This window comes from Dryobates pubescens, chromosome 1 (assembly GCF_014839835.1).
Source record: "Dryobates pubescens isolate bDryPub1 chromosome 1, bDryPub1.pri, whole genome shotgun sequence".
Lineage (NCBI taxonomy): Eukaryota > Metazoa > Chordata > Aves > Piciformes > Picidae > Dryobates > Dryobates pubescens.
Genome location: NC_071612.1, coordinates 7,404,747 through 7,528,492, shown reverse-complemented (window position 1 = coordinate 7,528,492; position 123,746 = coordinate 7,404,747). Strand labels below are relative to the sequence as shown.

General features: G+C 47.3%; 1 protein-coding gene across 2 annotated transcripts; it reads left to right on the top strand.

Moving 5' to 3' along the window:
- Positions 1-11,212: 11,212 nt before the first annotated feature.
- PRICKLE2 (prickle planar cell polarity protein 2) lies at positions 11,213-121,656 on the top strand. 2 transcript variants are annotated; one of them, XM_054161117.1, is made up of 9 exons: positions 11,213-11,306; positions 11,671-11,756; positions 90,234-90,417; positions 101,812-101,925; positions 103,668-103,805; positions 104,162-104,365; positions 106,002-106,188; positions 109,103-109,966; positions 120,167-121,656. In XM_054161117.1, exons 1-9 carry the CDS (start codon positions 11,265-11,267, stop codon positions 121,039-121,041), a joined length of 2,694 nt encoding a protein of 897 aa, XP_054017092.1. In that variant the 5' UTR covers positions 11,213-11,264; the 3' UTR covers positions 121,042-121,656. The 2 variants fall into 2 exon arrangements, with proteins under 2 accessions (XP_054017092.1, XP_054017102.1); XM_054161127.1 differs by lacking the exons at positions 11,213-11,306; positions 11,671-11,756 and adding an exon at positions 80,136-80,650.
- Positions 121,657-123,746: the final 2,090 nt, after the last annotated feature.

Genomic DNA, 123,746 nt, shown 5'->3' with positions numbered 1-123,746 from the left:
GGGAAAAGGGAAAATTGCACTATGAATTTTAGAAAGAAACAGTGGTGCTTAGAAAGTACAAGCTTATATTTTCTCTAATGAAGTGAATGGCTATTTATAAGAAGAAATATAATTCTGACTTGTACAGACTCATTCCTACCAGATAGTTTCATAGCAGCTATTAACAGAGCAAGGGAAAACAAAACAAACAAACAAAAAGTAATTAAATAAACTGTAAGGGGGGAAGGGAAAAAACAAAAAAGAGATAGAGCACTGATCCTGTGGTTCATTAATGGCCTTCATTAAATAGGAACAGATTTGAGGACCAGAGGCATTAGTTATTCAGGAAACAACTCTGGGGTTTGTTTTTATATATATCAATGCCATTATATTGTTTTTTCTACAAACTGGGGGTTATTTTGCAAGCACTTTCCTGTACAGTGTCTCTTTTCTTTCTGCTTTTACTCCAAAGGAAATGAAAAGGCCCATATGACATGTCTGTATGGTCTTTCTGCATTTTGACATCGTATTTCAATACCTGTGTGCCATTATAGAGGCAAAATACTTTGTACACAAGGGAATAATACATTGAATGGTAAACACACCTTTCTGTGCTGGTGTTTGTTTCTCAGATTTGGGTTCCTTGTTAGTCAGTCTCAGGCTGCGCCAGGGGAGGTTCAGGTTGGATGTTAGGAAGAAGTTCTATACAGAGAGAATGATTGCCCATTGGAATGGGCTGCCTGGGGAGGTGGTGGAGTCGCCATCACTGGAGGTTTTCAGGAGAAGACTTGATGGGGTGCTTGGTGCCGTGGGTTAGTTGTTCAGGTGGTGTTGGATTGGTTGATGGGTTGGACGCGATGATCTTGAAGGTCTCTTCCAACCTGGTTTATTCTGTGTATTCTATGTATTGTCCCATGGAAAAGGAATGAGGGAAGGCAATAATGTTGTTCGTATGGCGAGCTGCCCCAACCCCATGCTGGAGTCTGTGGACCAGAGGCTGTTCCTGGAGAGTGGCCATGGCCATCTATTCGTGTCCTGGCAGTCAGATAGACTGATGATCCCAAATTTCTGTCCAGGAGAGGAGTGCCCCAAGGTACAGAATGTATATGAACACAACACAGAGGTGCCCGAAGCACTACTTAGAGGTGCCTAGTGACCGGCTGGTGCTGCCATCCCCACAGCTGGGACATCCCTTGCCATGGGACAGTAAGGGAGCCAAACAGTTCATTTTGCAGAGGTTTTGAAGGATAAGCTGGGATACTGTATCAGGGCCACACCACTAGCAGTGCTATTTAAATAACGCGGGGGGGGGGGGGGGGGGGGGAGGTGTGCAGGAATAAAATCCACTTCTCTAAGTTTGAAAATGTAACATCAAATATACAAGAAAAATTGAGTAGAGGAAATTTGTGTTAAAAGGAAGCAAACAGGGGGACTGGCTCCCGGGATGTCAGCCACATAACAAACTGCAGCCAGAATCTGCCGTTGTCTCTGCCCCAGAGGCTGCAGGTAAGAGTGGAGAAGTTGCATATTTCTGTCCTGCCTTGTGTGTTCCTCTTGCTTTGTCCAGAAAATGCATCAGGTCTCTCAGTGCTTGCAGCTCCAGCCTTTTTCAGCTTCAATGTTCTCAATCCAAAAGGAGGGAAAACAGCTTTCATGTGCTGTTTGAAACACTGTCAGATGCAGAAAACAGAACATGCAGTAGTTCAAAAGCTTGAGTCTTAGTTTAAATGCCCAGTATCTTAAAGTTATCTTTCTTTTCTATCATTTTTCCTTAATAAATTACAACAAAAGTTTTAAACATGGGCTGCTGTCAAATTAACAGAGGGTCTGTGCACAGACCCTGCTGCTTCATGTCTAACCTTCCAGCCCTGTATTTTAACACTTTGGACACTTAAGTCTAGTTATTCTATGAAAATTACAGTGCTCTTCTTCAAAAACACACAGCTTCAGTCTCATTGTACAGCCTATCAGGACTAATTGCTCTAGAAACAGAGGTGATTGCTTCATCTTTTCAGTATTCTCTTCTGCCCCAACAATAGACACCTTCCCTGTATAGAAAACTAAAAATGCATTTTGGCTGCTGAAAATGCACATCTCAAGGAGCTAGTTTTATATTAGGACATTTGCTAGAAAACCTTCTTCTGCATAGCCATGCTTTGAAAATCACATTGAAAAAAGGGGAGAGGCAGAAAAGACCAAGGAGAGCAGTCTGGGCTTGAAAGATAATTTTCCACTGAAGCCCTTCCAGACCTGGTCTAGTGGATCTTTCCAACACTACTCCTTTTCCAAAACAGATGATCAAGGCCTCACTTAGAGAAAGCATTTCTGCCAGGGGAGCAGTGCTGAGGTGAGGCAGTTCTCCCATCTACCAAGCAAAGACACAGAAATTCAACCCAGCCCAAGTCATTAAAGGTGAAGCAGCTCAGCGCTCATGGTAAGTTCTCCCATTGACCGAGCTCTTCAAATCAAGACCTCCTCAAACCAGGTCTCTTTAAGAAACACATTTGAGTTCATTCAGAGGTCACTAACCTCACTAGCTGTTGGTCATTTAGCGGGAGGAGATGAGTCTTTTTGCAGCACGAATTCCTGGAGGCAGTTCTCCAGCTTGCATTGTGCAGGAGGAAGGAGCTGATGGCCAAAAGGGGTGCCTGTCAGTCTCACGCCAGTATTTTCCAAGTATCTTTGCCTGCACTGGAGCAATCCAGGCAATAGGAATTGTAGCCTTCCAGAAGGAAATTTAGTTGACAAGTTTCTGACCTCTCTTTGCAACAGCGAAATGAAGAATGCTAAGAAGTTATTTTTGGCCTTCACAGAAGAGTCTGAGTTTCCACTTCAAAGTTGGCTTAATTTTTGCAAAACATAAGGCACAGTTTCTGAAAAATCAAAATGAGAAGAGAGCAGCATTTTCACCTAACTCATATGGGGGTTTATACTGTATTGGGGGGGGGAAGGGAATATTTGTTTGATCCAATTAAATTACATTAATCAACAAACCTGTGAAATTTTTCATGAAATTACTTCTGCCACTCTCTAGTTATAAATATTACCTCCCAAGTGTTTGGAGACATGATCTGTTGACTGTAAGTGTAGGGGGATCTGATACAGATACAAGTCTAAGCCAAGGGAAGGTAGAAATATATTTCTCCTCTGTGAAAGTGATTCAGGTCCTTCAAGGCAGAGGCTGGATATGAAGTGCAGAGTCTGGGGCCATGCACATCAATCAATTTCCACCAGGAAAACCTCAGTTTTGCTGGGACCATAAAAACCCAAGTGCTTTCCATGTTATATCTCCTTAAAGCTGGGCATGTGCCCAAGCCTGTAATGTTCCTGCTCAATCTGAGCTGTCAGCAATGATATCAAGCTGCAGATACTTAAACATTTGTTGGTAGTCAGTGTCTCCATCTCTACAAGCATGAGGAGAAGAGCCAGAAATCTGGAGTAATCCCTGAATACAAACCCCTTTGTATGCAGGGCAGAGGGTGCTGGAGGAGGCAGGGCCCTGTCTGCCCTTAAAATCATTACTTGGCTCCATTCATATGCTTATAATTCCTTCACCCTTCTTTAATCTGTGACTACATTTCAGATGAGCAATTAAATTAATCAGCTCTTTGCTGCATTGTGTCCTTCACTAATCCATCCTTGCTGGTTTGCTGACCTTTCTTCTTTGAAGCTATTCACTACTTGCTGCCTGCTTTCCCCCAACCCCTCGCAGACAAGACTGTTTTCTGTGAAATGCTTTAATTGCTCCCGCTTACGGTAGCAGGCAAGTGGAGATGGCTCCCTGCAAGCAGACTGGCAAGAGCAAACGTGTCCAGGTTAGCTGCTGTGGCTGGCAAATGCAAACGGGGGCTTGTTTGTTTCCATGCCTCCGTAGTCCCTGCAGCAGGAACGAGCGAAGCTGCCTGTCGTAAAGGATGCAAGTAGGTACCAGATGCTGCCAGGGGCTGGAGCTCTGTCCTCATGCATGGCTTCGGCTGCCGGGATGAAGCTGCCTCAGCTGCAGGTCTTTGGTTTGACCAGACTTTTGGAGCAAGAGCCAGATTTATGGTGTTGGGAGCATGTAGCTGTGCACTTCCTTGCCTCTAAGACTGGTGCCTTGCTGGAGCTTAGCAGGAGTGGGCACATACCCACCGGGGGTGATCTAGCCCTGCTTGAGAAAATGTAGCCTCAGATACAAAGTACCTGCGTTGGCTGAACTGGCAAATAACCGAGCTGTGAAATAATGAACTTCACATGGTGTGTGCCAAACTGATGAAAGGAGTCATAGCTCAGCAGCTGCCATAGAGGTTTGCATCCTGGCAGCAGCAGGAACAACACGGTGAATCTTGCCTGGTGAGAGCAGAAGCCAGTGGCCTTTCCTCCCATCTGCACTGGGACTCAGCTGCTGAAAGACATTGCTGTCTTCCTCTCTCCTTCAGTGGTCTCTTCCCAGGGGATTCCTGAGCATATCGGCTGTCTTCAAACCTACCTATCTCACGGGACAATCTACCCAGGTCAGTGACACAAATGATCTAAGGAAACCTCAGCCTAAGACACTACAGCAGATAGCTCTGCTGACTCTCACTTGAGCTGCTGTCCCCATCCAGGTGCAGCAAATGGAAGGGTGACACCCTTCATTCATATATATATATGACTTAATGGCATTAAATGGGGCATGCTGAAGTCTTTCCAACACCTCCTGTCCACATCTACAGTTTCATCCTGCTCTAGGTGGAAAATACAGGGGGTGTGCCTTTCACTGGTGAGTGGCTCACCTGGAATAACTCCTAAGTGCTACATGCCTGCCCTGGGAGAGGCTGCCTGCCTTAGATACCCAAGATAATCTGGCTATATCCTCCTCTTCATCACCCTTCCTCCACGTCGTGCAAGTAATACGTGAAGCTTTGCAGATCTGACTTGCATTCAGATTTTGCTAATAGTATTTTCTAGTTTGATCATTCCTAATGGCCTGGTCCTTTAGGTTGGACACGATGATCTTGAAGGTCTCTTCCAACCTGGTTTATTCTATTCTATTCTAAATGTGGAGAAGCATTTAACTTGGGGGTATCAGAAGCTTTAGACAGCAGGTAGGTCCTGGGCTGTTTGCCTTGGCCAAAGAGTTAGCATCTCCAGCAGGTAAAAATAGCACAAATGTAAAAGCTGACAACATTGGTGAATAGAAAAGAAACCATTTAGGGCATCTCAGGGACCACAGCTGTAGTTTTCTGAATTGTCCCTCAGAGCAGCTGCCTGACTCCTGCCTGATTCAAGCTCACTACTGTCAGATCTCACTCTATTTATCAGCAGGTTTCAATCACATGAGACAAGAAGAAAATGGCTATTTTCCTTTCCCCTAATCAGAAGAGACAATAAAGCAGCTTTAAAAAAAAAAAAAAAGTAAAGAAAAAGAAAGGAAGAGACCTTTCCCCTGTAGGATGGCAAATGCATGATTAATGTGTAGGCCTGAAGAACATCTGTGATGCTTCCAGTGCCACTGCAAGCAAAGGGCAGAGTGGCTCCACTCCTGACAGCTCACCTCCTGCCTCGGCTGCTGACACTTGCCTCTCTGTGAGTTGCCCCAAATAGATTTGCTTTTTTCTCATCTCCATGAATGGTCCTGAAAATTAAGCATGACAGGAGTGTGAATTTAAAGCATAAAGCAAATAATTCTGTTGGACTGCAAGAGAGCTCGAGGGAGTGAGAGAGGGGTAGTAGAAAATTACTTGTTGCTATAGCGCAAGGACGTTTTGTGCAAATTGGCAGAGCCCCACTTGATTGCTTTGTTTAGCCTCAAATTGCAAAGCATTAAGGAACAGCATGAACTGGGGCCATCCACCACCCACCTCTCCTCAAAGAGAGGGGAGGTAGAGCTGTGCCTGGGGAGCCTTGAGCTTGACAGGAAAGAAATCCAGTTCTGGGGAAAAGCTGCAGCGTTGTGATTTCAGGGAGCGAGTCACAGCCTGCAAGGGCGAGGAGGGGGCTGGAAGAGGAGCAGGAGGGAGGGGAGTGGGGCGGCAGCCAGGATGCACTCAGTGCCCAGCACAACCCGTGCCCCAGAGTTTTGCCGCACCAGCAGCAGAACCTGAGGAGCCCGAGGTCCACCCAGCACCTCAGTAGCACACAGCCTGCCCAGTTTGAGGGGTGCTGAGCCCTTTTTCGAAGGGGTGAGTTTTGTGCATCTACTTGGCTGCATGTTCCGTAGCAGGTGCTCCTCTCCGCGGAGTGGGATTGGGCTGCAAGTTTTTATTGGTGTGGACTCCAACTCCCAAATGCTATTTACAGGGAAATTGAAGACTGCCTTCAAAATTAACAATGGATGGCTATAAATCTTACTCTGTTACCTAGCAACAAACACAATAAGGTTAAAAGGAGAAGGGTTATTTGGAGATACCTTGGGGAGTACATAATGGCCATTTGCATTCCTGGGTGGGAGGACAAAAAGAAAAAAAATTCCTGGGATATTTACAAATGACTGTGCTGATGAAGGGAAAAAGGTGAAATTACTCAGTACGGTTTTAATCAAAATACCTCAGAACTGACAACTCTAACCAAAAAAAATAGTAGTCAAATGGCTGTGATAAAGAGCACTTGGAAAATGCACAGCAATCCACAGAAATAATGGCAGGGTTTTGTTAAGTTGCTAAACCCACTTTGTTACTGTTTCTGACATCTGAAGTGTGCGTGCCGTGGACTAACAGTGTAATGAATGTTCGAAGTGGATTTGACCAATCTGTGCCTGATGGAATATGCCCCAGAAAAACCTACGCAGTGCAAAAAAACAACTTTAAAACTGAAGCAACGTCGCATGATTCATCCCGGCCTGGGCTCCTGTTGTGCACAGCACAGACTGAAATCCCATATCCCCACCTCAGACTGGGGTTTGAGCCTTTTCTGCCTGCAGTAATTGCAAACCTTGAAGCTGGAAAAAGTGGAGACACTGAATTGTTTCCTTCCTAAAAGACCCTCATAGGGGCATGTTTACCGAGGGAGCAGGAGGCTTGGTAGAAGAACTATGCAGTAAAATAGATGCCTGGTTCCCAGCACACTCCCTCAGTACATGGAGGTGTTTTTTAAGCCCTCCTTTTGTTGTTGAAAGGCTTCAGACAATAAATGCCTAATAACAGTCAGACATTTATTACCTTCAGGGTACTAGATGGAGACAGGGTTCATGTTGAGCTGTAATTCACCTGTGCAGGCTGCTGGCAGGAGGAACCACAAGGGAACTGACTTGGTCTGTAGCAGCCAAATTCACCTTGACATTACAGAGGAGGGGAGAAATGCATGGGTCCAGAAGACAAAATGAGAGCTGCCTTCTGCCTTGCTCCAGTGTTTTCAGCTGGTGGTACAGCTACCTTGGTGATGATGATCAGGTCAGGGCTTGACTGTAGGAAGCACAGGGGTGTCAGAGCTGATGGAGGGGTGCCAAGAGTTTTCTGCAGGTATTTTGGAGGTGATTTTCTACCATAAAGCATGGGTTACAGTGTAGGAAGAGATCTGGGGGTGCACTCCTGGAAAGACTAGCAAACTTCAACTTTTCTGGCTTCCTACACAGAAGCGTTGTGTCTGCGAGGTAACTCCCATCCAAAAGTGCTAAAACACATTTGGATGCACAGACTCCTTGGTCTCTGGTGGTAAACGTTGTTCCCATATTTCCCATCCCCTGGTTGCAGCTACTGCTGTGGATCTGCAGCTCTTGTCCTGGTTGGTTAGATTTTTCCCACTGGGCTTGGGCACGAGTAACTTCATTGCTGCTGCTCAAGCTGGTGTCCCATAGGGGATGGAGGTCATCAGGGGAGCAGAGCCCAAACAGCATCTTCATTCCTTCACGTGCAGCTGCGGGACATACTGCAAGGTAAGACTCAGCAGAGCTGTGAGGTTGAGCACGTACCCTGGGATTAGGCAAGCTCTGCAGCGATATAGAATCATAGAATTGTTCTGCTGCCAGAAGTTAAATTTGTTTGAAGAAGTGCATTTATCTGCCTGGGAGACATAGCACAATATATGTGTTGGACAAAGAGGGTTTGCAGGGCTTGTGACCAGAGCTACTGAGCCACAAGTTCTAACACAGCCTGGGTACACCGTGGCCACTGCAGTTCTTGCCCTGCATCCAGGGCTGCTTTCCTTCACGGATCCCATGAGAGCCCCTGCACCACCCAGCCTGTGACTGAAAGGTAACACAGGAGCTGCATTTACCTTCCACTGAGCTCTCCGGTTGTAATCATAAATATTTCTGTAGTATCAGGTACAACAAGGAGCAAGAAAAGAAGAGCACCCCTGTTATTTCATTCTTCTTAGTCAGACAGAACTTCCAAAGGGAAAGGTATCCATCCCATAGTGTATGAATGGAGCAAACTGGGTTTTAACCTGGCTTAGTCATAAGAAGGTTTGGTTGAAACAGAAATGGGAAGGGAAGATGAGGTATGGAGCAATTTAAGTGACAGCAGAAACAATAATTTGTCAGACAAACTGTCTGATATATATTATTCATGTGTCTCTGTTTCTAAGCCTATTTGACAGCAGTATCTGACACCTTCCACCTCCAAGCTGAGTCTGTTTCCTCTCGGGAGGAAGATCTACACGTTTTAAAAAAAAAAAAATAAAAAAAAAAACAACAAAACCCCATTTGAAAGTACCTCTTGATGTAGCACAGGTAGGGTTGGATCTGTGTTCCTGTCCCCTGCCTGCCCAGCCATGCCAGGATATGTGCATCATCCCCTTCGAACACGGTGAGAACAAGGGAGTGGGAGTTTATTTCCTGAGAGATCTTTACTCTTGGCAGCTTTTCTGGGGGAGGAAAGAGAAGAGGAGCATTCAGGCCAGTGAGATAATGTCTTCCCTCCCTTTCCCAAATACATCCTAGAGATGATCTGGCCTGGCTGCTTCCTTATGTAGATGCAGCATCTGAACATCCACAAAATGTGGATCAAGTCCTCTTGACTAGCCTGTCATTTGCCCTGGATGTCTTGAGCCAGAGGGAAACTGCTTCCTCATGAGATATTTAGGTGCTATATTTAGGAGTCCCTAAGGACTTGACTCCATTGGGGTCTTTGATATCTGAATATTTTCATGGTTCTAGGTATTCATGATTTCCCCAGATTCCCCTCCTGCTGCACCAGAGCAGATGCAGTGAGGAACCCTCTTATCTACATCTCCTTCACTCCCAGGCTGAGCCCTCATTTCCCCCCTCTCTTTGAACACACTGGTGCAAGTCTCAGAGCCTTCCCTGCTTTTTGCCTGTGTATTGAGAAGCCGCCCACCAGCATCTGCAGTATCTACTGAAACGAGGCTGGAAGATACAAAGCCATATAGGGTGGCAGGCAAATTTGGTGGCTCCATGAACAGCTTGGAGTGGAGGGAGGGGACCAACCTGTCTTGTTTTAAGAAGTGATTTAGGACCTGCCTCTTCATCAGCAGCCTGGAGCCGTGATTCAGCACAGCCACACCTCCAAGGAATTTACCCTCCAACTTTGACTTACTTTTGCTGTTTTAAACTTATAGCAGATGTCCTCACCAGCCCTGTTATTGAGGGCACACAGCATTGCTTGCAACAGCAAAGCAATTAAAGAGGATTTGCAGGTCACCTTTAAAGCATTTCCCACAGCACGTTGAATCTTGTTACAAGCCTTATATCCAAAAGTGCTTTTATTTCGGCAGCTTTAATTGGAGTTTTAAATATTCTGAATCTTATGAAAGACACCCAAAGTGTTGCAGATTTTCAGGTTCTCTTGCATGATTCTTGCTCCATGAAATCCTGCTGACCTTCAATAGAGATAACAGCAAGAAAAGAGCACCCCTTCCCCTGAGAATTTGAACACATAAATGTACCACCGAATGTGCTGGAAACAGGGAGAAAAACCGAGGAGAAAAATGGTGAGGAAATTTAGCAGAAGGGAGCAATGGAGGGAAGCTGGGGGTGGGGTGAGGAGAGTAAAACCAGCAACTGCAGAAAATCAGAGCAGGGTGGGATGTCAATATTTTCCACTGACATGCAGAACGCTCATCAAACAAACAAACAAACCAAAACAAAACAAAAGGAAACATTTTCTCTGTAATAAAATTCCCTATTTAGTTTTTGGTAGGATTTTTAGGAGGGGGTGGGTGGGTGGGTTGGTTGGTTGGTTTGATTGGTTTTTGAAAGCCCAACATTTTATGGGAGGAAAGAGTGAAAAATCTCCCTGAAACCTTTTTCTCTGAGGCTCTTCAAAAGACAGCCCCCCAGCTCTCAGCCTCATTTCAGTCTCCTAGAGAGGAAGACACAGGTGAAAAATTCACAAAAATAGGAACTGATTAAATGAAAAGAACCCATCAAAGCATTACATTTTTAACCAGCTGTGACGCAGCAGGGCAGAGGAACAGAGAGGCAGGGAAGGAGGGGAAGGAGATGACAGGATCTGTGAATAACCACGGGTGAGGCTGTGAAATGCTAATGGTGAAGCTGCTCCATCTCCACTGGGGACAAGTTCCTGAGGACCCCTGTGCTCCGTGAAACACGTTCATTGCTCCCCCTTCTCCCCACATTTCATTTTGCTCTGTCTTGCTCCGGATGTACTGTTTGATTGCAACCCCCAGCAATATGGGCAGCCGTTTGCCGTGGGGATCCCTTTGTAGCACATGACAATGGCTGGGCTGCCCCAAAGCCCCTAGCTCTACTGGCCCACATGTAGTGCTAAGATGACCACGAACTCTGAGGGTGTAACAAGTGCTTTGTGTCCTGGCCCAGCATCTCAGGCTGCAAATATCTTACATGATTATGTTTCTCCTGCACCCTACTCGTGTTTGTGGATTAAATCTGTTCTCCATGAGCAGAACATAAGTCCAACAGGAACCCAGGCTGTCTGCTTTTGGTGATGCCAGTAAACACCCCTCCACCCGCTCCTGCTCAGAGCTGTAACTTCAGAGCGCGCTTCTTCATCCGGGCAGACTCCCATGTCTTCTGGAGCTCGGGTTTTTTATTAACACTTGTGCTCTGGAGCGTTACGAGCGCACTGCACGGCCGGGCAGAGCTGCTTAGGTGCAGCGGGACAACAGCCAGCGCCGCGACGGGCCCGGAGAGGGTCGTTAACTCTGAAGCGGAGTGATGACAGCAGGCGCTGCGCTTCGGCGGGGCGGTAAGAGCCTCTCAGCCGCGGCTGAGGAGGGGTAGCCGTGCTCTCCCGGGGCGGTGCCTGCCGTGCCGAGGGGCGGGGTGAAGGGGCGGGAGCGCGGCGGAGGGGCGGCCGCCGTGGGGGAGGGCGGGCCAGGGCGGCTTCTGCCGCGTACTCCGTCTGGGCTACCCTGGGCTCCGCGGAGGGCGGCTTGGTGCTGCCATGTTCAGCCGCGGCTCCCGCAAGCGGCTCTCCGGCCGGTCGGTGAGTGCCGGGGCGGGGGTGTTCTCCTTTCGACACTCCGTCCCATCCCATCCCATCCCATCCCATCCCATCCCATCCCATCCCATCCCATCCCGCAGGGTGCGAACCTCTGCCCCAACCTGTGGCTCCGTCCCGCTCCTGCTGCGCCCCCGCTGCGGTGCCCGTATTGCCCTCCCCAACCCCCTTTCTTCGGGCGTGTGTCCTCCCATCCCCTGGCCCATCTCCCAGCCGTGCGGGTGCTCCTTTCGTCACAAGTATCCCCTTTCTCCCGGGCGTGCTCCCCGTCCCTGTGCCCCCGGCATGCCGCTGTTTCCCCTGTCCCGTAGCTGAGGTGGCCGCGGCTGAGCTCTGCGGTTTCTTGCAGCTGACGGCATCGGGGGAGCCTGAGCGGGGCCAGCCTTGCAACACCTGTGGGGACCAGTGTCCTGGCTTCGCCCTGCACAAGTGGAGGTAAGGCCCGGCGACACCTCCGTCCCATCGCCCCATCCCCGCATAATATCCCCCCATCTTATCCCCCATCTCATCGCCACATCCCCCGAGGGCAGCAGGACCCCAGTGGCTCTCCCTTCGCAGAGGTTTGTGGCTCGCTCCCAACTCTCTGTGCATCCACAGTGCGAACGTGGCTTTTTGGTGGAGGAGCACTTGTATTACTCTTCAAGGCGTTGTCCACTCGGGCTGGTGGTTCTGGAGGCACGGGTGGGTTTGTCTGCGTCGCCGAGCAGCACGCAGGTGTGCCCTTGCCTGCCGCTGGTGCGGGGCGCAGCCAGGATCCAGACGTGGGACTGGGGTAACTGGTTTGCTAATTACCACCTGGCAGCTGCTCTGCTCCCGGCCGCGGTCAGGGGCTCGTCCTGCTGCCCTAGGTTGTGCCAGGGGCTGAAAACTCCCTTGCCTGGCAGGAACAGCCTGGGGTGGGGTGGGAAGGGAAGGGAGAGTTGATGCTAAGGGGCTTTGGAGTGGTTTACACTAAACTGCTGTGTGAAACTCCCGCCTCCCTCTGTGACTCCATGGTGAGATTTATTCCCTCTTGGCGATGCCAAGCAGAGATTTAGCTGTTGAGGTGAATGGGGGATGGGTAGGCATGAGCAGGTATTTTTGGCTATTTCTGTTGTGTCCCTTTACAAAACCTACAGTGCTGGTGCCTAGGAGCCACCACCAGCTCTGGCATTGTTCTGGATCTGCCCGTTCTCCCCTCTCTGCCTTGTGCTGCCTGGAAATGAGTTCCTGCTCATGGGTGATCTGGGACTTGGTGATTTTAAATCTGGGCTGTGGGCTCTGGGACCTGGTGCAGAGACTTAGTAGGCCAGGGAGCTCTTAGTGACCTTTAAACCTTATTTTGTAGGGTATACCCTTTTCTTCAGCATCTGCCATGCTCTGCCCTAGTTCTCAGAACTGTGTCTCAGCAGTTTAAAGCATGAGTTCAGAACGAGAAGGGGAACTGATATATTTTATATATCTTCATCCTTCCTAATCATCATTCACAGTGACATTTGCTCCAGGGTGCGGTGGGACAGAGTCCCTGGGCTAAAGTCTGTCCCAGTGGATGTGCAGCAGCAAATAGGGCTCACTGTGGTCCTCCAGCCTGGGCCTTCACACGTACTGGTGGCACATCCAAGTGCACGGTATTCCACCTCAGACCTTTAGAAGATGATGATGTCCCTTCTTCCTAGGCTGCAGGAGCTGTGGTCTCCCAATACCCTTCCAATTTTAATAGATTTGTAAGGTCATCCCTGAGCTCCCTTCTTTTTAGGGCTTATAAATGCTTTCCTGAGCTGTCCCAGCTTTCCTCACATTGTAGCAGAGTTGCTTTATAATGCTTAAAGGTGTTAAGGAGAACTTTCAAATGTAGGATAAGGGGAAAAAAACCTCACTCACCAAAACTTTGTCCTCTGCTCCAAGGACTTAGGAGGTGCTGTGTTTTGTATTTCATTATCTTGGAAGGTGGGATGATATAGTGGCTTTTAAAGAATGAATTGAATTTTGACATCATCCCCTTGAAGGCCAAGTGGCCCAGCCAAAGAGGCACTCAGCTACTTAAGGAGTACCAGATGAGAATGGTGTAGTGGCTCTGTTCAGGTTGTGCCCTCTGCACCAGCACACCATGCTCCTGCAAAATCCCAAATACAGAAGGAGGTGGATCAGGAGACTCCAAGACCACCCATCATTGTCTTGTAGCTGTCCTTTTCTGAGTGACCCTTGCCAGGATTTTGGTTAAAAGCTTGTGGAATGTTCCAGCAGCCTTTTCTTTGGAATGAAAAAGTTACCTGCCCTAGTGCAGAAGGGTGGGAATATTTTGGGTTGGGGTGGGGGTAGCCCCCAGAGGCTTTGCATCCCCTGAAGTGGGTAGGCAATGCTCAGTTAGACCTTACACCAAGTTATTTTACACTGGAAGCTGGACAAGCCCACTGGGAAGCCCACCTGGGCACATTCACACTTAATAGCCTTGATAAAAGAGTAATTAGGCAATTAAACCAAATAAAGGCAACCTATTTGCCAGCACACAATAGAGAGGAACTGAGAAGCAGCACATTTTTCACTAGCCAGTGGCCTCTTAATGCCAGGGATTTGTAAGCAGGCAAATCATTAATAGTAATTTTGTAAGGTCAAAACCATGCTGAGGAGCCTGTGCCCTCTGAACAGGAGGTGACACAGCCACCTCCTGCTGGGGATGCTCCCTGAAACCTCAACCTGCAGGGTGAGATTGGCGTAAAACAAGGGTTTTCAAGGGGATCCACAGATTAAGGATACAAACTCAGATCAATTAACCACTAGAGATTTGTAAGCCGCCTTATAATCCTTTAATAGTAGAGTTTTGCTGATAAGTGTAAATGGGACTTTTTGCTTCAAAGATCAGAACTGGTGATAGGCTTTAGGGAAAAGGAAATGAATTTATAAGCTTGCAGGCACCGAGATTATTGCTGAGGTAGGCATTGTTGTATACCTAATTATGTAGGACTGTATTTTCTACTTACCTGTGATTTTAGGTGTGATCCTTGCAGCTACTCCATCAAGCAGGCAAACTGCTTTGTTAGCTGCCAAAGATTTCTGTGCCCGTACGCTCCCTTAAAAGCCACTTTTCTCAGATGGGGAGATGTCTGAATTTATCATTCCTGGAAGCACATGCATACTTCCTGAGCCAGGGAAACCACTCAGAGAAGAAATTGAATTCTGCAGAACTGTTTTCTTTTCAGAACAAAACCAGTCTCAGGGCTGTAGATGATGTGCAAAGAGAAGATGAAAGAGGATTGCGAACTAATTAACAAATGTCCCTGGGTTTACAGTTTGGGTTTGAATCTTCTTAATTTTTCTCTGAAATTGTAATCTGGAATTCAAGGTAGTGAGGGAATTATCCTGTAAAACTGTTGGCATAGTTAATACTGTCTTGGTGAAAGCAAGGAATTGAAAACACCCTGTGTTACAGACATGATTAAGCTGGAGCCCACTCCCTGTGTCGTACCCCTTGTAAGCTGTCAGACCTCCTGTGTGCCACAGACCTCTGCCCCTTGTTGTAAGGCAGAAATTCAATTTTCAGTTCTAAATCATTTAGCCCCAAAGAGAAGAAATTTAAGTGGCTTGTCTGAAAAGACTGAAGATTGAATTCCATCATCCTTGAGCGTGAAGTCTGCGAGGACACAGCTATCAAACTGTAACTGGTATAACCCCCAGTTTCTTGTGGCCTGAATGGCAAAATGACTCCTGGTAGGTTGTCAGTACAGTACGTAAGGATTGAAAAGTTCATCTGCGTGGCCTGTGGGCTGGAGGGTGGAAATGGGTTGTACCTAACCAAGTCCTCATTAATACAGGTCGATACTTGAAAGGTGGCTTTGTGTAGAAAAAAAAAAGGTGAAATCAAATTCAATAAAAATCTCCTGACTCCTTAGGAGCAGGGGTGCTGTTTTCTAATCAGATCTGCATTACATTAAACTGTGTGCCATTCAGCTTGTTAACAAGCTTTGGCATTAAATAAAGCTGTCACTGGAGTTGGGTGAATGAATAGCCATTAGGAGTGTCTTTTGCATAATGTCTTGCAGTAGAAAAGCCTTCGAGGGAGGTGGTCCAGGAGCAGGGAAAGGGAATTTATAACCTAGTCCTTGTGCAATTAGTGGGAATATGCAAACCTTAAAGGTGACAAATGGTTGGCAGCTCCAGGAAGGGAGCGAGTGGCTTTTGCTGCTGTTAAGCCTACTGTGAAGAACTAATTTTGGATTTACTCTGGGCGAAATAAAATTACAGCCTTAGTACTGTATTTAAAATAGCGGATCCTTCGCCTTGGGAGATTGACATGTGTTTAGCACACAGAGGCACGGTTTGCTTGTTCTTTCCAAAAGCCTTGCAAGAAATGATACTCTGGCAGTTCAACAGACCTTGCTGTTCCCTGCCTTTTGCCTTCTCCTCCAAAACCACCACCTAAAACCGTAGGTGCGGGACAGCGAAGTCTCAGGCTGGTGTTGGAGCTCTGGTTGGAGGAGTTGGGGGATGTGCCACCTGGCTTGCAAAGCCTGCAGAGGCAGTGGCATGCGGCTGATTTCAGAGGGAAGGCATTCAGATGCTGTGGCAGATAAGATAACTTTAAAAATAGCGTCTGAAAACCTTTGGAGAAGTCTGTGTTGCCATAGTTATTCTTCTGGTTTGCAGAAGCATTTAAATAACAGTAATAAACATGACATAAAGACAAAGACTGCCTTAGTGAGGTTTCCATTTCAGTGTGAGATTGTGTTTTACATCTTTTTCTTGGAGCCTCGTTTTTTCTTGAATATGCTGTGTAATCTTTGCCCCTTAAAATCACATTTTGGTGAGAAAGAGCTCTGCTTCTCTTCACATGCTGTTGTCACACATCAGGGTCTCTGTATCAGTAGTGTATGTTTGTACAGCCTGTAATGCCTGGGCCCTGCCATCCAGGGCAACAATTTGTCTAGTTGTTGACTTAATACTCAGTCATATTCCATATTAACAGGTGAAGTTTTGGTGATACATTGGTTTTCAGTGTTGATTTCATTAACTCCACATCTCGCTATAATGAACTGTAGCCAGTCATACAGAAGTCTGATCACATCTGGCCTCATCAAATCCGAGAGCATCTGCAAGGACAAATTTCCTATCTTCTCAGGAGACCACATGGGGATCTGAGGTGATACAGGAACAGCCCAAAAGGTTATAATTGAGCACATAAAAACCTCTGGATAAGGAAAAAGCGATGTGTATTGTGAGATGGTGACCTGGTATATAAGGTAGTTGACCAGAAGCCCAGAAATGTTTGAGGTTGCTGAGTGATGGTGGATAGGACGCTTTACAACTCCCATCTCTGCCTTGTTGACTGTAGGCAGGGAGTTGCTAGTGGCAGTGGATGTTTTGTTTATCCAGTGCTCTGGACATCATCTGCCTGTGCATGGCAAGCAACGAGACACTGTGTTTGCAGCCTCAGACAGCATTTGCCTGGTTCTGGCCCTGACTGCGGGAGGGACATCTTAGCAGGGTCACACAGGCACCCCGGAGCGCGTTAGGGTCTGTGTTTTGATGCTGAGTGCCTCATCCAGAGAGCAGAAACAATAATATTGGTAACACAGCACGTGAATGAGTAGCACCAAATTCTGAAGCATTTGTTTCTACTTTCCAAAATGAAGGGAAAAAAAAAAAAAAAGAGAGAAAAGAAAAAAGTAGTACAGATTATTGCTTCCATATGTTTTCAGCATTTTTGGTAGGTTATGTATCTTTCTCAGACACTCCCAGCTTTCCCCTTTCATGAATAACATGCTTTGTGCCTCTCTCCTTTAGGATTCAAATATTCCACACATCCTTGCATGTTTCTTTTGAAAGGCTTTGGAGATGTGAGAATAATAATACCTTATCTTGAATGAGCTTGTGCTTGCATCGCTGCTCTGGCCAATCGTGCCAGTGGGTTTTAGCAGGCTTTTCATTTTGCAGCAGAGAACCTGCTGAAACAGGGAAAACTCTGCTGGTGTGGTCTGTCCAGCACAGTCCATCCCCCTGCTCTGGAGACAAATCCCTGAGGGGTCAAACAGGCTGCTGTCCCCAGGGGACCTGTGCTTCTGAGGATGTTGCTGTCCCAGTGGAGGGGATGCGCGCGCGCGCGCGCACACACACACACACACACAAACAAACAAAATATCAAAGGTGGGATTTGCCTGTTGACTTCAAAGCCTTTCACAAAAGGGTTCAATATTGCTAGCTTGTTTTTAATGTGGTGTGGTTTGTTTGTTTGTTGTTTGTTTTTTTCCTGTCCTAAGCGGTTCAGAAAGGAGAAACCCTCCCCTGCCAGGTTACTCATTGACAAAACTGTTCTTCAGCTTCTGCGACCAGAGTAGTTGGGGTGGGTGGCTACTGTGTGTGATGAGCTTCAGTTCAGGATGATGCTGGAGTGTGCACTTTGCTTAGCATAAATGACTTCACTTGTCCTATTTACTTAAGCATTTGTGTGAGTGTTTGAAAAATTGAGGTCTACTTTTTCTTTGAATTTTCAACCCCTGTGGCAGCAGGGAAGGAGGAGGGTGCTGCTGCCTCCCACAGTGTCTCTGCTGAGGGGCAGCTGAGCCATCAGGTTGGGAGTTTGGGTGGGTTTGAGAGTAGGGATCAGCTTCATCGTGCCCTGGGATGATCCATCTTTACATAAATGTCAAGCACACAGTTGCACTCAAGGAACTCCCGACCAGTTTTCTTGGCCTGTTTCTTCCACATCTTCATGCCCTGCTGCTGAAACAGCACTTAGAACAGCCGAGACTGATAAGGTATCCTGTTTGTGTTGGCTGGGAGACACGATATCCACTTTAGCAGAGCATTACAATGTTGGAGGCAATGTTGTGCCTGGCGAAAAGCCTAAAATAAATTCTTTAATTTTTTGTATGCAATGTACAAAAGAGCAGGTGAGGTATGTGCTTGTTTCCGGGCAAGCCCAGGGAGCCTGTTTGAAGTCCTTTACAAGCCACTCAGGATTGTATTGCAAGAACTCAAAGGAGTTTGAGACACTTCTTGATTAAATTTCAGCTGAACACAGAGCCCTAGTCTGCAGCTGGTGTAACTGGAGTTGTTCTGCAGCCAGGCTCTGCCCTGCTCCATTGCAGCTGAGCTGCCAGCAAAAGCCAAAAAAAGCAGAGTTTCTCCTAGAGAAGGGGCAGCGTGGGTATGTTTTCTGTCTGTTTTGAAGCAGCCTTGTGCAATTCTTGTTCTGTGAATGGGCTGGAAAGCCACTAATAAGCTGTTGTGGGTTCGGGTTGGGGGGTTTGTTCTGTTTCTGGGGTGATTGTGAATGACACTGATGGTGGAGGGGTTAGAGTGGATGAGCACTGAATTCATACTTTTACCTGATATTTTACTCTCAGACTAAACAAATCCTTTTAAAAGTTGGTTGGGTTTGGTTGCATTGAGATTTTTAGGAAAGTGACTACAGCTGCTTTTTGGTATGCAAAGAGTGAAATGTTATCTGCCTGGTGAGGTTTGCCATCCCGACGGCAGAGTGGCTTTCCCAGTGCACTGATCAGGGACACCAGCAAGACTCAACTTCCCCTCAGAGGCTTATGGGGACAAGACAGACCTGCAAAACCTGAAAGGGGGATAGATTGGCTTACAGGGGAGGTCTCCTTCAAGCAGACAGTTGTCGGTGCTGGAGGCTGTGGTTATGGATTTGAGTGCCACATAAAGTGTGATTTAGAGGGATATGGTGAACCGATTTAACAGCTTGGTGCTGCTGGATGCATCAGGTCCTGAACTCCCTGTGCAGACCCTCTAAACCTGGGTTAACAGGTGAAATTGGTCGTTGAAGCCTCTGCTGAGGTGGTGAGAAGGAGGGGATGGGAAATTTAAGGATCATATAGGTCTTTGGTATGCAAAGCTGGGCTGCCATCCTTGCCTTCAGCATCCCCATCTGCTTATTGAATTTTTGTGCCCTGCCTCTGCTCCCTCAGTCTTCCTTTCTGGCCCTACAGAGGTGCATAGAATCAGCTTTCCACGTCGGATGTGTCCCACTGAACCTCGGAGAGCCCCAGCGGTGGCGCCCGCAGCTGAGATCGCCCACCTGAGTAAACTCCTTTAATAAAGGGTTTGCAGCAGGCTTGTGGTGTGGCATGGAAATGAACTCCCAGCCACCAGTTTGGAAAGAAAGCCGGATTGGGTGGATGAATGCTGGTACCCAAGATCGTCAGCCGGAGGGGCCAGGGTGTAGTTATTCGCTGCCGCCTTTAGTCCTTTCTGCTGTAGGGGGCTGTTCAGTGCTTTCAAGAGCTTTTCACAGGTTTTGTTCCCATTCTGTTTGCCTTTAAAAAAAGTCAATCTGCAGTCTTCTATTTTTTTTCAGAGACATTCTTCCCCCTCACCCAGTAATCCATCCTTGTTACACCAGTGAGTCACTCTTCAAATAATCAATTGCGTTTTCATTGTCTGGCTTGTAAGTCTATCACCGAGCTTAAGGACGGCTGATAGCATCAGCTGAGACCTTTGGCAGATGGTTTTGCAATTCATGATGCTCATTTGGATATTTGCTTTTTTTTTTCTCCAATGAATAATCTCCCAGCCGTGGCCGGGCTGGAAGCTCTTTCCCGCGCAGGCAGTATCTCTGCGGTCACTATCTAATGTCGGAGGAATTTGTAACATTAGCAGAATTGTCTGATGCAAGGAAGCCTAGTTTCAAGAGTAAGCCTCATGAGCGTGAGTGTAAAGAGATTTTCTGGGTGGTTTTTTTCTTGTGGGCTGTCGGTGTCCTCATGGGCTCCAGGCATTCACCATTCCAGCCCTGAGGTGGCCAATGGCCAGAGCCTTGCTCAGGATCATCGATGCTGTGGCTGAGAGGTGTATATGAAATTCAGGGTGCTCCTCTCTGCTGCTGGAGGGGACGTTTCTTCCCCTACATGTGGCTTTTTGCTCTCTGCAGGGCCTTAATGCTAGAGCTTAGCACTTGGAGAGCTAAGCATTGCCATTGTTATTCTTACAGCAGAGGGAGGCACTTTGTACTCGGCCGTCGCAGCAAATATTTCATCCCCTATCAATTGCCCTCGTTCAGATGCCGCCGCTGCAGTGATAAAAGACATAATGGCTGCTCTTGCTGATAAGGGGAGTATATAAATATAATTATTGAAATCCCTCCACAGAGCCTGTGGATGGATGGAAGCAAGTCACTCTCCCTGCCAGGGGTTTCTCTTGCACTAGAGCCCATTGGGGAGAGAAGGATCAAGCTCCCCACCAGCTCCAGCTCCTGGCAGCCGAAATGGGAGCTGCTCAGCCACAGCTGTGAGCAATTAGTAAAAAGATGTCTTTTTTCCTCCCTCCTTTCCCCTCTCTACTTTTTTTTCCTCCTCCTCCTTGAAACCAAGCCATGGGCCCCCAGAGAGCCCAGAGGAAAGCCCTGAGCAGCTTGGGTTTTAGATGCTCTTGGGGCCAGCTTGGAGGTGCTTGATGCAGGTCTAAGGATCCACCCCAGCCTTGCAGGAAGTGTTCTGCAGCCAAGGAGCCAGATATTATTTAGATCGAGCCAACAAAAAAATATTTCCATGGCAGCAGTAACCATAGGAAACCTCCCCAGCGTGTCTTGGGTGGTTCCTGTTTCCTCCTCTTTGGCTGTTTGCTTTGCATGCAGAGCAGTACTGCAAGTGCTCAGTACCTGTGGTGCTACCTGGAGTCACCAATGACCCTGGCTGTCCCCACTACTGGTTGTCCTCAGAGGCTCAACAGCTGTAATCTAGGATGCATTGCTGCTCTTGGTTTTTCTCTTGCACTCTAGTTGGTAAAAAAGATGCTTTAGAGGCTCCTTTAGATGCTGTAAAGTCTCAAAGCCACCTTTTTAAACTGGTGTCAGCTCACAAATGCCTGTTTGATCCTTAAATACCCAAGGCATGAAAGTGAATTGGCTCCCAGGGTCCAATTCTTCTTCTTTTCTATAGCGTCTTAGAAAGATGCTTTTATATTCCCTCTGGCTCAACTAGTGATGCTTGGCCTTCAACCAAGATGAGGAATCTAGGACAAGAATAACCGAGAATAGCAAGATGAACAGCTATAAAAATGCCATCATTTTGCTGGGGGGGGGGGGAAATGCTGGTAAAGGATTTTGTTGTGCAAATTAACTGGAATATTTTGGGGCAGCTTCATGTGGGCACATTTATAGGAGGGTGTTAGAGTGGCGTTGTTTCCTTGGGTACTACCTTCTTGAGGAAATCCAGGCCATGAAGTGAATACAAATGCTGCAAATGGAGAGGTTCTGCCATGAGTCACTGAAAGGGATGGGGAACCAGTTGTGCCAGTGTGGCTGTGCCAGGTGGCAGCCAGCTCATCCGCTGACAAGGATGGGGTGGCTGTATGAGAGTACCCTCAGGGCCTGGACATCACTGGAGACTGCACCCACGGGTGCTCTGACCCCACTTGCTCCCCTCCTGCCCTCCCTGGGCAGCGTGGAGGTGTGCCCACATAGCTTTGCAGAACAGATGGGCCCTGCTTGCAGAGCCGAGGTGTTGCACAGAGACAGGTTAAAAAAAGATGTCTCCTTCTGTGGGAGCGTGAAGCAGAGGGGGGAAAAAATATGTCAGGATGCCAATAACTGGGATTTTGATGTTTGCACACCATGCAGCACTGCTCCATCCTCAACAAGCCCTTGGGCGCTTGTCATGGCAGGCTTTGCTCCCCAGAGGAAGACTGAGCCATCTGCCTTTGGTGGAGGTGGACCCCTTTACAGAGATGCTGTTGGGCTTGCTGTGTTGTAACCCACCCTGGCTCTTTGCAGATGATTTAATTCCTTTTTATGCTAACCCCACAACTCTGAAGAAGTTAGGCTTTTGCTTAACATTACATAACACTGGGAGAAGTGGCAGTGGGACGGGGACAAGGGTGATGGCCTGTTTCTTCTCACCAGCCAAACAAATGGCAACGCTCATCACAGAGCCATATTACAGAATACAGACAGAATTAACCAGGTTAGAAAAGACCTTCAAGATCATCAAGTCTGACCTATCACTCAACCCCATCTAATCAACTAAACCATGGCACTAAGTATCACAGTATCACTAAGGTTGGAAGAGACCTCAAAGATCATCGAGTCCAACCTGTCACCACAGACCTCATGACTAGACCATGGCACCAAGTGTCACGTCCAATCCGCTCTTGAACACCTCCAGGGATGGTGACTCCACCACCTCCCTGGGCAGCCCATTCCAATGATGAATGACTCTCTTGGTGAAGAACTTTCTCCTCACCTCGAGCCTAAACCTCCCCTGGTGCAGCTTGATACTGTGTCCTCTTGTTCTGGTGCTGGTTGCCTGGGAGAAGAGACCAACTCCTTCCTGGCTACAACCACCTTTCAGGTAGTTGTAGAGAGCAATAAGGTCTCCCCTGAGCCTCCTCTCCTCCAGGCTAAGCAACCCCAGCCTCTCCTCATAGGGCTTGTGCTCAAGGCCTCTCACCAGCCTTGTTGCCCTTCTCTGGACACTTTCAAGTGTCTCGATGCCCTTCTTAAACTGAGGGGCCCAGAACTGGACACAGTACTCAAGGTGCCAGTGATGGTGACTCCACCAGGTCCCTGGGCAGCCCATTCCAAAGGCCAATGTCTCTTTCTGTGAAGAATGTCTTCCTAATATCCAGCCTAAACCTCCCCTGTTGCAGCTTGAGACTGTCCTCTCATTCTGTCAAAGGTTGCCTGGGAGAAGAGACCAGCCCCCACCTAGCTACAACCTCCCTTCAGGTGGTTGTAGACAGCACTAAGGTCTCCCCTGAGCCTCCTCTTCTCCAGGCTAAACAATCCTGGCTCCTGCAGCCACTGCTCATAGCTTCCACTGTGTTTGGTGCCATAAAGGCCACATGCTGGAAATGTGGCCTCTTTAAATGTCAGATTTGAGAAGAGCTGGGATGTGAGAAGACAATGAAAGTTAATATTCTTAAGTCGGGTTCGTGCGGCGTAGCTCGCGTTTGTAATATGAAGCGCATAATTTATGACAAGGTGTAGCGGTTTCACATACATATATTTGAATATGTTTCAATATTATCTTTCCTTCCAGGAGCAGGAACAATGCTGCTTTACAAAAGAAAAATGATTTGGTGTTGCTGTGTGTGATAGTTTCGGCTTGTACCTGTAATAGATGTGCGATTTGCTCAAGTGTGAAGCTATCAGATAAATGCCTGAATAATAAAGCTATATTGTTGGTTCTGATTTCCCTTTGCTATTTTCAAACATATAAATAAAACATTTTCACACTGTTCCTTGTGCAGGTCCAGGCCAGCCTATTTGCTTTCTGCTGCTGTAACCTAGAGGAGACATGAATCTTTCAGGCTGACAGGAGGAACCCGGTGGCATTAATAGTGTGCTCAAAAATGGCCAAATGCGATTTTAATCATTATTTTGTCTGAAGTAAAGTTGTGTTTTAAAAAGCTGTGTATTTTGGAACAAAGAAGCATTTGTCTGTGTGTACAGCAGAGGGCACTCGGCATCCCTGTGCTGGGCAGCTGCTGCTGCTGGGGCTGCTGGAAGGGAAGAAAATCCCTGTGCTTAAATGATAGTTTGCAGAAATGAAATACTCTGTGTGTGTGTTTGCTTATATATATGTGTGTGAGTGTGTATATAAAAAGACACAGGGTGGCATATATATAAAAATAATCCCAGCACATAATATAAAACTTAAATATTCCTAGTGGTGGCTGAAGTTGGATGAAGTGCATGTTGTGTTGATTAATGCTCAGCCTGGTGTTACGCTGAGCTTTGGAGGGGGTTGAAGCATGCTGAGAGGGGAAAACAAGGAGGCCCCGGTTAGCAAAGGGTTGCAGTCTTCATCTTCCTTGCAAAGACACAGGGTCTGAAGCCATGACATTGGGGAGCTACCCAAAGTCAAGGAAAGGTCTTGAAAGGACTCCTAATTCCACATAGCTCAATATTATCCATCAGCCTTCAAGAAAGACAGCAGCACATCAACAGGCTGGGAAGCTTCATGCTGGAGTTTGCAGTACTGTGATCCCTCTCTGAGCACCACCAAAGCTGGTGGAGTTGCAGGGCTCTTAGTTGAAGCCCTGGAGGTGATTCCTCTCCTCATTTTAGAAGTTATCATCTCTTTAAGGAAACTTGAAATAATGAGTTTGGTGGATGGAGTGGTGGCAGTCCCAGCCACCAGGGCAAGGCAGCAATGCTGGACACTGTCTGGCGCGTTGTCAGTTGAGAGATGGAGCACCTGCTTGCTAGTGTGGGACACCAGCCTGCAGATACAGAGGAGTGTACTATGTTGTCCAGAGTCAGTCATGGAGATGAGGGCCCCACCTTGTGTAATAATGTTATCCCATCAGGAGTGGACTTGCTTCTTTTCCCTGTAGCTAACTGCAGAGACACTACCAAGACAGGTTTCTCATTGAACTCTTAGTGCACCTTGGGTTTCTTTTAAGAGTGAATAAAGAACTCCAGTTCTCATTGTAGGGTGGGAGGTATAGACTAGATGATCTGTAAAAATCCCTTCCAACCTAAACCACTTTATGATTCTAAATCCATGCTCAGCTTTTGGACTTGCTGTGACACTTAAAATATTCAGGGCAGCTGGATTTTGTGCCACACTGTGGGCAGTGTGTTTCCTGGTGAAACTGTAAGATGCCTTGTTGAATTTTCAGATTTTAGTCATTAATTCAAGAGGAATTCAGATTTCCTCTGTCTTCCCCCCCCCCCCCCCCCCCCCCCCCCCCCCCCCCCCCCCCCCCCCCCCCCCAGCAAGCTGCTTGGATTGGGTTTAATCTAAATCTCTGAAGGAAATACTCCTGTGAGGGTCTGGAAGTGTCAACACTGTTGTATAAAATACGGGGCTGGTTAACAAGAGTGAGAGGGCATGTGGTTCAAGAATGTTGGAGGGGCTTTATAATAATGGGTGCTAATTAAGAGTGATTGCCCATTGGAATGGGCTGCCTGGGGAGGTGGTGGAGTCGCCATCACTGGAGGTTTTCAGGAGAAGACTTGATGGGGTGCTTGGTGCCGTGGGTTAGTTGTTTGGGTGGTGTTGGATTGGTTGATGGGCTGGACGCAATGATCTTGAAGGTCTCTTCCAACCTGGTTTATTCTATGTATTCTAAGATGAAATGGATTTGGGTGGTAGGGAGTAATCCAAGATTACAGTACTAACGGGTTTTAAAATAGCCCCTGCTATTTGGGAGGGCAGCAGTGCTCCTTGTTACAGGGCTTATACCAGCCTCTCCAGGGCAGTGTTGCAGGCAGCATTCACCCTTACCCAGTTATTTCACAAGAACTTGGTACAGCTAAGATGTGAAATATGTGAATAATTTCAAGGGTGCATGCTGACCTGCATGCTGTAAGGCACCTCTTCACTAGGATAAAGTTGCTGTTACACCAGTGTGCCTGGATAATTGCTTTTCTGGAGGTCTTGCTGGAGCAGGACTCTGGGAAGGGGTGATTTGTTCTGTTACGGCCATTCCTGTACTACATGTTTTGGAGCTGTGAGAACAGCCTGGGGCTGCTGCCACCAGTTAGATGTTCTTGCCCAAAGCTGATGCACTGGGAAATACTGGGAAAATGGTACTGGGAGTGAACTCTTGTAGCTTTGGTACTGGGCCCAAAAGCAAGATGCAACACCACAGCCTGAGCTGCATGACCCTGGTTCTGCCCCAGTGGCTCCAGATTTTTGGGCAGGAGCAGACAAGCGGAGCCAGACACATTTCTGCTCATGCTGCTTGGCTTTTCTTCTTTTGTAAGTCTTCACAGGTCTTTTTTGCAGCTCTGACCACACCACAAAGCACTGGACTTTGCACACAGTGCTTCAGGCACCCGACTTCTTCAGAAATGATGGTTATGGAATGTTTTGCAGGAGCTTGTCATCGTTAAAGGAGATTTAGCAATGCATAGCTCGAAAGGCTGCACTCATGGGCAGCCCAGCCTTGTGCTGGAGACCAGTGAGCCTTAGGGCTTGCCTTAGCCAATGTCAATAGAAATGAAACACTTAAACACACAGTTAAAATATGTTGTTATGTTAGCATGTGGACCTCCGTGCAAGATTGCTCTTTAACTCTAGCCATTAAGGGACCCCCATGGAAGAGATGCAGGAGGCTGCTAAAAAAATTTCCCAGTCTTAACTGCTTGTTTGCTGCCAAGTGGATTTTGGGCTGAAGTGAAAGGCCCTGGGCTTGGGGGTGTTGATATAAAGATTTTGTGATTCCAAAACCTTGTAGGCAGTAAGAAGAAATGGGTTAAAAAGATGCTACGTGCTTCCTTTCAGGTGATGAAATCCAGCTGCCCTGTCTGCTGGCTTTTCTCTCCTGTGCTTTCACGCACAGTGCCCAAGTGTGGTAGCAGAGGAGGTTGCTACCAGTGGCTAGCACGTTATTGTGGTTCAGCTCAGCCATCTTCCTGGGATTTTCCAGATGATCCAGGAACTTGAATAGTTCATAAAAGGAGTGAGTAGCCAAATGGACCAATAAAAAGGAGTTTGTGGAAAGGCCCAATATATTTTATGAAGAAAGAATGGATCCTCTAACGTGAGGGCTGTGTCTTGTAAAGTTTTGCAGGGCTGCTGGTGCTCTTAAGCGCTGGCTTTCTGCTCCAGCCGCTCACTTGCAGTACACATGGTAACTATCTGAACTTGCTTTTTGGCCCCAGCTCTTCCAAGTTCAGGGGGAAATCCTGGCCCTGGGGAAGTTGCTGGGAGACATGCCATGAGTTTCCCAGGGACCTGGAAACTGATCTTCTGTGTGACATCTGTGATGAGAGCCTTAAAATAAAAACTGTCTGGCCTTTGCAGAGTGTTTTAGGCAAGGTGAAATACAGCTTTACATCTTCTTAATACTCTTCAATAGCAACAACTGCACCTAGAAGATCAAAATTTGACTTGGCTGTGGTTCGTGTTGGGAAGAGCCTTTGTGTGATGCAGTAAGAGTTAAACCATTTAGATGTGAGCAATGGAAGAATTTGCAGTGGTGGGGCAGTGTGTGAGCATGTGGCATTTCTAACCATGGTAACCCAACGAGTGAAATTTCAGCCCAGCACAGAGGGCAAGCAGAAGGCTCAATCAATGATTTAAATCCCTCTCAAGCTGTTGAAGAGGGCTGTGGAGCAGAGAGCTTAGGTAGATTTCAGGCACCATTCATAGCTGCAGAAATCTCTTGCCCCTGCACTACCCTGAAGGCTGTAGGATGGGGAAGCAGCAGATGAGACACAGCATCCCTGTACACTAAGCCCTTTCATGTCACTGAAGGGACTAGCAGGAGAGAATAAAACTACTGATTAAACATTTTATACATCTGTGCACAGAAGTAGCTGCAGCTTTGACCTTGGTGCTACCCAACCTGTGAGATTTTTAGCTAAATCTTTTTAGTATTTGCCTCGTGCAGTTTGAGCTTATTCTGATGGACTACAGAGATGTGGTGGTGCTGCAGTTAGGCTGTGATTTCTAAGCTGATAAAATGTTGATATCATTCTTCTATCTTGGCCCCAAAGGGCAGAGCTGCAGAGCTCAGCTAATCTTATGAGATCCATGCCTCTCTGGTCTGGCAGTTTCTGAGAGCAGTTACTGCTACACACACACTTTAAAATGTGGCAAATCCCTGATTTCCAACCTGCAATTAAAACTGCCTTCAAATCCAATCTCTCAGCTCCTAAATACTGAACAGAAACAAATTTGGGACTGTACCCCCTTTGTGAAGTGACTGCAGAGACAATGCATGCTGGTTCGTGGCCTTTGATTGAGCTGGGGTGGGCTGACCCTGACTGCAATCAGCTCCAGGAGAAGGGTCTAGATTTTAAAGAATTGGTGTTACATTTTCTAGTTAAGGTGAAGAGGCATTACTTTTGAGGGCAGCTTGGTCATTCCCAGCTCTGGGGAGCTGGCTGTGCTGAGCTCTCGCCCTTGCTGGGGATGTTCAGCTCCTCTTCGGGTTCATGGAAGCCTGACAGTGTCTTCTTTCCTGCATAGCAATGCTCAAAAAACCAGGCTGTGGGGCTGGATGAAGCAGTGTGCCAACTGCCATACATTTGCCTATCCAAGCCCCTTCCTGTGAGCTTTTTCCAAGGTGAAGGTTGCTTTTTAGGGCTTGAGTTTGGCTGCTGCTCTTGCTTTCCCCATGGCTGCCTTTTGAGGCGAACAATGGCCAGGTTTGGCAGGAGCTGCGTTATTCCTTGCTTGTGAACGTCGTGGTCTCAGCTGTCGGCGGGTCTGTGTGAGGCTCCATATTAGAGCTGCTTTGATGTCTGCACTGATACATCTTAAGGCATCTTAGAATGATTTCATGCAGTAGCCCTGAGGTGCTTGCACAGAAAAAGGTGCTTTAGATGTGTAAATTCTGTTTGAGGACAGATTTTTCCTCTGCTGCTCTCTCTGAATTCAGGACAAGGCTGTAAAAATGTAGCATTTAATTAAAGTTTGTAAAGATTTGGAAGTGAATTGCTGTAAACATAAAAGACATAATCAAATGCCTTCCTAATCCTCACCTTAAAGGCATATTAAATGCATAAAGAATATAATATGTTGGAGACTAGGATTGAAAAATGATGAGGATTTGGAGGCAGATCTTTTGTAGCTGGAGCAGCTAAATTATTTTACTTCAGGCTTAGAGATATAAATGTCTACATTTTGTAGATAAACATGAAGCAACCCAGTTCTCAGTTGCATCATTCTACCAAGTCATTTTAGCTACAGATCCACAAAGCCTTGCAGTGCACATTACAGCACAGTGTCTTGTCCTGACTGGGGGTGGGATGGGAATGAGCCCTTGGTTCAGCACAGAGTAGGGGACTTCTGAATTGGATGGGTCTTTAGAGAGGAGCCCCTGAAAAATTTGCTCTGGTCGAATGGAACAGGGGGAAGAAGGAGATGTGGTGGTGAGTGGGAGGTGGGCTTCCTCTGCTGGGGAGCTGCCTTCTGCTATCTCCAGCTTCCATTAAAAAAAAGAAAAGAAAGTAAATGTGTGTGTGTGTATGTATATATAGATAATGATACAAACAGTGTTTGCTCCTGAAAAACGCAGACACCAGGAACCGAATGCTGTTATCTCTCTGGATCTCTAGGGAAATAAAATCAGGGTGCCTTGCAGCTGCCTGCCTCCCTCACCATCTCCCTGCTGTCCCTCCCAAATCCCTGGAGACAGGCATCCTGGGTTTTCCCCATGGAATTGCTGGGCCCTCCCACTACCCTCCAGCAGTGCATTACCAACAGGACCACGCAGTGTCTTTGTTTAGCAATTAGTGATATTTGGCTTTGTTTGGTTTTGGGTAGGAACCAGGCTTTGTTCTGTGGTTTAGCTGTGATTCCTGTTGTTTAAGGCATTGTGATTTGCATGGAAATTGGTAATATTTCTCTTGGTGGAGAAAGAATGGCAAGGTGTCACCAAAAAACCCAGGGAGCCCTGCATCTCATAGTGCTTTGCTGGAACAGAAACAGTAGAGGTTTGCTTTCTCTGGGACCAAGGCTCGAAGATGTGGGATGGGGAGAGGGCTGGCATGGACACATGGGTGGTGGTGATGCCTGGAAGAGCAGAGGTGGTGCTAGTGGATTGCCCTTGCCGGTAGAATCAGGGAACCAGCAAAAAATTAACTCGCCCTCTAAATGGCAAGAGGAGGAAAAGAGCCTGGGCAAAAGGGAAGAAGATGAAGTACCTGGTGACAGAGCTATAAGGTGCCCAGTTAAGGGGAAAATTAGTGTGGTATCTTCTACCGCAGGGCCCCATGGAAATGAGGAGGGCTTTCTTTTTCTGTTGAATCGGGCTCTATGCCAGGTGAAAGAAAACATTTTCCCAACACCAAATGGAAAAATGCAAGGCAGACGTCTTAAATGAACTGTTAAAGGAATAGAGCTGTGAAAAGAATACGTTTGCTGTGTGCTGGGGTTATGCATTTAGCAGATTTTTGACTATCTGCGACCTTTGCAATTTGTAGACAGAGAAATCTGCTGCAGAAACTCAAATTGTACTCACGGCCGAAGGCAAACGTTGAGATGTCATCGCCATTCCTGGCCTGGGCTTTGCTTTAGGAGGAATGGAGAGTGTCTTTCTGTCCTCCCCCCAAAATCTTGCTGCATTTTTTCCTTTCCCCTCTAGCCCTCTCCATGCTCTTTCTACAGATCATTGGCAGCTCTTTTCGTGCTTTAAAATAACCCAGGCTAAAAAGTGTGATTTGCGTTTCAGTGATTTTTGATTACACCCACGTCCTATATTTATTGCCGTTTAAATCGGCTGTGTTAGCTTCAGATGTGTTCCTTCTGAGCAAGGGAAAAACTTGACTCCGTTGCTAACTGTTGCTAAGGGAAAGAAGATATTTATTCATCAGGGCACTTCTTCAGCACTGCAAGGCTGGTAGTCATGGAGGAGTGTAAGGAAAAGAAATGGTTATGTGTTTAAGCCCTCTCTGTTATTATTGTTGGACTCTTGCCATATCTTCTGATGGTCAGCAGATGTCTTTTTTTTTTCTTCTTCTTTTTTTTCCCCCCTTCCCAGCGTGGTGCAGCTTGGGTTAGAGGTGCAGCTTGGGTTATGATGCAGGGCAGCTGGTCAACAAGCTGGTGTGAAACCCAGGGGATCCCCGGAAAGACCTGCAGGTCATCAATGAGTCCCCTGTCCCATAGGTTTTATGAGACTCCTGTGTTGTATAGATACATTTCCCCATAGGCTCTCTAAAGAGCCTTTCTAGTCCTTGGCTTCAGCCTGTTCTTTTTTACGATCCCCATCAAATCAACGCCACCAAGAGCCAAAAATGATGCACGTGGCTGCATTCCCTCCCCAAACCGCTGCCACTGGGGGACGTGGGGCAGTACCGTTGGCTGGCTGCTGCCAAGGCAAGAGGTTTTCATTTCAGCTGTCATAGCAACCAGAAAATATTGTTTTGATGGAGATAAAATTAAAAATTAAATTTGTCTCTTCCCTAGTAAGCAAACTGCTCACTTGTGAAAAATCTCAATCGCTTTGGTCAGAGTAAATATCTTTGTAAGCACCTCTGTGGGTTCCCAGAGTGGATTTTGTAAATCCCTCGTGCCACATAATGTCCCTGCTGGGTTTCTTTAGAGAGTCCTGTGAGCGTGAGCTTTATTTAATGTTAGGCTTAGGCTGAAAAAACTTCCTTGGCAAAACTTTCTTGGTGCTCTTGACCTGCTAGAGCTTGAGGGGGAAAAAAACAGGTCCAACTAGTGTCTAGATGCATAAAGGATGACTCCTCAAATGTAGCATTTCTATTCTTTCTCTTAATAAAATAGATGAACAAACAGTAATTTGGTGGTTTATGGCATGCTCTGGATCTTGGAACGTGATGCTGAGTACAACCTGAGAGCAGAGGGGAGGTGAGTCAGGTGGATGGGAGGGTTTGTTGCAGCGCTGGGAAGAGGAGTGCAATGTGAACATCTCTTGGATACGCTCTCACACGTAAGTTATTTCCAGCTTGGGGACTTTCTAAGCCAAGCATGATTTCTAGGTATTAGGTGGCCCCAGGTGCCTTTCTGTCCCATGAGTTGCCCGCTCTCCCTTTGATCCCTCGCAAACTTTTGGCATCCACAGCATCTCTTGCTGCAGCTTGGTGCCCGTGCGTGGGATTGCTTTGAACCAGGTGGCATATGGAAACTCAAGCAAGTCCTACCTGTTTCCCCCATGGCTTATACTGTAATAGCAATAGCAGATGCACTACAGCCAAACTGGTTCTCTCATCACTTTATCTGTTAGATTCTTAATTGCTAAGGAAAAGGCTTTTTTGATTGAAGGTAAAGTGAAAAAGGGAAAATATTTTTCTTGGCAACTGTGTAAAAATCATGGATATAACAGGGCTTTTCGACTGCACAAACAACTCTGGCCTGACATCTGGCACTGGAGCAGCGCATAATGAGGGCTGCATGAGCCCACAGTACAGTGACTGAAAATTGTTTCCCAAACTCTTGTGGCAGACAGACACCAGGAGTTTCATCCAGATTGATATGGGGTGCCCCAAGACTAGCTGTGGCTAAGTGGGGCTGTCCAGTCAGCCCCTGTCCCTTGAGCTGCTGGCCAAACAGGCTTTGGCACTGGGTTGCCAGAAGCTGGAAGAGAGGGAGAAGCCACCCAGAAAATAAGCAGTTCCACAATTTATAGAAGGGACTTGTGGGGTTTTGGTGCCCAGGTCTTGCCTCAAAGGTGGTGGCTTTTTGTAATGAGCTTCTATTTTTATTCTTTTTCTTCTGCTGGGAGTTGGTCCCTGGAGAGACACAGCTGCTCTGCAGGAGATGCTGCCTCTCCCATGCCCAGTCCAGGGAAGCCTCTAGCACTGTGTCCCATGTGTATGCCACAATATCTCCAGGAAAGGAGGACAAAAGAAAAGGACTTGTTTGAAACAGCAGCATTGAAAATATAGCAGAAAATTTGCTTCTTTCCCCATGGAAATCCATGCACAAAGCCTTTTCCAGCCAGGCTCCTTCTTAAGCACTCAGTATTGATTCATGAAATCAAATCGGGCTGGGGCAATGCCGTCGTTATCTGCCACAAGCCGATGGAGCAAGTCGATGCCAGCATCGATTTCCCCTTGCACGTGGCTCCCGTGGAGTTCATGGCAGACTGCAAGCGCTGTGACACCACAGCCCTACCTGCATGGTTGGTTAGCACCTACTTTTTGGTCAAATCCTCCTCCTTTTCTCCAAACTGAGGTTTGCAGCGATGCTGGGGTTGCGGTGACTTGCATTCTTAGCAGATGGGCAGCAGCCCATAGGCAGCAATGCTGCTGGGTGCCTGCCTCTCCATGCCAGCAGGCATCTGCTGGGCATTTTCCTATGTGTTCCTCCTCAGTGTTAACAGACGTGTGTGCAGAGCAGTGCTAATGCACTGATGAGGATTATTATATTGCAAGGCTGCTTTTATTATTTTTCCCCTCATACATTTGAAAAAGCAACACGAAATTACATATATAAATGGCAACATCTGTTACAGAGGCCTGGCTCAGGCAAATTACTGCTTCAGAAGGGCTGTGCAGATACTTGTGTGATTCACTTTTGTGCTTGCCAGAGTCACATCATAGGCACAGCGCTTTATTCCAGCGGCGATAGGTGTGTCCTTTTCCTTTTACACCCACAGCAAATTCTTAAAATAAGAGCACAGTTAAAGGAAAAAAAATAACTTGAGTTTATTTTCCTGTGGAGTCCACCGGGCCCTGGAAGTTATTATTAGAGGTGAAGTCATCACAGAGGAGGCTGTAACCCTTGGGGAAGGGTGTGGGCAATGCTGCTCTTGCAGAGCAGAGCAAAGGTGGTGGTGGTGTCCTGGGATGAGGGGAAGGCTGCACAAGTCCCCAACTACTTCTTGCCCAAATCCATAAGTCTGGCCAGACAGTGATGGAGTGTTTTGACATGCGTCTCTCCTCCAGCATGATGGCACCGGCCGCAAAGTGCATCTGCCCTCAGTGCTGCCAAGCTCCACCGTGTCTGCAGCACCATCCTTTCACCAGCTTGAGGTGCCCAGACCACAGAGACAGCTGGAGTGGAGCTATTCTTTTTTTTATTTCCCATAAAAGAGAGTTGGATCCTCGTTACCGTGGAAACCAGCAGCCCTAATTACAAGGAGTTTGATTCACTGGATGTAAAAAGCTATAACTCTTCTTTTTCTCATAACAACAACAAAAAAAAAGTAATAAAAGAGATATATCATAAAATGCCAACCTCATACGTGACATAAGGTTCATCTTCACTGCTTTCTGTATGAATGGTGTCTCAGGAATATGCAAAATAATACTATGACTATATTGGTGAGCCAGGCTGGGATCAACAATACCATCCTTTGCTGCCCGCTACTTGCGGTGAGCCATGGCTACCTTCAGGCTAACGCAGAAAACAAATCAAAGTCATTGCATTCTGTGTGATTTTCTTCTTTATTTTCAATCTCTCTCTCTCTCTCTTTTTTTTTTTTCCCCCTGTTGCATCACATTGCAGCACAAAGAGAGGAGATAAAACCAGAGGGCAGAGGTGAAAATATCTCCTGCCGGGAACCCCAGATTGCAGCCAGGAAAAGAGCTCAGCAGCGCTCAGTGCAGGAAGGGCTAAAGTCTGTGCAGGGCCCATGAATAGCTCCATTGAGCAGCTGCTGGGCTGGAAGTTAAGCTGCGGCTTAAGCGTTTCGCCAGATCTGCTGGAATTTGCTTGTTTTGCAGACAGTGGTGGAGCAGCATCACAGTTTACATCAAAACAGGATATGAGGCAGTGTGCAAAGGCTGTCTAAAGAATGCGACGTGTGTGCAAAGTGTCCTCTTCTCAGAGTTCATCCTCCCCATTGGTCTGTCCTTGGAGGGAAATCAGCTGAAAACTGCAAAAATTGGGGAGTGTTTGCTGTCTTGGCTTTCTGGCTGCTGCTTCCTTAAGCAGACGGCGAGGAGGGAGCTGTCCCCTGCGGGTCAGAGCATCGGTTGTATTTGGGTCAGGAGGGTTACCGGGCGGGCAGGGATTTGTGCATGGAATTGATTATTTTATTCCATTTTTAGAATGTGCTTACTGTGGTTAAAACTCAAATTCGTCTTGTAACACAGATACTGAAATCCTGGCCTGGAACCCTCGCTAAGAGGGGAGAGTTTAATACTTGCTAAATCCCAATTTCAAATAAACATGGGAGAGTGTGGCTTTCTGGTTTATGGGGGAAGAAACAAAGCTGGTATTTTAGAATAGATCCAATTAAATTCTGCAGAGTGGGCTTTCACATGAAGAGAAATACATTTAGGGCTGTCTCCCTCAAACCATGAATAGCAGGGACTGTTGAAGGGGTCTTCTGGTGTAACTTCATCCATGCATTTCACAAGGGCTTTTTCCAGCCTTGGATGTGGTTGCTCATGTGTTGGGAGCTCATCTTCCAGCTGGGAATGGCTGTTATGTTCATATTGCATGGCTTCCTGGAAAGAGCAAGGCTTGTGGTAGGTTTGCAGTTGAACTTGGTGATCCTAAGAGTATTTTCCAACCAAAATGATTCCATGATTGCCACCGTTGATTGGGTCAGCATCTGCATCACACAGATGACAAACCAAGCTGTGAAGGATTGGAGAGCGGCAGCAGCCCTGCCATTTCATCAGGAGAAGCCTGAGCTGTCTCTGTGGGTTGCATGTCACTGAGACACAGGCATCACTCCAGCTGGGTGGGACATACCAATCCTTCATTAGGATGCTCCTCCAGCTGGGTGAATGCCTCCAAACAACTCAGGCAGAGAGTCTGCTTGCGTGTGGAAATTACTTTCCATCTGTGCCAGCCAGCGGGTGGTTGGTCTTATCTGTTATTGCACATCCCTTTTGCAGGGATGATCAGTGTCATGGACATTCTTTTAAGGCCTGGGGGAATCATTTGGGAGAAGGAAGGCAAGGGACATTCCCATTTGCTGGAGTGGGACAGGCACCTGCACCTTGCATGCATGCAAATGGGATGAGTGAATCATAGAATTCTAGAATCGTTTCAGCTGGAAAAGACCTCTAAGTTAATCAAGTCCAAACACTGACCATGTCCCAAAATACCATGTCTATATGTTTTTTAAATACCTTCAGGGACAGTGAAGGTGCTTCCCTGGGCAGCCTGTTCCAATGCCTGACCACTCAGTACAGAAATCTTTCCTAATATCCAGTGTATGGGTTGGATGAGCACTTGCAGAATGAGCATCCCCAGGGAGCTCTGGAGACTCTGGGGATGCTCATTCTGCTAATGGTTTCCACTTAATGGTGTCCTGATCTCTGTGATTATGTGGTAAATTGTGTGCTTAAAGTTGCATACTCAGATGGTTTATCAAAGGAAGCAGAGCCGGCTCCTGTGCTTGATACTAGGTGTGTGTTTAAGTATCTTGTTCAACTGTAGCAAAAGCAGCTAACCCCAGCCAGGATTTCAAGTGGCCTTTTTCTGGGCTGAAAGAATTGGTCTTCCTTTCAAATGCCTTGAGATTTTTACAAGGCATCCACCTCTGGTTTTGAAAACCCATCAGCATGCTAGAGTGTACCAACAGCTGTCAGCTGTGACCAGGTAAGAATTACAATGTTTTGAGCAGAATTTATGGAACCGCAAATTACCTTTTGCCTCTTGAAAATTAAAACAGTATTAGTGGTCTTGGACTAACACAAAGGAAGCACAGTACTTTTTCATTTAGCAGTCACCATGTGACTGATGTAATTTTTTTTAACATGCATACCTCCCCTCCCCCCCCCCAAATGTTTGGAATTCATAAATATATATTGGGTATTAAAAAAATTATAAAACCCATTAGGCAAGAATAGCAAGTAAAAAAAAATTGTATTTTACATGTTTTTCTTAGGCTCAGTTAGCCATATGTTAAAATAAACCTCAGCAATGGCAACAATTCTTGTTTGAGATTATGTCTTAATAAAATAGTATGTGGGTGGTAAATACAAGCAGATACATTTCTGTGCAGGAACCAGGATTCAGCTATTTCGTATGAGGTTTATCTGAAATATCCCCCTGAGCACCTTCCACCTGCATCCCTCGGGTTAGGATGTGTCCCTTTCCCACCAGAGCCAGTGGGACATCGCCAGTGGGGTTGGGGGGCTGTGCTGCTGCAAGAGTGCATGTCCTCTCCTACCTGTGGGGTTGATGGACCACAGGCTGAGCGGGGCAGCTGGTGCACCGGGAGTGTGGTGCAGAGCTGCTCCTCTGAGAGCAACTGTAGAGGTCCTACATCTCCTAAAATCCTTGACAGCTGTGGTACAGGGACAGCAGGCAGACCTGCAGAACTTGGAGCATGAAACAGACTGTCCCACACAGCCAGGACTGGATACAGGCCCCAAGAGCAGCTGACCCTCTTCACTTGCTATGATTCCTCACAGGTAATTAGTGATAGAACAAGAGGGAATGGCCTCAAGCTGTGACTAGGTAGGTTTAAACTGGACATTAGGAAAACATTTTTCACAGAGTGATCAGGCATTGGAATGTGCTGCCCAGGGAGGTTGTTGAGTCACCAACCCTGGAAGTGTTTAAAGGTCATTTGGACTTGGATGTGGTGCTTGGGGATATGGTTTAGGGGTGAACTTTGTAGGGTAGGGTTATTGGTTGGACTTGGTGATCCTGAGGGTCTTTTCCAACCTGAATGTTTCTGTGACTGTGTGAGGTGGCCCATGGTTGCAGGCAGGCTGGGTGCTTTTGGCTTTTTTCCTTCTGCTAGCATGAAGTCCAGAGCTTGTACTAGTGGAGACAGCCAAGGCATATGTTCCCATCCATATACATACAGCCTTGTGGTGTGGATGGATGGTGGACACCAAAGGAGCTTCATTTGCCAGAACCTGGCAGTGGGTGGTGGAGAGATATTGCCAGGACAAGAAAGACAAGGGGTAATTCCCTTTCCACACACCCAAGAAACTCCAAATCAGACCCAGTTCCTTCTCTGGTACCACAAACAGGTTTCCAAGTGCTGCTGGGCTCAGGGTCTTGACATACATGGCAAATCCGTGCTTCAGCATGTTTCTGCTATGTTTGCCATGGTTTGTATGTATCCTTGCATGCCTGAGCATCCTGCAGCTCAGAGCACCACAGGCTCCTTGATACTTGCATGTGTAGTGGGTTAGAAGCACAAGAGAGTTAGCTGGGGAGGCAGCAGCCTTAGGACTCTGGTATACAACTGCAGTGTGTTCTTCTGCTGACTTTTTAGGACGTGGCAGTTGATACTTTTCAGATGACAGTTTGTGGGGGCTGGGTGATGGTGGGGTGCTGGCAGGTCAGCCTGGTGCCCAGCATGTTGTGATCACTGCTTTGTGCACTTTGTTTATCTTTGGCTCTGTAAGCCCAAACCACCCTCTGCTTGTTTTAATAATCTCTCACTTCTCTGCTCAAGACTTCAGATGAAACTGATTCTGGATTATTTATTTATTTTTGAAGCAGGAGAAAAAAATAATCAAGGTCAGTTGCACACTGGATTGTACTAAGGGCTTCTGGAATTCACATCAAATGGTAATGTGAGCGTGATGATGAATGCTGGGAAGTTCATCTCTTAACCCAATGCAGATGGGCTGCTCCCTGTTCACATTTGGAGGGCATTGTTTCATGTTGTATCACTCTGGTTACTTCTCCTAACACGGTGGAGGCGAAGGCTGTGCTTCTGTGCTGTGCCCATGTGCATTTGTGTAGGGTTTAAACTGCTTTGTGTTGCTGCTGGCTTTCCTGTTGGGAAGGGGTGAATTGAGGAGAAAATGCAGGGCATACCCCTTGGATCTGACATTTCAGCCTTTCAACTTGTTCTGCACTTGAACAAAGAAGGATTTGCCTTTTGACAGTGCTCTGCCCCTAAGTCAGAGATCTGCAGTAAATTGCATTTTCACCTGCTCCTTCCTCCCTGTCCTGGTCCTGGTGTGGTGACGTGAATGCAGCTAAGTCTGCCTTAAAGACAGACAGCAAGTGAGAACCTGATGTCACTGACACCAGTCTAAGGGCCAGGAAGAAGACTGGCGCTACCTAGGGTCACTTTGGGGTTCATACCCTTGCCTCCCATGGTGGGGGGGCAAGGGCTCTGTCTCCCACCCCTCACCAGATCCATTCCTCTACTATTTATCTTCACTGCTGATCATTTGCTTAACTTTGCATTTATTCAGGACTTTGCTCCAGCAGCCTGTTTTAATTGGTGGGGCTGCAGCGTTGTTGTGTTAAACTCAAGACAGATGGTGCTTAAACAGGGACCACACACAGAGACCTGCAGCAATGGTGCTGGCCAAGCTGGCCAAGCGTGGTCCCATGTGGATACCAGCGGGTGGGACCCAGCTCTGAGGCTGGGATGCTCTGCAGGGCTGCCCAAAGTGTGAGGTGGGGAGAGGCAAAGAAGCTGTGCTGCATGGAAGGGGAAGCATCACTCCTTCAGTTGCCCTATCTCTGTTCTTGTGGCACAGAGTTTTTCCTAGAAGAGCATTGGAGGCTTTGCCAGGGCCAGCTCCATCCCCCCAGTAGGGTGCCTGTCACCAAAAAAAGCCCTTTTTCCTGGACGGATGGGGTGAGAAGGGCCCTGCAGAGCCATAGTTGGAGCAGTCCCTTCTCTTTTGCAGGCAGCATGGGGAGCAGGGAGGGAGCCAGGCAAAGGCTTTTGAAGGAGATGATAGAATGCCTTGTTATTAAGCATTGTGGCTGGACATAATTAGCTCGGCACGCCAGTTGCCATGGTGTCTGGCGTGAGCACTGGGCTAGCTCTCTGCCCAAATGCTCATTCAGTCATTTCATCACCTGGAGCCAAGACAATGGAGATGTCCCCAGTCCTGATCTCTAAGGACCTTGTGGCTTCCTCATCATGAGAGTAGGGGAGTGCTGGGAGTTGAGGTGGGAAAGGAGCCTGAGGATGTGGCATGGGGATAATTCTCCATGCGGAGATCCTGAACCTTGTGTTCTGCTGTAGCACCTGCCCCAGGCTCCCCTTAGAGCTTTCTCCTAAGGTGTAGTTGCCTTCCTTTCAATCTGGGCACCAGCTGTTGGAGGTGTAGGGTAGAGCATGCTGAAGTGATGATCTTGCAACCAAAACCACATCTTGGTGACTTCTGACTGTGAGTGAGAGGCTGTGATTCACAGGAGCCCTCTGATGAGATTAGAGATTTACCCAACTGAATTTCTTGAGACCTCTGAAAAAGGAAGAAGCTGTTGTTGAGCAGACCTGTCCTCCCTTGTCCAGTCCTGCAAGTGGCCAGTAAATCTGTTGGTCAGTGGTTTTGTGAGCCGCCAGGAAAGCAAATAAAATGTGCTGACCATGTAAAAGCACAGTGTTTGTGCAAAGGCTTTCTTGTCTCCCACGCAGAAATTGATTTGCAAGTAGAGACAAAGAACCTGGGAATGGTTCTGCAATTAGAAACTCATCTATCTGTGACTCTGGTGGGTTAAAGCAGCTTCACACCTACCTTAGAGTAAATGGCAAGGTAACAAACGCTGGGATCCTGGCAGCTGGATTAGGGGTGATTATCATAGGATTTAAGAGAATTAACATGGCAGTAAAATAAAAAATAAAGCCTGGGAAGCAGTGAGAAGCACAACAGGAGAAGACCTGTCCCTCTCCATCTTCCCAACAGCCGTGTGCTCACTAGTGCTTGGTCCTGTCTAGCAGCTTGGGAAGTGGGATGGGTCTGATGGACAGTTGTGAACCTCTGATACACAGTGTGATGGGAAAGGCAGAATGAGATGTCTCAGGGTGTAATTCACCCACTACTAATTAAATATGATCCTGGGTTGTTGGCTGTGCTGCAGCCAGGATGCTATTATGTGCATTTTTATGAGGCATTTTATCTAGAAGTGCTTTTTGTCTCGAGGACCCTTTAGGTTGATTTTTCCACATCAACTTATTTTTATAATTGCACCATGTTTACTGATTCAGGCTCCTTATAAGGTCTGAATGTTGTAACTGTGAGGCAGCCAACCTTTCTGGGAGACTGCATTGAATAAATACAATACAGAGGAACTGATACAGCCAATTAATTAGCTTGCACCCAGTCTCAGTAATGAAGAGACTCATGGGGTGTTTATCCAGGGAGTCACAGCTTCCTTTGGTCTGCCCAGGGGCAGGTAGACAGAGGTTACCTGATATCCATCAGCTGCAAGTCTGCTTGCCTGAAAGATGAAAAGCACAAAGTGGAGCTGATGTTCAAAGCTGAAGTCTGGAATCTCTAAGTAGGAAATAGAACTAAAGAGGAAAAATGAAAATGAAAAACCTCTGTATTGAAGTACTTGATAAAGAGAAGTGGTAACAGAGATGAATAGGGAAAAAGTTTGGAGTTATTAGTGAAGTAAACAGAGAGTAGACAGGATTAGGAATAATTGCCATTTTTCCTATGGATTTTTTGGGGGGTTATCTTTTTTGGTCCCAAACCTGTATCCTATATCAGGGAATACCATTTTACTGGGAAATACTTTTTCATCACTTGTGCAGCTGATCCACTGCACAATCTGTTGCCACAATATTTTAGCTGTCATTTCACTTGACTCCTCTTTCAAGGTGGTGGAGTCACCATCACTGGAGGAGTTTAGAAAGAGACTGGATGGGGTGCTTGGTGCTATGGTTTAGATGATTAGATAGTGTTGGATAATAGGTTGGATCTCAAAGGTCTCTTCTAACCTGGTTTATTCTATTCTATTCTACTCTATTTCCACTCAGTAAAATCTGTCTTTTTAGAACCAGTTTGGACTTTCAGAAAATGGCTTTGTGTTTTTGGGTGGCTCCTGGTGCAGAGCAAGCCTTATCTGGCGCCATGAGGTGCTTAGACTTCCAGCAGCTCCCTGAGAGCAGACTGAGGTTCCCTCTGATTTATAACCTATCAAACCTTCCCATGTTTCTCAGATTTTTCTGCCAAAATGTGGGTACAAAGCTTTGCAGGCCTCGGTTTGGGCTTTGCACTTTGTGCCTGCCATTAATGGAGGGTGGAATATTGCTTACAGCCCTCATTTGGTGTAAAGTAGCTCTCCAGCAATAAACTGTTCATATCAAAGAGGGAAATAAAGGAAATGGATGAGCAGATAGCTGGGTTTGGCAAACAGATGTGAGAAACAGAATAGAATTCAAATTCTGGAGTTCTAACAAGTAAAAGAGTTTTCATGCTGTTCAACGTCCTGGTTTCCTTCTGGTCCAGCATCCCAGGGAGGAGGGAAGCAAGGACTTGGTGACTTGTCCCATGGGAACCCAGAGAGGCTTCTGGTGGCAATTCCAGCCCATGGTGAACGTTTCTGTAAATAAAGGAGAAGCAGGAAATTTTTCAACAGCTTTGGGAACAATATATCAATGGCAGCTAAGCAAGTTTTTAATAACGTTTACAAAGGGGTGGAGAACGGCGTTTTCCTCCCAAGATCAGTTCCCCCAACACACAAGTGCCAGTTTGTGCTGGGATGCTGTGCTAATGTGATTTATTGCTGGCCTCGTTGTTATATGGCCTTTCTAAATGATTTTTTATTAATTCCAAGCATTTGTTTGGTCCCTTTCAAACAGCAAGGGAAAGAGCCAAGTCTGGCAGTTTGATGGTTTGGTGTACTTATTGAGATGTGTGTACTCTGATTATCACCCCCTTCCAGCTCTGCAATGGGTGTGTTTATTCTGAAGAGGGGTTTATGTACTGCACATGGAAGTACTATAAAAACTAAAACAACTTTGCTTTTGTTTTCCTTGCTGTCTGAGCTCCATCCTCTCAACCCATCCCAGCCATCCAGAAGAATTTGGCCGGGGCAAAACCAAGGTGTGGTAGTTCTCATTGACATTCTCCTCTTGAAAGGCAGAACATCCCATGCTGTGTTGATAAAACAATTTATGTTCAAAAAAATTAATAATAATTAACAAAAAAGAAAAAGGATTCCAGGTACAAAAGGGGCAGAAGCTAAAAGAAATCAGTTATAAAATCTCCTGGGAAAATCATAAGCAATAGATACCTCTATTATAGATGTGCTATATGCATGTATTTTTTTTGAGCTGTGCTATATGTATATATTTTGGGGGGGTTGTGGGGGTGGTTATTCTGTTTTATCTAAGAAAAGGGCTTTTCACAGTCTTTGTTTGCAATTGGTGTGGTCTCATCTGGAAACCATTCCTTCAGACGTGCATCCTACACAATAGATCACTATTTTGCTGCTTAATATTGGTGCAGTTCCCCCGAGCACACAGCACATCCAGGCGCTGGATGTATTTCTTCTCATCTATATTGCTTCATTAATACTGCACAAACTGACCCTGTAGCTGTGCAGACGCTTTTGTGTGCTTGGTATCATCTCTTGCAGCCAAAGGAAAAGTGCGTGCCAAGGAGCTGAGGTCACAAATCTGGCCACGCAACATGCTTATGGGGCTCTTAGCCTCCACTGACTAATTAAAGTTGGACTCCCATTTGCTCTGACCTGACAGATTGATGGAAGTTTTTGGTTTGTTAGTTTTTTTCCTTTTCCTTTAAAAAAAAAGAAAAGCTCAGGTTGAGAAGAGTAAAGAGAAGTGTGCTTCTGTGATGGCTGAATCATAGAATCAGTCAGGGTTGGAAGGGACCACAAGGATCATCCAGTTCCAACCCCCCTGCCATGGGCAAGGACACCCCACACTAGAATCAGGCTGGCCAGAGCCTCATCCAGCCTGGTCTTAAACACCTCCAGGGATGGGGCCTCAACCACCTCCCTGGACAACCCATTCCAGGGCTTCACCACTCTCATGGTGAAGAACTTCCTCCTCACTTCCAGCCTGAATCTCCCTACCTCCAGCTTCATTCCATTCCCCCTAGTCCTATCACTACCTGATATCCTAAGAAGTCCCTCCCCAGCCTTCTTGTAGGCCCCCTTCAGATACTGGAAGGCCACAATAAGGTCACGTCAGAGCCTTCTTTTCTCCAGACTGAACAGCCCCAACTCTTTCAGTCTGTCCTCATAGGAGAGGTGCTCCAGCCCTCTGATCATCCTCGTGGCCCTGAAGATGCCTTGCTGGCCTGCAGGGTCACTGCATGCTGTCTGTGTAGAAGATGCACTATAGAGGAAGCTAGATGGGGACTGTGCACTTCATTTGACATGCTTGTCCGGGCTCTTTTGGACATCCATGGCATTGAGCTGATTTAAATGAAACCCAGTACACTTCTCCTTAATGTGAGAATGGCTTCTTTTCCAGACATGATAAAAATGGGAACATTTTCTATGGGAAGTGGATAGGAGAACATGGGAAGTTCCAAGGGAGGATGAATAGAATAGAATAAACCAGGTTGGAAGAGACCTTCAAGATCATCGCGTCCAACCTATCAACCAATCCAACCCACCCAAACAACTAACCCATGGCACCAAGCACCCCAGCAAGTCTCCTCCTGAACACCTCCAATGATGGGTGACTCCACCACCTTCCCAGGCAGCCCATTCCAATGGGCAATCACTCTCTCTGTATAGAATTTCTTCCTAACTTCCAGCCTAAACCTTCCCTGGCAGCCTGAATGTGTAAGGGAACCAAACTCCTACTCTGAAAAGAAACTGAATTGATAAGGAAAGCTGTCTTGGAGCCTGGAGGAAGGCAAAGGGGTGCATGGACTCGACCTCACTGCAGTTCAGTAGGATTTGTTATTTCAGTGAGAAAGCATTGGCACCTTTCTCCTTGTCTGGGAAGAGTGATGTGCACCCAAGAAACCATAGAAACAACAAATAATAATGGCAGCACTAAATGGCTTGCTCTAATCAAAAGCAGATTGCTGTGGTTCTATCTGAGCACTGTCACTACAAGAAACTCTGTAATGAGTTTGGGTTTGATTGTGGTTTGTTTTTTCTTTCTTTTACCATTTATTTGCATCAAACAGATTCCCTGTATTAACTTTAACAGCCTTCCATGGAGCCTGAGGTATTTACAAATGTGGTGGTGCTACTTCAGCCTTGTGGGAGGATTTTTAGTGCAGACTTACATCACCCAAGACAGTTATGCCAGGCAGCTTAAAAGCATGAACTACGTGGAAAGTAGCATGCAGAAGCTTTGCTGTCAATGAGTGCTCTATAGTCCTGGACATGTGGAGACCCAGAACATTCTCCTTTCCCCTTTTTCCCCTTTTTCCCCTTTTTCCCCTTTTTCCCCTTTTTCCCCTTTTTCCCCTTTTCCCCCTTTTCCCCCTTTTCCCCCTTTTCCCCCTTTTCCCCCTTTTCCCCCTTTTCCCCCTTTTCCCCCTTTTCCCCCTTTTCCCCCTTTTCCCCCTTTTCCCCCTTTTCCCCCTTTTTCCCCCTTTTCCCCCTTTTCCCCCTTTTCCCCCTTTTCCCCCTTTTCCCCCTTTTTCCCCCTTTTCCCCCTTTTCCCCCTTTTCCCCCTTTTCCCCCTTTTCCCCCTTTTCCCCCTTTTTTCCCCCTTTCCCCCTTTTTTTCCCCCTTTCCCCCTTTTTTTCCCCCTTTCCCCCTTTTTTTCCCCCTTTCCCCCTTTTTTTCCCCCTTTCCCCCTTTTTTCCCCCTTTCCCCCTTTTTTCCCCTTTTCCCCCTTTTCCCCCTTTTCCCCCTTTTCCCCCTTTTCCCCCTTTTCCCCCTTTTCCCCCTTTTCCCCCTTTCCCCCCTTTCCCCCCTTTCCCCCCTTTCCCCCCTTTCCCCCCTTTCCCCCCTTTCCCCCCTTTTCCCCCTTTTTCCCCCCTTTTCCCCCTTTTCCCCCTTTTCCCCCTTTTCCCCCTTTTCCCCCTTTTCCCCCTTTCCCCCCTTTTCCCCCTTTTTTTCCCCTTTTTTTCCCCTTTTTTTCCCCTTTTTTCCCCCCTTTTCCCCCCTTTTCCCCCCTTTTCCCCCCTTCTTCCCCCTTTTCTTCCCCCTTTTCTTCCCCCTTTTCTTCCCCCTTTTCTTCCCCCTTTTCTTCCCCCTTTTCTTCCCCCTTTTCTTCCCCCTTTTCTTCCCCCTTTTCTTCCCCCTTTTCTTCCCCCTTTTCTTCCCCCTTTTCTTCCCCCCTTTTCTTCCCCCCTTTTCTTCCCCCCTTTTCTTCCCCCCTTTTCTTCCCCCCTTTTCTTCCCCCCTTTTCTTCCCCCTTTTCTTCCCCCTTTTCTTCCCCCCTTTTCTTCCCCCTTTTTTCCCCCTTTTCTTCCCCTTTTCTTCCCCTTTTCTTCCCCTTTTCTTCCCCCTTTTCTTCCCCCTTTTCTTCCCCCTTTTCTTCCCCCTTTTCTTCCCCCTTTTCTTCCCCCTTTTCTTCCCCCTTTTCTTCCCCCTTTTCTTCCCCCTTTTCTTCCCCCTTTTCTTCCCCCTTTTCTTCCCCCTTTTCTTCCCCCTTTTCTTCCCCCTTTTCTTCCCCCTTTTCTTCCCCCTTTTCTGTAATAGATATAATATGTATTTTGACTTACTGCATTGTGGTGGTGATGCTGAATGCCCAGAGGATCTGGGAAAATAAAGATGGAGCATCCTGCTAATAGGATTTTCACTTGCTGAAACCCTTTTTCTAGGAAACTTTGGATTTTGGCAAGTGTAATTTGGTTTATTCATAGGGTGGTAGTCTTATTAATAGCTAAATTGACGAAAGTGTTATAGTTAATATTTTTTTTTTTCTGGAGGAGGAAAAAATTGTATCACAAAGACTAGTGTTGACAGTCTGTCTAGAGCCAAAAAATGCAAATCCGCTTGAGGTAAGCTGAAAAGCTCTTCCAGCCTTGGTTTTAAGAAGCATCAGTGAAAACAGATTCTGCTGCGGCATCAGTTTAGTTTTGAAAGAGAAAGCGCGTTTAGGGTGGATGGACTCTACCCATACTTTCTTAGCATTGAAGTGTGGCCATGAGCTCCCAGGGGAAGTGTATGCCTTCTTTCTCACATTGCAGTTGCCACAGTGCTGCTGGCCACTTCATGATGATTTCACTTCCATTTCCAACAGCTCAAAAGCAAACTGTCCGCCAGCTCCCGCCTCGCATCTCCCCAGGGTGTTAGCAGGCATCACATCATAGAATAGAATCATCATAGAATCAGTAAGGTTGGAAAAGACTTCAAAGATCATCAAGTCCAACCTGTCACCCAAGACCTCATGACTACTAAACCATGGCACCAAGTGCCACGTCCAATCCCCTCTTGAACACCTCCAGGGATGGTGACTCCACCACCTCCCTGGGCAGCACATTCCAATGGCTAACAACTCTCTCTGTGAAGGACTTTCTCCTCACTTCGAGCCTGAACTTCCCCTGGCACAGCTTGAGACTGTGTCTTCTTGTTCTGGTGCTGATTGCCTGGGAGAAGAGACCAACCCCTTCCTGGCTACAACCTCCCTTCAGGTAGTTGTAGACAGCAATAAGGTCTCCCCTGGCCTTCTCTTCTCCAGGCTAAACAATCCCAGCTCCCTCAGCCTCTCTTCGTAGGGCTTGTGCTTGAGGCCTCTCCCCAGTCCTGCTGCCCTTCTCTGGACACGTTCAAGAGTCTCAATGTCCTTCTTAAATTGAGGGGCCCAGAACTGGACACAGGACTCAAGGTGTCATCTGCTCACATGTTGGTTATACTGATGGGTAATTGCACCTCGCTGGTGCACTGCATTGGTTTGAGGGGATGGTGAAGGTAATGGCTGAGGCTCTGACATTGGGTCAGCAGACCTTTAAAGCCTAGCTTGGAACTCTGCAAAAAAATACAGTTTTGGAGCACTGTCAGCATAGTCATGGTGGCATGATATGTTTGTGGTGGAAATGTGATGAAGAAAGGAGTGCTGTGAGGAATGAGCTGTGTCTGCAGGAAATCACAGCAACTGGACCTTTGGTGCAAAAGGCTTGAAGAAAGCCTCCAGAAAGATAGGCATTGGGGTTTTGGTAGTGCTTGAGGACAGGCAACCCTGCTGAGGAATTGAGCTGAGGAAAGGGTAGTGCCCTGGAGAAATGCTTCCTTATTTTTCAGAATAGGTACAACGTGGTAATCCAAGTCAATTCACTGTGTATTAAAGCATGGAAGGATCAGGATTGTTTCCTTTGTCAGAGAGCCTAGCATGCAGAGAGCATGTGGTATCCTCCAATAAAACACAACAGTGAATGGTTAAGGGAATGTTACAAGTATTTTAATGATTTTTCCCAGGTGCATTTGTCCATGCCCTGCTTTTAGTTATGTCTAATGGACCTGTAAAAGCAAAGAGACTCAACAAAACCATACATGAGCAGCTCGGGGCTGTCTAACAGGGAAGGACAGAGCTGCTCTGAGGTTTCCCAAAACAAAACTGCTAAGCCAATTCATGAGTCTTTGGTTGCAGTTAAAATGTTGCATCCCAGCCAGCTGAGTGCTGTGATTGCCCTGGGGAGAGAACATGGGCCTGGTCTGGGCTGTCATGAACAAGGTCTTGATTTATCCCTCAGGGGAAGTTTGTCCAACAAGCATCCCACATGGGAGCAACAGTGGGAGCAAGGCAGCCGAGCTGCAGTGGTCGTCTGCATCCTTGTCACATTTTGGTGGTGTATTGAAAACTTGCTTTTCTTCTCTTTTTTCCCTATTTTGCTGTTCTCCAGCCCCCCTTAATGTAATGGGACTGCTTCTGCTGACAGTTTCTCAGAAAAGAGTTGTTAAAGCAAAATCTCCCCCTGTTTCTGCAGTGCTGTGTCATCACTCCATCTGCTAGGTGCTCCCTCATTAGCTGAGATTCTGGGTCAACAGATTCTGGACCAATGCATCTGTACAATTTAGCGCCTGTTTAAAGTGGATATTAAGAGTCTCATTTTCAGGTCAAGAGATACCTTATTTAATTCAGTGTTTGGTTTTCAGGGATCCAGAGAGCTCACAGAGTTTTGGAAGGCTCGGGCCTCATGTCAGCTTTCCTTCTCTTTTGGCATCCAGATGCTAATTGCAGATTAGCCAAGCAGTGATGCTGATGAGCCTGTTCCCACCCATAAAGGCTTACAAGGAATGAATGAGTGTCTTGGCTGGAGCGAGCGCACGCTTGCCTTCAGTTTATGTGAATCCATATACCTCTGAAATCGACGTGCAAATCCACATGTCACCATGAGGCATTGCCAATGGATTTAACATATGTGTTGCAGGAGCTGGGAATAACAGAATCAAAGTGTAATTCAGAGCACAGACATCGTCAGTCCAGCTTCATTTATCATCATTGCCCTTATCATTTGGGACTGTGACTGCGGGCTGCTGTGGGGCAGATGATGGTAGCTTTGTGGATGGTGCTGTTTGTGCATTTGCTTGCAGTGCAGCTGTTTGGGGCAACAATGTGGGCTTCAAAATTCTTTTTTTTTCCATAACATTGTTATTCTGCTGTTCGTATTTATGGCATGTTGGAAGCAGAATGTACTTCTGCACATGGTTTTTCACGCTGCAGAGTCTTGTGGTCCAAGAGTATCTGGTATTACCAAGATGTTTCTTAATGGGAAACATCTCTGTAGATACACTCCAATTTTCATAATTGCATGCTCAGTAACTACCAACTGCATGCTCATTTCAGCAGATGGATCTCCACCATTTCCACCCATTTGCTTCAGTTCGTGTTTAATAGGATCATTTATTTGGTCACAAGGCTTGGAGAATTTCAGTAAGCCCAATTTGCAATAAGAAATAAGGGAATAATAAATTTTGCAGAAGTTTTTGTGCTGTGTTTAAGGTACAGGAATCACTAACTGCTTTTTCAGGCATCAGCACAACCTGGGCTGTTCCACGTCAGTGCATGACAATGTGATGCTGCAGCTAATTTCTTCCACTGCCTCTTCCTGCGTGCGTGGACATAGCCAGGGTCCAAGACGTGCACAATTACTCACACAGTCAATGCAGTCAACCTTTGGGGCATGATGCTGGACTAAGGGACCTTGCATGAACCATTCTTGAGGGGTTTTGTTTGTGTTTAGTCATTTGAAATATCGACTTTATATCTTGTGTGCACGTAGTTTAGCGACAGGCTACTAGTTTTATACCATTCCTTGCTCTTGAAAAGAGATTTGCAAGGTGTTAACCATTCATCAGAGACTTACTATTGAATTCTGTGGTTGTTCAAAGTTCCCAGCTGCTGTTGGCTTTGAATCTTCCTGATACATATTGCAGAAATCACTCTCTTCTACAGTAATCATTATAGCAGGGAATATCTTGGCCCTGGCTGCTTTCTACTACCATCCATTACTCCTTGGGTTTGGGCATTGCTGCACGAGCCTTTTGGCTGCCTGCTGGTATCTCAAATACTGCTTTGCACACAGGTGAGCAGAGTGGTTTTAAAATGCTTCTGTATTAATCACAAAGCATGGAAATTCAGTCCTTTTCTGTGCTGTCCTTATATGTCATAGCCTTCTGTTGGGTTTTTAAAAAGCCAACTGTGTAATTCACAGTTGGGCTGTCGATAAAGCTGCCCAGCAGTATCCTGCAGTGGCTGTAGAGATTTGTTTTGAGCGTCTCTCTCTGGATTTCACATGGTTTGATAAACATGCTCAGTCTATCATCCCTCCCTCTCTGTTTCCTGCAGTGATAATGGATTGTAGAAACCTTAATAAGCAAATTCAGGCCGATCCATCAAATAAGCAAGTTGAAAGACATCATGTCTTTCTCTCAGCAAACAGATGCGAGATATTAGGGCTGCGAGTCACAGACCTGCATGAATTTAATAGGGAGTTTCTCATCATTCCCGGGGCCTTTGCCTGGAGTTGTAAAATAAATTATCTTGAGCAATTTTAATATTTCATGAAATCTTGCAAAGTGATGGCATTCTGGGCAGATTAATACAAAAGCTATAAAACTCACATGTACCATATGTTGCGGGAGCACCAAACGGGACGCCTGGGATTCTTAACATCAATATCATTTTAATGTTGGCTTCAGCAGTGATTCATGACATGTTCATCCTTGGTAAGAACCTTGGTAGTGTGAGCGATGTTCCTTCGGTGTGCATTTGCTCTGTGCAACTGATTATTTGACTCGATTCATGGAAAACTGCCACACATGGTGTTTGCTGGCTGTTTTAGGTTGTGTAAGGTCTGCATGGTGTCATGGTACCACTCTGGGTTGCAGATGTGGCCAGAGACACCATCCCCTCCCTGTGGCACCTACAGAACAGGATTTGCTGTTTTACAGAACAGGAGGCTGTTGCCTCGCTGACCTGCCAAAAAGTCTCCTTCACTCTCTGTTAAATAGCCAGGCTCAATTACACCTGGATGGTGCTTTGGTGCAGACATGAGCTCTTTGACAATGCTCGCTTCCATGCTAATGAGCCAGCCTGGATTTCTGCATTAATCCACCTGTACTGTTTTCTCCTTCTGCTTTCAGCCTCCCCAGGCTCTTCTCATCTAAGTAACCCTGATTAAAAGCAGCAGTACAGATGCAGGTGTAATGATCCTGTCTTAGTCCTCCTGATTCTAGGATTTATTAGGGAAGTGTTGTACCCAGTCAGCACTATCAGGTGCTGTTTGTAAACTGACAATATTAAACACAACAATACTTCTGATATTCCTCTGGGATCTGTGCAGAACTCTTTAGAAAGGGGTCTGCCAGCTGAGCTCAGGTTTGGTTTGTTGGTTGTTATTGGGTTTGGTTTTGTTTTGGTTGGTTGGTTTTGTTTTGGTTTGGTTTTTACTATTGTTTTTCAAGTGTGTATATATATATATATTTTTTTATTCTTTCTTGAAAACCCCTGCCAAGTCTACACTGTACCAGCATAGTCATTGGCATTGCTTGCTACCTGGCACTGTATTTTCATAGAATCATAGAATGTTTTGAGTTGGAAGGAACCTTTAAATGTCATCTAGTCCAACCTTCCAGTTTGCCTTGCCTCTGCTCAGATTGTGTATCTGTTCATTTACCTCAGACCCATCCATCACTGGTTAAGTCTCAGCCTATCTCAGTCTGGCTGGTTTTTGGAAGGGTGATGCTTTGAGGAGCTCCCCAGGTATTTCAGGGTGCTGGGCTCCCCTGCAGCACCTTCATCCTTCATCCCGCAGCATCAACTCCTGGGATAACATGTTGCTAGCTGGCAGGAAAATGATGGCATAGCTTGGTTTGGGTTGCTCACTGGAGAGCCAAACTCTGCCCTGAAGAGGGATTTGGGAAAGCAGACACATTTCATGCTGGCACAGCTTCAGGAGTTCATTCACTGTACAACGCACTGTCAGGTCACAGGGGTGTTTTAGAATCACTGAATGTTTGGGTTGGAAAGGACTTTTAAAGGTCATTTAGTCCAACCACCCCTGCACTGATTATAATTATCTTAATGCACTTTTAACCTGGAGGTTATTCTGCAGCTCACAGAATGGTTTTAAAGATCCTGTCCCACAGGCTTTCTTATGTGCTGGGTTTTAGTACCGTTAACAGGGAGCACAACACTGTGCATTTTTCTTTCCTTTCTTTCCTGATACTTAACCAAACAGTCTAATGTGCTCAAAATAGCCAAGTTCTTCCTATGGCACATGTATTTATTTGTTAAATACTCAGCTTTCAGTTTTTCAGGCAGCTGCTTGTTCTCTAAAAACCCAGTCTCGTGCTGCAATGAGAATGCTAATATAGTTATTCCTTAGGAAAGGGATGATTAGTTGGCAACTTCCTTATGTTTTTGCAGGAATGCAGCTATAAGACATGAGTCTATAGGCCAGAAGAAGTGCAGTTGCTGTTAGACAGTATTTTTTACCTTTTGCACTCTGATTTCACAGCACTGTAGATGCCTAGGAAAGGTCTAAGCAGAGCCCATGCCCTGGCTGATGTGTGTATTCAGGAAGAAATAAAGGCCAGGAATCTGGATTGGCACTGTTAGCTTACAGCCTGCCTCTTGGATGCCTCTTGAGAGAAAAGTCAAAGGTCTCTGAAAGCCAACTAATCAAGGCAATCCAGGAGCAATTAAAAGTGTGCAGGTGTCCATGCTGCAGAGTGGGTTGCAGGCATTAATAAGTAAAGCATAAAGAAACAAACAGGAGAAAAGCGCTGGGACTGAGGTTCAAGCAGAAAACAGCTTCAGTGTGTGGATGAGTGCGTTGCCTCCTGCTGCTTAACATGCCTAAAGCTCCTTGCTTCTTGGCTGGGGTGGGGAGAGAGGTATGAGGCCAGTGCTGGGGACCATATGGGCACTCCACAGGACTCGTTAGCCCTCGCTGGGGACAAGTCTCATCTGGAGTTTCACTTGTCCCCTGGGCATCCTTTCTTAGCAGAGGCTGCCTTGGCAATGGCCCCTTCTCTCCAGGCCTTGGTCTTCTTCTTGGTCTGAGACAGAAAGGTAGAAGGGCAAGACTGACAGGTCAAAGGCAGTGTTAGGCTGCGTGATGGTGCTGCCATGTCGCTGATGCATCATCCCCAGCCCCATGCTGGAGTGAATAGAGTCCTCAGGAGGGCTGAGGCACGCTCACGTTCTGTCGCTGCTAGTGATAGTGGGTATTGCTTTAAATAGGTTTTCTTGATGTGATTTCCACTCTTCCCTGTCCCCTCAGGGATTCAGCGTGTCTGAGGCAGACAAGCAGGTTTCCGAGGAGAGAGACAGCGCAGCGCTGCGCCCGCTCACCCGTCCCAGTCCCTGGTGGCGTGTCACCAGCTGTCTCAGCTCCTTGCACAGCACCGTGACATCCAGCCCTGGTGTTATCCACCTGCAGAGCTGGAAGCCTCATGAGCCTAAAAGAGTGTTTGTGTGGGGGAAGATGCAGCAGTGAAAAGGACCAAACCCACAGAGGCTGAGCGAGGCTTCAGTCAGGACCCTGATGCAGATCCCAGCCAAAGATGTATAGTGAGGATATTGGGAGGAATCTCTTCTGCAGGCAATGTGTTTGCAGGGAGGAGAGGAAGAGGAGAGGCCATCTGTGGGTCAAGCAGCCCTGACCACTACCAGAGCTGTTGGCTTTTGTCATCCTTCCCCCCCATCCAGAGATACCAGTCTGGATTTTCTGGTGGTACCATGGAGATGGGGCTCATTCTCAGCTGGCAGGACACTTGGGGGTTAATTCTAGGCATCCTTCCCTCTTTCAGCAGAAGGACAGCAAACCCTAGCAGCGTTTTGTTTTTAATATCAGTTGGCCAGTATGAGAAAAGGGATGCCAGAAACCCCATCTTTTAGTGACAATATGATTAATTCCTCCTTAAGGGGAGGAAAAAAAAAAGCTTTGGGTATTTTTTCCTGGGTTGTTGTTTTTTCTGCTATTACCTAAAGATGGTCTGTGACAGTAAAGAACCTGTGATTAATTGCACCAAGAGAAATATAATAGACACCTTTTCTTGGCATCATCTGTATTTCGTGTGATTTTACTGTTATCTCATTGGCTTAATGCAGAAAAAAATTGTCTCTGAGGCTGCTGTAAGGGATGTTAACTTCCTTTTCCTTATCACAGATTGATCTTTGATATCTGCTTTTCTCTGAGAGCTCTTCTATTCCCATAAGTGATGCAGACCTTCGGCTGTTTTCCCTATATTGCCCTTAAGTAGTTCAATGCCTTTTGGAGTCCATCTGGGAACATTTAATGATTGCTGTATTTTGGAAGGCTGTGTGATAGGAAAAGTTACTTTACTTTTTTAAAAACAGCTGAATATATCTATGCTGTTGATTTCAGATAAACCAATATTTTTCTCCTAAGGCAGAGAACTGGTCCCTTTCTTTTATTATTGTTTATATCCTCTAGAGTGTGAATATTTTTCCATCTGTGGTTTCCAGTAAAATGGATTTTCAATCTCTCTGAAATTTCTGCCCAGGTCCCAGCAATATTTGCTTAAGAGTAATCAGAGCATTACCCAAATCTCTGTTCAAAGCAACAGTGACCTTACCAATGGTAAGCAATAATTGGATTATTTTCAGAGATGTAGGAAGATTCACTGTAATAACAAAAGAAGAAATACCAGATGATAACACCACTTGTCTGCAGCTCTGTAAGCTGCAGCACTTTCCATATGATAGTTTAATAGCTTTGCATATTATGAATACTGAGTAAGAAAGGTAGAGAGTTGGGGAATAGGCACTGCATGTGGGTGATGCACATGCATGTATGGGGGGGTTCTTTTATTATTATCATTGTTGTGGTATGTTTGTCAGCATGTATAAAACTTGCACCTGTGGCAGTGTTCACCTTCCTGTGACTTGAGCTGCAGTGAGTGCTTACCTCACCTTGATGGTGCAAGTAAAGGCACAGCCCAGAATGTCCTGGCTGGGTGGTGTGGTGAGGCTGTGACTGGGACACTTAGGTGTCCTGGGTCCATGCTATCCACAGCTTGGTTGCATCTGGGTGCCACCACTGTGCTATGGCCAACTTCTCATTGTTGGTTTCTCCTTCTCTGGAGAGATTCAATACCCACCTGGATATGATCCTGTGCAACGTGCTGTAGGTGAAACTTCTTTAGTAGAGAGACTGTGTTAGGCAATCTCCAGACAGCCTTTCCAATCCCCAGCATTCTGTGGTTGCAAGTCAGCCAGCGAAGCCCACGGCCATGGACTGCACTGGGGGTGAGGGAGCAGCATCTCCATGCTGCCTGGGGCAGACGCCAGTGGGGTTTCTCCCGGAGAGGCTGAGCTGCTGTGAAGACAAATTGGAAACCATTTGGAAGAGTAAATCCATACCAGCACAGTGCTGGTCGAGCCTGATTGCCTCTCTCTCTGCTTTTAATTGTAATGAATTATATGGCTTGGCACAGCAGGGGGCCGAGCCTCTTGGCTGAAACTGGTGTAATTCACGTAAGTGTTTACACAAAAGCCAAGTAGATGTTAAGCTTCCTACAGCTTTCAATATACATGAGCCCCTGTTTGGGAGACCAGCAGAAGGGAAGCAGCGCGGCGTATGGCTGTGTGTCTGGGCAGGGGCTGTGCGTGCATGCGGTGTGAATTGCACATGGTGCAAGAGATGTAAAAAATACTGCCTTTAATTTTTCCTGGAATGGGGTTTGCAGTGACCTTATTCCCCCACCCCACCCCCCAAAAAAAAAAAAAAATTAAAAAAAATCTGTGTAACTTTGGTTTATTAGGAGATCTCAAGGGCACAGAGGAGTTTCTGCCTCTTGACCACTAAAAGAGAGTTTTGTGCCATCAAGGCTACCCGCATCCTTTGAAGTCCCCCTGTGTGCCCACATGATGATTCTAATTACTGCAAATGAGCCTTCTGCAGCACAGGCTGCTGTGTAATTCAAACCAGCGCTGCTCACCAGATGGGATCCCTCTCAGGGTAGACCTTGACCATCTCTGCTCCTGTGATAGTGACAGGGAGCATATCACATAAGTGGGATGAGACATTGGTACTGACCTCTGATGATGCCTGGCTGTGCCCTACCATGTTGAGAGGTGACCCTTGGCTTGTAACACAAGGTCTGGTCATGCACACCAACAGGACTTTTGGCTTCCCCTGGACTTCAGAGGCACTGAAATTTGGGATCCTGCATATCAGCTGAACCCTTGTACTGACAGGGCCAAATTTGCTTTGAAACAAGCAAACCAAACCAGGCTGTTAAACAATTTGCATTAAGAGTGCTCCCTGGGCACCGTGCAGCCAAGAGATCTGCATACCTGGATGTAATTGCATTTTTAGAAAGCACGTTAAGGAGTATAACGACCTCATTACTGCACCAGTTGCAGCCCTGCTTGTTTAAGAGTGTTTAATTGTTTTCATTCTGGGTGCACAGCTGTTTCAGTGGATAGGGCAAAAGCAGAAGAGGGAGTTTGTGTTGACTGGGAAAAATCAGGATGCTGCAGCAGAAAGCAAAGTGCTTGTCTTGAAGCATTGCTGTAAGATCCTCTCCCTAAAGCATTCCAATGCTTATGGAACTTACCACGTTTTGGAGCCCTTTCCTCCAAAGAGAAGAGGTTTCTCTTCCCATTGCCTTCTGAGGAGCCACAACTTTTTCCTCTTTTAGGCCTTTCTCCTGGGGAAAAAAAAAACCACCACAACAACCCAAATCAAAAACCCCACAAAAAACAACTAGTGTTTGACAGGCTCCCAGGCTCCCACTTCATCAGATGGTGATGGAGGCTGGGGATTGAGAAGAGGAAAGAGAAGTGGTAATGCCATGGTATTTGGAACACTGAACCTTCACAGCTGCTCCCTGGGGTCTTTTCTTATGCCTCTTTTCATCCTGAGTATTTATTGTCTCCTTACTGCTCCTGTGCAAGGCATGATGTATAAAAAGAGGTAAAAGACAGGAAAGGAGGAAAATCAAAACAGGACTTACGTTTCTCTGGCAGTGGTTTTTCTAAGGAGCTCTGGTTATTCTGCAGTAGTGGAAAAAAAAAACCTGCAGAAGATGTAAATAATCTTCAGGATTATGCTAAAGCCAAGCTTCAGTCATTTTCCTGGAAAAAAAAAATCCATGAGGCCTGTTCATTTAATAACGATCAACCAGAATTTCTCTAGGGCTTCTTGTATTTTTATGAAAAGGATCAGTTGTCTTGAAGAGAAATGGTAATTCTGGTATCTACAAATACCCTTTGGTTGGAAAGCTTGTGGTTCAGCTTGGGGTAGTCCTTTGGCCTTTTTCTCCCTTTCTAGGATACTATTGAATGTTGTTGCCCACTAAGATGATCAAAAGCAAAGAGCTGGTTTATCACGAAATGACAAACCGCGGCTGCGCTTTGTGGTGCAGGCTGTACTGAGATAAAAACACTGAATGGTTTTTAGGTTTCCCTGTGTTTATATTCAGTGCCAGAGGTACTTGAGTGATTTTGCAAAGTGTATATACTTTGCAGTCAGGCTTTCCAAAAAAAGAACAAGTAAAAAAATCATGGTATCTTTAGTAATCTATACAGGATCTTACCCTGCTGGGCTTAATTTTAGACTATTGAGCTTATCGTTCAAGGAGGGGGAAAATGGATTTGTTGTGAGCTGCAGTTAATCAATTGCAGCAAAAAATACCCCCAAAAAACTATCACAGGCATCGTTCATCTTCACAAGCCAATTTTTGTTTCCATTTTAGTCATAGAAAAAAACCCTGCTCTGGTAAAATGGACTCATTTATTGTGCAGATCTGATGGCACCAAGATTATGGCTGCTGGCAGGTATTGGCTGGTTTGTGGGAGCAGTCCCCATGTGGATTTTTGTTTTATGGGGTTTCAGTGCTGAGAACTGTGTGTTTAATTGTTGTAGAAATGCCAGGAGCTGGGGATCTGAGGATGCTTGGAAATAGGGAAAGTGTTCCCACTGCAGCTTCCAAAACGCAAGATGTATTGCAGAAGCTTGAGACTGCTGTGTTTCCAGCAGCTGGCAGGATTTTAGGGTCCTCATACATCCTTAGACAGCTCTCATCCTTTCTATTCACCCTTCCTCCTCTCCATCCATGGTGGAGGTGAGAGGTGCTCATCTCTTTCATAGTACACCCAGCTGTGATTAAGTAGTTGTGGGTTCTAGGCTTGAGGGAGACCTGTGGTCTCTCTCTGTTCTGCTCAGGTTCTGGATGTTTCTGTGGAGCCTCAGATGAGGAGGGTGAAGGGAAGGGAAATTTCCACCATGACTCATGGCAAAAGACCAATAGGTCTAGGAACGAGCACAGAGTACAGCTGAGGTTATGTTTCCCAGCAGACAAAGCCACAGCTGAAGTTTTTGCTGTGAGGAAGCCTGTTGACTGCAACTACGGAATATTTTAATATTTAATGAAGACTTGAGGAGTCTTCAGGATTCATCAGTCTTGGTCTTGGGAGCATGTGAGTAGTTTGAAGAATGCTTCATCTGCTGCGGTGGTCACACATGCAGAGCAGTTAGCAAAGTGCCTGGCTGGCAGGAGCCTGAACAATGGGGATCCTTGCTTGTGTAAATTTTGAGCAGACAGGCATGAAAATTCAAGCCCTGAGTGTGATGTTAATAAAAATGCCTGGCTTTGTACAGGAGAGCCCTTGGCGTGGTGGGGATGCTCTGATTTACTGGTGTGCAAGGCTTGTAAAGGTGGGATGTTGGGGCTCACGTTTCCAGCAATTGCCACCCATAGACTGCTCTGGGATTTCATCTCCAGCAGCCCTTGATTTGAGAAGCTGTTTCTGTCACTCTGGCTTCAGTCACAGGCAAAGAAATGGCTGAAGGAGAAACAAGTGATGTATCCTAAGTTGTGGGAAGGGAGTGGTAGTGTTTTTCATAATCTGATGCATTAAGCCCATAATCTTTCAGGTCTGTTCCTGGCTGTCTCATGTATCTGTGGGTCCTATTCTTCTCCAGGTTTTCACATGCTTGTGAGCTCTTCTGGCACTACCAAAATCAAAAACAGAAGAGAGAAAAAAAGGGAAACCAAAAACAAACAAAAACAAAAACAAAAAAACCCCAACAACCTAGAAAAGCCTGGGAAGGGGGCAGGGAGGGGATGTGATGCCAAGTGGAACAGTTCTGTCTTACCCAGCCTCAAAGAGAAATCATCTGAATGCTGAAAGAGACAGGCTCCATTGCGCAGATTAATGTGCAGTGTTTGAAAGCAGCCAAGAACATTTTATACACACACAAGACTGGAAGGAGCTGGGTGGTTCACCTCTGCAGAAGCCATTCCTTTCCCTAAGAGGGCATTAAAAAAAAAAGGAAAAAGAAAAAGAGAGTACAAAGGTCTCTGGGAGCAGTCAGCTGCTCAGGCAGTTTAATTGGCTGAACATAGCATTTTACAGTTGGGATTAATATGGATATTTCTTAATAATGTGTCACCTTGTCAGGAGTTTCAGGGTCGTGACTGCAAGGCTGCACCATGCTGGCAGCTAAGGTTCCCACCTTTTCTCCTGGTTTTCATTATTACAATAGCTCCTGGTACTACGTATAGAAAGGAAGGTGTTAAGTTGAGTTTCCTCTTTGGAGCTAGTGAAGAAAGTGGAAAGATGAGGGGAAGGATGGTCTGCAGAGCTTGGCACTGATGGCTGCAGTGTAGGTTAGCTCGCAGGTCCACACCAGCTTTGTCCTGGGCGCCAGGATATGCAGCATATCAGCATAAACATGGTGAGCCCAAACCTAAGCAAATCCCACCAGGAAGCAAATAAAAGGATGTGATTTAGCTGTGATCAAGATGGCTTGAAAGAACTTGAGACCATTAGCGTTTTTACAAGTATTTTACAATGGGTCTTATTGCCTTTTATCTCTGTGGGCTTCTTTTGAGTGACCACCAGCATGGGGGATGCCTGCAGGGAGAAGGCTAGAAGGCTGTGCCCGGCTCCCAGGCAGCTGAGGTGGTGTCTGCCACTGTTGTGTTGAGGATTATTTTGCACTTCTTTTCTGGTTTTCTCCTTTTGTCTTTCTTTTTTCTCACCTTCCCTTCCCCTCCTCCCAAGCCAGTAATTTCAGAGGGGGCTCTGGGAAGCCCACCTTCTTGATCAGCACATGTAATTGCCCCCAGCCCTAATGGGATGCACTCAGAAGAAGGTTTCTCTAATTTCCCCATGCTCCTGCCTGCCCTTACCCCCCTCCAGCAGTGATTGCCTCCACAGCTTCCTAATCAGCATCTCCCCACCACAGAGGAGAGGTTCCTCTGCCTGGAGACACCGCAGCGCGGAGCGATGAGGCTGGAGCCTGCCCCACTCTCTATAAAGTCGTTAGCAGCACAAAAGCGAGCAGCAAGCATGCAGCTGATAAAAGTCTCAGCGAGGCTTTTGCTCCTATAATAACCATCTTTTATGCATAGATAATTTTGATAGAGTTGCACTTCCAAAGCCTGCTGTCATCAGGGCAGTGAGAGCTGACCTGTTAATCATAGGAAGAATTAATGGGAATTACAGGCGGCGGAGGCCCCTCTCTGAAGAGCTGGTTCAGGGCATACCACTGGAGGGGAATTTAAAACCCAAGCAGTGTGTGTTGTCCTTTAGAGCCGCAGATAAAGTGGCAGTGAGTCAGTTCCCAGGGGAGAGACGAGGTGTGGAGGAGATAAACTCCAGGAGTATAAACACCAGATTAACAGCCTAATTCTGAGGAATGGGAGCACATGTGCATTTTCATTGCATCCACTTGGTAATTAATGGAGACTTTTAATTTAACCAGGGGGAGGGGAGGCAGTGGGAGACCAAGGCCGCCAGGATTTGCAGCCTTCATGATGACTGTACCCAAAGGGAGACCCAAGTGAGATGGTCCTGCCTCACCTCTCTTGATAGTACTCCTGTGGAGTGAATTAGTTTAGCACCACTGACTTGAAGAGAACTAAAATAAAAGGAACTCTGCTGATGCTTTACACCACCTGAGGTCCTGGCTGTCTCCAGATATTACCAAACAGCTACTTGATCCTTCATAAGCATTTCCTCCAAGCTTTCTTTTTAGGATAAGTTTCCTTTTAAAATGCTGTATAGCCGTGTAGCCTGCAGAGATTAAAAGAGTAGCTGATCTCATCTGTACAGGAGATCCATAAAGTCCTTAAATATGCTTTATACTGGTGCTTCTTAAAGGAATGGTTGATTGCCTGCTCTTAAATATCCAAAAATGTGTCCCTACGTGCCTGAGCATGCATATACAAGAGATCTCTGAAGAGCAGTCAGAGAAGCTGCTCAGAGAGACTGCCCTTAGAAATTTATGAAGAATAACATGGCAAATTGCACTGTGAAATGCTGTTGTCATTTGTGCATTCAAAATGCAGTCTGGGGTTTGGAGCAAAGGACAGCATATTCCTGGGAAGAGGAGAATGAGGGTTGAGTCAGTCATTTCTTCTTTAACAATAAAAGGAAGATAAACAGTGTTTGGTCAGGTCCATGTTTGCTCTTCAGGAGTTGTTAAAATCAGTTCACCAGTGTTTTGGACTAGTCCAATATAGAGGAGGGGCAAGTTTCCTGTAGAATTAGCAGCTGGATTGTGCTCTGGGAAATGCAATGAGGTAATCCTCTTCCAGGACAACTGGAAAGCAAAGCCCTGAGCAAAGGCAATGTCTTTAGCCAGCACAGTCACTAGTGGGACTGTGGTACCCTTGTGCCATGAGAGCCAAGGAGAAATGCTTTTGTCTTCATGGGCTCACTCCAGCAGCGATGAGATTCCCCCATTTGCCTGCTGAGCAGTGATGGTCCTGCAAGCATGCAGGGAGCAGCACAGCTGGAGAAGGGGGAATGGTCTGCAAAGAACAGGCTGTTTTGTGAGATAGCTAAGCAGGTACCTGGAGCTGGCTGGGAGCACTGCCCTGTGACAGCAATGATGGTGTGGCACGGTGCTTTCCTTCCAAAGGCCAGCAACTTAAGTTAGGACCTGAAACCTGCATACCTGAGCATGCTGCAGAGGCTGTTTGTTACACAGACAGAAGCCTAACCTGTATCATTACAAACCAGGGGATGAAAATCTCTGTACAGAATATATAGCCAGGAAAGAGGGGAACCCCTCATAAAAGATTAATTTCTCATTAGGACCCATATGATTTAAGATCAGGAAAGAAAACAGATCATGCTGCTCTCCACTTCCACTACTGCTGTCTCTGGCTTAGCAGAGATTTGTACCAGGTGGCATGTGAGTGGCTCTAACTCTGTTTGTCTTGAAGCTCAAAAGGTCACAGTCAAGGCCATGCAAGGTCTAGTGGTGAGGTGCTCCTGCTCACCTACTGAACAACCCAGGCAAAATAAAGCTTTTGCTCAGACTTGCAGGGGAGGGTGGGGAGAATGTATTTTGGGTAGTCTGTCAGTCAGCTTGACACTAATTGGTTGCAGTAAGTAATCGTTCTCCATGTAAATTAGACTCCAATTTCCTCTGTAGTCTGTCTGTGTGCTGTGTGGGCTTCGGTCTAATTAGGCTCTCGAATGGCAAACCTGGTTTGTAAGCTGCTTTTGTTCCTGTAGCACCAGGCTCAGCCCTCCCCGAGGCTGCCCGTGCTCTTCGAGTCCTGCTCCCAAGTGGGATGGTTCTTAGATCAACACTGCCAAGTTCAAAATAAGTTCTTCTTTTAATGTGTGTTTTGATTATTTCTATATTTAGAGCTTGCAATGGTGATGGGGTTAAAATGCAAAGGTGCTCATTAGATTTACAATGGGAATACTCCTCAGAAACACTTCCTTGGCATTCTTGGAAGCCCTGCTTGCTCCTCCATGAGCAGGCCTTATTGAATCACCAGCCTCTGTGAAGGCCTGAGCACCTTGTCCATATCTGATTATCTGGGTGATAGGTTGGACTTGATGATCTTGAAGGTCTTTTCCAACCTGGTTAATTCTATTCTGTTCTATCTTGATCCTGCTGACTGCCCACTGGGACACCTGGAGCGCATACGGCTTGCTCCAGCTCCCTCACTCAGAGGTTGCTGTGTATGTGTGCATTCAGAGCTCAGCCAAACACCAGCCCATGTTCTGGAGCTGCTCCAGGTTGCACTTCTGTAACAGAGTTCAGAAATGTGGATTTGCATGAGAGGCTTTTCTTCCCCATCACCCTTTGTTTGCAAATGAAGGTTTTGAGGTCGCTGCCTGCACTGGGCAGCTGCCTGTGGTGTAGCTCTGTGCTCTCTGAGCTGCTGCCAGTAGTCTCCACCTTAACCCAAGCATTGGAAGCAAATGTTGTGGTCAAGCATCTGGATTTGTGTGCAAGGGAGGAAGATTTGTGGCTATGGGAAATGCCTGCACTAGGCTGCAAAGAAAGGAAAACCCTATGTGCCAACTGGCCAGGCTGTTTGCCAGCAGTGCCTTATGATCCAGTAGTTACCTTTGTGAAACTTGGTGTAACTTCAGGAACCATGTGCTAGCCTTTCTTATAAACATCTGTATGTGATAAAGCTCTGCCCCAGACGTGTCTGTGGTACCATTAGGTGTTCTGATAACTACTGCTTTTATTGGCATTTTATTGGCAGCTCACTGATTTTCAATCAAACATATGTGCTGTGAGCTGCTGGCCTCTTCCATTGCACTCTCAAGGCTGTGGTCCCTCGAATTGGGTAGATAAGAGACTCTTTTGGGAGAAAGAGGTGAAGCAAATTGAGTGTGGGGTTTTTTTATTGCTTCTCCTGACCTGATTTATATATTGGCAAGGTAACTTTGCTTTCATACTGCTAGTCAAAACTGGAAGGGATGTTGGCTCCGTGGAGAGATAAATTTGGGTAGAGAGACAGGATTGGATTAGGGCTTACGATTTTCACCAATAAGCTAAAACTGCGGTGGGCGTCACTCCGCCGCCTGGGTCGGCAGCTGGGAGCTTTCCCTCCCCAAATGACCGCAGCCTCGCCGGCGTGCAGGCACTTCCTGGCCCAGCCACTGCTGCTGCCGGAGGATGCACCACGGTCCCCCGCTCCAAAGACGCTTGTCTCGCCGCTGGCCATCCATCCTTTCCAACTTTCCCATCCTTTCCTCTGCCCCTACCCATGACATGGGGGTTTTCCAGCGTACGAAGTGAATGCCTGTTTAGCCTGGGTGAGTAGTTGCGCCCGATTTATAGCATGTGTAAGTGTAAGCTGCTTTAATGCTGTGCAAATGTTTGCATTGGGAAATTATTTTCTTTTCCTCTCTGATTCTTGATGCCTTCCCAAGCGCCAGTTCTCACTGCCGACTGAGCCCAAGGGCAGGCAGGGGCTGCCGGGGGCAAAGCACAGCCCCACCAACCCATCCAGAGCAGGGATGTGCTATATCCCCGGCTAATATCTCTCCCAGAGGACACCATAAAACTTTTCCGTGATGCAAATGTGACTTCTTTCAGCAGCCCCTGAGCCGCTCTTGCTTTTTCACCCTGCTGAAAAACCCCTGAAGAGTAAAACCCTGCGGGAGGCTGGAGCTTATCTCAGCTCTGGGTTTCCAAACGTACCCTGTGTCTTCTCAGCTGTTGCAAGGATTTATGCAGAATGACAAAACGCAAATTTTGAACCTTTGGCAGCTGTGGTTAATACACAGGGTAAAGGGGTATTTTTAACTTTGGGATGGTGAAGTTTGTTTGTCTTGGTTCGCATGAATTCAGGAGAAAATGCCCCAATTCTTCTGAGGCAAAACAAAGGCTTTTAAGTACTTCAAACTTGCTGACTGCAATTGCTTTTGGATGCTTTAGGCATTAAGGGGGTCATAGGGTGTGTTAGTGACAAACAAGAAGTTTGGTTGGAAAAAGGGATTAATTCCTGCTGGGGATGGCAGAGGAATGCGCAGCCTGCCCGACGCCTTCTCCTAGGCAGTGGTTCTGGAGCTGTTTGCTGGGCAGGGGTGTTTAACAGCATCCTCTGTTTGCTTTGTTTAGGCAGGGCAAATTATTTGTGTGCTTTAGGATTCCTTCACTCTTCAGCAGATGTTTTATCTGTGCAACTGGTGGAGTAATTAGAGCGAGCGATGCGGTGCTGGTGTGCAAACACTCCCTTGGGGGGTCAGGGGGAGAGAAATCACAGAGTCCATCTCGGGAGCAGCTGCTGAGGAGCAAAGTCAGCACAAGATGCCAAAAGCAAAATGCATATGGCCCAACGTATTTGCCTGGGGCTGCATCCCAGGACAGGAGATCGTGCTGTTTCTTACAGCAGATTTCTCTCAATGTGTGAATCATTCACTGGGGATTTTTGCAGTGATGGCTAGGGGATGATTAAATGTTCTGTCTGCAGGAAATTGCCAGGAGATTTGAGTCTTTTCCTCAGTGGCTGTGGCACCAGCAGTGGGGTGGTATGGGAGCCTCCCCCAGCAGACTGGGATGCCTGAAGGTTTTGAAGGCTCCCGTTACACAAGTGCATCTTTGCTCTGCTCCCATTTAAACAACGGCAATGCCTCTAATGCCCTTGCTTAAGTTATTGGTTATTTCCTGAATTAGCTACTTGATCTACTTATTCCTTAGGTGAGTCTATTCACCCACAGGAGAAAAGAAAAAAATCCCCTGGTGTTTTGGGTTTTGTTTTTTTTTTTCTTTCTGTTTTTAGAGGTTTTTTCCCCCTCTCCAAAAGGCAGCTGTGATCATCATGTGGGTCAATAAGGAAGCCTAGATGAGCTGACTTCCCCAGTGCTGCTGTATCAGGGATCTGTGAGACAGTCATCGTGTGAGCATGCTGACAAGAAGACTGTGCCAGCAGTGCTGGAGCACCCTGATGGTCACTATCCAGTCCTTCCCCAGAAGAGATTCCTTGAGGGGCTGGAAGTGAGCTGCTTCCAGAGACTGATTAACACAGCACCATCACTTTATTTGTGGATGTGCTGCTCTGTAAATCCAACCAGTCTGGCTGTAGAAATAGCGCGAGCAGATGCAACACCAGGAGATGGATGTTGGCCTTTGGGGCTGGCTCTCCTGGTGAATTTTAAATGGCACATCATAGATTGTACATTTATTCATGGCACCAGTGTTATGCAGTCAAACAAAATACGCTGAAGTTGTCTTCTGAATGCTGTGTTTGTGTGCATTAAGTGGGCCAGTGATGAGGTGGTGTCTCAAGGCCAGTTCTGGAGAAGAAAATGCATCTTTTAAAACCCACCAGTCTTTAAATTTCCCATGCATTGACATACAGCACTGCACTGACCATCCAGGGTCTCTACATGGCACTACAAAATCAGCCTCACCACCTGGCACCAGTTCTTCACCAGTATTGTCCACACACCACCATTTGTTGCCCTCTCTCCTGTATCTCAGAGCAGAGAGACTCCAATTTTTCACTTTGGAGACTCCCGGTGATACATGCAGCAGCAGCTCATGCTTCAGACATGCCTATTTGTTCATGTTCTTTTGTGCTGTTTATTACTCTTAATGATATTCCCTTCGTTAGCCTTAGCTTCACACCCTGCCTGATGCAGAACTCGCTGAAACACATATTGCATAATGAGCCTGCTTCCATATATAAATTGGAGAGACAGAAGTTGGGACTCTCCCAGCTGAAACAGAAATAAATGCTTGCCCTCCAGTTACATTCTAGTATCTGTGCCAAAAAAAATATGTATTTGGGAGGATTTACCAAAAAGTTCTAACATACACAGGCTTTATTCCTTCCAGTCTACTATATTTTTAGCAGTTTGTTGTGGATTTAGATTGCAGGACTTCCCTCTGAGAGGAAACATGGCCCATGTGAAAGCCAGAGAGCGTTGCTCCATGATGCAAAGTCCTGAGCAGCAGCATGAACATGTCTCCAGCACAAATGCTTCCTCCATCTGGGACATGGACTCCAAAAACCCTATGCTCCTTTTGGTAGAACACACAAACCCTGTACTGAGTGCTTCCAGCCCTGCTGCCTGCCTTGGCTGGCTCTGGGTGCTTGCCTTCACTCTTGTGGTGTTGGGTAATCCCAGGAGAACTGCAGCTTTCACTTTGGTTGACAAAAGAACCTCTCAGCTAAGGGTTGGCATGAAGGACTTGAATATATCAATTCAAATAGCCCAGAGAACAATATCCTAGAATTTCTATATCGTGACTCCTAAATGTTTATCATGAACATTGCAAATGCAAGCACGGTGAGTCACGAGGTCATCTGTGCTTTGGACACCTCAGATGAGCATCAGAGATGTTTCAGTGCCAGAGCAGCAATGGTGGTGCTTCTGGGTGATCCACGTTCCTTTCTACATCTGTCCTGGATTGCTTGTGTAACCTCAGGCAGATCATGGACATCCTCCAAGTTTCGAATGGGGGAGAGCAGCAGAGCTCCTGATGCAGCTGTTCAGGAATTGGTGTCAGAGCAGAGCAGACCCTGGGATACCTGTATCCAGATGGTACATGCACATTCCTGTTGTGCCAAGGACCTCCAAATGCAATGGAAAAAGCCAATAAAAGCAGACATGTTTTCTTTTTGAGTGCAGATATTTATTGCTGGATTGTTCTCTCTGCTTTGCTATCTCTGCAGATCCTGGGAGGGGGTAGCTGAGATGAAATATTTGCTCTGACAGGGTTAGATTTCTCTTTACATTCCTTGGAAATTTGTGTTTGGATTTCGCCCTGTTGGTTTATGCAGAGATATTTCCAGCAGCTCAATCACTTGGGTATAGCTCAAACTCTTGGTATTTTGTACAAAGATACAGAAGAATGGAAGGTGGGCCTGGGTAATGAGGTGGCTATTTAATCACAGCAAGACTCACAGGAAAATGTGCATTAAATATTTATGGGATGGTATTCATTAACATTTGCAGTGTGTTGGCACTGGGCAGTGCAGGAAAACTGTCAAGAGAACTGGAGTCTGTGTTACAGAGCCAGAGACCTGGAGGGAGGCACAGCAGAGGAGAGGCATGAACGCTTGCTCTGTTACCCTGGTGTGTTTCTCAGAGCTGGCACTGCCTTTGGAACTGCAGCAGTAAGCAGGATTTCTGTAGTTTCACTTACAGCTCTGAAAATGCTCGTGGTAAACATTTTGGGTCTGATTTTCCCCACTGCTGTGTGAGTGCAAGAGGCTGACACAGAATCCCTGAATTGCAGGCAGGCAATTAGAGAGATAAGCCTAAGTGACTTCATGGTTCTCTTTTGGATTGCTCAAGTCTGAGTTGCTGTAAAGGGCTGGGATTAGCAGAGATTGAGTTCTCTGCTGTGGCTGGGGGCTTGTGTCCAACAGCTGCTGTAGGTACTGAGTTATGGAGTGAGTTATCTGTGGGCGTGAAATGGTGCCAGGAAGATTAGAACTGGTGATAAAATGGTATTAATGCTGGTTTTGTTACAGGGGGGAAGGGATCGAATTGCTCTGCTGCTATAAATCTAAAGCATTTCCTACAGCTGGTAAGTGAAGCTATTTCAATGATTGAAATAAGTTTATCACTTGGCTGTTGGCATCCTCAAACAGGTGACCACAGCAAAGGACGTCGGATTTCCCATCACAGTAAGAGGAAGGTCTTGAAGCATCAGCAGCCTGATCAATTGAATATTGAGGTGGGACAGGGTCTTGTGCCAGATTTTAGGATACCTTACTCTGGCCCTGGGCTCATGCCAAAGGTTGTACTGATTGCACAAGTTTGCCCGATTTGGCCCTTGGGTCCAAAGGTCCGTGATGCTGGCCCCCTCCAATGCCATTAGTCACAGCCAGCAGCATGTCCAGCTTAGGCTGTGCCTGTGGGCACTTCCCTTAGGGAGAGAAAGTTCACCTTGGTGTTACTGTTGATGGGAGGGAGCTTTGTCCTACTTTTTAACAAGTGTAAAAGGGACATACACAGGGATAAGAGAACTAGCTCCTTTGCCTGAGTGCCTTTGGATAAAATAAATGCTAATCTTGACTAATTAGCTAATAGACTTACTGCGGATGTCCCTGCAATCCATCTAGGTACTTGAAAGCCCCATTAATTTCCACTGGCACCTTGCAGGAGAGCAGCAAGCGAAAGGCTCGACTGTACCCATGCTCTTTGGTTTCCAATACCTTCCCCCCACCCCCCCGCATGAGAATGGAGCCCTGCCACTCCCATTGACAGTCACAAGAGTCGCATGGCTCATGCCAGGCACACAGCACCTCACGCTTCTCACCACACCTCAGCCTCTGGTGTGTCATGTTTTGTCGCATCACATAAAGCAATGCTTTGTAGCAGCCCACTTAGATTGCTTTGATTAACTTGCCACTTATCTTCCGTCTGCATAACCAGCAGTTAATGCATGCTGATGGGGAAGGGAGCTGCATGGGAGCTATCGAGGCTGGTCCACATGCTGAACTGGGTCCCAGCCAGCTTGCTGGGGGAGGATCAGAGTCACAACAAACAGCTCTTTGCTCCTCTGGTTGCTTTGCTGTGCTGCTTGTCAGGGAAGGACAAATGTGTTTCTTTGCACTGGGAAATTAAAGATACCTTTGTTCTGGCTTCTCAGGTCATGGTTTTTAACCCTTCTGTGCAGTGTTTGTTGACATCTTGGTTCCAGCCCTGTTCGTGGTTACTCCTGAGCTCTCCAGCACAGGCTGATTTGGGCTTCTTTCACTAAAGGGTTAAATTTCCTCCATGCAATCATTTCCTGCTCTCCAAGTTTGTTGTTATTTGTTGTCTCCATGTTTTCATTCTCTTAAGTGCTATAGGAAACACTCCCTTGCATGAAGAGCTCAAGGTTCACACCTCCAAATATTTTCACAATAGACACTTTGTCAGTGTCTAACACCCACTAGAAATCAGTGAGAGCTGAATTCTGATCTACTGCTAAAATACCCAGCTTTCCTGAAACCTGACTGCTTCCCATGGCCACCTCTGTTAGACCAAGGGCTGGCAGAAGGGAAGCAAGAATAGCAATCCCTTCTGGAGCATAACCAGTGTGACATGCCCTGTGCCAGGCACCCATGCAGGTGACATGGGTGACACTGGTGAGCTGCTGGCAAGCCACGTTTTCAGCTAAATCTCCAACTGATATAGAATGAGATTTGACCCTGTAATTTCTCTACCATTTAAAATGCTTCCAAACCAATTAACCATTGGCATAAAAATCCACTACACTCCACTTATGCCACTGTATCTGCTTTCCAGACCTTCAAAATACTATCCTGTTAAGAAGTCCCCTCTTGTAAACCAGGGCTGCTTTGTATTTTGGTGAGCTGCAGAGCAATTTTTTCCTTGCTGTACATGCACTGCCAGCTTTCTACAAACGTGGTGTGGACAGGGACAAGTCTATTTCAGATGAGTTTATCTTAGCAGTGCTTTGGAGAAGGATGTTGGACACATGCCCATCAGAGGAGGATGGATATGTGCCACAGTAAATTATTTTTGTCATGTTTTGCCATGTTATTTCTGAGGCTGTAGTGACTTTAGAAAGTTGAGGATAGCAGTTTTGACTCAATGTGCAGGTGACGGGGTTTTCTTCAAAGCCACGTGCAAAATCATGGCTGCTATCAAAACTACACCCAGTGTCATGACCCCCCTGTAAGCACAGGGGGCTGCTTGCTCAGGTGAAGGTGGAGAAGAAAGCAGAAAAGTGCTCTTCTGTGTGTCTTATGTGGAATGAAATCTTTGATAAAGTCAAAACTTTTTCCAAAGCAGAGCTGCTCTGAGTACAGCAAGTGTCAAAATCCTTCTTGGCCATAGGTTTGTGCTGGTGTTTATAGCAGACGCTCAGGGAGGGGAAGGCAGCTGTTGAGCTGTGATTGCTGCTTATTACACTAATTATAGTCATCTCATTGGTATCATGAGCTTCCCTTCTCCTTCCCCCATCTGTCATGGATGTTTGGCCATCCATGGTTGCTCATCTTTTTGAGATGTGTGTTTGAAGTGCTCAATGCCACAGGGAGTTTGACTGCGCTCCCCTTCCACTTCCCCATGCTGGTACGAGGGAATAATTGCAGTTTGCACAGAGAAGGAATTTTCAGGGCCGAGCTGTTGCTCTGAAATAAAGCCACAGAAATGTGAGGTGTTGCCCTAGTTCTGTAACACCACATTTCCGAGGATCTCAACCAGCTGAATCACTGCAGTCTATAGCATCTCAGCCTCTTTGGGATGAAGGGAAGGGGATGACATCCAGCACTTGCTTCATTGCCTTTTTTCTCTCTGTTTAGTTTTTTGCCCTCTACCAATATGATCAGTCTACATACTGGTCAGAGCAATCCCCTCCAGTCCAACGAGGAGAGGCTGAGGGAGCTGGGGTTGCTTAGCCTGGAGAAGAGGAGACTCAGGGGTGACCTTATTACTCTCTACAACTACCTGAAGGGAGGTTGTGGACAGATGGATGTTGGTCTCTTCTCCCAGGCAAGCAGTACCAGAACAAGAGGACACAGTCTCAGGCTGCGCCAGGGGAGGTTCAGGCTGGATGTTAGAAAAAAGTTCTATACAGAAAGAGTGATTGCCCATTGGAATGGGCTGCCTGGGGAGGTGGTGGAGTCGCCATCACTGGAGGTTTTCAGGAGAAGACTTGACGGGGTGCTTGGTGCCGTGGGTTAGTTGTTTGGGCGGTGTTGGATTGGTTGATGGGTTGGACACGATGATCTTGAAGGTCTCTTCCAACCTGGTTTATTCTATGTATTCTATGTATTCATGCAGCAGGAAGGTTCCCAGCTCTAACACAAAGAACATCCACTGTTTTTTCAGAAATATCCTCATGTGAAAGCTTGGCCAAATGCTGTCTTTGGTACCTCCTCTGGCAGCAGCTGAGCTGACCTACAAATTGCTGTTCTTTTGTTGTGAGGGGACACTGTAAATGAAATGCTCAGCAGAAAGCAAACATTGCTCCTTTGGATGCCCACCTGGTTTTTATTTTAGTGGGGAGGGGTTGCTCACTGTCACAGGGCACTGGCTTTGAAAAGCAGCCTGCTCTAAAGCAGCCAGCAAAATGCTTTCTGAACCATGAAACAATGGGACCCACTAAATCTCTAGTAGCAATAATTGCTTCTGAAAGGCTGATGTATTTAGTTCGCTCGTATTTAGCAAACATGTTTGCTTCTCCCTTTGAAGATAATGCTGCATGCAGCACAGCATGGTAGGGGGAAAAAAGAGGAAGAAATGGCCTGTGTTTTTCAGTGTGTTTATCAAGCAATGGCATTGATCGTGCTGGCATGTCCCACATTAATTGTAAGCAATTGGGTTTCTCCACCCCTTCTGGTGTTCAAACTGTGAGCAGGATGCCTTATGGGCTCACACAAGCTGGGAGCACCACACCTGAGGCTGGGGGAGGGCAGCAGCACCCCAACACAGTGATGCTGGTATCTCCGTGAGTGCAGGACACTCCTGAAGTCCCCTGGCTGGGGACATCTGTGAGCTATGCCTAAGTGTGGCTATGATGGGACCCACCAGCATTTTTTTACAGGGTGGCTTTGCACCCTTCACTGGAAGCTGCTACTGGGTACATGGGACTGGAGCTTGTGTAGTGAGAAGGAATACTCTGGGGACACCGCCTGCACAGGACACATCCAGGAGGGCAGGAAGGGAGCCAGTGCTGGAGTCAGGGATCACACTTCTGTCACTTCTGGTCACCCCTGTCCTGACAGAGTCTTGATCCCTCTCCACGGGTCCTGCTATCCCCTGCTCCTACAGCAGACAATTTAACTGTGTTTCCCTGTAGCTCAGGAAAAGCCAAAGGCATGGCCATGCTTTACAATAAAGCAAGAGGGTTCAGAGGCTGACAGGTTGTGCGAGGAAGGGCTGCGGGTTTCCAGCTGCGCGCTCTCGCCGCCGCTGATGAGGGCTGTGATTGATGCTGCGCTTGGAGCAGGCAGCCGGCGACGCGCTGACCTTTCCCTGATGGGCTGAGAGGCTCTAATGATCTTGATGGGGCTGGCGATTTGTATATTGGGTTTGATGTACGAGGCTTGACGTGGCATGGAGAAATGGGACCGGGGTATGACTGACAGCCCTTTCCCATTAAGGGTGGTGAGGCACAGGGATTTAGTTTGCTGTGAATGGTTTGCCGAGTTAGAATCGTAGAATTGTTTTGGTTGGAAAGGACCTTTAAGATCAACAAATCAAATTATATTGCAGCATTTTACTGTTAAATATCTTCCTCTATAGCTTCTAAACAGTTTTCAAACAAACAAAAAAGAAAAACAACAGCAACAAAAAGGTGAGAATGCAGTAATTTGTAGGCCAGAAGGCTTATCACTAAAAGGCTGTTCAAATTACACACTTAGATTAATTAATATTTAGGGGAATTTTTACCCTGACATTAATGCTCAGGCTCCTTAGGCAGATAAAACAATGCAGAGTAGCTTCTGTCTGGGTGGTTTGGTTCTTTCTGTAATGCAGCTATATAAAAATCTCAAACCCTTGACTTCTTGCAGGCAGCATTAAAACCTTTTAATTTCCATGAGTCGAGCTGTGTGTAAATCAAACCCTGGCTGGCACATCTCATGGGTGCTTGTGGCAAGAGTAATGAATTTCATGGTTTGTTATGAGCTACTAAAACCAACACAAACACAGAAAGCCCGTTGTAATCTCAGCGTATCATTCAAGGAAGCAATTTATTCCTAAGTATGAGCAAATGTCAAGCCACGATAACAAATCGTTAGCATTAATTAAAACAAAGGGGGAAATAGCAAACATCTCTTGTCCTTTGTGTGCAGTGCTAGGTTGTCTTGGGGACAGTGGAGCTCCATCTGACTTCAGCCAGTGGGACAGTCAAGTTGCAAACCTTGCCATAGCTGAAGAGGCACTGACGCACTCTGTGCACTCTTGGCAGGGCACTGGGTCACAGGCCTTAGTGGGATGGAGCTGGAAAAACCACCCAGGCTTCAATCAACAAGCCACTTCAGAATCTTATTGTTTGTTGATTTTTGTTGTATTTTCATTTCTAATCAAAGTTAACTGGATTGTGGAAGTCTTGTGGTAGGTAGAGTTTGGTGGACTGAAACATGTGCCAGTCCATCTATGTACACTAGCTGTTTTTAAATCATCCAGGTCTGCTTCATGCTCTCAGGTATGAAATAAGAACTTATTTTGCCACCTTTCTTCCCACTGAGCAGTTAGGAGGTGAGAAACCAGGTGTGCTTCTGACCAAAGCTGATCTCCCTGTGTTTGTGAATAGAGTGGGAAAGTTAAGACTCAAAGACACCATGAAAACACATTTCTGTTCGTGACTGTGCATGATTTCCTCCACACGTGTTAGGGGAGCATCAGGTGGGTCCAAAAATGCACTGGATTTACCATTTCCCTATGTATTTAACAGTTTGGAAGCAAGCAGCAAATAGGTCCGGTCTTCTAGTTGGCAAAGAGCAGGCAGCTGTGTCTTTCCTGGATGGGAGCAGAAGCATGGCCATCTTAAACCATTGGTGGTTTCTGAGGAGCTTGGACAGAGGTTTGTGCAGCCTGGGGACCTGCCTGAGGTGCACAGCTTGGAGCAGTGCTCAGCTAGGGTGTGGAAAGAACTGAAGTCATAAAATCATAGACTGTTTTGCATTGGAAGGGACCTTTAAAGGTCATCTATGCAATGAGCAGGGACATCTTCAACTAGATCAGGTTGCTCATAGGCCCATCCAATCTGACTTTGAATGCTGCCTGGAATGGGGCATCTACCACCTTTCAGAGCAATCTGTGCCAGTGTCTTACCACCCTCGCTGAAAAAAAAATTCTTCCTTATACCTAGTCTAAATCCCCCCACTTTTAGTTTAAAACCATCCCCCCTTGTCCTGTCACAACAGGCCCTGCTAAAATGACTGCTCCTATCTTTCTTACAGTCCTGCTGGGAGTCAGAGTAAACGTGCACAGTCTGGTTTTCAGGGATGTAAAATCCAGGCTGGTGTCATTTGGCCAGGATTCTGGGCTGGCTGGAGACTTGCCTCTGATCACAGAGATGGTTGAGCAACATGCCCCATTCCTGGGGGATGCACAGCTTTTGGTGGGGTGACAACTAGGTGGTGCATGGCTGGTGCAGAGAGGAGCTCAGTGAGCAAAGGCAAGAAATCCTCAAGGCACAACCACTGACCCGGAACACTCTATTAGACAGGTTTGAAGCCAAAACATAAAATAAAAGTCATCTAATGTGACAGCAACTCTGACAGCATCAGGCAGGGAGAAGGGCAGCAGCGAGGGAGTCCTGAGCTGCTGCCAAGGCACATATTAATGCAGATGTGCAGGGTTGCTTGGTTATCCTGGAAATACATCTTCTGTTTTGTGTAAATGGAAACTTAATTCGTTGCTGATCAAAGGTTTAGATCTTTGGAAAACACACCACTAGATAAGCTCAAGATTTACATGTTTCCTTTGTAGCATGGTTTCAGTGAATGCTTTATTGTTTGTGGAAAGGCCCCAAGAAAAATATGTCATTAAAAAAAAGATATAACCCTGGAGTTTATTTAGCTTAAATTACAATGCACTGCTTTAATGAGGCTTTTGTCGACATCATTAAGGGACACTATTAAAAAGTCTTGAGATGAGAAGACTATCGGGCTAGCAAAGGGGAGAAAACCATTTGAGCACCCAGACTGTTGTTCACATTCAGTTACAAATTTGATTTCAATATGTTAAAGTGAGAAAGCATTGTTGTGTCAAGTTAAAGCCAGAGGCTATAAGAAGCTGTATTGTTGTTAAGCTCTCTAAAGCTTCTTGCATTAAGGTGATTTAAGGAAAAAAGAGATCCATCGATTGACTGAAACACTGCTGGGGTGTGCTGTGTGTTGCACCAGAGCCTGCCCTGCTGGTCTGCAAGATAAGGCTGTTTGGTGGAGTGGGGACAGTTGGTGAGTGAGGGTCTTTCGGGGGAACCTTGTCGTGAGTGGGACAGAGCACAGGGCAGCAATGTTCAGCAGCGTGCCAGAACCTCCCGTGGCATTATCCCTGTGTTTGTGTGATTGGGTACTGCCAGAGGACATAGCACAGGGTGTCAGAACAAGAGGACACAGTCTCAGGCTGCGCCAGGGGAGATTCAGGCTGGATGTTAGAAAAAAGTTCTATACAGAAAGAGTGATTGCCCATTGGAATGGGCTGCCTGGGGAGGTGGTGGAGTCACCATCACTGGAGGTTTTTAGGAGAAGACTTGACGGGGTACTTGGTGCTGTGGGTTAGTTGCTTGGGCAGTGTTGGATTGGTTGATGGGTTGGACACGATGATCTTGAAGGTCTCTTCCAACCTGGTGTATTCTATGTATTCTATGTATTCTATGCATTCTATGCTCACAGCCACAGCCTGCACACCAGAGGATGCCGGTGAGGGTCAGGCCTGCCTTGCTGGCTGAACTGGTAGGAAAACCAAAAAAAAAGTCTCAAATCAGCCACAGTGTTTATGGGCTGTACCTTCCCTTCTGTGTCAGCTGCTGCTGGGCTCAGCAGTGTTTAAAAACTTAATTCCTCCTTGCAGACCTACAGCATGGATTCTTACCCATGGCTGTGCCGAGAATGAGCTGCGCGCAGCAGCGGTGACAGCAGGAGGAGCAGGGCTGTCTGGCGTGGCAGCAGCTGTGTGAAAGTACAAATGGCAGCTTCAAGGAAAAGCAGGGGAGGCCAAGCTTAGGGGATTAATGATCACTGTCTGGTGTTGGTCTCTCTGCCCCTCCCTCCATTCCATTTTGCTTTGAGATAAGACATCCTTGCTTCTGATGTTGGGAAGTATGGGGAGGGTCTGCTGCCTTGCTTAAAATGAATAAAGAAAAACAGAAGAAAAAAGCCATGTGCTCATCCTAATTTTAAGTCCTGACTTGGATTGCCTGAGTAACAAAATACAAGGAACTTTTCCCATACCTTGGGCACAGTCCTGTGTGCTTCCTGAAGAGCCAGGCATTTGGTCAGGAGCACTGGGAATGGGCTCTGCCACACAAAGCCTTCTCCCCTCACTGCTAATAGCTTTTTGCAATCACCGTGCCTTTCCCCTCTGGTGTTTGTAAAGCTGTGCTCTCTCCAGCCTATTACTTTGCTGCCTGTCGCTGCCCCGTGGCCATGGGAGGATAGCTCTGCTGGTGTCCCTGCCATGCTTGGGTTCTGGCTGTCCCCCAGCCCAGAGACTATGTTGAGCACTGGGATGGGAGCCCTGGCTTGGTGAGCAGAAAATTCTTTGCAAATTACAGGGATAAGCGTGGGAATGGAGGTGGGGGGAAAGAAAATCCACTGAAAGTGTTCAATTCTGCATTTCTGTGGGTAGAAAGAGGAATGGGAAAGTAATCTGGTTTTGAGTCTGTCCTTATGAGCCAGGATGGCCATGGTGATGGGGGGGGACCTGCCATCCCACTAATCCTGGACAGAATGGTGCTTTGTGTGGCACAGGCTATAGCCTTCACCCCTTGGGGCAGCATTTTGGGACAGAGGAGGCTGAAGCCACTGTTGCATCTCAAGGTAGCAGTGCTGTGCATTGCCCTGGCACACTGCATCAGATGATGCTCACTAAATAATTCAGAAGGCAACTTGAGCTGACATTCATCAGGTTAGTAGCCCAGTGACCTTGAGGATGCCAGTCTGCTGTCGTGCTTGGCCATGCCGTGTAGCTCATTGTCACTGGGAGTGTCACATGGAGCCCTGTTGATTGATGGCAAATCAATACACCAAGGTGACAGAACACAGTGTTTAGGAAACATAGGTTCTTGGAGTGATTTGTGAAATTAGCAATGGGGATGAGTTTGTGCAAATGGCGTCATGTTTAAAGTGGACTGGGTGTGGGTCTTTGTCTTTAAAACTGGCAGTAAAAAGCAGGAAGATGAGGCTACTTTTACAGGCAGAGTTATCCATCTCACACCTCTGCACCTCAGTGGGAGCTTCCTGCTCTTGATCTTTATTTCAGTAGCTAAGCTTTTACTTCTGGTCGTTTGCTTCATTGCTGGCAGTTGTCAGCATCCATCCTCGTAATGATGCAAGTCCTTCACGTGACCTTTGATAACATTCTCCACCAGCTCAGTGTTCTTCTTGCTGCTTAATGAAACACCCATTTCACCTGCATAATGTGTGGAATCTGTCAAGAAATCTTGTGTGCCTTCTGGAGTTATTCTAACACGCGACCTTTTCACAAGCCTTGCAGTGACTAACAGTAATATGGAGCAATTGCCAACGAACGGGCAGCTTTTCAAAGCAGGAAGGCTCATTTCCACTTTCCTCAGACAGTTGTCTCCAAATGTGGCAGCTTCTAATCTGATTTCTTGTCTCCAAAGAGCCTGGGATTGTGGGCATTTAGGTTTGCAAGTATTGGAACAAGAAGCCTGCCAGGAGCGATGACGATTATACACGCTGTTTGGAGACATAAAGCTCTTCTGCTCATAGCTAGATGTGCTGCTGAGGTGTTACAAGCGTTGGTCCTGCTGATCTTTTTACATCAGCTCATGATTCTCACTCCCACTGTATCTTTGTGGACCAGTTTTCAGTTTTGGGTATAACCCCTTTTTTGGGGATGATCCAGTTGGCCAAGGCAGCAGAGCAAAACTCACCTTTGCTGTGGGATGCTTGGTGCAGTGGGCATAACATCACTGTTCTCCCTGTGCTGGGATCACGTCAGTCCGGTGCTGTAGATGGAGTTACACAGGCTACGTTGTACAAGGAGTGTGGTTGGACAGTGAGGCTTGTGCCCTGCTGCCCTTTCCCTGAGCACGGGGCTGGCTGGCAGCCCTGCTCAAGTGGCCCTTTGAGCACTAGTAGACACTTTGCTCCCAAGTGTTTATAGCTGAAGGGCCTCTGCTCCTTGAAAGTTAATGCAGACAAAGTCAGGCATTTTAATCACACTTGGTGAAAATTAGTACCTCCAGACCCTGCCTTGTGGAGCTGTATGGATTCTTTGTGCTGGTTGTAGCCCCTAGTCACTGCTGGGGACTTTCAGCAGTACATTTCCAGGGAAGATTATTACAGTAAACATGGATAATTTCTACTCTACAGCATTTGTGCTCAACATTACCATTTTATAAGCAAGCTTCTTTATTTGTTTTTTCCCCAATTCAGTTTTGTCTCATTTCCTTTGTATGGTAATTAACATGTTCTGAATTTAAGAGGGAAAATACATCATCTTGGAACTGTGGGACATCAGCCATAGAGAGGCAAACTGACAGCCTACTTGCAATGCCAGTGCAAGTTGGAAGGGGCAAAACAAGACAGTTTAGGAAGCTGAAGGGTCAAGGGAGGGTCTTTCCTAGAAGTTCTGTTCATCTGTGTAGGTGGAGGGAATTAGAGGGGACCCTTCTTGGCACTGTGGCCACCCTCAGCAGAAGTGGAGGTGATACTCCACCTTCCTCCATGAAAGGAAAGTCCGACACAGCTGGATGTAGTAGCAGGGTCAGTGCTTAATTGTTGGACTTCCTTTGGATTACCAAAAACAAAAAGGGGGGGAGGGGGGAGAGAAAGTAATAATAATAAAATATTAGGAACAGTAAACACTGAAATATTTAGTCAATGACCTTAAACATTTTCTGTTGTCTGAAATGATTTGAGCCAGATGAGGTTTCTGCGTATTCGCAGTCCATCCTGCTTGGCTGGAGTAAGTTGGGGCGGCTCCAGGGGGGAGCTGGACTGGTTTGTCCCAGCTAAAGATCTTGCCCTTCAGATTTTGAGTTTTAATTCTATGTAATAAACTCTAATTTATGAGCCTTAATAATAATAATTTAAGGCATTTGAGACTGCCGAAAGACTCGCAGCTGTAGTTTCTGCGTCCTTCTGTGTTCTGTAAACATAGCCGATGTTGCCAGAATCAAGGGCTCTGAAATGCAGAGCCAGGTCCCCAAAGTCAGGAGCATGCTATAAAAGCACTGCATCTTGGGCAAGTTTTATTTGCTTTCTGTGTTTTTTTCTGAGCCCACAGAAATGATGTTTTTTGAACTTCACTCACTTTTTTGCAAATGCTAAAGCTAAAAAGTACCTTCTCCTCGCATTAGAGATTCATTTGTGACCATCTAATTCCCAAGCAACGGGCTTTAAGAGCCACAGAAGAGATTTGGCAGTGTAGCTCCCTCTCTGCATTTTCTTTTCTGAGAGGTGGAGGACATGAGGGAAGGGAGCTTCAGCATCCCATTGGGGTGGCATGTTCCTGGGTCTCACAGTTCTCACTTGAGATACACATGAAAGGTGTGAATTGTGCATCTCTCAAGTCCATGTGGGGGGAGGGAAGATTTAAAATATGCAGTAACCAAAAGGCCATGCTAATAACTTCTATTTCCCAGAATATTTAGCCCTGCTGGTGCACAAACATGCTGCGTTGAAAAACCGATGGGGAATCAACAGCAAATGACTGCAGAAAATAATTAAGAGGCCAATGAAAGCCAGGAGAAAAATGATACGCTGCTCAGAGCCAGCGGATCATCGCTTTAATAGCCCGCGTACCTAAGAAGCGGTGCCTTAAGTTTGACAGCAAGTTGAGAGTCGGTCAGCTTCAAATAAGATGATAGTTGGGGGAAGGATAATTAGTGTCTTCACACCATTCAATTTGGGTTGCTGGTACTGAGCCAACTCTTTGAAATGCGCACATGAGAGCCGGTGAGGAGGATTATTTTTTTTTCCCCTCTCCCTTTCCCTAAGCAGCCTGCAGGATTTATTGATTTCTGAGAGCAGGCTGATTTCCATGTAAATAAATGGGAGGGCGGCCGGGCCGCGGTGTACGGTCCGGATGCGGTGACTTTGGCTTGCTGACATCATTGCTCATTAGCATGCAGGAGAGGAGAGCAATGCAACAGCAGAGCCCCGCGCCGCTCCCGCGCCGGCAATTATTCTCCACGGGCTGCATCTCTCCTCGTTAATGCCGAGTGCTCAGAGAGCAAATTGGACATCCTCTTGCCACTTGGAAGGGTCATTTAGTGAAAGGCAGGCTGGAAGGGGGAGCTGCTGGATTCATTTCTATTGGGAGCAGAAAGGGGGACACCCTCCGGAGCTGGATTTCAGAGCAAGGCAATTTGAGTGAAAGCTTTAGACTCGGGGCACGAATGGCACGTTTCCCCACGGCAGGTTTCCTTTGGAGACGCGCCGTGGCCGGTGCGTGCCTGCTCTGAAAGGCTCCGACAAAAGCCGGTCTGGCGGCAGCGTGCTGGGGCAGCGGCTGCGCCGGGAGAACACGGGATGCTTTATGGCACTGCGGTGCTTGGGCTGGTCCTAGGAGAAGCCCAGCTGGCACAGTTAGGACAGCTGAACAGCCCGCTGGATTGTTTCCTCCTGCGCTGTTGCCGTTGGTGGGAACAGGTAAGAAACTGCCTTTTGCCAGCGACTTCAAAGTTGTCATAGATTCTTAGGAGGGATAGAAAGTAGAAGAGAGGAGGAGAAATAAGCTGCATTCTGTGGTTGCACGTAGCTGCATGCTAACTTTGCTCAGTGTGCTGGTGATCTATGAGAGGGTTGTGCTTTTCTCCCAATCTTTGCTGTTCTCCTTGTTTATGGATGTAAAAGGTTAATTCTTAAATTGCATTTCTGCAGCTGCAGGGGGTCAGGGAGACACACTCTTGGCCATTGTAGTGTGTGTTTTCATTTTAAAAAAGCATTCAGGAGGGCTCAGCTGGCTCTAGATAGGAGGAATAAGTATTACAAAAATCTTCAGCTCTCAGTGTTAATTTTATTGCATTGGCAAACGCAGCTTCTGGAAGCCTGGCTTCTCCGGGTGTTTTCTGAGCAGACTGCACGCAGGCTGCTATTGTGGATGAGGATGTTGCTGTTCAGATGTTTATTGTGGTTGTTTTGCCTTCCTGAGGATAGAGAGTTGTAAAGTAATAATCTTTCTGCATCCTTCTTTTTCATGCCAGAATGCCCAACTGTAAACCAGTCTAGATCTGCAACCTGGGGCTTATGTTTTTTAGTGCCATCTTTTCAAGTCAATGTTTCCTTTTCTTTTTCTTATTCCTTGAAGGAACATTTTAAGCAGATGTGACACAGACGTGACCTGTGACCGTGAAAAGATTTTAATCCAGTTACTCTTTGTTTTGTAGTCATGATTCCTTGGCAGTGCTAAACACTGATTAAATCTTTTCGAGCTGTTGAGGATTAGCGCCGGACAGAATAATGCCAAAATAATTATTAGCACCAGATGCAGTGTCATCCTTGCAGTTTTAGCTCTCTTATCAGGTAACTTATCTGACTTATTTTTATTCAGTGTTTATTTCACCTACTGTGGGAGCACTTACGCGCCTTGTGCCTATAAGGATGCCAGCTTGAGCCCGTGATAAAAGGGCTAGAAAGTAAAACTGTCTGCAGATAACCAGATTATATTTTGCTTTGGGTTTTAATCTTCTCTTGTAGCCTGTTTTCTACCAGCCAGATTCAGCTTAACAAAATGACCCAGCCTTGCGCACTTGCTGTTGGCAGACTTGCTTGGGCTTAAGCAGCACACACAGAGATCCGGCTGGCAGTGATTACTTTCACAAGCTGATCAGTATTGCCTGTCTCAGGGGATGTCATCTAAGCCCTAACTTCTGAAATTATTGTGATTTCCAGCCTAGTTCATCTTGCTTCTGAGCATTTTGCCTATGAGCCAGGTTTTTTCCTTTAGGATGTATGGCCTGGGAGATGCTGAAATTGCAGCATGTTTACTGCTTCCCCTGATTTCTGCTTGTCATGCTGCAAATGCAAACTGATAAAGTCCCTTAAAATAGCATTTACAGCCCCAGGGCAGATCCCTGGGAATGTCTTGGCTTAGTCTGTCTGTCTGCGACTGGTGCTGGAGAGATGGGCTGCAAGCCTGGAACAGGGTAGGGGAAAAGATGGGCAGGAAGATAAATATTGCCAGTGAAGAGACAAGGATTTTGCAAACTTGAGAAGCCAGTGAGGACCCACATACTGGATGGAGTCAGGCTTCTTTGTGGAGAGATGTTTTTGTATCCAGAGAGCGAGCCTGAATCTTGCTAGAATCCCACACTTGGAGGCAATTTTTTTCCCTCCAGTTAAGCAGAAGAAAGAAACCTCCTGTGATACAGCTCTGTGTCTTCTTAGGCTGAAAAATCACTGAATGGTATAATTGAAATCTGACAAGATGACCTGTGGTGTAGGACAGGGGCTTTGCAGCACAGGCATGTCTTGGCTCTCAGGTCGGGAGTGCTGAACTTAGCCCAGTTTGGCAAGGGTCCTGCTGCTGCCTACTCCTCCACTACCTTCTTGGCTCCATCCCTGCCAGCCAGGGACCTTGCTGGGCCCTCATGGCCTTGGGGTTGTTCTGTCACAGGGGACACAAAACCCCTCTTGGGTGTCCCTAGGCCCTGTATGTGTTCATCCTGTGGCTTTCCCTGTCTTCCAATGTCATTAAATTAGCTTCAGCGTTGTTTGCCCACCAGCTTCAGGGCTGTATTGCTGTTATTCTCTCAGATTGGAAGCTAGTGGTTTGCATTTCTTCTCCGTGACCAGGGTAAGAAACATTGTTGTTTATTGTTTCTGAGAGCTGGACCTCTAAGGGGAAAAATCCTAACCCTGACATGAATGTGTTGAGATGAGTGGTAAGCCTGTGAGCTGGCAGGCTGCTTCCATCATCTTGGATGTGACAGAACAGCCTGTTGGACATCTTTTCTCCTGGTAGCATGACTGGGCAACAGGCTGGAGCTCATGGTGGCTTAGTTTTCCTCTTCTCTCTTTTCCTCTTGCTTAATCTTCAGCTCACAGGAGTATAGCATCTTTCCCCCCTCTGGGCAAAGTCTGACCTCCAGGCTAACCTCTATTATGAAAAAAAATATATTACATCTTCTGTAAAATATTCTGAGAGCTCCAGAGTTTTTCTGAGGTCTGCCATGTTATTAACATACCTTAATTTAAACATCTCATCTTTATGCATCAGAATTGTCATGGTTCCTGTCAAGGGTTGTAGCTCATGGGAGCAGCCTGGCAGAGTAGTTCAGGTCAGGAGAGTGCTTAAGCACCCTGGGGCTCTTACATGGCTCATGGGGAGAAACCAGAGCTTGAGTGGGGACCTGTGTTCACTGCAGAGCACTGAGGTGCACCTGGGCTCCCAAGAATGACCTGTGATATACCCCAGCTCCCCCAGGGTGATTTAGCCACAGGATGGAAAAGATGATCATGTTTGAATTCATGCTGGCGTATGGCTGAGAGAGATGTTGTTGAGAGGTCTGGCTTCAGTTTTGGGATGTGATCCTGGTTCCTTGTTTATCTAAGAGGGCACCACGACAGCCTAGAGGAGGAGTTTGGGTTTTGGTGCATTGTGTGGCATTTTGTTGTAATTGCTGGGAGGACCACAGCCTTGTGTGCAGATAGTTGCTGTCTGCCACGTGGTTCCTGAGACCACAGACAGCAAAATTGGAAGCAGCCTGGAGGCTGCCCTGGGCTGTGCCACAGGGAAGCAGTGGTCTGAGGGCGGGCAGTGGGGATCCACAGGCAGATGTTCCACCTGCTTCTCAAGCTGATGCTCCTGTTTCACCATGAAGGCAGACCAACTGGAAAACCCTCAGAGACTGCTTTTGCCCATGTTTGGTTGCAGCCAGTGATACTGAGGACAGTTGTTCTTGGGTTTTTTTAGTTCTCTTTCTTCATTAAGCAAGAGTAGCTTTTTGCAATGGTAAAGAATTTTTACAGAGTCTTAAAAATAAAATTAGTCTCTAGCCTTAGACTGAGCATGGACAACTCCAGCCACAAAGGAGAATTTTTCCAAGAGTGGAAATGTGGTTTGTAATAAAAAGTTTCAATGCCACCCTGGATACCTTCACATTTGCTGCTTTTGGCACTGTGGAGGTCAGGAGGGATTAAAAATAAAAGCAACACTGAAAATTTGTCTCAAGCAAATCAAGTGAGCTGAGAAGGCAAAGTAGATGAGGAATATGGAGAAGAGTCTGACTTGTGACTTTTTCTCCTCTCAGTGTTTCCTACATACTGCAGATGTTCTTGGGCTGTGCAGCTACACATGCTCCCCTATTGCCACTGAGACTGGGGGGAGTTGCATCTGTAGGACTGGTTTGGTTGTTGGATTGTTGCTCTCCTCCTTGGTTTCCTGGCATTACTACCCGTTGTGTTGCTACCATCTGATGTTGATCTTTTAAGCCAACTGTTCCTACATCATCTTAAGTCAAGAGGCCATTGCCCTCCCTTGGTTTTCCTTGCAGACCACCAAGGGCACCTTGTGCTCAGGCTTTGCATTGCTGCTACTGTCGATGCTTGTGTCTAATTCACCTCCTTTAGTCTCCTGCACCCCAGATGGACAGATAAAAGCTTTCACTAAGCTTGTTTTTCAACCCAAGTAGCACAGTCTTTGGAATTCATTTCTATGGTAAGTTTTTTCCATCTGAAGTGACTGAAGGAGCTGTGAAGTCACAGATGTATCTTGTCTATAGAGATGCCACTTTGTCACTGAGGTCTGTAGTTGTTGGCTGGGGCTACTGGGAGCATTTGGTTCAAAATACAGTGTTGGAGAAGCAGGCAGAGCTTCAGCTCCAGCTGTTTTTGAGCACAAAAGCCTGGGGCTCCTCTGATGAAGCTGATGTCCAGGGAGTCGATAGGGAAGCCACAGCCGAGTGCTGCCTTTCCCATTTGTGAAATGGGTGAGCAGTGCCCATACTGGAGAAGAGCTGCTGGGGTCTCCATAAGGCAGAGAAGGGCTATGTTAATTTTCCAGTTTGCCCTGCTTATGGGGTCTGGAGAAATGGGTCTGTGTAGCTGGAACTTGCGCAGGCTGGGAAGATGCCTCATTAGCTCTCAAATGAAGGGAGGACAGAACAGGCAGGGATATTAAGACACCCTTGTTAAGAGACTCAGGGGTCACATGAGCTGCCCCAATTCCTCAGCCCCTCCCGTTTCTGAGAAGTCTTGTGATTTACAGACTGATGATTGACCCAAAAGCCTCAGTGCAATCAGAGTGATGGCACAATGCTGGAGAAAAATCAAACTGTCGTATACATCTTAAGCCAAGCAGGAAGGGAATTGCCCCTTAGCATTTACACACCCCATCCAAGCCAAGCAGACAATTGCTTTTCGAGGGATTCCAAATCTTGCATGTTAATGTGTGCACAAATAAATGCAAATCCTTTATTAGGGAGAGCAGCAGAGGCATTGCGTGGCCCAGCACGGGCTGTGGCATTCCTGCTCTTCTCATAGTCTGGAGATGGAGCTGCTCCTTGATACAGCCCATTTATTTCCATCCCAGAAGAAACAAGTGAGAAGCAGAGATAAGCAGCATCAGGGGAGGGGGTGGGTTTGATACAGCCTGTTTACTGAGTCCCTTCTTTGTCCAAGGGGAATTTTAACATTTCTGCCACGATTTTAAACTCTGCCTTCATTCTTGCTGCTGCTTCCAGGAGGGGTTTGGACTCTCGTGTTGCCCTTTCTCAAAATATCTCTGATGCCCAGCCTAGGCAGGCTTTGCTTGGGTGGTGTTTGCTGCACTAGGTTCTGCGTGACCACCCAGTTAAGCTGGCAGCTGTGGCTGGAAAGGAAGATCCCTGCAGCCAGGAGCTTTTCCTGCAGGCAGGGATCTACTGCTCCTCCAATCCCAGGGCAGTCTGGTCCTGCCTGTGCCACCCCAGACCCCAACACATGCAGGCTGTTCACTGGAGGAGCCCAGCTCGGCCAGCTCTTTTGCTTGGAGCCATTTGCAGGATCTGCTTTGCCTTGGTTTCAGGCTACCCCTGGTCTTTCTTCCCTGGCTTTTTATCTCTGCTTGTGCTTTCCCAGTTTGGAGCTGTTGCTGGTTTTTCACAGCAGGGAGATCTTGTCTCTCTTCAGAAAGCTGAGGATACACTCACAGCTCTTTCTAGAGCCTCTTGCACAGTACTGGTGTTTTCAGCGTGGTTTAACTTATTGTTGGTGCTGTTGCTATGATGAAAGGGCTGTGGGAGGCTCCAGTGATGGCAGAGGCTGTGCTTTGCTAACCACAACGTACAACAAGAGACTGCCTTGTCCCAGAGACCTAACAGGTCATTTGGCTCATTTTGAGCAGTATGTAGGTGGACCTGACCTTCTGCATCCCAAGCTGGAGGGACCTGGGAGCAGAGTCCTCCACTTGGTGTGTTGTGCTCTGTTTGCTTCAGATTCCCTTTGTGTGCCTGTTTTCGTCCATAGAGAGAAGAGAGCTGGTGGTGTTTGCAGCATCCCCCTGCACCAACAAATGGAAGGGGATGTGACCAGGGGTTAGAGTCTGCCTCCAAGAGGACCAGCCACTGTGCCAAGAGCACCATGCAAGAGTAGCTATTGAAAAATAAAATATTCCCATCTTAGAATTTCACTGCATGAAACACTGGCCTGGAGTAGAACAAATTTTTCAGTCTGTTTTTGAGCCATTGCTGCTCTGTACCATGTGAAGTCAATTCAAGACAGGCTCCTTTCCAGCTAAATCTGACACCAGGAAATGTTCTTTTTCTCCCCATTTACTTTCCGCTGTCCTGGCCCCGCTGCAGGGCAGCTCTGTGTGCAGCTCCATGCCAAGCAGCCCGTCCGGCTGCTCCCCAGCCCGTGCCTCCCACAGCAGCATGGCTGTTGGCTCTCTCTCTCCTTTCCTCCCAGTCCACAAGCTAGAGCTCCTTAACAGCTCGTTTATTTGTGCTCTGTACCTGAAACTAGTCGCTGTCCTCTTTCCTTACACAACATCCCTTAGCTCCTGCAGCCATGTGATGCTCCAGGATGTCTTCAGCTTTTAGCAGCAGCACTGAAATATCTCCCGTCCTGTGTCCTTCCTAATGCTGGAGATCTTTCTTAATGACCACAGCAAGTACTTTCCTGCAGAGAGCTTTCAGAGCCTTTTCTGGGATGAGAGCAAGAAGGAAAAAGCTTAGAAATGCAAGACAGGATTTCCAGAGAGTGATTTGTGTTAGTTTCTTCTTGCTTAAAAAAACAAACCTGCCCACATTCTTCTCACGTTCTGTGCACAGGCAGCAGAAGTCGTTATGATGATGCTTTGCTGGTGGTTAGGTGAGGTTTGTGTCTGGCCAGAGTCGAGCTAATGGGTTTCCTTTTGCAGGATGTGACACCCAACCTGGCCTGCAGCACCCTTTATATGGTCAGGAATGCAGCACACCGATGTGCTGAGCATCTCCAGGCTCTGCTGCTCTTCCCGTATTAATGACTAATGAGCTGTTGCTGCTGAGAGCAAGCAGGCAGGCTGCTGGGCCACGGTGTCCCGTTCCACTCCAGCACCCACCAGCTCTATGCTGTAGCACTGGCACCCATGGCACCGTGTCACTGTGGTCACAGTGCACATGGTTGAGCATTGGCACGTGCATCATCTCACTTCATCCTGCTCTGCTTTGAGCACAATAAGGGGATGCTGCCTTTTCAATTTCATCTTACATGTGAAATGTACATTTTCATATTAAATTTTTACTACAGGGAATCATTTTTAATTATAGCAAGCTGGAGAATGATAGAATAAAGTTGAGTAAGTGAGACCTATGTGACAGAGTCATAGAAACCATATCATAGGAGTGGAAAGACACTCCTAGGACACTGAATATTGTTCCCATGAAGCAACATATCCTAATGCAAAGAAAATAATTGTAATTAAAGCTGTTAATCTTCTGGTTTTAATGAGGGGAAAGGAATTGAGTATCTCAGAGGCAAGATCTTGAAGTTTGTAGTTTGTCCATGGAGGTAGTAGAAACCCCATGCCTGGGTATGCTCAGTTTTTAATGGTGCAAAATTTTCACAGAGCCTGTTGTTGTGGCCTGGGGACATCACTAATGAGTAGATAGGCTACCTGTGCCCTTTACATCCTTAGCTTTTATGGCCAGGAGAAGCCACCTACCGGCAGTACCTGCTTGCAGGGACAGGGCATGAGTGAGGGTGGGTGTAAGTCAGCTCCCCAACCTAGTCCTTGCGCTCCTGGCTATATGTCGTGTGAGCTACTGGATAGCAGTCACATGGGGTGATCTGAGATGTCTGATTTGTCATACTCCTCTTGATTAACTCTTCAACACTGTTATTTAAAGTCCTCACTATGGCCTGATTTATCTCACTTAGTAAAAGCCAAGACCGTACTCCTGCCACCCTGCAAGTGTTGGAGGGGATATGTGTAGAGCAGGGAGAAGTGCAGCAACGCAGGGGCTGGCTTTACTCCCCATTGCAGCACTTGTCCTCCTGTTATTGCCACTAGCCAAACACAGACCATAGAGTTTGTCTCCTTTTGAAGCTTGTGACTGATATCCTGAAAATGAAAATTTGGCTACAAAGTCCAAAACTGCATTAGAATATCTATCTGCAATGCCGAATGCGGGGCTCTGGAGCTATTAATTATCCTTAGCATCTGGTTGCGTATCGAGCTGCTTCTAATCATACTGTGGAGTAAGATGGAAACGGCAAAGAAACCAGCAGCTTTGCTGAGCTGCCCTTCCATGGTAGCTGATTAATTAAAGTATTCACATGAAATGGTGCCATGGCTATTTTTTAAGGTAACAGCTGGAGGCGAGGCCGAGACTCTCCGACTGGACGCAAACCAGACGTCGGGGGTGGGGGGTGGGGGTCGCTGTGTGGTTTAGATCTGATGAAAGGCAGGAAATGGGAAAATCTGGCAAATCTCCCTGGCTTGACTTAACGGAGTCTCTTGACTTTAGCTGGAGTGCATTTTTTGTGCTGTAATGGCCAAGTGGAAATTTAGACTCGAATCTGGATTCAAGCACTGGTATGCTTTTGCTGGCTTGGATGCGATGGTGAAAAAGAGGCAAAGGTGTTTGAGAATTAAAGCCCCTGATGTTTAACTGTTCCTGCCCTCTACATTTCCTTGTTTCACCTTCTAGCAGAGAAATATCCGGTGGCAGAAGTAACTTATCCTTTACCTTTTGTGTGGTAGCTTATTATTTCTGAGATGCCTCCTTTCTGCTGCCTTCTCATTCCTCAGAAGTCAGTGGTGTTTCATTAGCACAAACTAATTCTCCCATGTTACTATAAAATATAGTTACTATAAAACAGATGCCATTGGCCCATATTGTGTAAGAGAGAGCATTGCATTTGCAGAAACAGAAACTGATCTATCCACATTCCCTTTAACCTTCTTTTATGAGGCTGGGGAATGTTTTCAGCCAGCTTAGTCCTTCACTGTAACCTCTGATGAAGCAGTGTGATAACCCAGCAGCCCTGCAGATAAATGCTCAGGTTCAAGCCCATGAAGAAAATCTCCCAAGGACTGTTAGCTGCAGGAACAGCCTCTTAAAATAAATGCTAAGAATTTATATTTGCAGTGAATTAAGCTCATAGTTGTTGAATTGAAACCTGTGGGCTGTTCTTTCAGTTCTTAGGTTTTCCCCTCCCCATCCAGCTCTCTGGCAGTGAGCTGAGCCATGGTACATGCCACAGAGCCAGGCAGTTAAGATGCCATTGTAGTGTGACTGGGTTTTTGTAGCCTCCCTTAATTTAGTTTAGCTTTTTATGTTCAGACTATAATCAATTTTTATGCCACTCTAATAAGCAGATTTATGCTATCAGCATGCTAAAGGGACTTGTCATTCACAGCTTCCCAGGCAATCCACCATTTTCTGTATTAGCCAAATGCTGAGCTGTCCTAAATTCGATAACTGCTCAGCAATTACCGGCTGGCATGCCGATCCACACCGGGCAGGCGCGTGGCCCTTGCCTGGGCTGGCCCCTGGAAATGCTCCTCACAGTGCAGTAAAGGGACAGGCAATTACATCTCCCCAAACACTGGGCAGTCTGACTCAGCTGGATTGCCAAGTGTTGTTACAGCAAATATGGACTTTTTATTTCCTCTTGTGAAAGAGACAAATCCTGCTTTAGAAATTGCCTGAACATATAAATGGGTTTTGTATCTGCAGGCCAGAGACTGGCTGGAACCACTTTCTTTACTTCTATAAAGTGTAACTCACCAGGGCATTTCCTCTTTTCCTCTCTCCTCGCTTTGCAGGAAGATTTGTCTTCACTGTAAGTGTTCCCAGGAAGAGCACATTGTAACAGTTATGCCTCTGGAGATGGAGAAGACCGTCACAAAGCTCATGTTTGACTTCCAGAGGAATTCGACTTCTGATGACGACTCAGGCTGTGCCTTGGAAGAGTATGCATGGGTACCCCCCGGCCTGAAGCCTGAGCAGGTAATGATGACACCACCCAGATACCAGAAATAAACTGGTTCAATATGCTCTTTGGAAATGGTTCCCCTGATTTTTAATCTATTGCTGTGAGCACTTGTTGCCTGTGGCTGTTTCTGGGTGCATTATGGAAACTTGCAGGGACAGGTCTGTTCTGAATGCACAAATTAAACAAGAGAGAGATGCAATCCTTGTAGGACTTGTGGTTTTCTGCATCGGTGGATGTCATTGGTAATTGAGCAGGGGGGCAAACAAAATACCTCTAGGATGGGATTTGTTGTGGTTGTGCAAAGGAACAGATACAGACCTGCCTACTACTATTTCATGGGGTGAAAAACTGATGGGATTCCACTGTTCCTTGGGAACTTGGTGTTCCTGTTCTGCCATTGTGGACTGTTCTGCAGTAAGTCCCAGGCAGGCAGGCAGTCAAAGCTGGTAGGCGACTCTGAAAAACAGTCTGTGGGGTTGGGTTTTTCAAGGAAGATGTTTGTGCCTTACTGGAGAGAACTGATCAAATGAAGTACAAGTCTCTTGGTACAGGAATTGAGCAGGATGGATTAGACCTCAGCGTGCTGTCTGTGCGCAGTGCGCGCTGATTTCTGCTCCTTGAAGCTTACATGATACGTGTGGTTTTTATGCTGAGCTACATGTTCAGCTCAGAACTTAATTTGCAGAGGAGATTGCAAAATGAGCTTAGCTTTGATAATTGCTATGGCAATCATTTTAAACTGTGTAAGGAGGCTGGAGAGGGTGGAAAGCTTTCATTCTTACTGTTGTGTTTGCTGTCCTTAAACGCCGTGTTTTCCTGAGCATTTATTCAGAAGGACTTAAGCATTTCCTGAAATATTTTGGCACCACTTGTAGGCTGTAAATATTATCTGTCTGATTAGAGAAAATCCAGTTGTTGGGTGCTTCCTTCTTGTCTTTACAAGCCTCGCTCAGTGCTTGCTTGAAACTCCACACTACCGTGTGTTTCATTTGGTGCCATCCAACCATGCAAATCAGGCAGCAGCCTTGTTTTCTGTCATCTTCCTTATGTCAGAGGCTCCCTTTGTGCTTCATGGGAAGTACAAGACACAGGGAATGGACAGATGCAGATGGTCCTGAAGTAGCTCTGCTGGTCCTTCATGCTGTGGAGACATGAACCAGTTGGGTTTCAGGAATTCGATTGGAGGACCATACCCAAGCTGGTGCCACCTGCTCTCAGCACTACCTTCTGTCCAGGCATGTCAGGGGCTTCTGGAGCCCAAGCTGGCCCATGTTCTTTGGGTGGAAATACAGATACTTAGCGACAGGTGGCACCTGACCAGGTAGACATGGTCTCTGATGAGTACAACATGGCATGGGCAGCAACTGAAACCCACTTCCAGCATTGTAGTGACATACTCCAAAAGACCTGGATGCTTCTTTGATCCCTCTGGGGTTTTTTAAGAAATAGCATGCCATCAGGGAATTTGGAAAGCTCAGGAGGAAATAGAAGTCCATTAGCTCGAGCAGTAGGTGCTGATGTCTCTTGTGTTACCCACATTAATGTATTCTTAGGTTCTTCAAGCATCTGTTTCTTGCAGAGGTCACGGTGCTCCATGATATGAACACCTGATTTCTAATTCCACAGCTCTGTCTGCTTTGCTGGGCCCTTTAGCAGATTTGCCACTTCAGACCTGTCTCTAATCACCATGGAGATGAAGAGCAGCCATAAGCAGAGCCAGAGGCAGGCACTGAAATCCTTCCAGCATAGCTCATCTGCCAGCCCTTTTGGGGCCTTTCATGCATCAGATGAGCCACTATGGACACAAAAGCAAGGTGTGATTTCTCTGAGCTGTGAAAGAGCCACAGTGCAGGGCTGGGGGTTATTCCCAGGTGACAAGCAGCACCCTGATTTTCTCCTGGAAGTTACCCTGCACTGGGGATGTCATGGGGCTGGTAGGTTCCTCAGGGTGCAGAAGAGTGAAATTTATCTCCCAGGAGGCTAGGAGGAACCTCTGCAGCTACTTGCTGCAGCTGTGCAGGGCTGCAGACAGACTTGTGGCTTTCTGGTCGATGAGTCAGGTGCGCGCACGTGACGTGGAGCCTCTGGAAGGCTGATGTCTGCTGTGGAGCAGCTGGTGGGCTCCGCTTTGGCTGGGGACACTGCTGGCAGGCTGGGCTGAAAACACAAATTTGCAGGCAGTGAATTTTTCCCAGCCTTCCACTGTTGTGTTTCTTTGACATGAAACAGACGAAATGAAACAACTTTTTTTGTGCAATATTCCTACTTTATTAAAATCTCTCCGCAGCATACGAGCTAGGGAGGCAAGTGGTCCCCTGAAAGACTAATGCAGTTTGCTTATTATACTTGGACGACAGCCTTCCTACCTCGCTGTTCTTGGGAGACAGTGTTCACGTCTCACTCAGCACAGCAATTTACAGGATTTCAGGGGGAGAGGTTGGCCAGCAAACATGACATCATTTTTTTGGCAGTTGCCAAAGGTCACTTCAGAATTTAGAAAGTCCCTTCAATCCACAGCTTAAATTATTATGTATAAGCCAAAGGGGAATTGACTTGAGCCTACAAGGCGTTGCTGGGTTCCTGGCCACTAATTCAGGTATCAGCTGGTCGATGCTACATGTCAACTATGTCACAGTCATGATGGTTACTTCATGCCCACTGCTAAGGAGAAACAGCATTGGTCCCATGTTTACAGACAATGATAGAGACCTTGCCTTGAATGTTATCCCTTATATTATGGCTTATCATTGTGCAGGACTACAAAGTGCTCTACACAACAGCCATAAATAAGGGGGAGACGTTATTGCTGTCTACAACTACCTGAAGGGAGGTTGTAGACAGGTAGGGGTTGGTCTCTTCTCCCAGGCAACCAGCACCAGAGCAAGAGGACACAGTCTCAAACTGCACCAGGGAAAGTTTAGGCTTGAGGTGAAGAGAAGGTTCTTCACAGAGAGAGTTGTTGGCCATTGGAATATACTGCCCAGGGAGGTGGTGGAGTCACCATCCCTGGAGGTGTTCCAAAAGGAATTGGACATGGCACTTGGTGCCATGGTTTAGTCGGTCATGAGGTCTTGGGTGATAGGTTGGACTTGATGATCTTTGAGGTCTTTTCCAACCTTATTGATTCTATGATTCTATTCTATGATTCTATATCTCTTAATATGTTTAAAATATAAGAACAAAGAAAGCAATATGGTAATGGAAAACTGGCTAAAAATTAGTGATGTTTCTACTCAAGAAAGAGGGATATCAATGGAAAGGAGACTGGAGATGTTGTTGAGGAGCCTGAAGGAGCTTGGTTTATTCAGCCTAGCACATCGAAGGGCTGTGATCACTCCCTATGCATTAAAGGAGGAAGAGCAGTTATTCAAGCTCCAACTTTGGCACAAAATCATAGATCTAAACTGGCTCCAAACCCATTCAGGCAGGAAATTGGAAGGGGTTTCAAGCCATCAGAGGTGTAAGGCTCCACGGCAACCTGCCAACAAGGAGAGTGACGGGTAAAAACCCAGGACTGAGCTCCATAAATTATAATGTGATTAGAAAATGTGGTTTCTTGTAATAGCAGTCAGCTATATAGGATGGCCAAGGGGCTCCTGTGGGCTCTAATCCTACTTGGATTGGGCCTCAAGCAGAAGTTGTTTTATGGCAGAAGAACTTCTCTTCTGGAGGACATGGATGTGAACAGGAGAGGTGGCTGTACAGGAGGCAAGGCAGAAGCTCAGGATGTGGGCTGCGAGAAGCACTTTTTCCTGCCTGCCTTTTGATGGTTGGATAAAGAAATGAGTGTGAAAGTCTTGAAATGGGCAGACACCAACAGAAACATGTCCTCAGCAAAGCAAAATCCTAGACCAGACCTGGCTGCAGAGATGGGGAAGGCAGTTTCAGGAGCCAGTTTGTCTGCTGAGGCTGGCAGTTGGACAGCTGACCCTCCTTGCACTGACATAAATTGGAGGGCAGATGCTTAAAAATAAGTACTTTTGTGATTTGCTCTTCACATTTTTAGGCAAGGCATGGGTAAATACTTGTGAATGGCAGCCTTGAGTTCCTTAGGCCTGTGGTTTGTAGTAATCCAAAGGGGTTATAACATGCCAGCTTGAATTTCTGAATACAAGGGATTTTTGAAGATTTCTGACTTTATTGTGCCTCAATAATAGGAGCAGCTGCTTGTGGGCACAGATTTCCAGTCAAACAAAAGATGGGGCTCCACTTCAGCTGCCTTCTTTATGGCTCCGGCATGCCAACATTTGAGACCCTTGTGTGTGCCATAAGAACTTAATTCCCTCTTGCTGTCAGCACTCTGAGTTCCTTAAAAAGTTATGAAAATCTCATCTCAGCTAAAATTAGTAGCATGAAGGTTAAGGGGACTATTTTCCTCTAAGGCAGCACCTCAAGAGCTTTGAGGTGGTGTGAAGCCTGTAGATGTCACATGGAATTTATTCAGGGCTAATATATGTGTTGATTCCTCTTCTGGACCTTTTGCAAGTCCTGTGGCAAGGGCTTAAGTTATAAAACCTCCGAAATTCAGCAGTTGCTGTTCAGGTCACAAGATGAGGAAAGGAGAGTAGACATGAACATGCATTTACATCTTACCTAAAGACACCCACATGCACCACCTTGGTGTGGTAGTACTGGCCCAGTATGTCATTTGGGGCATGTGGCCCCACTTGTGCCTATGTGTCACAATCAAGTGCGTTTTACCTTCTCATCCTTTTTGGGGACCCAAAGTTCAGCAAACTGTTTCATGCTTCAAGAGACTAAAGTCTTGCATGCCTCAAGGAAGGAGAAAAACAGACCAAAGCAACCCTGTTGGGAGCAGATAAGCTAATTTATGGCCAGGGGGAGGAAGAACAAAGGTCCCATGAAGAGCTCTACCTTCCTTGATAGATCCTGATAGCCAAAGACAGTGGATAGGAAACTGAGTGTGTTGAAGAGGATCTGTGATTCCTGTCTGCGGCTGCTAGAAGCTGCAGCTGCCTCTCTCTCTGCTCCCTTTGCTCACACATATGCTGTAGTATTTTACCCAAAACCTGTGCTTCAGCACATTTTTAAAAGCTTTCCAGTTTCACTTGGAGGTAGCAGTAAGTCCATCACCTCCTCAGTGAACTCCATTGGTATCTTGATAGCCTGGCAGTTAGTGGCTTTTATTTCAAGGCTGAAGCTATCTAAATCCAGCCTTCAGGCATCAGACCATGCCGAATGAATCCCAGCTGGACAAAGCAGCAATCCTGCACACAAATGCTTTTTCTGTGTGTGATGCCAGTGCTGCATGGGGGCAGCTGAGGCAGGTGAGGAGATCCTGGAGCTATTCCCTTTGCCCTGGAGCAGAGTGGATGGAGGAGCTTTGTGTGCATCCCATGCTGCAAACCCATGTCTCTGGGCTTCTGCAAGCAAAACCCTTCACCCAAGATGGTTTGATCAGTTCTTAGATGTGAACGAGCTGTGCGGTTCTTAAATTTGAATGAGCTGTGTGGTGGTCAGCAGAGTAAAGAGGCAGGGGAAGAGCAGAGACTAGGAAGCAAGTCAGAATAAGCCTAGACTACACAATATAAACTTGTCCTTGAGCTTTATTCCAGCATGCAATTACACCTCTTCCTTATTGCAACCTTATTCTAATGTGCAACCCTGTGGCTTAGAAATACATGAGCATTTTAAGTGGCATACCCAGGGGGGTTATCTGTTATGATCAATGATCATTATAATTGCTGCTCCTCCAGGGGGACTGTGGGTGCTGCAAGAGCTGCTGTGCCTGTCAGTATCTCACAGCACAAAGACCACTCTCAGATGCTTTTGAAAAGACTGTGTCTGGTTCCTTTTAATCCAAATTCGATTTCTGCTTAAGAAAGAAAAATCATGGTATGTGCTTTCAGAAGTCTGAAACTGGTGGATGCACAGCCTTCATTCAAATGTTCTTCTTTGATGCCAGCAGGAAGCAATGTTTCCAGGGGATCTCTTACAGACCAAGAACTGCTCCAAAGGCTTGGCAGGAATGGATGTCACTTTCAACTGGTGAGCAGCAATGCTCGGATGCCTCGGCTGCCATTAGCTGTAGGAGAGAAGCACGTGGAGAGCCACAGAGCGTGCCAGAACAAATAGCACTTAGGAAAATCATTTTTCCTTTGTCCCTGCAACTTGGGAGCGGGTTTCCGACAGCAAGCCCAGCGTTGTGGGGTGCCAGACCATCCGACGCTGGGAACTGAATCCATCACGTTGCCAGCAGACAGGCATACTTACAGATTTGGGGGTGACAATAGTCTTCTCCCAGCTAGGGCTGCAGGGTCTCTGGGGGAACTCTGGTTCCCTTCTGGAATGTGTGCCTGGCTGCATCCCCATGCTCAGCAGTTCCCACTCTCCTCTCCATTTTTGAGCATCTGGCCTTGCTGCAAGGATTGTTTTGCTTCAAGGAACAAATAAGTGCTTTGTATCCTAATGGCCACCGGAAAGCAGCACGTGCCAGACCCAGGCCAGAGCACACTGAACCCCTTTTCCTGTTTCACACGTGTGTGAGCCTACGTGTGCGAGCGCTCGCAGTGTTCTGCAGACACGTCGGGAGGGTTATTTGCATGTGGCTTGTTTGGGTTGTTTGTTTTTTCTTTCCTCCCCTTTGTTTTTCCAAGGGAGGCCAGCAGGGATGAAATACTGAAGACACCAGGTTTGTTTCTTTGACAATTTTAAGTGCTCAGTGTAAAAGATTGTTTAATGCCTGACGTGCCATTAGAAAGCCAGCTCTGGGGAGAAGCAGGTGAGCTGCACATCACTGTGCTGGCAGCCCCCCATTGTACATCCCTGGGTGGCACGAGGTGGCCTGCTAGGGCAGTGGGACCACTGGCATGGTCCCTAGGAAAATGGGCACAGGGGGTGTTGGATAATGTCAGCATACTTGGATTTTGAGCATGGCTCCCTGCATGCAACAATTTATTGCTGTGCCTGAGCGACGGCTGACCCACCGAGGTCCCCTTTTTGGGGACATCCATGTTCAGGCACATTGCTTTCTGTGGGCCAACGTGCAGGCCTCTTTGCAAAAGCCTTGGAGCCGCTTTTGTAGTTTGTTTGCTTTCATGAAAGCCAGGTGGGATTGCCCAGCTGGATATGCTGGAGTTGTTATGGGTGAGCAAGTCGGCACCCATTAGCTGAGCCACGTCAGGACACCATGTGCTCCTTTGTAGTCCATCCCAGCTGTACAGTCATCCCAAACAGCCCGGTTTGGTGAGTACTTTCACTTAGGGGTGTTGTACTAAGGATGAATACAACTAAATGTTACTTCCCAACAGCAATTCGTGGCATAAGAAATGTGGTATTTCCCTCTCCACCTCCTTTAATTCATTGATCAAAGAGATCATCAATGTTTGAAAGCTTTTTTTTCTAGGAGAAGGTGTAAGACTGCAGCTTCTCCCAGCAGTCCCAGGGGTGGCCAAAGACAAAAGTGCTTGTGTGGACTTTGTCTTTGGTCACCCCGGGACTGCTGGGAGAAGCTGCAGCCCTGCCTTTATTTAGTGGGGCTGGATAGGTTTGTAAACTGTCAAAGTTAAACTGGAAACACACCCCAAGCCTAGGAAGAGTACAGAACACAAAAGCATTTGTAAACTAATGTAATTATTTTCCTCAGTGCCTTTGAATAAAGTTGGCTCCACTTTAAAGGCTTTTTCCTACCCTTGTTTTACAATTACGTTCTTTCCTTTCTTCTGGTTTCTTTCTTTTGTTAATTTCTATCTTCCCCCTCCCTCTAGCCTCCCCTTTTAGCTTCAAGAAGCTGTTAATTTCCAAAATATGTATCAGTTTTTGTTAGCAAACCTTGGCATTAGGAAGGTGAGAATAGCACCCTGGGAAGATGGCTATCTGCTGCACTGGTTTCTCACAGCGCAGAGCCTGTCCGAGCACCGAGGAGACCTCCCCAGGGCAGGACAGGGCTTGTCCAGCTGGCCAACATGCCACACCACCCAGCACTCACAGCCAGCCCGGCTTCCAGCATGCTGGCCAGTCCCATACCCATGGCATGGGGGCCTCATGACATTGTCTGAAGCCTGACTTTCATTCAGCCTGATGTTTTGCATATTCCTCTGGGGTTTCTCCCATCCAGATGCAAGCAGTTGTCACAGTAAAGAGAAGCAAGTGGGGAAACTGAGGATGAAACCTATTCCAGCCCCACGTGTCTCCTGTGTGCTAATGATCCTTCTTAGGATAGTCACAGCCAGAGCAGATCTGCTGCAAGGGGACAGAGCAGTAGCTGCTCTGTTGTTCTGCGGTAGAAGTATTTAATAATAAAACAGTTAAAGATACGACACAGTTTAAAAGGGAAATGTTATCTGTCTTGGGTCATTGCCCCATGCTGTTTTCCTTATCTGGATGCAGCTCATGTTGCAGAGACTGTAAGGTCAGTGAGGAGCCATCCACCAGTGTTTTGTGGGGTCTGAATCAGGCCTTTTGGCCACAGTGCATGCCAGGCCTGGTGCATGCTCTGAACTGGAGCTGGACAGAGGAGGAGCTATTTTAACAGAAGACAGCGACCTTTTGTACAAAAGCAAAGTGCAGACTGAGCAGTTTTAGTTCTCCAGCAAGTTAACGTTTTCTAGAAGCCTTTCCCCTGAAAAGCCAGATTGAGCTGAGAATCTTCCCTTTCCTTCTTTACTTTTCCTTATTCTTGAGCATCACAACCAGGTTATACCAGCTTAGCTGCCTCCACCCACCCACAGGGTCAGAAATGGTGCCAGCTGAGCACAGAGGCAGGGTTTGCTGGCAGCCTGTGATTCTGTCTCTCCCTGGCTTGGCCATCCCACCCAGGGAGCTGGGTGCATCCCACGGGTCATTAGTGATGGACAAGAGAATGTATTTGGTTAATGTCAGCCTGGGCAAGGTGTGTCCTGCACTTCATCTGTGCTCCTCTGAACCTCTTGAGATAGGAGTGATGCCCCAGGGAAAAGGATCTGCACATCCCCCCTTGTTCAGATTTGTCACCAGGAAGGTTGGCAGATGTAAAGGCAGTGCTATCAACAGGCATAAGAAAAGGATTTTCTCCCCATGAGATGTCCTGTTGGGCAAGGACTGACAGCTGCCTCTGCTCCATCCACTCCATGGGCACCCCTGCAGAAGGTCCCCTTGGCTGATGTGGATCCAAAGCAAACCCTTTTGAGTTATTTCAGGCAACAGAACACAGGTTGGAGCCTGTTATATTTATTTGGTTTTGCTTTTCAAACTAAATTGCCCATCCCTGCCAAGCTATGTTGCTGGTGTGATGGGAACCAGTTCCTGCAGACCTCCTGAGCCTAAATGGAAAACTTCCTAGTGGAAGCTGGAGTGGAGTTGGGCACGTACATCCCACTGCATCAGGCTCTGGGAAGACAGTGCCCAGGCTGCTAATGGAAGAACTCCCATCCCAGCTTTTCACGCAAGGTGAGCATCTCACAGCTCATTCCATTAAGGAGCAGCCTGATGGAATTTGGCAAAAAACTCTTTAAAAAAAAAAAGGGGAGGGGGGAGGGGGGGTGAGTGGCATTTCCGATCTCAGCCAGCCTCAAGGACTCAGTGGGCAAGAAAACCATCATCACAAGAAATAAAAACACAAACTAATGAACCGGAGCGCAGGGGAAAGCCAGCAGCCTGTGTGCACGTGGGGAATTTGGCAAGAGAAGTCAGCAGGCATCTGTAGCCTGCCAGCCTGGTGAAAGGTGTGGAAGCCAGGGCATCACTGAGAGAGTTCCAGCTGCAGGCTCTGCTGAGGACTAGCTGCATGAAGTCGGGGAGCTCATTTAACATCATTATGCTGCAAACAATCCTTTCCAGTGCGTGTATTTCCTACCTTGTGTAGCATGTTGTAAGAATTTAAAGTGTTTTTAATGTGCTTTGATGTCCCTGGATGAAGGATGCTCTCTAAATGCAAAGTAAGTATCCTAATGTATGTAGTTTGTTTTCTTTTTTAACATAACAAAATGCTTAGCAGCCTCTCTTTTTTTGACAGTTTCCATAGCTGGTGGGTCTGTTTCTGCTGTGCCTTAGCAAAACAAATTCAGGGTTTTGCAGCGACATATGCTCAGCATGTTCCTCAGCTTCATGACCTGAGCAGTTCCTTTGTCATCAGCACTGCAGAGTTACAGGCAGAAAGCTGTTAAAAAAATCTCCCTTTCCACAAAACCTGATGATGGGGAAGGGTGGATGTTAGGATTGGTTTGGAGGGGGGCCATAAAATTAGAGGAAAAGTGATTGCAGCTCTGCTCTTCAGGTATCTCTGAATGTGATCAGAGAGTGAGCTGAATGCAGAGTAATTTTTCCTGAATAATGCCAGATTTGGAAATTTATTCTGGCACAAAAAGTGATTTCTCCCTGTTGAAGGTAACTCCCTGTATGAGCAACCCCCAGCACCCCACTGGTGAGCTCCCCCACCAGTCAGCTGTGTGTGACCTGCCTCTGTGTTCCCATCTCTCCCAATGACCCACAGTAGCTTGTGATCCTGCAGATGCTGTGGGCTTTTGTGGGCAGAGTGGGCTTCTCTGGGGAAAGACAGCCCAGATGGTGCTTTCTAGGCCAAAGCCCAAAATGTAGAAAGGAAAAAAAATCATCAGAAGCCACTGCAGAGCAAGTGTTATTCAGGGTAAGACCTGTGAAAGCTACAGGCAGCGTGGCATGCACTGAGTGAACAGTTTGCATCTCTCTAGCCAAGCACAGAGTTAAGGAGCCTTCCAGCCCCTTGCACCCACCTGAACATCCAGAGGCATCTAGGGCTGCACAGACTCCTGATCCCAGCTGAGCTTTCTCATACCTTTATCTTTTCCTGGTTCTTCCCAAACTGTTCAACCTCACCACTGTCATTTCAGAGCTGATCCATGGCCAGTGAGCCCCATCCTGATGCCTGGCCCAGCCCTTTAGTTCAGATCCCAGTTGTGGCAGTCAGAGGAGAGATGCTGGGGTTCAGGGTGTGCTTCCTCTGTGGGCTGCCACCGGGCTCCTGCCTCTTTAATAGCTGATTTTTAATTATACGCTCCGAGACAAAAGAGAAAAACTGAGCCTTCCAACAGATTTTATCTGCTGTTTATTTCCACAAATTCCTGCAGAAAAAAGCCCAGAGGGTTTTGATGGAGGTGGAGGCTGAGATAGCCAGCAACACAGAGGCTGCCGGGGCGCAGCCTTTTTAACCTTCCCTGCCAAGGCAGGTGCTGACACATCCCCGCAGCCGGCGAAGCATGCTAACGCTATGGAGGCTGACCGAGCAAACGGTAACGAGCCCGCCGCCTCCCGGGGCTGCCAGCCTTCTTTCTCCGTGGCAAAAGGGCACCGAACCCAAGCAGCACCCGGCTGCACTTCCTGCCTCAAAATCCTCATTGGGAAGACCCCGCTGGCTGGGGGGTGGCCGCTGGACGGGCACGGGGGCACGTGCTCGCCCAGAGAGCCCCACTGCAGCCCCCTCTCTCGCTCCATAGGTGCACCAGTACTACAGCTGCCTGCCCGAGGACAAGGTCCCCTACGTCAACAGCCCGGGAGAAAAATCTCGCATAAAGCAGCTTCTGCACCAGCTGCCACCACACGACAATGAGGTCAGTAACCAAAAAGTGTCTTTGGACGTCTAGCAGGGGCTGCAGGTGGGGAGGGGATCCTTCCTGGGGCTGGGCTTGTAGGAAATGTGGCTGATCCTTCCCCAGCCCTTTCTGCTGTTCACACCAATTCAGTTGGAGTTTGGCTTTGTTGCTATTTGAGTGCCATATTTGCTCCCTGCTTGGATTGTGTGGGAGGTGGGGAGGGAGTTGTTTGTTTCTGAAGTTATTTTTTTTTTAAACTATCTTGCTTTGTTTCTCTTGAAATAAAATCACTTTCTCGGCCCTCAGAGGCCAAAGCTGCATTAAAATTTGCATGAAAAAATGCTGTTGAGATCAGCCAGAGCCAGATCCGAAGTTGCAAAAGCCTTTTCCCGAGTGCTGCTTCCGACTCACCTTGGGAGTGGGAGTGCGTGCCAAGGAGGGGTTTCACCCAGGCTGAGCCTCATGAGTTGGGAGAGCCTGGAAAGCTAGTGGCTGAGTCAAGACCAGTCAGAGCAAATAAACCCTCTTCTTACATCTCAAGAAAGACGTGAGGCAGCAAAATGGGTCCGGTCTTTGACATCCTGTTCTCGCCGGTGAGAACACTGGCTTCCGGTAGCCCGCAAAATTTCCCTTTGTAAACAAAACAAAAAAGAAAGAGTGATTTTCCCTCTGCTTTCTGAAGAAGCCGCCCTGGGAAATACATACAGGTAACTTGTTTGATCTAGGTCAGATTTTAACGAGTTTGCCTTCGTGTGGCTGGGTGCCATGGGCACAGTGTGATGCTGCCAGCGCCGGGGGAGCTTCAGGCACTCGGCAGGGGCTTCTTCCCATGCACCCTTGGGCTCAGACCTGCCTGCCTGTCTTCCCTGGCAGCTGCTGAAAACCCACAGCCTCTGACAGTTGAAGAACACAGGAACAGGTACACATGAATGCCGCTACTGCAGGCTGGAGGCACGAGCCCTGTGTATTTTCTGCAAATTGGCAGATTTTGCATCCACTTTCCCCTCGTGCTCGCTTTTGCTCCTTTGAAAATCCAAGGTGTGTTGGTTGCTCATGTGAGTAATCCTACTCAGCAATGTGAGCCTGCTCTCCAAAGAACAGGAGGCAAGCTTGGGCACCGGTGCTACACGTAGCCACCTTGGCTCTTCAGCCATATTCTGCAGGGATATGCAGTCATCCAAGAGTTAAGCCTGTAGAGTGAAAATAGCCAGGGGAGCCTCAGAGTTTTATAAGCTTCAGGGAATCTTCATCATTCACTGTTTGTATCCTTTTGTTTCACTTAGCACCTACCAACGTGGAGGTTTTGCGTATGTGCAAACTTGACTCTACACCAAAACAATAGTTGGAGTTCCTAAATGGCTGGAAATTCATCATTTACACAGTGAAAATAGGCTGCACTCACGAAATAAATGCCAATTAAACATTTTGGAGCTGCTGTAAGATCTCTGCCATAAGGAGAAAACAGGAAAACCATCATTCTGATTGCTGGCTCTGGCTGGTACCCAGAGGACCCAACTTTTAAGACTTTCCTAGAAACTTAGCACTCCAAGAACAACCTTCCTCCTGCCCTTTCTTCCTAGCTCTATCTTTCGAGATTTTGGATGAAGCCCAGACAGCTGTGTCACCAGCCACCCTACCCCCAGGACAGAGTTTGTTTGTGTAACCCCTGTGCAGGGGTGTGCAGAGCCTGTGGGGCTGCAGCTCACTGGCCAGGGAGTCAGGGACGCCTCTAACACTGAACATCACATTGTGTGTTTTAGGTCCGCTATTGCAACTCGTTGGATGAGGAGGAGAAGAGGGAGCTCAAACTCTTCAGCAACCAAAGAAAGAGAGAAAACTTAGGGAGAGGCAATGTCCGGCCATTCCCTGTAACCATGACAGGAGCCATCTGTGAGCAGGTGGGTAGCAGCGGATGAACTGGCATAAGCAGGGTGGCTTTTTAACCAATGAAGTGAAACTCACAGGAGCAGCACCAATCCTGTACCCTCTGTGAGTTACAAGCTCTGGGGTCTGTCAGGGCATGAGCTGGCAGCACCCCACAATATTTGATGTGGAGCAGTCATGCTGGCTCTGGGCCTCATTCAGAAGGGAATCTGTTGATATTCCCCATAGAATGGGGATGAAAAGAGATTAAGAGAGACCAGAAAGGAAGCATGAATTAGCATATTCTTCTGCTGTGGCTGTGGAAGCAGCTGGTTGGTGATGGGCAGCAGCTGGCTCCCCAGCCCCCATTAAACGCTGGCTTTTCCGACAGTGCGGCGGCCAGATCAATGGAGGGGACATGGCTGTCTTCGCCTCACGAGCAGGGCACGGCGTCTGCTGGCACCCTCCCTGCTTCATCTGCAGTGTCTGCAACGAGCTGCTGGTTGACCTGATCTACTTCTACCAAGATGGGAAGATCTACTGTGGCAGGCATCACGCTGAGTGCCTCAAGCCCCGCTGCGCAGCATGTGACGAGGTGAGAGCCAGCTCAGCCCTGCTCTGCCCACTTAAAAATATATCCTGTCATGGATGCTACCCATGGGAATGGCATGAGAGGATTCCTCTCGCCAGTTGGAGGGTATTGCCCTTCCATCTGCCCTGACAGCAGTGAGTGTGTTAGCACGAGAAGCCTCTGCACATGAAGTGCAGTGGTTTGGCTTTTCCAGGGGTTCATGCAAGTTTTTCCTGGGGTTTCAGGTGAGCATCTTGGGGATTCTTAGTCACAATCTGCTTAGGGCTGTTCTAAGAGAGGTCCTCATTTCCATGCTGGGAGCCATGGGGGAGGCTTTCTATGAGGGTTTCCAGTAAGATCACACCTTTATGCTGTGTGATTCTAGCCTAGCTCTGTGTGATGGCTCTCCCTTCATCTCTGTTCTCCCCAGAAGTCATCTCTGGCAGCATGAGTGCTGTGTTTCCTACAAGGGGATAGTGCCTGAGTACATACCAAGCTGAAGGAGGCTTTAAAAGAGGCGATTAATGGACTGGAGGAAGCTGAACAAATAGAATACAAAACAAATATAGAAAACCATACAGAGTCACCTCTGAGAGTTTTTCAAGTGTCAATCTCAGTTTAAAAGGCTGCTGAAGGAAATTGTTCTGGCTTTTAAAGTTTTGAAAGCCATAGCATGGAAAACCATATGTACTACAATGTCCCATCTCTGCAAGTGTGTAATAGTAAACATCCAAGGCTATGTGCTCTTCAACTATAAATAACGTTGACATATGTATTCAATTAAATTTGTAATATCACCAGTATAAAAACAACTCCTAACTGTTCCACTGCCCCTATTGCCTTGTGGCTTAGGCTGGGTAGTTTTTTTTCATGTACTTTTTATCCTTGCAAGTGAGCCTTTCATTCAGCTCTTTCTTTAACACACGCTTCTTCCCCTGAAACATCCAACACTAATTGTGAGAAAGAGGTAAGAGAAGCTGCAAGGGAAAAGCTTTTGAAGTGACTTGTGCCGGGGTGGAGACCCAGGCTGATGCTTGCTCCTGCAGCTTGCCTTTGGGAGTCAAGATGTGGTGGGGATGGGAAATAGAAACAGCAAGAAAGCTAGATCGGCTAGAACCACTTCAGATGACTGTTTCACCAGCCCACTCTTACTAGTGCTCTGTGCCTCAGTTCCCTGCTGGTGTAGTAACTGCTGTGTTCTTTATAAGCAAAGGGGTTGGAGTAGAGGCAATGGTGAGGAGCTAGGTAGCTCCATCTTTTCTCCCCTCTAGAAAGCTGCCGTTTCTCCTTGTGTTTTCACTCATCCTTGTACTCGGGTCCCTGATTCAGAGACAGATAAATGTGTTTGAGTAAGCAGCTGCTCTGTTCTTCAGAAGTCCACCAGATCGATAGGTTGTATATAAGTGTGTTTATTACCCTGATCGACCCCTCGGGCTGATGGATGGGCTCATGAACACGTTACTGTGAGCTCTGCCTTAACACTTTGTAGTCTGTGTGTTCTAAAGGATTTCCTTAAGAAGTGATGGGTGCCCCTGCCACACCAAACCACAGGAGTTTTCCGTGCAGGATGAAGGGATTAGCTGTAAAATTTGAAAGTTGTGTGGCAGCCAGGTCCTCTCCCTGACCAACTCTGCTCCACGCTTGTGTTTTCTTCCCCTAGATCATTTTTGCTGATGAATGCACCGAGGCTGAAGGACGACACTGGCACATGAAGCACTTCTGCTGCTTTGAGTGTGAGACAGTGCTGGGGGGTCAGAGGTACATCATGAAGGACGGCAGGCCCTACTGCTGCAGCTGCTTCGAGTCCCTCTACGCTGAATACTGTGACACCTGCGCCCAGCACATAGGTATGTGCCATTGTCCCTTTTACCTGGGGCAAGCGCTGTGTGGGAGGGCAGCAGGGCAAACCTGTGCTTGCAAGGTTTTTTTCTGGCAACAAGAGTGTTTGACAATGACTCGGGACTACAAGCAGGACTGGCTGTGGCTGGGGTCTGCTGCAGCCCTGCGGCATCCCCCTCACGTCTTGCAAAGGAGCCAGCATGGTAATTTGTTTGGTTAAATCACTGCATATCCCTTATTGTGGCCAGAGAGTGGAGGGCTATCAGATAGCAACCTCAGGAGCTGTTGCAGCTAATGAAAGCTTTTGCTGGTCTATGTAATACATGAATTTTTCCCTTAAATCTTGTTTACCTGTAAACAGTGTCACAGACTCTTCCTAAGCAAGCTTGCCAAAGAATCCTTATGAGTTAATGAGCTACTGACAGGAAAAATGCCTGTTCATTACCCATCATTATTGGTTTTGCATGCCTTTTTAAATTGACCTACAAATAGATGTTCTCAGACAGAAAGATATAATGCCTCAGAGTCAATCTCCATTTCTAGAACAGTGATTTAAAATGTGTTTTATTCTAGGGGGCTAGCTGTTCCCCCAGCACTCAAGGGTGCTAAGCCAGGCAAGGCTGGGAAGCTGCCTTGCTGCTCTCCCATTCCCATTTGCCACTTGGCTGAGCATTTCCACGTGCTCACTGGTGGGCAGGGAGCCCTTTCTTTGTCCGTGGAGGTGAGCTCACAAGTTCAAATATTTCATAGGCTGCAGGGAAAGAGAGAAAACCAACCATTTTGCTCTTGTGCAGCATCCAGATGGCAGGAGGGGGGAGGAAACTCAGGGCTTCCGCAAAGCACTTGGAGAATGTGTTTGCTGTGACCTGCAGCACATCCTTCCCGAAAGCTCAGCTGTGGAACAGTGAAGAAGCAGCTGTTAAGGCTGCTTGTATGCTCCTTTTTCTCCTGCTTCCCCCATCTGCTGTCCTCCCCGCTTTCCATCCATCCTGGTCAGGTTTTTGTGGCAAAATGCCTGTTATGGTGCATAGCTGCACATTTCTTGGAAAAGAGAGACTGCAGCCATTTTGCTGAAAGTTGCTTGTAGTAGTCACTGAGCACCACGTGTGAGAGCCACATCAATCAGAGGTAAACATATGCTTAAGAATTGCAAGGCTTGTGTTGGGTAGCTGAGGCTCAGGGTAAGGAATCTCTGCTATTCTTCTGCAAGATGGTTTGGAAAAGGAGCTGATAAAACCCAGCTACCATCTTGTCTCTCTCTTGTCCACAAACATAGCACTGCAGTCTATATATAAAAATATTTCATACATTATAAGGGGGGAAAAAAACCCAACAATTAGACTCAGGCAAATTTAGCTTGGGCTAAAACAGGCCATTAACATACCATTCATTCGTAAATTATCCAACAGCAGTCAGCCCCCCCAGCAACACGGCTGTGGCGGTGTGCAAGCACATGCAGTGCACACGTGTGGTGCAGCACCCTGCCATGCCAGCCAGCCCACCAGTTTCTCAGGTAACAGGGCCTTTTGCCATCAACAGCAACTTAAACAGGTGAAAGGAGGTTACCGTTGAAACCTCAGGAGCTTTGCTTACAGCTTGGACCAAGAATGATGTACAGAAGCAGGCATGTGCTCCCTGGGGTTTGGCTGGTGGGGCAGAATCTCTGCCTCAGTTTCTTAATCTGAAAGAGGCTGGTGGGGGCAGCCCAGGATATCACAGAATCATAGAGTTGCTTTGGCTGGAAGAGACCTTGGAAGTCCAACCAGTAGGCTAGCACTACCAGGTCACCACTAAACCCTCTCCCTCAGCACCATATCCATGTTTCTTTTAAATTCCTCCAGCAATGATGATCCCACCACTTCCCTGGACAGCCTGTTCCACAGCGTTACAATCCTTTCTGTGAAGAATTTTTTTCTTAATGTCTAACTTAAACCTCCCTTGGCACAACTTGAGGTCATTTCCTCTTGTTCTCTCACTTGTTACTTGAGAGAACAGGCTGACACCTACCTTGCTAACACCTCCTTTCAAGTAGTTGTAGACAGCAAGAGGGTCTCCTCTCAGCCTCCTTTTCTCCAGGCTAAGCAACTCCAGTTTCCTCAGCTGCTCCTCATAAGACTTGTGCCCTAGATTCTTCTCCAGCTTTGTTGACATTCTTTGGACTCGCTCCAGCACCTCAATGCCCTTCTTGCAGTGAGGGGCCCAAAATGCAACCCAGTATTCAATGTACAGCCTCACCAGTGCTGGGTGCAGGGAGACGGTCACTTCCCTACTTCTGCTGATACAAGCCAGGATGCTGTTGGCCTTCTTGGCCATCTGGGCATGTGCTTGGCTCATGTTCGTTGGCTGTTGGCCAGTGCCCCCAGGTCCTTTTCTGCTAGGCAGATGTGGCAGGGTGGAAGGCAAGAGTGTGTACTCAGATCCCTGGGGCCACTCTTTCTACTCTGTTTTGGAGAAGGGGCTCCAGTAGCCAAAGTAAAGTTAGGATGAGGCCATGGTAGCAGCGAAGGATAGGGATGTCATCTGTTGTTACATACTTAACCAAGGCAGCACAAATTCCTCATTATGGTTCAGCTGGAGGTTTTTTTGTTGTTTGGTTTTGTTTGTTTTTTGTTTTTAAATAGGCAGCATATTATTGCTTTGACTTCAAGGACTTTATGGTGAGCTTCTTGCATTCCTTTACTTTATGATCGGAAATATCCCCATTTAATTTGAAATAGCTGGAGGCTTGGTTCTGCTGCCTTTCCCAACATTGAGTAACTCCAGAGCGAAGGCCTGCAGCCTGCAAGCAATTAGAAATGGGCTTAACTTCATGCATTAGAGAAACCCTGCTAAAGGGTTTCTGAGAGTGAGCCCGGGTGCATGTCGCTCACGGGGGCTGTGTGTGATGTACGTGGCAGCTGACACTGTGTCTTCCCCCTCAAGGCATCGACCAGGGCCAGATGACATATGATGGCCAGCACTGGCACGCCACCGAGACCTGCTTCTGCTGCGCGCAGTGTAAGAAGTCCCTGCTGGGACGACCCTTCCTGCCCAAGCAGGGGCAGATCTTCTGCTCCAGGGCCTGCAGCGTTGGCGATGACCCCAACGGCTCCGACTCCTCCGACTCGGCTTTCCAGAGCGCGCGAGCCAAGGAGTCCCGCCGCAGCGCCAAGATCGGCAAGAACAAGGGGAAAGGTGAGGAGGGGGCACGCAGCCCATGCAACCAGCTGCAGGTCACTTCCAACCGCCTCTCCACCGACGTGGACCCACTGTCCCTGCAGATGGATTTGCTGAGCCTGGCCAGCCAGACACCAAGCCTCAACAGGGAGCACTTGTGGAGGAGCCGGGATGAGCTCTATCACTACGGGAACAAAATGGAGCAAAGTCAATCCCAAAGCCCTTTGCAGCTTCTCAGTCAGTGCAACATAAGGACCTCCTATAACCCCAGCCAGGTCCCGGGCTCGCAGTCGGATTTATGGGCAAAACATTTCAGCAACCAAAAGAGGAGCTCCTCACTGGCGATGAAGAGCCACAGCGGCAGCTTCATCCAGGACTGCAGAGAGGACTACTACTCAGGGAGGCTTCGCTCACAGGAGAGCTACAGCGACATGTCCAACCAGAGCTTCCCAGAGACCAGAGGAAATCTCAAAGTCCCCAAGTATGAAGAGGAAGAGGAAGGCGGGATGCCAACGCCACAATGCCGCACCCGTCACCCCATCAACGCCCTGAAGTTTTCAGAGGACCTGACACCCACCGAGCAGACTCCCCGCGGCTCCATGGAGTCCCTTGCACTCTCCAATGCGACAGGTATGTCACTCCAGCTCCTCTGTGCAATGAGGTCTCTTGTGCTCCAGGTCAGTGCCACATCTGGTGTCTTCCCATTGCAGGGCTGACTGACATCTTGGGGACCACTGCTTGGGCTGTGGGCTTGCCTGCCTAGTGCCAGTGTGCCTGGTAGCCCCTCTCACTGCTCACGTGTTTACCAGGTGCAGGGCTGTATAATGGCTGGCCTCTCTGTGTAGCTCAAAACAAGTGTTTTCAAGCTCTTCGATTCTCTGTTTTGTGAAGCAGGAGGCAAAAAAAATCAAGGCCAGCTGCTAGTGCAGAGGCAGATTCCAGCCTTCAGCACTTGAAGGGCTGCTGTAAGCTGCCCTTGCAGGCTGAAAATATTTTTAAATGCTTTGGAACAGGCCCTGTTAACCCCTTTCGTATGTTACATAGAACACAAGTATATGACTGGCTCAAATAAGTTACCCCCACCCTTCCTCCATGTACAGCTCTTTTTTTTCACTTCCCCAGACCTCTGGTAGAAACTGCAGGGAAAAGCCAGGCAAGGTGCTTGTCCCATCAGGCTGAGCCCTTTTCTCATGAGCTCATCCCTGGGTAGTGTTTCTCAGTCCTCTCACCCCAAACATGTTTGGGTTGCGTTGTGTGGCTGCGGGGATGGATGTGCATGTTTGGACATGTCTGTGACAGGGCTGTGGTCCACAGCTTGGCCCTGGGGAGACTGGTGTACACCATCCTTCTATAGCCTCCTGTAGTTTGCATTACTGGGTGCCTGTGTTCATCTGGCACAGCTGTAGCTTGCTTCCAAGTCCCTCAGCAGAAAACTCAGAAAAGAGAGTGCTGAGCCTGGTTTGCACGCCAGAGATAGTCTTGTGTTTTCCTTGCTGCTCCCCTGGCTTTTCTCTCTTCCAACCAGGCACTGCTTGGATTTGGGCAGGTACTGCACCTGTCCCCTGGAAAATGGAGCCCATTGGTCTTGCTGTCACTGCAAGCAGTTTGTGGGGTGTTTGGTAACCAGTCCCAAGGGGCCCCCCATGAGATATTGGCACTGGGTGAGGGGGATGCCTCAGAGAGGATCTCCAGGCCCCTGGAGAGCTGACTACTACTGAGCCTGAGCTCTGGGTTCCGCCCCACCTGGATGGGCAAGTTTGCTCTGCTGCAAGCCGCTCCTGGGTTTCAGTGTGTTTGTTTGGGGAAGCTGCCAGTCCCATGTCAAGATGTGAACTGTTCTCTGTGTTCAGCCAGGATCTCCCTAACTGGCAAATGGTAGAGCAGGGAAGAGAGAAGCAGCTAATGAGCTGGAGAGAGTTTTGCTCAAACAGCCTCAGAAATACACAGAGGGAAAAAGGATGTAAAATGGTAAGGGATTTGGGAATTGCTGTGTGAAACAAGGTTTCTCTAGGCAAAACTTCATGTTTCCAAAACCATTCACATTCCTGAAAGCTTGTATTGTGTAAATCCCATTAGTACAAAGAGTCTTGAGCAACACTGGGTTCAGATGAGCAATCCCCAAGTGTTGGAGGGTTTGTTGCATGCTTTGGAGCTGAAGTGTATCTGGGATACAGGTCAAGAGATGGGAAGCATGGCAAGGCCTTCATATTAGAGTGAAAATTACTCTGCCTTTCATATTAAAAAGACCTTTTTAAAATGTCAGGAGGGAGACCTTCCCAAAGTATCCATCCTCTTTATGTAGCCAAAGTACATATTTCCTGACAGGCAGTGCCTGCCTTAACCACGTACTTCTTTCCTGCTTTCTGGAGCAGATGCTCAGCATGATGGGGCTTGCAATGACTTCAAGCACTTCCTCTGCAGAGTGAGGTGATAACATTTTTATTAATGTGTAAGATTCTAATAATTTTCTGTGCTCTGGGACCTGGCTCAGCACAAGCTGGGGGCACTGCAGCAGTAACAGGCAGCTCCCAAGGGCTGTGTGCACGATTATGGAGGGCACAATTATCATACCGTTTAATTGGCAGTGTTTTGAGGACAGGAAGATTTGGTGACCAGACCAACATCTGCTCTCATCACCCCCTCAAAGCTTCCCCCCACCACAGCCCAAGGGTCCAGCTCACCTCATGCTCTCCTCCCCAAATGCCCCAGCTCTGCTTTGCAAGAAACTCCTGGGCATTCACATATGAGGTCTTTGTGAGCTACTCATGCTGCACAGTTGCTCCACCTTGTAAAGTGAAATAATTAACACTGCATCCATCCAACATTTTATGGCATCACTGAAAATGTTCTCCTTTTTTATAGGGAGCTGAAGGGCAAACAGTCCCTGACCTGCAGAACACATGTTAAAAGCTGGTCCCTCCCTCGCAGCAGATTTTGCTCTGATGTTTCTATTAGGACTTAACTGCTAAGTAGCCAAAGATATCAGTAAAAGTGGAGAAATCTTGGGGTGTGCAGCAATAGTCCCTGTATTCTGGCCAAGAGGCTTCCTCCTGTGAACAGCTGTTGTCCCTACAACATTTGTCATGCATTCAGTGCTGCACCAGGGGTCACCCACTGAGTGGGTCGATATCTCTGTGATCCCAAGCCCCCTGCAAGATACCGGGTTTTCAGCTAACCAAGCAGGCTCTTCTTAATCACTTTAAACCCAGCTCCTTATGGGTTACTAGAGAGGTGTGACACCATGTTAATCCTGGGCACTTCCCTCATAGTGCTCAGTTATGCTCTGCTTTCACACCATGGGTAGCAGTGCACTAGCAGACACCTGAATTGCAGAGGTGGCTGTGACCCTCCTTGTGCTCTGTGTCAGGGTTTGAATTAGATGGGAGTGTCTCTGCTGTCCTCTGGTTTGTGCTTGTGTAATTGCTGCAAATGCTGATGTGATTTAAACATGTTTGCTGGCAAAGGGCAGAGTTTCCTGCTGGTGGAGGGCATCTCTCCTTCCCTCCTACATTTGTTTGAAAAAATTCCCTTTTCTGCCATCAACTGAAGGCAACGACAGACTCTGATACACTACAGTTTCTTGGAGATTGGGTCCTCCTCCTGCCTAATGTGGCCATTAGATGGAAAAGCAAAGAACACAAAAGATTCCCCAGCACATTTTCCAAGATAATAATTTTTGCTGATTTTAGATTCTCTTTTATATCTTATTTTTTCTTTTCTGTTTTTTTCGGGTTTTTTTCATATTTTTTTTTCTTTTTTTAATGTCATTGGTAACCATATAAAACAGTGGATGCTGTAGCAATACTTACCTCATAACTCCCTTCATTAAACAGTCAGAACAATGCTGGGATGGATTTTGCCCAGGAAGCTTTTCTCATGAAGAGGAGCCTGATCTCCTCAGAGGTTAACCAATTCCCAGAAGATACGTGGTCCATCACAGCCCTGATCCCAGTGCCTGTGCTCTGTCTTCTCTGCTTGTGCTTCCATTGCCCTCTAAAAAGGTCTAAAAGGTCTCTAAAAGGTCCTTGCTCCTCGGCCCAAGGAGGAGCTGAAAGGTTGGGGAGGTGAAGAAAGAACCTTGTTTCTCAAGGCCAAGGTTGTATTTTCCAGGGAAGCATCCTAATGGTCCAGCCTCTCCTGCACTGAGGGCTCAGGAGCAGCTCCTGAACACCCTCAGAGGTGACAGTGAGGGGTTCAGTGTCTGGTGGCTGACTCCATCCCCATGTCCTCAGTGGCACTACATCCTGTGGGTGTTCCTCAGCCTCCCGGGCTAGAGACAGTGTAGGAGTTGGTGATGCCATGGGGGAGCTACAGGGGTGCTTCTAGGTTCAAATGCTATCCCTTTCCCTGGCAGCACCCATGTAAGGATGCTGGCAACCATGTAGGGATGCTGGCAACCAAGGGGCGGATTGGTTGGGAAATACACCCCGACACCCTTGGGATGACACCGGGGGCGCACCGCGGGAGGCTGCCAGCACCATGACCAAGTGCTTGCCCAAGCGCTCTGCTTTCCCCTGAACTGTTTACTTTCCACAATTTCCACTTACATAAGGGTTCTGCTTTATTTCTGCACACCCTGAGGCCACTCAAAAGTGAGATGAGGCTGAGCTATAAACAAGGCTCTGGGCAGACTGTTTCTCCATAAGTTCTTTTTGAGTTCTCAAGGTTGAACTTGAAATAAACCCGGGTTCAGGAGCAGTGATGATGTGCCTGTCTGGTGCTGTGGACACTAGAGATGCTGCACCATCCCCTCTGTGCCTCTGTGGATGCCACTTAAACACCAGCTGTCACAGAATCATTTTGATTTAAAGAGACTTTTTAGATCATTGAATCCAAACAATAAATCAGCACCTCCAAGTCCACTACTAACCATGTTTCTAAGTGCCAATCTTTTAAATACCTCCAGGGTTGGTGAATCCAACACTTCCCTGGGCAGTCTGTTTCAGGGCTTAACAACCCTGTTGGTGAAGACATTTTTCCTAATACCCATCCTAAACCACTCCTGGCATGACTTGAGGCTGTTTCCTCACACAGCACTTCAATGTCTTTCTTGTATTTAAGGGGCCAAAACTGAACTCAGTATTCATGGTGTGGCCAGTGCTGATTACAGGAGCATGATCCTATTCCTGCAAGCCACACTGTTTCTGATACAAGCCAGGATGCTGTTGGCCTACTTGGCTACCTGGGCACACTGCTGGCTGCTAGTCAGATGGCTGTTGACCAGCACCTCAGGTCCTTTTTCACTGGGCAGCTTTCTAGCCACTCTTCCCCAGGCCTGTGGTGCTGCATGTCTGGGCTGAGTGCAGGATTAGACACCTGCTTGAGGCTCAGGTGGTGAGGGCTGCCATGCACACCTATGTGTGCACTGTGCTCAATGTAAAGGCAAGAAACAAGCATCAGCACAGGCCTGGTTGTTTGCAATACTGTGTCCAGTTCTGGGCCCCTCAGTTTAGGAAGGAGGTTGACTTGCTGAAGCGTGTCCAGAAAAGGGCAACAAGGTTGGTGAGAGGCTTGGAACACAAGCCCTATGAGGAGAGATTGAGGGAGCTGGGGTTGCTTAGCCTGGAGAGGAGGAGACTCAGGGGTGACCTTATTGCTCTCTACAACTACCTGAAGGGGGGTTGTAGTGAGACGGAGGTTGGTCTCTTCTCCCAGGCAACCAGTACCAGAACAAGAGGGCACAGTCTCAGGCTGCGTCAGGGGAGGTTTAGGCTGGAGGTTAGGAGGAAGTTTTACACAGAGAGAGTGATTGCCCATTGGAATGGGCTGCCCGAGGAGGTGGTGGGGTCGCCGTCGCTGGGGGTGTTCAGGGCGAGGCTTGACAGGATGCTTGGTTGCATGGTTTAGTTGATTGGGTAGTGTTGGATGATAGGTTGGACACGATGATCTCAAAGGTCTCTTCCAACCTGGTTTATTCTATTCTATTCAATATCCGAATTCCAAGCGTTCTGCATTCCCCCACTGGGGTGAAGCAGATGATGCTGTCTCTGTGGTTAAGATGCTGGCTGCACTGGGGCCTCACCCCATGTCTGTGCAGCTTCATGGGGAATTTAATTTAATGGAGGCTGGGAGCTGTTTCTCCTCGCGGGGGGCTCTACTCGCAGCCTCACAGCAGCGTACGTGCTCTCTGCGGCCTCTCTGCTGTCATTCGCCGAGCGGTTTAATAATTCATAATTAATGTAACTTGCAGCCCTGCTTCAGCAAAGCAAACAGGGAGATGTAAGTGCCTCCGGGTGCTTTGTTGTGGCGAGGTTGCAGCCGTGATGCTCACGAGGAATATCTTCCTGCTGTCGCTTTGCTTACTTGCTTCTTATTTCCCTTGGCAATGTTTTATGTGATAAACACGGCTCTTAATAGGGGTGGGGAAGAACTTCAGAAGGGATGGTACAGAATGTTCTTAGCTAACCTTAATGTTAACCAGAAACCTGCTTTGTGTTCCCAGCGCTGTAGCCAACTTGAGTTTTATATCAGAACGCCTGCAGATGAGCTGCAGCTTTCACTTGTGCTCATTCTAAAGGCGTGCGTTTCCGTGGCTGGGGGGTGAAATATTGAGGCTGGCAGCTTCGTGCAGTGGAGAATGGCAGCAAAATAACCTGCTGTGTCCACATGTCCTACAGTACTGGCTCCAATCTGGCCATGGCACAGCTGCCAGACCATGCTGCCGGCAGCGGGTGCCATTGCTCCTCTTCTGGTGCAGGAGCCTCTGCAGCAGCCACCATCAGATGCTTGGTGTCTCCGACCATCATTTTGCAGAATTCCGGTGGGGTCAGCACATCACCTTTCTGCGTTTCCACCCTTGGAAGGAAGGGGCTTGGTAATGTGGTAACAGCCATCCTGTGCCATGGGCCAGAGCTGGGCTCCTACTCCTCTGGACAGCTTTGGGAAACAGATTCTCAGGTTTCCTCGTTAGAAAAAAGTCGCTGCTGCATGGCGAGGTCTCCCCTCACACTCTCTCTTCCAGGTTAGGACTCGCTTGGGTTATTAGTTGTGTTCCCAGATGAAACACTTCATTAAGAGGGAGCTGTAGTGGCTGTAAGTAAATACTGGTAATTCAAGAAGATTGGGCCTCAATACACTGCTGTAGCTCTGAAATGGCAAGTGACCACAGGAGTGGAGGGTCATGGCCAGCTTCACCCCTGAAGAACCCAGAGCCAGCCTGCATGTTGTGCCTGGACATCCACTGCCTTTGGGTGCTTGGGAAACCCTCCAGTCCTGGAGGCTGTGATTGCACAGGAAGAGTTTTCTTCTCCAAGCTGAAATTTTCCTTGCAGGCCTGGAGAATAATGTATTCCCCTCCTCTTTGCATTTTTTTACTGTGTTTGAAAGCTGTTATTATATCCCCATCAACCTTCTCTTCTCTAGACTAAACAACCCCTCTGCTCTTTCATGCTTTATTCCTAGGTTATATTTTCTAGATGAATTTTTTTTAGACAGATAGTTATTGCTGTCCTCTGAACTCACTGCAGTCAGGCTGGAGCCCTCCTGGCTTGTTCCTGCTATGCATTGCTGAGGCTTTGTGGCTCTGCAGAATAGAGCAGGATCATTTAGGGAGCTTTCAAAGACTAATCTGGGCCTAACTCCCACTCATTATGCTTTTTGCCTTGCACTGGTGTAAATGTAAAGTTAATCCTGGTGGCACTTTTGTGTTTTACACAGGTTAGGAGTTACATCCTCAACCTGGTACCTACTTTGGTCACCCTAAGTGCCATGCAGAGCCCCCAGTGCCTTCAGTGATGCTGTAAAAGCAAAGCTTTGCTCCTGTTTAGGTGGAAGAAATCCTTCTCTGCCACCATGAGCAGATAAAACTGAATTTTCCTGGTTCCCCACCACACGGCTTGCTGCGTCACTTGCTAACATGGCTCCCCAAAAAAAGGCTTGTGCACATGCAGTCTGACAGATCTTCCTGAGAAGATGCATGTAACCCTCAGCAAGAAGCATTTCCCACTTGTTCATATGGAGAAATAGAGCCACTGGGTCTTGAGGGGGCTTTGCTGCAGCCTCCCAAGCACAAGCTCCGTTGCTCCCTGAGCTCCATGTGATGGTGGTGTACGTGCTCCATGCTGGAATCCTCTTACAGCTGACATTTTCCCAGAGATTCAAGATCTTAAAACGTGTGTAGTTAATTATAATCAGGCTGTCCGGATGAACAGCCAGAAACGTCCCCTGGACCTAATAATCACTAATTAAAAGTTGTGCTCCATGCGTGTACCACAGGCCCCTCATCTGCAATTGCTTCCCCCTGTGCTGGCCTTCACTTTGAAGGGGAAAAGACAAAACTACTCACAGTGTCTGCTGGAAGCGTGTGTCCAAGGAGCGTGAACTAAACCTGTGGAGCACTGGCTTTTCCTTTCCAAAAGCCTCTCTCCAGGCACTTGGGAGGAGAACTTGGTTCTCACTGGATGCAGGATAAGAGGAGAGAGTTGGCTGCGCCAGAGGGCTCTGAGACCTGTGGTTGCCATCTGACACATGTGGCTGTGCAAAGGAAAGCCGGGAGCAAAGCGCTGGCTCACCCAATGCCCCTGCCAGGCAGGACAAGGTCAGCCCCTTTGAAACGATGCTGCCAGGATCAATCTGCTGGCACTGCAGAAGCATCCTGTGGTGCTGGGAGCTGTGCTCGTGCACGGCGCTGTCGTCGCTCGCTCTCGTGGCGGAGCTGCGCTGGCTCTCTTCGTGAAGGGCTGCATAAATGTCACCGAGGGCTCATTTTCTTTGGCGTCAGCTATTGTCTGACAGATCTGATTAAGGCCGCATTCGTCTGTCAGCAGCTGTGATTCACGTTCGGATCAGCTCCGCTGGCAATCCCGTTGTTATTGTGGCTTTTCAGGAGGGCTCTGCGCGTGTCACTGAGTTGCTTTTTCCACTCGGGGGCTGCTGGGCAGTGGCACAGGAGGGACGTGGGCAACAGTACCTGGATGTGACAAGCGACATCACTGGGAATAAAGGCAGAAAATGATGGCTGCAGAAGGGAGGTGGTGTGTACATACAGCAATGGCTCAATCCTGTGGTGGGAGCAGGGAGCACAGGTGGGCAGGTCCTTGGAGGGGATGGGGAGCCTGTATGGGACTGTTTCCAAAGGGTGGACAGCAGGGTTGGGTTAGCTCGATGGAGAACAGCATGGCCTGGGGAGAAAAGCATGAAACTAGCTTGAAAAGTGTATCCTTTTCAAAATGAAACATGGCTTTAACCTTCATTTTAACCCAGCCTCTCCCTTTTACTACAGTGTTCAGGGATCACCTTTGCTTTAGCTTCCTCTGAAACCTTAAGTTCCAGAAACATCCCCGTTAACAGCAGAAAAACAAAGGAGCAGAGAGAAATATCTGCAGTGGCTGGGACTCAGGAAGCAAAGCCAAAGCATGTGAAACCCAGCAGTGGCTTGTGCTCAAGTGCCAAAGCTCTCCCTGGTGTCACTGACAGGAGGATTTGGAAAACCTTGCCCATCTTTGCAGAATCTGTTGATCTTTATAAGACTGAGTCCAAAGAAAGCCTGAAGCAGCTCATGAGCAGGGTTGGTGAGAGCAGCCCTTGTTCTTGTTCAGGTTTGGCAGGCAGCAGCTCATGCCAAAGGAGCTGAGCTCTCGCTGAAATGTAAGCAGCTTTTATTAAGGGAAAAAAGAAGTTTATTCTTGAATTGTGGGCTGGGTTGTTGATTTTTTTAATTCATTTACAAAGCCATAAATTCTGGGTGATTGCATAAGGGCTGTGCGTCATGTTGAAAATCCTGCTGATGGTGCACAGCTCTCCACGTTTGGTCTGCGCGGGGAGATTGTCAGAGAGGGACGGGAAGAAGAGTGCCAAAGCAAACACTCTGCATTTGATTTGGGATAAAATGGATTTCCTTTTGAATAGCTTGCGAAACGTTGTCCTGAGCTTGCAGTGCAGGCGCTAACTGCTGCTGGTTGCCAAGCCAACATGGGGATAGTCAGAAAATAGATAGAAAACACCCAGGAAACAGGCCAAGGACTAGGGCGACGTGGGGTGTGTTGAGTTTTCTTGTTGATGGGTAGGTGCTGAACATGCCCCACTTCTCTGCTGCCAGGGGAAGGCTTCCTGGGATGGAAGAGAGCACCTTGCAGGAGCTCAGGGCTGGCTGACACATGGGAGACACCCAGTGGGCCACCTTCCTAAGCAGGGCAGCCAGTCAAACCGGAGCTGGTATTCCTGGCTCCTGTCCCTGTGCAGCTCCTCAGATCTCTGCAGAGATAGTCTGACCTTCCCACTGTCCCACTGCTTACAGGGAAACTCTGTGGGGCTTGGGTGTTTCCTTGCCTCCAAAACCTGACTGCACGCGCGTGGCCAAGGCTGCCCCATCAGTAACTCCACAGGTGCTGAGGGAGAGCTGCATGATCTGTCATGGTAACAAGCCTGAACTAGTCAGCGGCCTATCATCAGTTGCCCCTGACATTGTTCAGTCCTTCAAAATATGTTGTCATTGTACAAGGTGTGGGTGCAGGATCATGGCACCCTAGTTATCTCAGCATGCAGGAGGCCTCGGGTTACCTCTGGCACATAATTTCCCCCTGGCATCAGTAGTTATTCCTATCAAGTTGCAGACAGTGTAGACATATGGGAAGGGAAGTCGTGAAAAGCAACTTGGAGTCCAACCCAAAACACCTTAAATTGGTGTGATTTCCCCAAAGGAGGAACTGCCTGCTCTTAAAAAAAAAACAACAAAAAACACAACACATCTTGAAAGGGCTCTTTAGGACAGCATTTAAACCATTGAGTTATTTTTGAAAGCAAAAGTCTTGGGCCAAACCCAGCCTTCTCCCACTGATAGCAAATTCTCCTTTTTAACTCATTTTTTTCTTCCTTTCCCCTTTTCCCGCAAAGGCCTCTCAGCAGATGGTGGAGCCAAGCGCCAGGAGCACCTCTCCAGGTTCTCGATGCCTGACCTGAGCAAAGACTCGGGCATGAACGTCTCGGAGAAGATGAGCAACATGGGCACGCTGAACTCCTCCATGCAATTCCGAAGCGCCGAGTCCGTCCGCAGCCTGCTGTCAGTGCAGCAGTACCAGGACATGGAGCCGAACCTTCACGACCTCGCCAGCCCCATCGGGTACCGAGAGCGAGCAGGGGGGATGCAGGGGCGGATGCACCAGAGCTTCGACTACGGCAGCGGGGTGCCCGGGGGCAATCTGGGGGTGCAGGAGGTCTCGAGGCACGCCCCCATGAGCGAGCGCACGCGCCGCCGAACTACCCTGCGGGATGACGACCGCCACTACCGCCCACACCGGCCCCGGCGCTCCCGCCGCTCCCGCTCCGATAACGCCTTGCACCTGGCCAGCGAGCAGTGCTACCGCCTGAAGGAGAGACCCTCACTGAGAGCCAGGGAAGACTACGACCAGTTCATGCACCAGAGGAGCTGCAGAGAGACAATGGAGCAGGGTCCCCGCAGGGACGTCTATGGCCACTGTCCCCGGACAGTGTCGGATCTCGCCCTGCAGAACCACTTGGGCGAGAGGTGGGGGCCCTACTTTGCCGAATACGACTGGTGCTCAACCTGCTCCTCCTCCTCGGAGTCTGACAACGAGGGCTACTTCCTGGGGGAGCCGATTCCCCAACCTGCCCGCCTGCGGTACGTGACCAGCGAGGAGCTCCTGCACAAGTATGGCTCATACAGCATGCCCAAGTCTTCCACGCTGAGCAGCAGGGGACAGTTGCACAGCCGGAAAAGACAGAAGAGCAAAAACTGTATCATATCCTAATGGCATCCTTGCCAGGCACCTTGGGAGAATGTAAATTAACTCACAAACTTGCACTGGTTTAGATCATGTAAGCGCTTTTATTGTAATGAAACAAAGACCCGAAGGGTAGGGAGTTGTAAGAAGGTTGTAGACTGGCTTCTATAAATAGTCATAATCCTGGGCACAGTGAATATATTTTGCACATCTAACTTTGGAGTAAAAAAGAACAATGACAAACAAAAAGTTCACTTTAGCCTGTTGTACTATTTACCCAGTAGTTTTCCCTCTTCCTCCCAGATACTGCCTCCCTTTTGCGTTCTGTCTGTCTGTACGTTTTGGTTGCCACTGTTGACTCTCAGCCATCAGTTTGTCGGTAGCTTTTGCTTGCCCTCACGTTTTTTGTTTTCCATTAGCCATGTTGGTAGGTCATTTGTCTCTCAGACAGTGTAGGAGCCTAAGTTATTTCCATGGTTGTTGTAAATGCAATGTAAATGAGAGTTTGGAGAAAATATTTTTGTATTTTGTAATATCAGAGGAATTTCTATATCTTAGGAGTCACTGGAAAAAAAAAATGCATGCACATTCAGAACTGTTTTCAGCCAGAGCTAACCGAACAGTGCTTTTAAACACACACACACACACTCTTTTCCATTTTCTCATCAAATGTCATTTGTTTTGAGGGTTGGGGTTTTTTAACCCTTTTTCATGCTCATTTGTTTTGATCCTAGTAAATAAAGAGAACATTTTCTGACTCATTAGATCTTGAAGAGGCCTCGGTGGCAGATTGAAGCCTGTGCTTTTCAGGTCTGCTCCATCAGTCAGATACCAGAATCCTGACAGCTGCAAAAGGGACTTTCCCCCACCCCCCCCACCCCTTTTTTATTTCCTTTTTTCCCATTATTAAGTAGAAAAGAACAGAACTACCAAACATCTGCGATTTTGTAAATGACCAAAGCCAGAGAAGGAATTTCACACCTCTGTAGAGAACGCTGATAAACATTGAACTATTCTTTGGAGTAAATAAAAGTGTAAATGGTGCAATTGTGTGATGTCAGCATGACGTTGTTTTGAATATAGACTTGTCTTATGGTGCTCTAGTCTCCTGGGTTATGTTAACTGCTGTTCATTACCAAGTGGAAGTCTCAATATTGCCTACTGCATAACATGTAAGAGAGCGACTGCAGCCTGCTCCTCACAGGTCTCATCCTGCCCTGGCGCGATACCTTCATCCCTCTGAGGCCCCTTGGGGCCAGGGGGCTTGTTCCCTGGGTGGGCTTAGCCCTGGTGCATGGAGCTGGGCCAGCCCCACAGTATCCTTGCCCTGGCACAGCACTCTGAAATCAGGCTCATCTGTCTTGTGCTATGGTGGATGTGAGTGCTCTCTGTATGCTTTAACCTTTGGGTACTGCCATGGCAGCAGGTGCACTGGGGGATTCCAGGCCCATGCTGGTAGTTCTGGTGCTTCCTGGGAAGGAGGAGGTTTAGAACAGGAGCTCTTGGCACTCAGAGATGCAGGTTAGCACCTGGGAGCGTTAAGATAAAGCTGGGCTTCGAGCCGCAGGAGGGCTGAGAGGCTGAACCGGCTGCATCACCCTCGCCCCACGTGCTGCTGGCATCTCGGGGTGCCCCAGCACCTCTGCCCTGCACCCCAGGGAGGAGGGTCCCACTGCAGGGCTGGTGTCAGCACCCCAGGGTGTGCACAGGGTCACCCTGTTGGCCACTCACAGCAGCAGATACAGAAAAAATCCTGAAGATGGATGTCTCCATACCACAGACTCTTGCTAGGAGTTTTTTTGTTGTTTGTAAAGGACAATGTGATAATTATTATTCCTTTAAAAAAGAAAAAGAAAAATAAACTTTAAAAAAAAAATTACACTTAAGTATATTTAAAAAAAAATGTTTTTTTTTTCCAGTTGGAATAAATGGAAGTATTCATCCCAAGGGAAGAGTCTCATGTGTATGTTTCTTTCTCTTAAGGAGTGTTGGTTAATCATGAGTAGAAAACTTGGTTTTCATTTAGCTGCTCATGCAATTAAAGCACGAGCACCAGCTCACATGGTTTCAGTGAGCAGGGGTAGCCAAGAGAGGAGTGTCTCCTGCACGCTGTGCACCTTCCCCAAGGTTGGTCACCTGGACCCATTTTTTTGGTGTGAAAAAAACCCCAAGTCTTCTCCTGGGGTAAGTTAATCTCTGCCAAAATCTCTGCCAAAATCTCCAGCAGGCCTCAGGCTTACACTGGGGGAGCCTTCAGTCTGTAATTGATAAATAACAGCCTTTTCCTTAGACAGATCACAGATCTTCCCATGTTTTGCGAAACAGACCTGCTAAGTCGGGTAGGGGTATTGCTTTCAGTGGCAAGTATGACACCATAACTACAGGTTATTGTATAATTGGCATTTAATATGTACAATTTAATTCATTGTCAGTGATTAAAAGCACAATGAATGTTGTCTGTCAGCTCAGTACAGCTGAGCTGCTATTTATACAGCAGGAGCCTGAATCGCTCAGCAAATGGTGAAAAACTAATCCCCAGCCTTTCCCCTTTCCCTGCTGCTGCCTCGCCCCAGGGGTAATGTAACAAGCTTTGAAGACTCCTCCCAGCAGAACTGTAGCACCTTTTCCCATGCAATTTTGTACCAAAATCCAGGGCCTGGAGTCCCTATAGGTGGGATAGCATCACTGCTGGAAGCAGCCCTTCAAAAGGCAAAGATGCTGTAGAACATCTC

Bases quoted from the DNA above. Each gene is read 5' to 3' on its own strand.
- PRICKLE2 (XM_054161117.1), top strand. From the start codon at position 11,265: ATGTTCAGCCGCGGCTCCCGCAAGCGGCTCTCCGGCCGGTCG. The intron at 11,307-11,670 runs GTGAGTGCCGGG...GGTTTCTTGCAG, and splicing joins AGCGGCTCTCCGGCCGGTCG to CTGACGGCATCGGGGGAGCC. The intron at 11,757-90,233 runs GTAAGGCCCGGC...CTCGCTTTGCAG, and splicing joins TTCGCCCTGCACAAGTGGAG to GAAGATTTGTCTTCACTGTA.